The sequence below is a fragment of the Cyprinodon tularosa genome, unplaced genomic scaffold (assembly GCF_016077235.1).
Source record: "Cyprinodon tularosa strain WSP-4 unplaced genomic scaffold, ASM1607723v1 ctg642, whole genome shotgun sequence".
NCBI lineage: Eukaryota > Metazoa > Chordata > Actinopteri > Cyprinodontiformes > Cyprinodontidae > Cyprinodon > Cyprinodon tularosa.
Genome location: NW_024039388.1, coordinates 765,038 through 902,500, shown reverse-complemented (window position 1 = coordinate 902,500; position 137,463 = coordinate 765,038). Strand labels below are relative to the sequence as shown.

General features: G+C 37.9%; 8 protein-coding genes across 15 annotated transcripts in view; 6 read left to right on the top strand and 2 right to left on the bottom strand.

The window, feature by feature from the left end:
* LOC119798952 (DNA-binding protein RFX7-like) overlaps positions 1-14,071 on the top strand; it is a 22,237-nt gene extending 8,166 nt beyond the window's left edge. Inside the window, 7 exon segments of the mRNA XM_038308626.1 lie at positions 1,311-1,396; positions 1,577-1,699; positions 4,622-4,738; positions 7,685-7,769; positions 7,871-8,087; positions 8,423-8,703; positions 10,405-14,071. Coding sequence (XP_038164554.1) covers positions 1,311-1,396; positions 1,577-1,699; positions 4,622-4,738; positions 7,685-7,769; positions 7,871-8,087; positions 8,423-8,703; positions 10,405-13,452 — 3,957 coding nt within the window. The 3' untranslated portion in view covers positions 13,453-14,071.
* The window catches only part of tex9 (testis expressed 9), a 33,646-nt gene extending 14,949 nt beyond the window's left edge, over positions 1-18,697 (bottom strand). Inside the window, exon 1 of the mRNA XM_038308627.1 lies at positions 18,497-18,697. Coding sequence (XP_038164555.1) covers positions 18,497-18,558 — 62 coding nt within the window. The 5' untranslated portion in view covers positions 18,559-18,697. The remainder of the gene's footprint in view (positions 1-18,496) is intronic.
* A 5,191-nt stretch (positions 18,698-23,888) lies between these two features.
* On the top strand, positions 23,889-61,471 carry nedd4a (NEDD4 E3 ubiquitin protein ligase a). 4 transcript variants are annotated; one of them, XM_038308623.1, is made up of 30 exons: positions 23,889-24,129; positions 29,390-29,463; positions 30,048-30,074; positions 33,176-33,254; positions 33,357-33,395; positions 33,580-33,633; positions 45,943-45,993; positions 48,074-48,135; positions 48,238-48,340; positions 49,242-49,402; positions 49,501-49,621; positions 51,464-51,622; positions 51,740-51,817; positions 52,005-52,124; positions 54,415-54,639; positions 54,935-55,012; positions 55,140-55,194; positions 55,293-55,351; positions 55,452-55,517; positions 55,609-55,838; positions 56,827-56,948; positions 57,038-57,108; positions 57,203-57,298; positions 57,394-57,467; positions 57,553-57,613; positions 57,687-57,746; positions 57,836-57,943; positions 58,072-58,168; positions 58,362-58,434; positions 60,668-61,471. In XM_038308623.1, the coding sequence occupies exons 1-30, from the start codon at positions 24,079-24,081 to the stop codon at positions 60,768-60,770; spliced, it is 2,757 nt and encodes a 918-aa protein (XP_038164551.1). In that variant the 5' UTR covers positions 23,889-24,078; the 3' UTR covers positions 60,771-61,471. The 4 variants fall into 4 exon arrangements, with proteins under 4 accessions (XP_038164551.1, XP_038164552.1, XP_038164549.1 ...); XM_038308624.1 differs by lacking the exon at positions 30,048-30,074; XM_038308621.1 differs by lacking the exons at positions 23,889-24,129; positions 29,390-29,463; positions 30,048-30,074; ... (1 more) ...; positions 33,357-33,395; positions 33,580-33,633 and adding an exon at positions 37,299-38,948 and having other exon boundaries at positions 51,740-51,805.
* Positions 61,472-67,396: 5,925 nt separating this feature from the next.
* prtga (protogenin homolog a (Gallus gallus)) lies at positions 67,397-98,315 on the top strand. 2 transcript variants are annotated; one of them, XM_038308630.1, is made up of 19 exons: positions 67,397-67,553; positions 69,999-70,301; positions 79,865-80,009; positions 80,269-80,402; positions 80,551-80,847; positions 80,938-81,097; positions 81,425-81,672; positions 82,724-82,888; positions 84,367-84,672; positions 85,123-85,311; positions 90,435-90,530; positions 90,631-90,817; positions 91,190-91,317; positions 91,425-91,595; positions 93,169-93,348; positions 93,434-93,557; positions 93,657-93,798; positions 93,933-94,046; positions 94,719-98,315. In XM_038308630.1, exons 1-19 carry the CDS (start codon positions 67,487-67,489, stop codon positions 95,085-95,087), a joined length of 3,525 nt encoding a protein of 1,174 aa, XP_038164558.1. In that variant the 5' UTR covers positions 67,397-67,486; the 3' UTR covers positions 95,088-98,315. The 2 variants fall into 2 exon arrangements, with proteins under 2 accessions (XP_038164558.1, XP_038164559.1); XM_038308631.1 differs by lacking the exon at positions 93,933-94,046.
* A 3,409-nt stretch (positions 98,316-101,724) lies between these two features.
* Positions 101,725-111,827, top strand: ccpg1 (cell cycle progression 1). Of its 2 annotated transcripts, XM_038308614.1 has the most exons (10): positions 101,725-101,875; positions 102,324-102,406; positions 103,298-103,415; positions 104,273-104,349; positions 104,442-104,619; positions 104,699-104,773; positions 106,519-106,848; positions 106,934-107,037; positions 109,277-110,568; positions 111,030-111,827. In XM_038308614.1, exons 2-10 carry the CDS (start codon positions 102,347-102,349, stop codon positions 111,220-111,222), a joined length of 2,427 nt encoding a protein of 808 aa, XP_038164542.1. In that variant the 5' UTR covers positions 101,725-101,875; positions 102,324-102,346; the 3' UTR covers positions 111,223-111,827. The 2 variants fall into 2 exon arrangements, with proteins under 2 accessions (XP_038164542.1, XP_038164543.1); XM_038308615.1 differs by lacking the exon at positions 104,699-104,773.
* On the bottom strand, positions 111,693-121,351 carry pigb (phosphatidylinositol glycan anchor biosynthesis, class B). Of its 3 annotated transcripts, none has more exons than XM_038308618.1 (13): positions 121,159-121,351; positions 119,533-119,669; positions 119,332-119,455; positions 116,973-117,090; positions 116,787-116,891; positions 115,806-115,936; positions 115,588-115,728; positions 114,194-114,245; positions 113,910-114,121; positions 113,769-113,833; positions 113,464-113,683; positions 111,968-112,145; positions 111,693-111,891 (listed from the first exon to the last, which is right to left on the bottom strand). In XM_038308618.1, exons 2-13 carry the CDS (start codon positions 119,648-119,650, stop codon positions 111,778-111,780), a joined length of 1,578 nt encoding a protein of 525 aa, XP_038164546.1. In that variant the 5' UTR covers positions 119,651-119,669; positions 121,159-121,351; the 3' UTR covers positions 111,693-111,777. The 3 variants fall into 3 exon arrangements, with proteins under 3 accessions (XP_038164546.1, XP_038164544.1, XP_038164545.1); XM_038308616.1 differs by lacking the exon at positions 121,159-121,351 and adding an exon at positions 119,818-119,924; XM_038308617.1 differs by lacking the exon at positions 121,159-121,351 and adding an exon at positions 119,818-119,905 and having other exon boundaries at positions 119,533-119,717.
* LOC119798949 (protein PIGBOS1) lies at positions 121,085-122,171 on the top strand. The gene is made up of 2 exons (XM_038308619.1): positions 121,085-121,241; positions 121,962-122,171. Exon 2 carries the CDS (start codon positions 122,008-122,010, stop codon positions 122,164-122,166), a length of 159 nt encoding a protein of 52 aa, XP_038164547.1. The 5' UTR covers positions 121,085-121,241; positions 121,962-122,007; the 3' UTR covers positions 122,167-122,171.
* Positions 122,172-123,767: 1,596 nt separating this feature from the next.
* Positions 123,768-137,110, top strand: rab27a (RAB27A, member RAS oncogene family). Its single transcript, XM_038308650.1, has 6 exons — positions 123,768-123,982; positions 133,797-133,965; positions 135,066-135,151; positions 135,247-135,350; positions 135,563-135,686; positions 136,261-137,110. Exons 2-6 carry the CDS (start codon positions 133,813-133,815, stop codon positions 136,454-136,456), a joined length of 663 nt encoding a protein of 220 aa, XP_038164578.1. The 5' UTR covers positions 123,768-123,982; positions 133,797-133,812; the 3' UTR covers positions 136,457-137,110.
* Positions 137,111-137,463: the final 353 nt, after the last annotated feature.

Genomic DNA, 137,463 nt, shown 5'->3' with positions numbered 1-137,463 from the left:
GGAATAGCCTTCATTTCTAAGAATAAGAATAGACTGTCGAGTCTCAGATGAAAGTTATTTTTTCTGGTCATTTTGAGCGTTTATTTGACCCCACAAATGTGATGCTCCAGAAACTCAATCTGCTCAAAGGAAGGTCAGTTTTGTAGCTTCTGTAACAAGCTAAACTGTTTTCAGATGTGTGAACATGATTGCACAAGGGTTTTCTAATCATCAATCAGCCTTCTGAGCCAATGAGCAAACACATTTTACCATTAGAACACTGGAGTGATAGTTGCTGGAAATGGGCCTCTATACACCTATGTAGATATTACACCAAAAACCAGACATTTGCAGCTAGAATAGTCATTTACCACATTAGTAATGTATAGAGTGTATTTCTTTAAAGTTAAGACTAGTTTAAATTTATCTTCATTGAAAAGTACAGTGCTTTTCCTTCAAAAATAAGCAATGTGACGCCAAACTTTTGAACGGTAGTGTATATCTATATTTCTTTAAAATAGTCAGTTAAACAGGAGGTAAACAATCTGAGTGCTGAGCTATGGATTCCGCCATACTGGTTTAACTGGGACAGCAGACCAGAACAATTGACAACAGGACATCTGTCATCAGTAGATAAAGCATTTTTGTATTCTGTGCTATGTCGCACTATGTCATCTGAATTAAATCACAAATAACTTGGCGCCTTTTTTGAAGATTTGCTCTGCACGTACAAACATACTTGCACCTGTTATTAGATACGGAAACCCCCTGAAGGTCAGTCCCCAAGTGTGACTAAACACTAATATTCCACCGAGCACATCTTTCACCATGATGACAAAGAATGGAGGTAGCATCATGCTGGGGGAAGTTTTTTTTCATTGAGGAGGGTAAAGTCTGTTCTAATGATCGTGGTGGAGATTCCCTTTAGGACTAGGACTAGTATCTACTAGGGAATTGTTTAGGTCAAAACATATGCATGTGTTAGAATAGCCTAGTCAAAGTATGGACTTATAAAACAAGTTCAACTTTTTAATTTTCATTTCTAAAAATATTGAAAACCAGCTTTACCATTATAATCTACTTTGTATTGGTCTAGCGCATAGAATCCCCCAAAAGACTTACACTGGTTTTTAGTTATAACATCACAAAATATGAAACATTTCAGGGACTTTGAATGCCACTATATGGCTTTTTCAGTTCAGGTAAAATGATAAATAACTTATTCTTCTTGGGTTAAAGCAGCACATTATAGACTTTTTAATTCTCTTTCTCAAAGAAGGCGAAATATTTATTTTATAACCTTTTACCCTCTTTGTTTTTTATTTCTGCAGCAAGATGTGGAGAAATTCTCAGACATTGAAAAACTCTACCTCTACCTCAAGTTGCCTACTGGTCCCAGCATCAGTCCAGAGAAAATGTGAGACCTCACCTATATGAAAGTGAAAAATAAAATAACCATCTGAGCAATAAAGATTCAGATAATACCACATTGTCTGATTGCAGTAGATCATCCAAAGCAATTTAGATGGCTTTAATGAGGTTCAAAGGTTAGTGCAGCTTTGACATTTCTGAATTGGTGACCCGTATCTTTTCTCAGTGACCAGAGCGCCCTGTCATCCAGCCGCACTCAGCAGATGCACGCCTTCAGCTGGATCCGCGATCATCTAGAGGAATACCCGGAGACCTCTCTTCCCAAGCAGGAGGTCTATGATGAATACAAGTAGGTTCAGATCGAGAAAGAGAAAACTTTTGCTATAAAAATCTCTTATTTTATTTCCAAGTTCAAATTTTAGATTTTTTTAATACCTGTGAAATTCAAAGCACATAGAAAGCAACTAAATCAGAAATTTTTCGAGGATCATCATTGAGGCATTTTTCAGTTTTTCCCTCTTTTTGCGCAAACCCCTGCCAGTGTTTGCGTTGCCTCCTGCCCTACATTACTGCAGGCTAAAGTGTCAGTATAAATAGATGCAGCAGGCATGAGAATCACAGAGCAGCATGTGTTGGTAATATTAGAATGGAAAATCTGAGACAGCCATTGAAAAGCTCTGACAGTCTTACATAACTTTTTTTTTTTTTTTTATCTGTTTAACTCCAGCAGAACAAAAATACTGCAGCCTCCAGGAACGTTGGCGCCTTCGGGTCGGGCTGCTAAAAAAAGACTAAAAACATGTAACATGCTTAGTTTTGGTTTGATGCCTGCAAGTTTGGTCCAAATGAAAGGGAATAACATCTGCTTATGGATCACTGATCGATCCAACATCCCCAGGGAACCTTAAATCAAACCTGTGGAGTCTTTGTGTATGTTTTTGAACCTGAATCATCCAGCAGGTTATCACATTGATTTATGCATCTTCATGCTGATAGATGTGTAGTAATACTGACCAGTGGCGATTTCTTATTGAATACTGGGGAGGCTAAACCTCCTCTCTAAATTTTATTGATAAAAAACGTAATAGGTAAAATATGCTTTCTCAAAAATGTAGTCAATAAGCTGCATTAAATATGCACTGATTTCTTTAGTATGTTGCTCATTAATCAGCCATTTATACCGCTCTCGGACATGATCTCCCCTCCGCTCTGTGGAGCAGCGGGACGTTGCCTGGCAGGTTCTATAATCAATCCATGTTGAGGTTTGAGTCTGCATCTATTGAGGTAAGCATCGAGAAAGTAGGGCCCTGATTGGATAAGAAGCTAAAACACATCACTTCCAGTGAGGCTCAGTCTCTTAGGGGGTCTATGGAGGAGGGGCTGCTTGATGCTGATTGCCAAACATACTTAAGGATTATTAAATGACAGTGGTCAGACAGCAAGGAGGTTTTCCTCATGAGTTGAGAGGGAAAAGAAATCATTCAGCCAGGACAGTCATGTTGTGCTGAACTCTTCCTGTGGTTTCTGGAGTATATTATCTCAGAGTGCTTCACAGCAGTTCTTTTCACCCGTTGTAGTGATGTATTTTATGTTTCAACATTTTTTAATGCAGTACGTGAGGTTTGGATTTAATTAACATCAGTAAGCCTCATCTGTTTCAGAGAGCATCAACTGCCCCTGAGTATAAATCTGAAAGTTAATTTCAGCATTTTCAAGATCTGGGTCAGGACAGAAAACACAATATAAGTTTGCAGCAATTTTTACACTTGAATACTTCTTCCATGTCCTGTTTGTTCTTTCTTCCATGTCACCCTTCCACCCTCAAGTCTCTCCTCCCTGCCTTATCACCTTAGCTGTCAATCTAACCTCGTTTCTACTAAAAAATATCAGGTTAAAGTGCATTTTCAAACATGGATCAATTGCTAAGAATCGGTATTTGGCATTTTTGGTGCAGCAGTTCTTTTGGAGAGTGTGGTAACACCATCAAGCTGGGTTAGCGTAGATTATGTCACCAGTGCAACAGAAATCAGGCAAGTAAACAATGGTGAGCAACATGTAAGGAATCCAGGGCATAGTAAGTCTGCTTTATTGTTTTGCTCTTTTATCTTTGTTTCGGCTTGTAAGATCAGAAGCGACTGGCGCGGTGTTTCGACATCCTTAGGTTGCGTTAAATGGTGTCACATAATTTAGCGGATGAACTCGGCTCTGGTGTTCCCAAAGCATGCCGATCAGAGCCGAGGCGTTATATGCTATGTTATATTTATGCAGCCTTTCTTTCCTACAACAAACTCTCCTGATATATATATATATATATATATATATATATATATATATATATATATATATATATATATATATATATATCATTTATTTGATTCGTATGATATGTATAAAAGTGTGCTATAAAAAGCAGCTTTACAAAAAGTGAATTTAAGGGTTGATTTGGGATTTTATGTGACATATAAGGCAAATTGATACATATTGTAAAGTGATATAAAAATGATGAACAGCTTTTATTTTTTTTTAAGTAAAACTATGAAAATTATGACATAAATCTGCCCTCGTCAATGTTCTGTTGAACCACCTTTCTCTTTAACTACAGCTACCAATTTTAATGGGTTATCTCTGGACAGCTTTGCATTTCTAGAAACAGAATTTTCTGGACCATTTTTTTGTAAAATAACTCAGGCTCAGTCAAGTTGGGGGCTGCGTGGATGTCTGAAGACTCATATTTTTATTTTCAGCTACCACATTTTACATGTCAGATAAAATAATACTACATATACTTCAGCGATAGTATCAAGGTGCTACTGTATTGTATTTATTATACTATATCCGTTGGTTGTGCTGTTCTTTTTACATCTGTTTCCAGATGATGAAGCAGACTGAAGATGTTTTATCAATTTCTCCCTTTAATCTCCTGTTTCTTTCATCTTTTCTCCTTTTTCTTGTTTTTTCTTTCCTGTTCCACTTTCTCACTGCATTGTCCATATAATCTGCAATACTCCTTGCATGAATTATAATAAAGCTATTTACATGCATAAATCAAGCGGAACACTATGGCGATAGCCGTACTGCTCCACTTGTGAAAGTAAAATCTTTTGGGCTCTTTTTGGCATCAAGACAAATATTCTTATTGCCACATTGCCAGATAGGACACTGAGAACAACAAAAAAAATGTAATACAAACAGGGTAGCTGAAATACATTGAGGTTGCGATTAAAAACAAAAAAAAAATTATATTTCAATTGTTTTTTTTTCTGTGTTTCAGGAGCTTCTGTGACAATCTCAACTACCACCCACTGAGTGCTGCAGACTTCGGGAAAATGATGAAAAATGTCTTCCCCAACATGAAGGCGCGACGCCTTGGCATGAGAGGGAAATCTAAATATCCTTTACTGGAATGGACTGTACTCTACCAGTCAGGCCCATGACTGTATATGTGTGTGTGTGTCTGGACCATCTGCTGCAGCAGTTCATAAGCTCTCTAAATATAGACTTGAAATGAAATGAAGCCCCCCACCCCCCGCCTCAAAGGCACAAGCAGAATACAGAGACCCCCGGGGGGGTGGGGGGGTTTCTCTGTGATCTTGACCTTCATGCGTACTCATGCCTGCTAAGCTTGTGACGTCAAGCTGCTGTTTGGTTTGTGTTCATGACCTTCATTGAGGTTGATATCATTATCTCTGAGGATGGTGGGGTCATATATCTTAAATGTTCGTCAAGTGTTTAAAAGAAAGATGTTGGGGAAGCAGAGGGGGGTCTGCCTGTTAGCTAAAACCTTCTGAAATGGGTTGTATAAACACTGAGCCCTTATTGAAAACCAACGATTTTAGTGTTGGCAATCAAAGGTGCTTCATTAAAATTAACAGGTTATTTTTATATGAGGAAAATATATCAAATTAATAAATCAAGTTTAATTTGAAAAGTATTCTGATTCACCAAAAAAATATTTTTGTAAAATCATTTTTGTATTTGTAATGACTTAGGGGTCATATTTACTAGACTTGCTCCCCTATTTTTTTTTTTTTTTTTTTTGTGTGTTGCTGAAATGAAAAAGTGACTACAAATTACGTTTTTTTATTATTATTATTGTGCTGCAGTGGGTAGCACTGCTGTCTTGCAGCAAGAAGGTTCTGGGTTCGATTTCTGGCCCGGGGTCTTTCTGCATGGAGTTTGCATGTTCTCCCTCAGCATGCGGAGGTTCTCTCTGGGTTACTCCGGCTTCATCCCAGTCTAAAAACATGACTGTTAGGTGAATTTGCTTCTCTAAATTCTCCTTAGGTGTGAGTGTATGCATGAATGGTTGTTTGTCCTGTATGTCTAAATGTTGCCCAGCGATGGACTGGTGACCCGTCCAGGGTGTTCCCCGCCTCTCGCCCATAGACAGCTGGAGAAAGGCACCCAGCACCCCTTGCAACCCCACTTGGGATAAATGTGATGGATGGATGGATGGATGGATGGATGGATGGATGGATGGATGGATGGATGGATGGATGGATGGATGGATGGATGGATGGATTATTATATGCCTAAAATTTATAATGCAAGAAAGACATTAAGTCCTTATTTTTGCAGTTCACAGAAAACCTTTAAATTTGCCCAAATTTGAGGCACATGATTAGTATTACAGCTCCTGTGTCCAACCTTTCAATGCTTGTTCTGGTAAACAGCTCAGAGGGCAGCATTGTTTGCACAGGACTGACATATTTGTAGGATTGTACCTGAATAGAATCTTAATGGAGGTTAATGCAATGCAAATCCTGGCCTTTTCCTCAAGATGTGATTAAATCTGCATCTTTGTGTTGCTTTTTCTGTCATACTTTAAAACATTCAAACTACTTGCATGGTTCTTTCATTTAATGTCCTGCAGGTATCAAGTGAGGGTGGTTTGTTTTTTTCTATAAAGCATATGCTCCATGCGGAATGTCTTTCTAGTTCCTGTGGGCTGATTTAACCAAAGAAGTGTTATTTTCAAGAGTTGCAAAACCAGTATACTAAAGAATTTACTGAAATGATGAGTTCCTATCATGATTTTAAACTAAAATCATTTTATTATGCCGCCCAAAACATAACACCTACTGGAGGGATGAATAAATCAAATTGCAAGCCTGTTAATAAGTCTGTAAAAGGTTGGAGCATAAAAAAAACAATCTCCTTGCAATGTTGCAACATTTCAACAATCAAAAATGACAAACGCTACATTTAAACTCCATACTACTAAAGATTTGTGTTCATAAAAACTGCTAAAAATCAGGTGCACGCACAGGTTTTAAATTGAGCAGAACAGCGGGCGCAAAACTTTAGTCCTGTTTACTAATAGGCAGAGCATTTGCTGATTAGCAGAAAATTCAAACTACTGGGATCAACATAAGCAAATGTCTTTTATCTGGGATTTGTCAAACCATAAAGAGAATACAATTGTAGCTTCTGCATCTATATTAGACATGCTTGAAAGGTGCAAACCTGCACCCAATAACATCTGAGGTTATTTTGGCTATAAGGGGAATAGAATGTGGCTTTTGCCTGTCAATATCATGTGGATTGGCAGAATTCTGTTGTGGTGTCAGATTTATTGTGGAGGTAACGGGCAGTGGGGGTTTTGCGTTGCATTGCATGGTGTACTTTTAATTTGTTTTTTTTCTACGGGTTATCTTATGAAATAAAAAAGCCTCTGTAATGCCTGCTCTTCCCATAGCTGTGGTGCTGAAACCAATAATCTGCAGCAGCCTGCATACCTTTCTTGTTATTTAGGTAATACGTTAGGAATGATGATCATTGGTAAGAGATAACAGAATGAAAGTTTGATCTTTTGATTTGTTGTAAACCTGTTCTGAATCTTGCTCTGTGAGCTTCTGCTTTCAAATCAACCTTTTTTTTTTACTTTCAAAACTAAAAACTTTTAACAGTCAAACTAAAAATCCTACATGCCAGTCTGTCGCAGTCCTGTCGGGAATAACAGCTGCCGAATTGACTGCACTCTGATCTCAGAAAGCCTCATTTATACAGGGCTGTTTGCTTCACTTCCAAATCTCTTATCAATTGCTCACATCATTTTAGCAGACCCTCATGCCCACTCATTACACCTGCAATGTTTGTCTGCTAAAGCAATTTACTGTTCCTTGATTTGCATCTTTATATATCAGGCCTGCAGTGTCAAATGCAAATCATCCTAAACAACACAATCCTTGAGGTAAAGCATGGTGATAGCTGTGACATGCGGATGTTATGACGCTCAAAAGATATGTCTTTAGGTACTCCTTTAAATAAAGTAGCAGAAAGTTTATGTATGATATCTCTTTTAACTGTTATATTGACCTTAACACTGGCTTACATACTGCTACAGTGGACTGAGAAAGAGGCCGTTTGTCCACATGCCATCTTTGCCCACCATGGACGTCCATAAATCAGCAGATGGAGTGAGAAAAACTGACTTTTTTTTTCTCTATTTTTAGCACTCAATAATTCTCTATTTAATTTGTGATTGCTGTATATCTCTCACTGATTTGTGATGCTACAGTGTGACACCCTGGATTCCCCGTGCCATGTTAGCGGCATCAAGGAGGAGGTGCGATTTGCAGCCTGTGATCTCGTATGTGAATGGGCTCAGAAAGTGCTGAAGCGCCAGTTCGATACGGTGGAAGACTTGGCTCGCTTTCTAATCGACAGCCATTACATCAGCAACAAGTCTCTGGCAGCTCTCACTTTAATGACAGGAGCAGCAGCTGATAAGCAAGGTAAAGTTACTTAAGCGTCAGTGGTGACATCTTGTGGCAAAGGCCCGTTACTGCATCTATTGCTTTTCTGCATTAGTTTTAATTAGGCAATTAAGATGTGAACTATTTGCACAAAAAATACATTAAAATATCTTTATTCTGCACACATTTTTCATTTTATAACAACTGTGATGAAAAAATGTGCTCAAAAGATCAAAACGAAAGATAATGTCCTGGGGTTACCCTAAAAAGAATGTTTTTAATTTGAACTACACCTGGTAAAGGGTCTAGTAAGTAAAAAAGATTGTCTTTTGTTTTACATGAAATGTATCTTTAATTCCCTTGTTTTTGTCCAGAGGTCAACCCACAGCAGACCGTCTCAGGCTTTGCGCCCACAGCCGAGGCTCAGGCATTTCAGCCTCAGGGGAAAATGTTTTCACCAACATCCTCTGATGCAAAGCAGCAGCTGCAGAGGAAGATCCAGAGGAAGCAGCAGGAGCAAAAACTGCATTCCCCTTTACTTGGAGAAGAAACGGCAAAGAGGACACTTGACGCTGTGGCTTGTGCTAGCCCCAACCCTGCATCGCCACAGCAGACCATAGGCATTGTGGTCGCGACTGTCCCTAGTCCCATCACGGTAATAAAGTACATGTGTCTCTATGTTTTGTAAACTTAACTGTGGTGAAAACAATATAGTTTGAAGTTGAAAAGATCTTTTGCACATTAATTAGACGTTTTGCAATACATGCATAAAGAACTATTTATATTTGCAGAGGTTGAAAATAGAAATTAAAGACGCTTTTATGTTATTTTACATAATTGAATTATTGTTTATCATTGAGCTATATTTACATGTTAACTTCAACCATAGTGTTGTCTATAGTTCTTTCCCCTATTGTTCTATTTTTGTGTCAGATATTCTTATGGGTGGGTAATTATGCTCAGAATAATGAGTATATAAATTCCTGGATTCACAAGAAACGAACGTTGTTTAACTAAAACAGGCATTAATATACTCTCAACCACGAAAGTGTACTATTGCATCACTAAATCTTCAATATGAAATATTTGGCAGTATTTTACTTTATATGCACAACTTGATTATGAATTTAAAGATGGCTTTCATTATCCAAATGTACACTTGTTTTCTAAAACATGCATGAGTAAAACAGTCAATAACCACAAATAAAACTAAAGAAAACTATTTATAAATGGTTTTCAAAGTATCTGTACCCCCATTTTTTTTTTTATTATTCAGTTTTCTTTACATTATTTAATTTAACTACACTTTTACTTCACATATAATTGGATGCATGTTGTTAATTGCTAATCGCTCAAGCTCAGACTGGATGGAGAGATTCTAGCCTCATATCCAGCAGGATGTTTAGATTCATCCTCCTGCTGGAAGGAGAGCCCCAAGTCTCCATTGCCAGTATCACTGCTGCCACCCTCTGTTTTAGAGGGGAACTGCTTGTGAATTATGCCTACATGGGATCACTTAGTAGGAATGGCCACAGGGGTGGACAATAATTGGCCGGCACCCCTATCTAGCTCCACCCCTCAATAACCGTTATCTTAAAGGTAGTTTAAAAAAATGGTTAAAAAAAAGTCATCATTAAATAAATTAATTGAATCCAGTCATTAATTTATTCTGTAAATAAAATAGCTCATATCTGCGATACGTGTGTACACCTTTGGCAGAAGTAATTCTGTCTTTATATTCAAGTAAGATTTCCTCCAAGATTGCCTGTTTTTTTTTTTTGTTTTTTTTTACCGCTCCTCATCTTCCTATTTTATCTGAACACCTTTTTTTTTACTGAAAAAAAGCTTTGACACAGCATGATGCTTGTGGTGCATGATGGTGTGTTTAGTATATGTGTGCTAGTCTTTATCTGCACAGCATTTTGCATGAAGGTAAATTTCTTAGTTATTAAATGTATTTAATTTAGGAGTTCATAGTGACTTGAGCAGCCCCTTTGGGTCATAGACGTGTACTAAAACTTCTCTTGGGTTTCTCACTTGTTGATGCATGACAAACAGTTTCTATGACCTGAGCAGAGGATCTCTGCAGCTCCTCCAGTCATCTTCATGACTGATTCTGAAATTTATAGTATCCTTTAATTTAATAATTTGTTATGCTGGATTTTATTTGGCGGTATCAGAGTAAAACATGAAATTAATAAGATGCACTTTCCAGCTTATGAAAAAAAGTATTACCGGTATTCAATATTGTTTGGTATTAAGTTTAGTATTAAGGACGCTTTTAATTTCACTTGATGGTTATGGACTTACCAAAAAAAGTATGTTATTGTGATTTTTGTGTGTGTGTGTGTTTTAGATGCAGAAGAGTGGGCAGTTGATGTCACCGGGTTCTGTGGGAACAGCAGAGAGCAAAGTTGTACCCATTAACTTTCAGATGATGTCCCAGCCAGTTCAGGTAGTGAACCAAAGCCACAAACCCTCCCGGAGTAATCATACCAGCCCGGCCGGGGAGCGGCCAGTTCGACAGCGCTATGCTCAAATCCTGCCAAAGCCCTCTGCCACCACCGACATCACCATGCGCTCGCCCTCCACTATGATCATTGCCAACAGCCCCATTAAGACGATGATGACAACCTGTCAGCTCAGCCCTGTTAGCTTGGTCAAGATGACAGCCATATCCCTGGCACCTAACAGCGGCGAGACTACGTCCCTCACAAACACCATGCTGCGACCAGCGTCTGCAGGTGTCTCTTCTGCAGCCGCGGCAGACTTCAGCTCCAACCAGAACACACGGAGTGCTTCTGCTGTGCCCATTTTGGCTCCGGTAACCGGGCTGGAGCAAAGTGTTGACATGCAAAGTGTGGATGTGGAAATGGAAGTTGAAGCAATACATATGAACAGCCAAATGCAGAATCCCAGCAGTCACATTTCAACCCAAGAGGGAGTGACAATCAGAGCCGGAGGGTCTGTGCAGAGAGCGGCTAGCGTGCCCATACCACAGACCAAAGGCTTCCTATGCGGCGAAGAAACGCTGGGTACCAGATACAAAGGAAGCTCCTCATCTGGTGCCAGTGCTGCAGTCAAAACTAGCAGTAATAGCCCTAATAAGGCAAGCACTTTGCACTTAACCTCTTCTGATTTAAACACCAGCACTCTGTCTACAGTAAACAATAGCAGATTATCATCCTGTGGAGAAGGCTCCCAGGCAGGGGAAGCATTCTTGTCAACAAAGAGCTTCAGAAAACGCTCAGGCCTCAGTCCAGACCTCTCGCCAGTAAAAAGGGCTTTCATGTCCCAGCAGCCTGCAGAGGGCACTGCTTATGCTCCAAGCCAGGGAACCTCAGATAGATCAGAAAGCGCACCAGCCTCAAGAGAGCTAGAGATGAAAACAACCTCTGTCTTCCCCACTCAGGTCCATCAATGTTCTCCTTCTCTCTTCGACCGTGTTGCCAAAACACATAGCTCAATGCAAAGGAAAAACACTCCTACTGTTATGGAAACCGGCATTGCAGTCAGTGACACATCCATGCAGGGGCAAACAGTCGGTAACGTGCACAATATGTCCGGTACACCTGGGTATCAGAATCCTGCAGGAGTCTTTGAGGGATCTCATCAGTCCAGTCCGACTGCAAACTGCCTGCATTTCATTAATCAAGCAGCCTCTAATCCGCTCCAGATGCAGGAACATATGGATTACTTTTCCTTTGATGATGATGTGACCCAGGACAGCATTGTGGAGGAACTGGTTCAGATGGAGGAGCAGATGAAACTTAAACGGCTGCAAGAGCTCGGAACCGGCTGCTCGCTGCAGGGCCAACCCATCATGACGCCAAGAAACGTTACTTCCACCAACCAGACCATGAGTGGTTTTTATCGAGCCCCAAACAACAGCGGAAACCTCATCCACACACCCACACCCACTTCAGAGCTGATTGGTGGAGCTCAGAGCCTGACAGGAGACAGCCCCTGCTCCCGGATGGCCTCCACCACCCCAGTGGACAGCGCTCTGGGCAGCAGCCGCCACACTCCCATCGGCACTCCACACTCCAACTGCAGCAGCACCGTCCCTCCCAGTCCAGTGGAGTGCAGGAACCCGTTCGCATTCACACCTATCAACTCCAGCATGACGTCGTTCCAAGACAGCAGCCCTGTCTCCATTAGTCCTGTGAAACCAATGCAGAGGCCAACAGCCACCCACCCTGACAAGGCCAGGCTGGAATGGATGAACAGCAGCTACAGCAGCAACAGCGGCGGAGGCTCAAGCAAATCCAGTGGTGGGATGGGAATCCTCAGCAGCTACAGAGGCCTGACAGATGAGCCTTTCCAGAAGCCCCATGCCTTTGCCGTTCCTCACGCACGCCACCACGACAGCCACTGTGGCCGCTTGACTCCCATTTCCCCTGTGCAGCAACAAGTCACCAATATGAGCAGGCAGGAGGGTTTCGCCGTGCCAGCCCCTTTGGATAACAAAAGCGGCAACACATCGGCTGCAACGTATCGATGCCGCAGCGTTAGCCCAGCCGTGCATCAGAGGAATCTCAGTTTGAACGTAGGAGGTAATGCCCCCATTAACGTCCCCCGCTCTGTGGTATCTCCCTTTAGTTCTCCAGTAACCCCCGAGGTATTAAACATCTTCACCAACAGCAAAGGAAACCTGGGGGTCAGCAGCATGGCGCAGAGGAGCCGCTCTGTGCCACTCAACATCATGATGCAAACCGAAGTGCAGCAATGCACCAACATTGGCAGCATCCTTTTGAGCAAGATGGAAGGGGACCAAGATGAGGCTCTGCGAGGTTTGGGTATCCATAACCTACCCTCCACCTACACTGCACGGATGAATCTGACCCAGATGCTGGAGTCTAAGTTCAGCCAACCAGGCAGTGAGAACCACCTTAGCCTGATGCCTTCTGACTCCGCCAGCTTACAGCGGTCAGGGTACCTCATAGAAAACACTGTTAATGAACAAATGAGTCTCTCAGCAGGCAACAACCAAACTCAACCAGCCTCTGCAGAGCACCACCACCAGCAGGCTCAGTCTGTAATGTTAGCTTTGAGCTCACGGCAGCAGGAAGAGCTGCAACAACAGCAGCATTTAGACTTTAGGAGCACGCAACAGCACCTCCTGACAGGTCCCATCATGGAGGAGTCAGAGCTCGCCGCGGGTGGGGCTGATTTCCCTTGCGAAATCAGAATGACATCAGAGCTTTCTGGGAGCATGAATGACCTGAACGCGCTGGACACAAACCTGCTGTTTGACCCCAGCCAGCAGCAGAGCAGGTTCCCCAGCTCTGCAGCAGAGGAGATGAACGAGCAGCTGTTCCAGCAAATCAGCGAGGCGCCTCATTCAGGTGGGCTGGACTGGTTGGAAAGCAAAGATCACCCAGCTGTTGGGCTGATGGGCTGAATACTGAGAATTTTTTTCAATTTTAACTGTTGTAGCAGAGTGTTTTTCATGTATTTATGAGGTATTTACAGCCTAACTCTAATATACTTATGTAACTGAGGACATACTGGAAGTTTGTCAAGTTAAAGTGCCAGGCTAAGCTGACAATGCTGCAACACTATGTAAAAATGAGTAAAATGCTGGTCATTGCCCTTTAAACACATAATAAATAGTCACCTCCTGTTTAACCTTAATCGTTTCTAACAAGCAGACAAAGCAAAAAAAACAAAACCTCAGTCGCTATTCTATATTTCTCTCCATAAAAGTTACATCATGGTATTAATCATTTAAAACTTCGACTAGATATAAAAATCATTATATAAATAAAACTATAACCAGTTATTTAATACTAATATATATAATAACAGATCTGTGTTTCATAGACTTTTAGGAAGGGATAAATCTCAACTGTTTACTTAGATATTAACCAAACTAACCTCAAGTTGTGTAAAGGATTACACTTATGTTTGGCCATGAGGGCCAAAGTTGTCAAGTCAGTTCCCATGTGGGTTTAAAAAAATGCCAAAATAATTCAGTTTTTACATTTTTTTTATCTGCTCAATAACAAACTAACAATTCCATATTTGAACTAATAAAAGAGTAAAATGCTTATTGTGGAAAAGAGAAGGGAATCATTGTAGATCCAAAATATGAAAAGCATCATAACCAACATATATGCCATTTCATTATCTTTTTAAAAGGCAAAACTTCACTACAGAGTTAAGGTTTTTGGATTTTTATTTTCCACAAAATTAGCATAAATTAAAAACTATGTTTTTTTGTTTAAGGTTGCTTTTGTCTGTCCCAGTAAAGCCTGTACACTGTGCACACATGATGATTGATATATTTATCCAAATTCATCCATTAACTGTAAATCTATCCATCCATCCCTTTTCCGTCACACTTATCCCAAGCGAGGTGGCGAGGGGTGCTGGGGCCCACTCCAGCTGTCAATGGGCGAGAGGCGGGGTACACCCTGGACAGGTCACCAGTCCATCGCAGGGCAACACAGAGACAAACAACCATTCACACACACACACACTCACAGCTAAGGAGAATTTAGAGAAGCCAATTAATCTAACAGTCATGTTTTTGGACTGTGGGAGGAAGCTGGAGTACCCAGAGAGAACCCATACATGCACAGGGAGAACATGCAAACTCCATGCAGAAAGACCCCGGGTCAGGAATCGAACCCGGAACCTTCTTGCTTCAAGGCAGCAGTGCTACCCACTGCTGTAAATCTAATCAATATATATTCATGGGACTGATATTTGTCTTCATGTTAATTTGATCGTATACAGAAATATCTCTTGACCACAGTTATTGGCCCTCCTAGTAAAAGTCTTGAAATACATTTTAAGGGAAATCATATTAAAAAATTATTCAGTATGGGAAAAAATTTTCAAAAAAATTGGTGATTTTAAAAAAAACGACCACCGTGAAAATCTTCGAAATAAATGTAACTGAAGCATTTTTGATGTTATTGATATTTACTATTGATAACCTTATTTATTTATTTTATTCATAATTTCTGTTAATGTCTCTTTCCTTTAGCCACTGCCCAATTGGCTAGAATATGATGGATTTTTATTTAATATTTCACTTTCTCACCAGCAACATAAAGGGGAATTGTTTCTCTAGTTTCTCTTTCAAAATAACCTGCATCTAAGCTGGGCTATGTTGCAACATAAACTTTTAAATACTGGGACATGAATAAGTGGTAAAGATATGTCGTCTCTGCTTGCGTCAATATAAGGGATATATTGTAGAAGACGAAGTGATTTACTTGTGGAGTAAGGAGATTCAGACAGTAAGGGATACCAACTACTGTGCCACTATTTGTTAAATATCATTTCTTAACATTGATTTAAATAATTTTTCTTAGAGATTTACTTTAACTTTTTATCTCATTTTTACAAGGAGGCCATTAAATTTGATCAGCACTTTGTAGAAGCCATTTTAACAGAACAACAGTTCAAGCTTTAAAAGCCGATTCAGTGTTATTTTTCATTACCTCAAGGATCTTGGCAGATTTAGTGCTTTATCTCTTCATATTCAGAGGTCACCCAAACAAGTTGTTACAACTTACTCTCAGATTTGTTACATTTCTTAACACCAGATACCCTTCCTGGTACAACCAGGATTTGAACTTGTGTCCTTTACATTACAGACAAAGATTTAAAACCCTTTATTTCTTACAGCAATTAATTAGTAAAAAAAAAAAAAAACTTCATGTAATCTCGGTCAAGAATACAGATGGAAGAAGGGAGGACCTTCGTAAAATGAATACAGTCATTGTTTGGCTGTATCATACACCTGCAGGGTCCGCTTTAAACCACAAGGGTTCTTCCACTAAACCTGCACTCAAAATTAAAAAAAAATGTTTTGCAATAAAGCCGCTTTACTTAAGCCCATTGAATGGGTTGTTTTTGCACTGTGCTAAAAATGATCATGAAGCGTGATTCTGATTTCTTTTGTTTATTTTTTTGCAGATTTCTCACTTTCAAGTAGCTTTATTTTACTTTGATTATACTTATATACTTATTATTTATTTTATACCACTGCATGCCCAAGACATATTATATAGATTTATAATCATAAAACAAGCTACCTGCAGTAAAATCCCGGTTTTTTTTTAAATGTTTTTTTAGGTGGAAGAAATTGTTTAATCCCAATTCGGCTACAATGACTTCTGATTGCTACAAACATGTAAGATTAGGATTAAATGGAGTGTTAAGAATAAAAGAGTGGTTTAAGGAATCCATACCTTTGTAGCACTGAAAGCTTTAGGATGTATTGAAAAAAAAGTCTTCACCTTTACATCATTAATATGAGCTGTTAGAGGAGGGGGAAGAAACCTAAAGCAGCTTTGAATGGATTTTAGTTTCTATAGGCTGGAGTGTGTAATAAACCTGTGGATACAGCGCTGACAATCTGTTCTGCTTTACATTAAAAAGAACAAATCACTGTGTTTGGACAGGAAGGTAAAACGTTACTCCCTGTCCAAAGGAGTCACCTAAATGTGAAAGCTAAAGAAGTTCTGACTCTAAAGATTCGCCCGAGGGTATCTTAGCCTTATGTCCATACCAAAGATGTCTGCTTTAGCAACATGCACTGTGACCACGGGTGTTACGTTATTTATTCGCTGTGTGATAACAGCTAAAAGGCATGTATCTGCACTTTGAAGATACGATGAAAAGTGAAAATCTTGTGACGTTTACAGCACTGGAAAGACCGTTTGTCTCTAAAATTGAGGGTTTTTTTTTTTTTGGAAAAATATCTTTGTTTACTACCTTTGATGCTTTTGTTTAAACAGCGGGTACATGTTTTATATAGAAGGAAATATCCCAAAGGCATCTTATTGATCAACTGTTTATTTGTATTGGTAATTTTCTGATCTGACACTTCTGCTGTGTTTTTGTGCAGACTGGAATGTTGGTCAGTTCTGGATATTTTATTGTTATTTCTGTAATGTGTGTTGTTTGAATAGAAGAACTAAACCATGCTGCATATTCATAATTATTTAAGTGGTGTTTTATATTACTAACCTAACACTGCCGCAGTACGCTCCGTCAGTACTTCTCCTGTTGAATTTCCTTGTAGATGGGTCCTTTCTCTTTAGATTTTGAGCTAAATGGAGCTTCAGAAAATATTTGCACTTGTGTAATAATTATCTGCTCAAAGAATAATGTCTGGATACATTAAAAGTGCAGTGATTTGAAACCTTGCTGATAATATTTAACTGCTGAAAAGCAGACTTTATATTTGTGGTGTGATTCCCTCCCAGTTTTACATTTTTTTTAACTGTGTGATCTTTGGCACTAATATTTAATGAAGATCTTACCCTTCCTCTTTTAAGTGGTGCTGAGCTAGTTTCCCTCCACTGTTATTTTGCTGTGAACTTTTTGCATTTTAGATATTGCTTTTACAAGAGGAAGTGCTTGTTGATGCATTTTTTAAACACTTTTTAAAAAGAATAAAAATTTTTAAGTACAAAACTGAAGACTGAAGGCTTTTTTTATTTTTGTGTGAAGGAAGAAAATGAAGGAGATTCTGAAATCTGAAATCCCCTCCAAAAAACTTGGCATGAGGAGAATTATTATTGCAAGACGTTTGTGTTTACAAAGCAGCACATCTAGGGCGCAAATTATTAATGTAATACCCTTTCATTGTTTTTCACACTTTCTAAATGTCACTTGAAATAAAGGAGGAAACTCCACACAAGGGTCATAATTTGGCGAAAAATATTTAGTAAAAGCCAGATATATGTATTTGGATGGCACATTTAAGCAACAGTACAATTAAAAGTGCTTGCCAAGATTAACATAAGAAAACACATACTATAGCAAAATTCATCATTTTCCTACACACAGGGTCGCCAGGGGTGCTGGTGCCTATCTCCAGCTGTGTACGGGTGAGAGGCGGGGTACATCCTGGGCAGGTCGCCAGTCCATCGCAGGGCACAATAGCAAAATGCATTGGCATAATATAGGAAATTAGAGAAAAGTTGCAATACATACCATACCAAATGTATTTATAAAGCACTTAAAGCGCCCAACAGGACCAAAATGTTACACACAATCATAAAAACAATAAAGTTATAGTGAAAAGCAATAATAAAAGAAACACAGTAAGACAAAGTCAACATCTCAGATTGTGTTAAAAGCCAAGGAAAAGAAATAGGTCTTAAGAAGACATTTAAAGTTAGAAAGTGAAGAGTCCTGCCTAGTGGGCAAGGGAAAGTCATTCCACAGCTTAGGGGCAGCAACAGAAAAGGCCAGAGTACAGAATAAAATACATGATGTTTAAATTAATATTTTAAATAGAACAGTCAAATTAACTCTCTGTTTTTAGTTCTGGTTTTAAAGATAAATGTAGACTTGATCCAGAAGACATATGAGAGCTGGGTGGTTGATAATCTCATATAAGTAATTTAAAGTCTGTGCACTGAGATATGGAGTGCCGGATTTAAGATTTCAGCGTTGGAATAATGTACTCCACATACTTAGTTTTGGTGAGAATGCAGACGGTATCATTCTGGATCAGCTGCAGCTGTCTAATCGACATTTAGGCAAACATGCGAAGACACAGTAATGATGGAGCAGTAAGACAAACACATTGGTTAGTTTTGAGATCCTGCAAAGACGTTAGTCCTTCCTTGAGATGTTCCTTAGACTCGAATTTCGAGTCTGATTGCTGGTTTCTAGTCATATTAACTGAAGCTGTGTGCTAACCTTTAAAAGCTCTTCCTTTTGTCCATAAATGATAACTTTATTTTTTGTTATTCAACTGTAAAGAAAAAATAGCACACCAATGCATTGATGTCTTCTAATCATTTACCCAACACTTGACTTTTCGTCAACTTTGACGTAAAGTTACATACTGACACAAAAACATTCCTGTGTAAGGTTCAAACCAGTCAATAAAGGCATAATAAAATGTGAGATGAGTAATGGAACAGATCAATGGTGAAATGGTTTGGATGGATGATTGGAAAAGTGAACAAGAGTTTACAAAAAAAAAAACAGGGATGTAACAAAAGTATTACTCATGTTGGGAAGCCGCCCACCAGAGAGGGAGAGTAAAACAGTATTGCAGGAACTGGCTTTATGAGCTACTGCCACTCCCACCTCTCAGGTAGATCTTTATTGATCTAATCCAAGGCTGTAGGAAGGGTAACTAAAGCAATGAAATTAGGCAATCACATCCTTCACTTATTTAGCATAGGTCCATTTAGTTGCAAAACATCTAGATAAGGCAATATTTTCCATATGTAGTCAATGTAAAACATTTTTTTCTTTAACCATTAAGTTAAATGAATGGAAAATAACCAAGATAATAAAGTTTAGCTAACATTAAATTGTACTTTAGCAACAAGAAGATGATCTCCAGTTGAAGTTGAGATCAAATCCTTTTATCTGTAAATACAGTGAAAGGTGACTCTGTATTTTTCTTCTTTTTAGGTTGTACATATAAAGGCCACTCCTTAGCCTAGGGTTTTTATTTTTGCAATTTTTAGTTTCAGTGATCAATTCTTAAAACAAAAGTGGTCTCAAAACATCAATTTGGGCCCGCCTTGGAAATCTCCAGCCGTTGACCCTTTGACCTGTCGCTGACTAGCTGTCGCTATCCTCTCTGCGTTAGTTTTTCTGCTGGTACCTAAACATCACCAGTGTTCATATATCATAAAGTTAAAAAGCCAGAGCTGCTCCAGACATTGTTAGAGTTCACCAGCAGCCCACAGTTGCTACTGTTGTTTAGAAAACAGACATTTTCCATAAAACGCAAATCACAAAAGGTACCTGAAGGCCAAATATTCTCCTGCAGCAACAGTGGTGTTTATCCAAAGTGGCATTAGATACAAATTGGTACTTTGTACATTTTTAAGTCACTGTGGCAGCCCTTTCTTTATTTTAAATGTTTTTTTCCTCAATAACAAGCACAGGCTTGCTAAATTTATGTTTATTGACAAAGACATAAATATCATTGATAATTTTAGATCTAATGAAAAATATATAGTTCTTTATATGCATGTACTGAGTCTTATGAAAAGCGTTATCGTTCTGCAGTGAAAGGGATACTACACATATCTTCTGTTATACAGCAGAGTTGGGGATGTTCATACCAAAATATGACTCCTTTAACTGCAGGTATTCTATTAAGTCATTTTATAACAATTCAACTGTCTGTGGAATTCTGTAAACTTGCTTACTCTGTGGGGAAATGAAACTTCCTTGACAAGCTGAAGCTGTCAAACGTCATGAAGGGTTCCCATTTATGAAGGAGGAGTAATGTGCAATTATTTAGAAAACACAGGCGTTAAGGACAATGACAACCTCCTCAGCAGCTGCCCTTATTTCGCATTTTCACCTCAAAAATAATACGTTGAGTCCATAACGGTATTGCTCAGCAGTGTTAAAGGAAAAAAAGATACATTTTCATTTGTTTGACAACAGCATACTGTATACTGATGCAATAGAGGAATCAGGTACTTACCTGTTACCCAAGTACTTTTCCATTCTGTAAACTGTCTGCTCTTATATGAACACTGTTGCCTCGCAATATGATGTTTCTCTGAATGCCTACTGCAGCCTTACTGCATAGAGTTGCATGTATTCCCTCTGCATGAGTTGTGTTTGTGTCTGTGGGTTGACCTCTAACATATGGGAACCTACTGGAGCAAATCTAAAACTAGGGATTGCTGTCAGACAAAATCTATTGATTTTCTTTAAAGTGTATCTTTAACTGTCTGACAGTGTTACCGCAATGTTCATACTGCCTCAGAAAGAGTGCGGCAACTATGAGTCAAAGAGATTTATGATGTGAAAAAGAAGAGCTTCTTGAAAAGATGCAGTTCAATCAACACGATTTAATTTTAATGTATATTATTCAGTATATGATTTTTTTTTCTAAATAAAATTTCACAAACTGTTAATTCTAGGGAAAAATATACATAAAATCCTCCAATAATGGTGGAAATGTAACAACAAAGAAAAAGACTATCTCTTCAAAGTGCCTTGGGATGACATGTGTTGTGAATATGATACACAAATGGATCTTAGTAAGCTCTTAGAGGATCAATCCAAAAGAGAATATCTGATTCCCTCCAGACAGGCAGAAACCATGTTGGTTAGATGCATATTGACAAGAAGTGGATTCTATCTCTAATCTCCTATTCTGCATTTATTGTTAGTTCAATCTATTACTTTGTGCTCTCTGCTTTTTCTCATAGTAGCTAACTGGATGTGCTTTCTTTCATCCTCTGACATGGGAGCTGGCTGGGAGCTTGTCTGCCTGGCTGTGCGTTTCCTGGACGAGGCCACCTGTGGAGCTGGTTGAAATTTGCCTTTTGTATCTCTGCTTCTGTCTCCTTGAACCCCAGTCACCTCAGCAGATGGCCGCTCACACTGAGCCTGGTTCTGCTGGAGGTTTGTTCCTGTTAAAAGGGAGTTTTTTCTCTCCACTGTCGCTACAAGCATGCTTAGTGTGAGGGATTGCTGAAGAGTCAGTGAGTTGGTGCGATCAGCTGGTTTTCCTCAGATAGAAAATTTAAAACAATCTGGCTGTATGATCCGGTTAAATTGTCTCTGTTAAGTGCCTTGACATGACGTGCTGCGAATTGGGGCTATATAAATAAACTGACTTGAATTAAACTGATTTCCAACCACTTAGAATAAGTTTTTTGGCAGTCATTTAAAAGAGTCAGCACAATTTATTTTCGAAATAATGAGGTGAAGAACTAAAAATACTTTTTTCCCCCAATATTTTATGAAATGTAAAAAGCAAAGATATTGTTGCAAAATCTTACCGAGAATTGCAATCATTGTCTAATGTCCCATTTCTTATTTGACGCCTATCGCATTGTGGGCAGTTGGGAAACATCTTGTTGATCAATAAAAAATGAGTATGGATGATGATGAATTCATTAAGATTATTACTGAGCAGGTTGTGATCCAACATTAACTTTGAGGCGCAAAGCCCAACTTAAGATTTAAAATTATAAGACCAGGCATTTTTCAACAGGAATTGAGACACTTGAAATCTAAATGTTATGATGTTGGATTGTTTGTAAAATGTATGGTCAAGGATGGCTTTAAAAATGAACTCTTGATTTCTATTTAAAAAAAGAAGGTAAATGTAATCAGTGTACTCTCTAGAGAGGCAAAAGAAGCCAACTGGTGGCTAATAGAAAACAAACCCTTATCATTAGACTTTTTCCATCCGACTGTAAACAGGGGTTCTGCAAACAAGGGTGAGAGTCACAGAACCAGTATAGCGTCAGAAATAATCATCAGATAATCAATACTGTTTGTAATAAAATTACGAGAATAAAGTCTTAACATTATGAGAATTAAGTCATAAAATTATGAGAATAAAGTCGTAAGGAGAATAGTCAAAAACTTAAAAGAATAAAGTCGTAATATTAAGAGAATAAAGTTTTAAAATTACCAGAATAAAGTTGTATTTTATGAGAATTTTTACAAGAAGCCTAGTCTTCCCAAAAATGAGGAATGTTGAGCATCATGTGAAGTTATACTTTCACAAATAAGGAAATCTGTTAGCATACCAGCATCAAATTGAGCAGTATGTCAAAGTGGATTAAAGTTGCTGTTTGGTGGTGCTGGTCTGCCATCATATGCTGGTCGGAGCTCGAAGGTTTCTTTTTGAAACGGGTTGAGGTATGATGACATCATTCTCGTAATATTGCAACTTTATTCTTGTAATATGATGACTTTATTCTCATAATATTACAGCTTTATTCTCATCATGGGTGGTTCTAGACAGGGGTCAACGGGTGCCAGTGCCCCTGAAGATCATGTCCTGGCCCATGTAATGGACCCTGTACTGAAGACAGACAGAAATTCTAATGATGATGTGCACTGGAACAGACATGGCTATTGACAGGTCCTTTGGATCTATTCATTTTTTTTCTTTAGAAATTCTGTTTTACTAATTATTTTAAATCAATAAGGGGATAGCTTCACTGTTATTGAGATAGGATCCCAGTATTCATCTGCTAGATATTTTTTTCAGAATAAATAAAAAAATATACTCCAATTTATTTTCACAGCTGAATTTATCAATTTTTCTTGAGTTCTAAGTCAGATTTTACAGAAAACAGTCATTTTAACTTAAACTAAGTCAAAAATATGTAAATTCCTAAATTCTGAATGTATAACCTAATAAGAGATAGAATTTTAAATCAACCTTATTGAATAGAAATTTCAGTTAATGCAGCTATCTTAATATATTTGAATACCTTGCTATATTTTTTTTTCATGCTTTACTGTGCCTCCCATGAAAACATGCTGGCCCCCTCCTGGCCCCCTGGTACACTTGGTCTAGAACCGCCACTGATTCTCGTAATGTTATGACTTTATTCTCAAAATTAAATAATTCTCTAGCCTGGCCCTAATACTCTGTCGTAGAGATGGAAATAAAAAAATAAGGGTCAAGAAAATAAAAGTAACAAAAGTAGTGTAATATGAGAAATAACTAAGTGAGGGTAATGGACTTTTACTAGATAAAGTGAAGCAGTTAAAATGCAAGTACATCACAGAAACGTAGAATATAAGCACTGAAAGGTATTGTAAATCAGATCAAAACTAAGGTTTAATTTCAAAATAATCCCATTAAAGAATATATTATACATACTTCTAAACAAAATAATTGGTGATCAAATATTGATTAAATATTCCTGTCTTCTAATTTTGATTCATTAATATTAATTTATTAATTAAATAAACTTCTGTTAACTTTAAGTGGAAAACCGTCATAATAAAAAAAGGACATTTTTGAAAAAACATAAATCTGTATGTTTTCACTGTTTGATAAAGTGCCATATCGGCCTGCCATACCAGCTGTGGAAGAGATTCTGAGAGAGAAAAAAAAGTAGGAGGAGGAAGAGGATGGTTATTAGGAATGACGACAATCCCTAAACTATTTACTCGATCTGGTTTACGGTCAGTACCTGTCAGGGAAGACAGTCGGAGCAACTAACAGAGGAGGAAAACCTGAGCGCCAAAGGAGCTACTCTCGGCCGCCCTCTTCTTCGTGTCGCCCTCTAGGAGGAAGAGGAAGGACCTCATGATGGCTGCTGTCCCTGCTTCTCAGATCAGAGGACTTCAGACGGACGAGGTAAACTAAATTAACGAGACTTGTTTATGTGACAAAACGGCTTGACATCTACTGCTGTTATCTGGCAAATAAAGTAGAACAATGAATAAAACAACTTAAAAGTCTCGTTAGCTAACTCGGACACATATTTATTTGCGATTTGGGCAGTATTTTAGCAACTATATATGATTTAAAATTTTAATAAATTAGAGGAAAAATCCGTGGGGAAGTAGAGTTGGGAAGGAAACCAACTGGGCTGTCAACGCCTCGCGCGGCTCTTCCTCCACACGCAAACAAACAATGCTTTGATAAAACAGTTTGATTTAGTTCTAAACATCAGATTCACGCCTCCCACCTCCGGGGAGTTATTGTGGGTAAACCAAGCGGGATCGATTGCGACATCTCATGACGATTCAGAAACTTTACTTGAACGCCAAGATTGATCTTATCGGGGAATGTAAAGTACCAACCGCTGTCAGGATATGACATCACCCGCAGCCTAAACACAGTTTGTAAAGGAAGTGAACACTGCCTGTGATAGGATCCTTTTAACCTACTTAACTTTGGATGCTTTTCTTGTATCTTTTCAAATGAACGTGGCTCATTTTAGTTCCTGATCTCTGCTGCACACCTGTAGGCCCAGCCCACCTGAACATGGTGCAGTGGCCCTTCAACAACAAATGGTCCCTGGGAGCAAAAACACTCACGCTGGGTCTCTTAGTGTAAAATTTATATTTGAATAAGTGCAAGCAGCTTATGAAGGACCAACTCTGCCATATTTAAAAATAAATACAGAAATAAATAAATGCTCAATAAATGTATAAGGATACAATTAATTGCCAACAAGAAAGTGAGACATAAATGTATATAACTCTTAATTAGCTTCTTTATTTATTTGCCTTTGTAATATTTACCTTATTTATTTTTCTGTCCTTTATAATCTTCAACTTTATTTTTTAATTACTTATATTTTTAAATATTTATGTGCATGTTATATTTTTGTCTGTTTTATTCTTCCTTTGTATTTTTTTACCTTAGTTATTTCTTCGCCGCTGTTTATTTCTCTCTGCCCTTTTTACATTTCTCTATGCATTTATGCCTCATTATGCAAATGAGGAGGGGGTGTGTCCTAGAGAGTCAACTACTGCTCATTGGTTGGCTTGGCGGTCCATCTTCTTAACTCACAGAGCTCAGAGTACTAAGTTAAATGTTCTCTTTTCTGTTGCTGTTGTTCAATTAAAGTATGTTTTAAGATCATTTGAGGCGAGAACCTTATACTTTTAAGCATCACCATATGGCCCATTCACAGATTTAAAGCGTAATTTCAAAGAAAATGTGACGAACTTGAGAGGACCGTGGCAACCAGCGGAGCTCCGAAGCTCCGAATGTTTACTTCTTCTCACATAGGGTATATTTTAATTAATCTCAGTTCAAACCTTTTTTAGACTTTTTTTTTAAGCACATGTAACTTTTTAAGACCATTGTGTTTTGTTACTTAAGGTTAGAGTTTCTACAGATTCCTGAAGAATCATCCATTCTTGTCATCCATGTCATCCATTTTTTCAAAGACGTCAAACCCCTATTAGGAAAAATGCCCCTCTCTTCATGCTTGCTTCTATGCTAAACTCGTCAAGTTAATGGATTGTTTTCCAGCCATCATTCTGGAAAACTGTGACCTTTACTTAGTATTGGAGTTGAACTAATTATGTTTATACTACACATTTTCCATGAGTGTGGAAAATTATTGGGGGAGTCAGATAAGCGAGTGAATCACAAACCATCTATTGTGACACATGCATGTGCGCACGCTCAGAATAGGTCATCACTTATTTAAAATGTGAATTTGTTTCCTTAAATGTAAATGTGTTTTTAAAAATTTACTTTTTTTTCCAAAAATAAATTGTTTCATAAAATATAATTTTGTTTCTTCAAATGTTATTTTGTTTTTTATTTGTTAATGTGTTTTTGAATTGCAAATGTGTTTTTAAAAATTTAAACTTTTTTTTTATCAAAAAAACATTTGTTTCATAAAATATAATTTTGTTTCTTCAAGTGTTATTTTGTTTATTTGTTAATGTAAATTTGTTTGCTAAAATGTAAATGTGTTTTTAAAAATTGTAACTTTTTTTTCAAAAATAAATTGTTTCATAAAATATAATTTTGTTTCTTCAAATGTTATTTTGTTTTTTATTTGTTAATGTGTTTTTGAATTGCAAATGTGTTTTTAAAAATTTAAACTTTTTTTTTTATCAAAAAAACATTTGTTTCATAAAATATAATTTTGTTTCTTCAAGTGTTATTTTGTTTATTTGTTAATGTAAATTTGTTTGCTAAAATGTAAATGTGTTTTTAAAAATTGTAACTTTTTTCAAAAATAAATTGTTTCATAAAATATAATTTTGTTTCTTCAAATGTTATTTTGTTTTTTATTTGTTAATGTGTTTTTGAATTGTAAATGTGTTTTGCACTTCTCAGCCACCGTAATAACCTCAGTTTGAGTGTTCATTAAGTATCCAGAGCTTCTGTGCTTCGGAGCTCCGCTGGTTGCCACGGTCCTCTCAAGTTCGTCACATTTTCTTTTAAATTATGCATTAAATCTGTGAATGGGTCATATGGTGATGCTTAAAAGTATAAGGTTCTCGCCTCAAATGATCTTAAAACATACTTTAATTGAACAACAGCAACAGAAAAGAGAACATTTAACTTAGTACTCTGAGCTCTGTGAGTTAAGAAGATGGACCGCCAAGCCAACCAATGAGCAGAAGTTTACTCTCTAGGACACACCCCCTCCTCATTTGCATAATGAGACAGAAATGCATAGAGAAATATAAAAATGGCAGAGAGAAATGTAAAAAGGGCAGAGAGAAATGTAAAAAGGGCAGAGAGAAATGTAAAAAGGGCAGAGAGAAATAAACAGCGGCGAAGAAATAACTAAGGTAAAAAAATACAAAGGAAGAATAAAACAGACAAAAATATTATAACATGCACATAAATAAATACTTAAAAATATAAGTAATTAAAAAATAAAGTTGAAGATTATAAAGGACAGAAAAATAAATAAGGTAAATATTACAAAGGCAAATAAATAAAGAAGCTAATTAAGAGTTATATACATTTATGTCTCACTTTTTTGTTGGCAATTAATTGTATGCTTATACATTTATTGAGCATTTATTTATTTCTGTATTTATTTTTAAATATGGCAGAGTTGGTCCTTCATAGCTTGTAAAGTTAAATATTTTGTTCATTAACAGTAAAATGTTTCTGTTTTTTTTTTTTTGATAGAATCACAATGAAGTTTAGGCTCCACTTATGTATGTGATGAAATCAACTAAAACCAAGATGAAATAACAAACTACTTAAACCAAGTTGACATCAGATGATGTTGGCTTTCCTCCTATAATGATCAGGATACCAAATAAACGCTTTCTATCAGAGATGGCTACAAAGTTAATGACTCCTGGCTACCAACCATCATCTGTCACCACATGGTGATGAGAAGGGATTGTTGAAAAGTCAGTGATGATGCAGTTTATGGGCCTTTTCCAATAATGGACTGAAATTGAACTAACTGCGTTGTATCGTTAGGGATTGGATAGATTTAATGACTTATATCCCTGTATAAATCTAAACTTTTTGTTTAGCTTTGCCAGCAGGAACTAAATCTAACAACATCTTGATATCCTTTGAATATGGACACTTCATTCTAAAGGTAATATAAATCCTGTGATGTGAATGAAGTTAATTTTTTTTACATGGTGGATCCTCTGATTATGAAGCACAATAGTTGCTTTAGGTGTACAATAGATTATTTTATTTGTTTGTACACAAAGGAGTATAATACTTTCAAAACACCATTTGGATTGTTTAGTGTGTACAACCGCATAGGGTCGAGATTATATTTTGAGTGGCTTGTAAATGTAATCTATTTAGTTTGATCCGCCTTTATTCTTCACATTTATATGATCTTGCCTCATTTGAGGTATGGGGGATTATTTACTGATTTTAAATCTAAATGAAGATCATTCAAGCAGCCAGCTGCTAACGATAATCCCTCATAGTAGCTCTGACATCTTTGTACATTTAGATCCCGTTGCTTCGTGGTATTGTGCGTTTAATCAACATGAATCATGGACTTTTCTGCCCTCATGCAGCATCATAAAGGTTAAAGCTTTACAACACCAACCATATAAAATTTTCTAAAAACATCCCTCTCATGCTGGTGTATATAACAGACTGTACATCCAGGCCACAAACACGAACACATGCTGTCTTTGCCAACACATACCTAACCTTAGCCTAAACTCAGTTCACCGCTTGATGGTAAACCTAACCTCAGACGCAAGAGGAGAACCTGTCCTTATTGGGGACAGGTTGACTGGTCCCCACAAGTACCTGTTATTTCCCTCAGGGTAGCATACTCTGGGGAAATTGGCCTTACACCGTCCCTATAAAAGTAACAAATACTTGGCCACATAGAGACCTAAACTATAAAATTTATAATAATTAATAAATACCAAGAAGATGCCTGGCTCAAACAAAGCAAATCGGGTTAAAGGCAGATTTTATTCTGTATGTGTTCATATTTTGGAGCTTATTTCATTGTCCTAAATTAAGTAGCAAACCCGCTTGCCAAAATCAATTACCGGTAGCATGTTTTCTAAACCAAAGCAAGGCTTGTTTTGGTCCACTCTATGGACTCTCAACCTCAACGCTTATTCTGACATTTTGAATTGAAAAAGCTTCCTGGATGGGAAGCGAAACATCTTCAAACTTGGAAACAAAATCCAGTGGATTTTGTTTTTTTTTTTTACTTTTTTGGAACCGTCTTTATCTATTAGTTTGTTGTTTATTTGATTTGAGTTTGTTTGTTTTGTTTTTTAAACACTTGGCTAATCTGACCTAAACTTCTTCACCATACTTTTTGTAATATAATCCCACCCAGATTAATCGTTTTCGCATAAGCTCCACCAGAAAGGTTGGAAATCCTCTTTTAGTTTGAATTTTTAAAAATTATCCCAATTTATTTTTTTCTCTTTTATTAGTCAAGCTTGCTGAAATTGCAGTTTGGCTTCATTGAAGATGAGCTCTCCTTTTGTATCAGTTAAAATGAAAGTGTTTCCTCATTGAATGCCTCTAGTTAAAAGTATCAATAATTGAATATAACTTTCAATATTTGAATATAATTTTATCTGCTGTTAATGCTATTGTTACATGTTCTAACTCTTGCATCTAAGTCACGATTTAATAATGTTTTTTTTTTTTTTTGTTATCTATGTAGGAGGAATCCCGAATTCTTAAAGTGAAAGTCATTTCTGGAATAGGACTTGCCAAGAAAGATATACTGGGAGCCAGGTAAGACTATTTACAACCTTATTGTTAGAATTAATCATTTAACATTTGTTTATTTCGGTAAACAGATGTTAAAATTTAATAAAATATGACAGGTTTTTATGGAGACGCATTTATAAATATAAGAGGCTTTCTTAATTAGTTGATTACAGGAACAATTTGGCCATTTCACAGTTTTCGGTATTTTATTTCAATTTCTAAAACAATTAGAACAAGTAGAAATCATTTTGAGTTTTTGTTTTGAATCTATCCTCCAATTTTTTCCCCCTCTCTTGCATAAACATTATTAAACCAATCAAAAGTCTGTCTCGACTTTTAAACTACAAAACCTTTGTCAAACTTTACCACTGTTTAGCATCTTTGAGTTGTGGTGGCTGGTCAGCTGCTTTGACAAAACCCTGCGGTGTAAATGGGTGTTGTTGTTAAGTAATTCAGTTGGAAATTCCATATTTTGGTGAAATTATCGATGTAAAGGTTTTTAATTTCAGTAACTATAGAAAGTGGAATCAAAACCGCCAACAATAAAAACAAAATCACAGCATTGTAGTGACTCACCTACGCCTTCACCTTCTTTTTCTATTGACAAGGAGTCAACAGACCAGTTCAGTAACTCAGTAAGTATTTTTTCCAATATATCACTGCAGACTTCTTTCACATTAACTTTTTTTGACCGCTGCTATGCCTTATATGTCACCTATTCACTTTTTTACCTGAAGTTTACTTTCATCCATCCATCATAAGGTCTTACCAAGTTAAAGTAGGCATTCCATCCTTTTGGCTGAAGCCTTATGTCTTCTCTGACAGCTTTAAAAGCCAACTTGAGTTGTTGAAAAGTGCAGGAACAAGCCACCTGCTTGATATCATTTTTTTTCCTTTTGTGCTTTTGTAGATGGATCTTATTTTCAAGTTGTAAATCGACTGTTTTTTTTTTTTATTTTTTTATATTGGAAATATATTGAAAATATTTTTTTTGTTGATAAGTTTAAGCATCATTCCCCACTAAATATATTGAAGGAGTCTGGCTGTAGTATTTTGGAAGATACTTCTGGTAAAACTTTGGTGGATTACTAACACATTTCAAACTCTCTTCAGACTACAATGGTGATTTTGTTTTTTGTTCTGGGACTTTCCTTCTTTGTCTTTGGTCTTTATTCTATGGTAACCTCAAGTTAACTTATCCACATTTTGGGAAATAGCCACCACAACCTTCAGTGAAATTGATATCGAAGACCTCATTTAATAATAGATTATATAGATAAAATTTAGCCAAAGTTTTTAGTGTGGATTTGTGTCATAGTCTGACATGCATTTGTATTCAGCCCTTTTTTTTTGTTAAAATTAAAATCTAGGGTAATCCAGTGAAATTGTGCATTCCACTACAGTTGTTGTTGCCTTTATTTCTCTATACATAGCACTGACTCCCAACAGAAGTTGCTTCAACAACTTACAAAATAAACAGATCTTATTTATGTCTAGAATTAAACAGTCAATTCAACAGACAGGCCATGTAGAAAGTCGTATATATAGTTAAACACATTAAAACATTTCTAGCACTGAAGCAGGGCATTCGAGTTGATTTGTTTTGAAAATTGGTAAGATCTTTTTCATGTTGGAAAGCCAAGCTGACTGCCTCAAGACAGCAATCCCTCCACTTCCTGAACAGTCATTAAAAGTTATTAAAGTACTAAAACCTTGCTCAATGCATTCTTATATGAAGTATTGCTTCAAAGTTACCAACTAGATATAGTCTCCTGTCCACTGTCGCCACATGCTTGTGAATGGGGAGTTCAGGTTAGATCAGACCAAAACTGAAGATACTAGTTTATTCCTGGCAGAAAAAGCAATATGGCACATCTCCTCAGAGACCTTATCTCCATGTTATAAACATGGTGGAGGCAGTGTTGTGTGTTAGGGTACCTTTTTCCAACCATGGCAGGGAACCTAGTCAGAGTTGATAGGAATATGGATGGTGTTAATGTTGGTAACTTCAAAGGACTTTACACAGAAGACATGTTGACCAACAGGACAATGACCCTAAACATACAGCCAGAGCCATCTTTATAGGAAGAAAGCAGCGCTGAAACATTTAATCCGATTAATCATAATTAATTGATTATTGTAATGATCATCAACTCTTTTAGTAATCGCTTAAACTGCAGTATAGAGACTTTAAAATATGCCTTTAGCTGACTGTGACCCACTTAGAGCATTAATTATATCGAAATTCTAAAAAATATATAAATATTTTGCATTTAAGATAAAAAAAAAAAAATTCTTCTGTCCATATGTTCTATGCAGAACTCCTCAAGTGGAAACGTTTTTTTTTTTTTTTTTACCTGGTTTAATTTTGTAAAAAGTCTTATTTAAGGAATTAAATCCAATTATTAATCGATTAATTGAAAAGATAATGGACAGATTAATTGATTTGCAAAATAATCTTTAGTTGCAGCCCTAGAAGAAAGCATATTTAAAGGCTGTGTTAAGACTTTAAATTGACCTTCAGAGATGTTCTTCATTCTCACTGCGCTTATGCGATTTTGCTCTTTGCAAATTTGGTTAATAATGGCTAAAATACACACAACTTTAAGTGAAAATTCTATAAAATATTTGTTAAAAAGGTAAATTCAAATTACCTGAGCTGTACTTTGTTGTCTGATTTTTAATTTGTGAAAATGATTTAATCATACAGTCAAAATTCTACAATCATATATGTTCTGGTACTTCAAATAAGAGAATGAAAGTGTTAGTATAAATGTATCACAGAATAATAATTGTGGCAGAAGGAAAAACACATTTCAAATTTTCACATTTCTGCTGAATTAAACCTTTCAAACTATATGTTATGAATACGTGTAAGAACAGCAAAGTACTTCTAATGACAAGATACACTATTTACTGTGCATTTACTTTACCTCCTAATAGCACAAAGGCTGAGCGGGTGCAAAACCTTATGAGAACAGAGATGTTTGAATGCAAACCAGAAGTGTTTTTTGGTTAATTGTGTTTTCTGGGTTTCCATAATTTATCCTTGAGTAGAAAAGAGCTACTTTATAAGAGTACTACTAAATTGGAAGAAATCGTGGTGCAGAAAAACAAACTACGTATAGAGGAACAGTTTCAAAAGTTTACACAACTAAATAACTCTGTTACTGCAGACCTCTGCTGCCAGAGACATACCCTTTAAAGCATGTGGCCAAAGGTGGATCTACAGTGTTTACTCAGAAGGACTGAATACATATGCACTTTTTTCCCAGATTTTTATTGCATAAATGGTGAAAAGCAGTCATAATTTTTTCTTGCAGTTGACATCCATTGACTTACTTGTATTACTCTAGCACATTAGATCCCTACATTGAAGATTGTGGTTGTAATAAAAAATGTGAAATTGTTCAAGAATTACTGTAGCAATACCAATTAGCCCTACTTGTACCGGAACACTTCTGCAGCTAGGCTTGGCTAATGAATAATATAATGGGAGAGATGGATGTGGTTTTAATGAGCAGTGCCTGAAATCATTACAGAAGTTACTGCAGTCATTAGGTAAGTAATAGGTCACCGGAGCTAATGTGCCAGTGCGTTCTTTCGTGTCTGAAGTCTAAGGGAAGGAGAACATGGTTGGCTGATTGTTTCAGAGATGCAGATAAATAATGTTCCATAATAACTAAATGCTTAATTCATTTTAAATCCCATGTATCCTTCTGCTTTTGTGCCGCAGTGATCCATACACCAGACTGTCCCTTTATGATACCATCAATGGAGAAATCACAAGTCTGCAGACTAAAACCATCAAAAAGGTGAGAGAACGCCAGCAGCTAAGGCTGCTTCACTTTATAGGGTCTGTTAATATTTCATGCTCTGTTTATTTATTTTCTTGTCTTATCTCACGATACCCGAAGACTCTGGACCCAAAGTGGAATGAAGAATTTTATTTCCGAGTAAGTGACACTTGAAAAACATTGGTAATGCCGTTCAAACATGGATGCACGTTTATTTTATTCTGACATGGCTAATGGAAGTTAAACTACATGATTTTGATCAGGAATTGTGTTTCTAAGCTCTTTTATATTTTATTTCCTAGAATGGGGAATTTCTTAACTGACTGTATTTTGTGTTTTATAGGTGTTTCCCAGAAAGCACCGGCTTCTGTTTGAGGTGTTTGACGAAAACAGACTGGTAAGCGGTTGAAATTTATAATGATTTGATGAAGCCATGTTGAGGTTTTTTATGTGTGTTCTGTTTTCCACTAAAGTAAAGTTAAAGATTGTGGTTTGACGCTGTGCACTCCTACACTTTCTAACTTAAAGATCTAAGTTAGAAAAACATCTCTGAACTGTTATTGGTTACAGAAAAGTATCTATTCTCTCTAGAGTAAGTTTGACTGATTTCCCTGAGCTAACTTAAAAAAAAATAAATAAAATAAGCTGACAATAATAGGAGCTGCTGGAGACAAGCTGTTAATGCAAAATATTTTCTTTAACATTTCCGTGCTCTTAGTCAATGTGAGGTCATGTTTAGGTCATTTTCTTGAATGAAAACCAAAATATTAACGTTAATAATCAACCATCTTGTTGATGTCGCACATGAAAGACTGTTGTTCAGGATTTATGGCAGTAATGAAGTTGATATTATGATCTGTGTTTGGACACCATAAATGGCAAACAGGAGATTGTGTCACATTTTTATAGATGCGGGTATCCTCCAGTCAGTGCAAGGGTGACTTTGCTTTGTCTCTCTGTCAAAGATGCAGGGGGCCCTTATTTGGCTGGATTACACTGGATGTTGTTGGAAACCTATCGTAGCTCGTTTCTCCAAGCTGTAAATAAGGGTAAATCTGGCTTCTGTTAGGGCATCCTAACGGCTGTCAGGGTGGGGATTAAGAGCTCTGGCTCACCTTAGGAGTTTAGCTTTGCTCTGGAGTTTTGATTTTGATTCTTTTTTTTTTTTTTTTTTAGGCATGAATACACTTGACAAATATTTTAATAATTTTGTTGTTGGTTTGTCTTAAAAAGGCAGCATCCTACAATCAGAGCCCAACAAACTGAAGCACTGTTAGAAAATGAAGTCAGTTGAGTGATATAGGGAAACCGTCCCGCTACGCATTAGCAATCCTTTTTATTTATTATTACTATAGCAATCAATCTAAGTAATTAAAGCTTGATTTTATTTTTATGTTGTTGTTTTAGGTCAAATAAAAACATCTAACCTTTAAAAAAACGATTTTCTTCAGTAGAAAATATTAAAAAAACATTTTAAGAAGCACATAGTTTGAAGTATAATGCTTGTTAAAACTAAATACAAATGCTTGAAAAAAAGAAATGGCCTTTAGATTAAATAATACTGCTGATCTTTGTCACTATTCCTTGCGCTTCTGGTAATGAACAGGTTTTAAAGAGCAGCTTGTAGCAGCAGACTATCAACCAGCACAGCTTTTGTTTTCTCTGGAGTTTACAGTTAGACCTCCCCAATGCCAACTCTCCATCTGTATCTAAAGCTTCCTCCTGTGAATAATGTAAACACTGTAGAACACTTACCGGTAGTCAAGATAAACATCTTTAAGGTCCTGAGTTTAAACCTATCAAATATCACTTTACCCTTTTTGCTGGCGAGTGTTTCCATTACTGTAACTAGACAGTGCCATTTTTTTTTTTTTTTTTCTGGACTGACTTTTTTTTTTTAATTCAAATTTCTTATTTTTAAAAACAGTAGGAGTCCATAACTTCTATATCAAGGCTTCCATGTAGGATCCTTGGTTTTGTTGTATAATCAGTGGTGGATGCAGGCCCTGTCAGAGCTACACTGTGTGTTGTTCTCATTAACTGGAATTACTAGTAGATTCTGCTCAGTAATTACTAAGAAGAAACACTTTGGGTTCCAAGAAGAACAAGTTAGGGCAGGGCCATCTGTGCCCTTTTTTCCCTTGAATATCTAGTTATATACAAAATATATGTAGAACTTTCTACATAGAGCACTAAAAGCTATATTCTGATAACAATTGTTAGCCTCACTTCTTACAATGGTCATAGTTCGCTTTGAAAAATTTGTATAGATGTTGTTTTTATTTATACGCGACACACATATACATTTCACCTTTTTAGATAGAATTGAGCTGTTTTTTAATAAAGGTACAGTATATAATCCTACTGTACAGTTTTCCTCTTTTATACGTTTCTTTAAAAAGATGGCTTTTTCTCTCTTTCTTGTCCTATTCTATTCTTATCAGCCATGATCTGACTGAAAAGTTGCAGTCAATCATTATATAACATTTATTACATAATTATAATGTATGTAATGTTTAGACATTTTCAGCTGTTATTGTTCTACATGTGGTCATTGTTTGTATATTGAGAGAAGGTTTCTGAAATGTGTCACCACATCACATGTTTACAGTCACGGGAGCATAAACTTAGGCGTGGCTCACTCAAATCTGTCTCATCATGCACCAGGTAGATTTCATAGTACTTTGAGGGGTGTGTCAGTGCTGTAAATGTGATTCACACTAAGTGCGCTTCACTGCTCCTCTGTACTAAGAACTGAAAGCACGATAATTCTGAAGTTTTATAAATGCAATTATTTCTGAATTACACCTGTGGTAACAGAGGCTCACTTTCTCCAAAGCCATTAAAAGATTGCATCCGTGTTTAATTTAAGAGTCTATAGGAACTCCATCTTGAATTTATATGCAGCACCTGCATAAACAGACTCAGTAAATGTGATGTGATTGCTGGAGAAGAGTAAATTAGGCAAACCAAATTCGCAGAAGTATTTACAAAATTTCAGCATTAGAGGAAATTCTGTTTCTGTAAATATCTGCTTCTGCTGATGCACCATACCGTTTCAGGAAGGTAAATGTAAAAAAGAAAAAGTCACCTTTTTTCCAAATAAACATGTTTGAATAATACTAAGAAATGGATCCATATTGGGTAAAAGACAGGACGCATCCTTCCTCTTACACTTGTTGATAGATTTAGGATTTATTTTTTTCCCTCTGAAGTCAAAGCACACCTTTCTGGATCAGCTTCGATGTCTACATCACAAACTAATTCTCTGAAAGCCTTATCGGATAAAACTTCCTCTGTGTTTATTTGGTTGTTGTTCGTGTGCAATTCTTAAAGATATGACATTAAGCTTCATTGCATTGTGAACACATATCATAGTGCGAGGTCATATAGGGGGGCTAGCTTATCATACAGTTGCGTCGTTACAATCGCTATGAATTACTATTACAGCCTGGATAATGGTTGGTAAAAAAAGAAAACAAAAAAGCATTTTGGTCAGTCTGCTCCTAATTTATGAAACTGGTTACGAGTCCCACTGCAGCGGCTTCCTCTAATGAGTCATGCCCTTATCCTGGCTGTGGCTCCTACTATTAAACATTAACCTCTTGCTGATTTGGAAGCAGTGTAATGACCTAAAATAAATAGTCCACTGCCTACAATAGGCTGCCATTAATAATAGTGGACTGTCAACATCCTTTAAAAAGAAATAAGACCAGCATAGACTGTTACATGAGGTGTCGTATAACCTGTGTCCGACCATTTTAATGTCACTGTGATCACTTTTATTTCTTCCTTCTGTCATATGTTTATTTCTTCCTTCTGTCGTATGTTTTTTTCCAAACAGTCTTACCTCATTCTTGCAGAAGGCTAACTTTGTGTGCATGTGCTGTGTATTTTTGCAACCTAGATAGACCTTGGTTTAATGCAGACTTACACTGGCATTCATTCTCTTTGATTTCCTGTAATCCAATAGCAGTGGGTAAAACTATTTGCGGGGGGACAGAGCAGTTGAAACATAAGTGGGATAGCAGCCGCAGGACTCCCAAGTTAGTGGCCCAACACAGATGTCGCACTTTGCCAGAGCTTCAGTTAAGGATTCAGAACGGAGGACTGCCGTGTTTTTATCTGGCTGAATTTTACTTTTATTTTAGTATAGCTTCATTTTCTGTGTCTGGTTTAAACTCCATAAAGAGGCATACTTAGAGGATCGCTTCGGTTTCAAAGGTCACATGTTTGGGTCATCTCTCCAGACCGAACCAATGGCCTGCTCGGCCTAAAAGCTGAGATCAGCCTGCAGAGGAATGTAGCTTGTCACTGGAGCTGGGCAATGCACTGCTGCTAATGATTGTGTTCACAGAGCAGAGTGTGGAACAGTTGGCTTTTTTTTCCTTTTATTAATTAATTTTTCCCTACCAGCAAGTTGGATCATGCACATCTCACAGGTGCTCCAGGGATTAGAGAGTTGAACAAATGGCACGTCAGCTCCGCTTGCATTTCGCATCAAGAAGAAGCAACACGGACCCCCTGTCTGAAAGCGTATGCTGCCATGGTGAAGAGAGCGGAGTCGGTGTGTCAGCGGACGGCCCCGCAGAGAATCTGGCGCACAGCTCTGTCCACTTGAAGGTGACTCCTCAGTCACCAGAGTTGGCCTGCAGTCAGAGCTCTTCACTGTTCATATCTAGGGTTAACCCTGGAGGCTGTAACCAAAAGAGTGTGTTGCAGATTTCGCTGCAGCCATGTGGAAAACCAAGCGGAGATTTTGAAGCAAGCATAGACAATGCAGGTGACTGTGGAGCAGGTGCCTGCTCTGACGGAGGCTCGTGCAACAGCAGCATGGCCAGCGACGCCGGGTACTGCAGCAGCAGCAGCATCTTTGAGCCAGAGTTCCCAGAAAAGCACAGGAGCAACCATGAGAGGACCCAAGCCTCCCGCAGGTCCAAGGTCCCTCTGCGGCGGTGCTCTTCCTTGGTTATTATTCCAAAGAGTCCTTGCAGCACTCCGCCTGCTTCTCCTTTAGGACCTTCGGCTCAGTTCACTCTGCCCCCATTAAGGGGATCTCATCAGCCCGTTCTCCGGGGATCTGCCAGTGAATTCTTCCAAGCAGATGATGCAGTTATAAGTAAAGAGCCGTGTGTCGCTGCTTTAAGTGGCCACAATCAGAGTAAGGGAAGCTATTCTTCTGAGTTAAGGGACTCAAAACATACAGTGCACTTTAACATCCCTTTAAAAGATGAACCAACTTGCAAATTTGATGAAAGGACCACAGGCATGGAGCTGTCATCTAATCTCCACTCTAGCAGTGTGATGTTGCGTTTTGCCAACCAGAAACCAATACTATCGGCAAACAGAGCTGCAGCCAATGCACAACACCCTGATGCATATCACCAAGGTGAACTCTCCGAAAGACGAGACGAAACTCACAAAAAACTGTATCGGAGTACCTCTGCTTGTTTATGTTCCTCAAATAAACAACCGGAGAAAAACAGAAAGGTGTGTTCATCAGGGAAGGGTCAAGGCAAACACTCCCATCAAGCCATACAGAGGAGCTTTTCGCTTGAGGTGCCTTATGCTAACACAGGGATTTCATGTCACGTTTCCAACCCAAAGCTGAGCAGCCCTAGTTCTCCCCATGTACACATTCATTTGTCTCCTTGCTTCCCTGCAAAAGTGCCAGCTACTCCTCATGACTTTAAAACAAGTCAAAAAGGAGAGGTGAGTGATAAGATTTACTGACTTTTCCATGCTGCTTACAAAAAAATTAATGTTTTGCAGAGGAGTCACATAATGGCCCATTGAAAGAGACGACAATGTTGCTGAACTAGTCTAAGCAGATTCCACACAGCTTTGGTCTGACTCTTCACAACGCCTTCTTAACTGCTGTCAGATCTAGGACAAAAAACAACAGACTTTTTATAAATAGAACAAAAAACAAATTCTGTTATTTATTTATTTTTTTACATGCCAAATAATGCCTATTAAAAGGTGCAGCCACTGAAATTAGAATTTTAAACTCTGTTTTTCTTTAGAGTGCTTATAAGAGAGCAGCTTGGGTAACTGAGAGCGTCTCTAACTCTTAAGTCGTGTATTTAACAAGCTGAGTTTGGACAAACATTCACAGGTGTTCAGTTACGTTACAGTAAATCCATCTGGACATTAGCTTCCTAGAACCGTGGAGGGACCAGTTCTTTATCCTGTGGGTCTCATCAATCACGTGTGCAAACGCAGCTTAAGAATAATGGTTTTATTTTATGTCATTTATCTGATAACCCTTTAGGGATCAGCTTGTGTATTTAGTGTGGTTATTTTAAGTGTTGGGAAATGCGGTGACCCCTTTGCTGATATAAATAAGCCGGCTCTGAAATATTCCCCCTGACTCCAGATCGTCTGGTGGTCTGAAGCACAGCCTGCTTCTGTGGATTCAAATTTAACAGCATGATACTAGAGCAGCCATGCTAGCCATCTGTGGCCACGTGTGTACGAGGTGCAGGGTTAGCTTTCCTGTCACCCCCCCATCCACCCACACACACAGCACCAAGTAGTGTTTGTGAAATATCAGGTGTCCCTCTCCCCTTACATTTAGCAAGCTGTCAAGAGATCTACCACAGTAATTTGTCTCTTTTTCTCAAATTGTTTTTTGAACGGAATTGCTTAGTAATGTCTCATAATTACTTCTGAATATTAAAAGTAAGTCTTCACACTTCAGCATCGTAGTTCGGTGACAAATTAATTTCCTTGTTAAAGAGCATTGGCGGTAAACATCTTTTAAAAAGTTTTTCTACAGCTATAACTCCTCTAAACCATTTATTTAAGTTCCCATTTCTAGTTTTGCTACTTTGACAGTTACTTTACATTTCTATAAACATTTTTTTCTTTTTTCTATTACTTAGAACAAATAAAAATTCTTTTGAAAATGTTTAGCCATAAGATTTGTAATATCACCTGCATGCCTGCCTGATACTTGATTACTCTTTAACCAACTTAAATCAAGTATAAATTAGTTGTTTTTTGTTTTTAGTCAAAGTATCACAATCATAATAATCATTAGCAATAACATCACAACTGTAGTAATCAGGATTATTTTTATTAAGGCAGCATTAAGTTAGATTGTAATTGTCTTTTTTTTTCTTAAAACAGAAGAAAGCCATTATATAATCTTATAGATACTAATTTTTAATGTTTGTTTGAAGTTCATTAATTCACAGTATGTTCTCACTTCATAATCATGCATTAGACATTTACAGCTGTGCTTTAATAGGGACAGCTTGCAAATATATACAATAATTGAAATAAATAAGAGGGAAAAGAGGGAAAAAACACATTCCCAGTCTCATTTATGTACGACACGTTTAAATGAGCTTTCAATTGAAAAATACATCTATTGTTTTACTTTTAAGGTAATACAGATTTATAGTAGAATTGAATTGTTCACTCAAATCACTTTTTCTTTCATATTTTCCTTTTTTTTTTTAAACAACAATTGAAGTACATCTAGAATTTTTGTTATATTGATGCGGTTTACTGTGAGATTTGAATAAACCTTCAGCCTTGCTCTCCTATCTTTTCACCCTCATGACCACATGTGCTTCCTCAGAAAAGTTAATGAGCAACCAGATGTGGTTGTGTTACACAACTGAGTGAGAAAAGCATGACTGGGATCAAATTTTCACATTCTTTTGGACAATTGTGGTTATAGTTTGTAAAAACTCATCTTCACACAATCATGGATTTATTTACTCAGTCTAGTTTGCTGTGATGCAATCATGAGAATACATAAAGTTAGGGTATATTTTAATTAATCTCAGTTCAAACCTTTTTAGACTTTTTTTAAAGCACATGTAACTTTTTAAGAGCATGTGGTTTTGTTACATAAGGTTAGAGTTTCTACAGATTCCTGAAGAATCATCCATTCTTGTCATCCATGTCATCCATTTTTTCAAAGACGTCAAACCCCTATTAGGAAAAATGCCCCTCTCTTCATGCTTGCTTCTATGCTAAACTCATCAAGTTAATGGATTGTTTTCCAGCCATCATTCTGGAAAACTGTGACCTTTACTTAGTATTGGAGTTGAACTAATTATGTTTATACTACACATTTTCCATGAGTGTGGAAAATTATTGGGGGAGTCAGATAAGCGAGTGAATCACAAACCATCTATTGTGACATATGCATGTGCGCACGCTCAGAATAGGTCATCACCACACAGATAGCTTGCCCATTCTAACTACAGCTCGTTTTCCCACTTGTCAAAAGCAGTAAGTTGTTGCACATGTGAGAAATATTTAAGAACATGCTCCACCGATGCAGGTCATCTCCAGCTTATACAGTTTCGGACCTAACCTTAATGTCCCACTGTGCTCTGAGCAGCATTTAGTGTCACCTGAGTCTTCAGGGAGGCCCTGAATGGAGATTTGTCTGTAATCATAACCTCAGTTTGAGTGTTCGTTAAGTATCCAGAGCTTCTGTGTTCTTGTTTTTAAACCTGTCCCACTAGGGAAGCTTCCAAGAAAGAGGATATGAGGAACTACTTGATGGGAAGCAGAGGTTGAATGCCATAATTACTGATATTAAATGCAATTAGCAAGCAGGCAATGTATGCACTATACATTTGAAAGGTAATAGCAGTTTTTAGCCCTAGCATGTGTGGCAGGAAATGTGATCGCACTGACATAAATTTATCATAACAAAGGAAAGTGTTGTATAGACTAAGCGAGGTAGTGATGGCAATTTTGAAGCCCCGTGAACCATTTGACACAATTTGCCAAAACTCAACACTATGTTTGATACATTTAAAAACAGTTTAGAATGACTGCATCTGCTAGATAGTCTTCAGAACTACAGTTGAGCATGTGTCCTAATGTCTGCATTATTTCATGCTTGAACTGGTTTGTTCCATAATAGTAGTTTGGATTATTATTATATAAATAAAAAAATACAATGTCTGACCTGTGAAATTGCAATATGGGCTTAACACGCACACCCTGCAGCTGAAAGACTCTTGGCTCGACTCCTAAATGGTTCCTTTATTGAGTATCTGTAATTTTTGGGGAATAATTTGTATTAAAGGTATAGTGGAGAATGTTATTTTTCCAGGTGGATCATCAAAATAAGTTGGCCTCCTAATTTTCAGTTGCTCTGGTGATATGTTTACGTAAGGCCGTCCTATGTGCTCGTCCCCATTTTCACTCACCTGTGGTGAGTTTGACATTGTCGAAAAATTGCAAATCTTCTTTTGGAAAGTAAGCATGTATGAGCGATGCAAACAGCAACTTTTAAACAGAGTGTGCATGAGGAGAAATGGGCTTGTGCATGCTGTCACATGGGTTTAATAGGCTTTCCTCTCAAGAGAGGGTACAGGGTTTGTGCTTTTGTTCATTTCTTTTTAGGTGGAGAGGGCAGTTCTATTACAAAAAATAGTGAAAATCCTCCACTACCCTTAATTAAGACACTTCTGAGGCCTATTACTTGAGTGGGCTGCACATACAACTGTATAACATTAATGAATAATCTTTAAATAGTTCTGATAGTTAAATGATTAGAACCAACTCTGCTGCTCAGTAGTTCCCACAGGTTCTCCATGTTCCTGCTGTGGTTCTGACAGATGAAGATAATCATATTTAAGAAGCATCAATAACTGTTTAGATGTGCCGTGTGAATAAATATCTGTGATAAAGTAATAAACAGGTTACTGTGGTGGGTATAGATATGTGTCTGTACTATTTGTGTGTCTATTTTAGATCTATGTGCATGTAGTGAACCATTCTGAATCAATTCTAAACTCGACCCAAATTTAATCTTTCTTTCATTGTCTTTGAATAAAACTGTAAATGGGAAAAATACCCGGTTTTAGCCAGGAATGTGATGCATTTCAATACATAAGTAATATTAAAACGCCCAAATGATTCGGATTTACTGTGTGAAGCTCAACACAAAGTGTGACATAACGAAGCCTCGCTCAAACGGTCACGCGGCTGGGGTGAGCTCGAAACACTTCTCAGCGACACTTCTGCTACGGTCAAAGCTGTGTCGAGCAGAATGACTCGAGGCTAAAATCACTAAAGTGAGGAGAGAAAAATTATCAGACTTAAAATAAAATGGTAAAAAACAAAAACCAAAAAAATCTTAAATTTAAAGAAAAGTCTTGGTGTGTGCATCTATTTTATTAGAAATTATCTATGTCAACCTATAAAAGCTTAAACTTTAGCTAATAATCCCTCCACCCAGTGGTATAATTGGATACAATATAGATATAAATTAAATAAAATTTAAAGATCTATAAAAGAGAAAAAGTATAGAAAGTTCTTTTAAAATATGGAAATCTAAGGGGGGGAAAAAAAGAGTAAATCTTAGATCATGGTTCCTTATTTAGCTAAAAGTTAGTTTTATAGGAAAGAAGTTTGAAGAAATAAAGGCTGAATGTGTTCTTAAATAGTTTATGAGTGGCTTCAGTGCACTTTGATATTTGCAGCTCTGTGGAACTTTACTGGAAGGACCTAACATCGCTTCCTCAAAAGCAACTGCTTTATTGCGCTGAGCCAAGGTTCACTATGGATTATCAGACCTCTGAAAAAGTTTTTGTAATTTTACTATTTATTTATTTATTTATTTATTCATGCTTATCCAGGTTTATACTATATATAAATATAATTACAATATTTTTTCAGTTTAGAAGTGGAAACTTAAATGGTTAAAAATGCGATCTTCATTATTTTAGGTGACATTCTGTGAAATTAGTTTTTTATCTATTTAAACAATGTTGTCACTTCTCTTGCATTCAGATAATGACCCAATCAGGACCTCATTAGGATGTATGTTTTCCCCAAACTGTATGAATAAACAGGCAGGGTATCATTGGTTTCAATAGCCGTCATGTTAGCATTCCCTATACGCATAGATATGCTCCTATTAAGTACCAGGCTGTTCATATTTAATTACTTTCTCTTTTTTTAGAGACTGTTCTGGTAATTGATTTAAAGAAAACTAATATTTAACGTTGAGATTGGGATAACCAGCCTGTTGACTAGAGATTAAACCAGAATAATAATAATAATAATAATAATAATAATAATAATAATAAGAAACATATTATAGTAGATAAATCGTTTTGACTGGAGTCACATAACCATATTTTCCATTGGTAGTTGGCTATATTATAAAAAATCTATTTAAATCAGATGTTGTCCGTCGAACATCCCTGAGGGGGGAATTAATAAATTCTATGGTCAATATCTCCTTTTAACTGGTGCAAAACAACTGAAATAGAAAAAGTTAGTATTAGGTGAAGTGGTGAAATAACTTTCACTCTATTGTTAGGTTGGAAGATTGCCCACAAACCCAAGAGATCACAGCCATCCAGAACTGAGACCTTTGTTGTTTCCTATTATATTTCAGGAACTTTTTGCTTTCTTGCAATAGCTTTAAACATAAACATGACATTCTATACGCTGCTAAAATCATTGTAAACACTGTAAACAACACAATCTAGTGAATCCGAGGGTGTGTCCTTATGTTGGAGCACTGGAAGAGTTAACCGGGTGGTAGGTTGACTGTTAATAAATTAACTGGGTCATCATAATGTGAACACTAGTGCTTAAATATTCATCTTGGGACATTTCCAACTCTGTGTCAATATGCTCCACCTTCTGATTAGATTTTTATTGTTTTTTCTTTTTGTTTTTTGTTTTTTTAAAGTTTGTTGATGGTAAAAGAAATCCAATAATAAATTACACATTCCTGGTGCAATAAAAAGTTTTGTTTAATTGTCATGTCTTGTGAAAGATGAGTTAGTGCAGCGATAACTAATCTGAAATGAGCAGACAAAAAAAAAAAAAAACAATACTCATTTTGTTGGATGTCTTTATTAGTCACCACAGGAACCTGTTATCTCTCTGTTCAGCTGTTTCTCTTGATGACTCCGTCAGTAATCCTAGGTCAGGTTCTTCCTGCCCTATGTGAGAAGAAGTAAACATTTGAAAGTTTGACCTGTTAAGTGTTTTCATTTGGACATGAGGTGGACTCCCATTATGCATTGTGCTCACCTATGACGCTGCAGAACCGCCCTGTACAAAAAACAAGTCCTGTGTTTAAGGCTGGGTCAGGGTGTCTGGCTTAGGCTGCAGTATTTTGATCTCGGTCTCTTGAAATAACACAGAGCGGCTAGTTAATAGGAGCCGATAAACACATTCCTGCCATATGAAGTAGAAATATATACAGTAATGCATTATGTCAAAGGATAGTGGTCGTTTGGAGGTGAATGGTATTACTGTCAGCCTTTTCTTCTGTTCATTGCTATATGAGATTATATGAGACAGGCTGTTTGGGCAGGAAAACTACAGAAAAGTCACAACAGTTTCCACATGCTTTTTTGTGTGACAAAAGATGAAGTTAGACAGATTACAAACTGAACTTTATCACGTTTTGGTTTGATATACTTCCTTTTTTCTTAAAGAACATAAGTGCTTAAAAAAATGGAGGACATGGGCGTGCAGGTGGTGCAGTGGTTGGTGCGCACAACCCATGTATGGAGGCCTTAGTCCTGGATGCGGTTCGAATCCTGTGGTCCTTTGCCACATCTCTCCCTCTCTCTCATACCCCCTTTCCTGTCAGCCTTCTGTCAGAAAAATGAGCCACTAGTGCCATAAAAATTAACAAAGAAAATGAAGGACAGTCTTAATGATTCTCATGCATGTCCTTGTTTCTCCTTTTCAGACACGCGATGACTTTCTCGGACAGGTGGATGTGCCCCTAAATCAGATACCGGTGAGTTCTTGTTTTTAATAATGTGAAATGACCTTTATAGCTGGTCCAATTTCACTTTCACCACTGAACAGTAAATCTTAAGACTGTGAAAACAAAAATATTTCTCACATCTGGATAAAAAAAAAAAATGGGAGCAGATGATAAATCTCATATTTAGGAAATTATTGAAGACAATATTTGAACTTAATGGGGTTATCACAAAAAAAAACAACAACAACCAAAGTGGTTCCAAAACAAAATTATTTAACAAGTAAACCTGCAACTCTTGGTTATACCTTAGGTATCTAATATTAGTTTAGACATGACTGATGTCAGTCTTTCCAGCACACTGTTGTGAATGTTTTTCTCCATGTGGTGAAGGTGTCTTCATTCAGGACATCCAGAGTCTGGAGCTGACATCTTTGTGAAACTACCCTACCACCCCTTCCTAAATGCTTGCAAATAATAAGTCTTTTACCAGTCAGGTTTTATTGACTTCAGTTTTTTCCTGAACTGACAGGCGGTATGGCCGCTTTAACAAAGGAGATGAGGAATAACTCTTTAAAACAAGTTTCAGCTCCATTGTTTTAAATATAAATAAGTTACCAGATATTCATAGATTCACGTTGTGTTCCACTAGATTCTACAAAACCTGGTAATGATCCAGTTGCATTGAGATTTGTGCTGTTCAGATTCAGCTTCATACATCATGTTTCTTTTTTTTTTCTTGTTGAACCTTAAATTTAATCAGGTAATCTGGTCCCCTGCTTGTTTAAATTCAGACAGTCATACGCCGTGTCTGTAAAGGAAACAGTTTAAATCCCCTTCCAATAAAGAAAATTATAGATTTACTCTAGTAATTCAGTAGCCTGACGTAGTCCGACTCAATTCTAGTCAGAATATGAGTCTGATACTGCTCCATAGAGCTGTGATTATGGGGCGTGTTTTGAACGAACCAGGAAAAAAATGCCTCTGCACTCAATTGGATAGACCTACAACCAATAAGAGCAACGGAGTGCGTGACGTATCTTAAGCGAGGCATAGTTGTTGTCCACAAAAATCAAAGCGTGCAGTTTCACGCCTAGAATAAGAAGATGAGACTTGATCGCGTTTCTCTATTCCTCTTTTAAAATTAATTTGCTGTCGATATCTTCTAGAACAGAACTAATAGCAGAATGTACTCACCCAAACTCTCCAGCGGCAGCCATTATTGTTGTCACCCAAGCGCGCTTTGGTCACGTGGTTGATAACGTTACTCTTGATCATCTGTCCATCATCGTATAAAGCCCGCCCTGACAATTTGATTGTTCGGACTAAGTTCGGACTGGCACCCAGGCTAGTAATTCAGAACACAACACTGAAAAATGTAATCATAAACAAACATTTACTAAATGATGATTTTAGTAAAATGCAATATTGATTTAGATTTTTTATATAAAACAATAATTCTAAAAAATAAACTGTCCTGGACAAATCAAAGTGCCTTGCTCATGAAAATTTAACCAACATACCTATCAACAGGGTGAGAAATTCTGACTGAGCATTTCCTGACAATGATTGCATCAAATTACTGGCAGAGGAATCTTATCAGTCTTAAATGGAAGGGTTTGTAAACTTTGAAGCACAACTGTATATAGTAAAAAATAATGTACAGAAAAATCAAAGTAACTAAAAATGAAGGTAGAAAAAAACGTCAGAATAAGCCATTCAAACGCCGCTTTTTTTGCTCTTGAATCTGTATCTTGTCTTTTTTTTTGGGGGGGGGGGTGTTTTCCAAAGGCAAAACAAATCTGCATGTGTTATGTTTTTACTGTACGATCACTCATCCTCAAGCTCACCTACTTCTCTATATAAACATAAACATGCGCAAACTTATTCTGGTGTCTGTTCCACATCATTTTCTGTAGTTTTGAAAACAAAGTTGGCATGTTTACGCCACGTTTCTGCTCATGTTTAATTGTAAATACAAATTAGCTTCCAGCATGCAGTGCCAGCATCATTCCAGAATGCCATGTCGGGAAAAATAATGGTGTTATAATGCCATGTTGAGCTTTTTTTTTTTTTTTTTTTAATCTATTTTGGTTTATTTTGTTTCGTTCAGACAGAAAATCCTAACTCACAAAGGCCATACACATTCAAGGATTTTCTGCTCCACCCACGAAGGTTTGCTTTTTATTATACTTTTGTGTTGCTTTTTAAACATTCATTTAATTATTTTTTTTTTTTTGGGCTCTATCTAAACATTTTTTTTTTCTTTCGGCTTAGTCATAAGTCCAGAGTCAAAGGTCATCTGCGCCTTAAAATGACCTACTTGCCAAAGAACTCCGGCTCAGAAGAGGAATCAGCAGATCCGACAGAGGAGACAGAAGTAAGCCTTTGTGTATCGTATTTTTAGATTTGTCTCTGCAGGCATTCTTCACCTGAGGGGGGGAAATAGATTACAAGACAGTATCTGATCTCATTAGTATCTCTTTGAACTTTGAGATCAACATTTAGAATATAAATATATATATATATATATATATATATATATATATATATATATATATATATATATATATATATATATATATATTCCTCTTTCAATACAATTAGTTTCCCCTGATAATAAATCGGTGATTTCATAAATTTTGAGTCTGTGTTTAATAAAGTACTTTGAACAAGTATTAAAAATATTTAACATTTATTTTGTCTAATTTCCTCCCAATATTTGCTCTATTTTATTTGGATTTTATGCAAAATCGAGAGGGAATTGCACAAGTTGGAAAAATGGTTGAATAGTAATGTTTGTGCATTTGTTATCAGTTTCCTTTCATCTGATATGCAGCAACACAAATTCGTTTCAGAGAAAGTATCTGTAGGCCATTGAAAACATGGAAAAATGGTGTCTTGTTTGTTTAAACCTAAATGTAATGAAAAATACCATCCGGAGCTTGTTTTTGCTATATTGCTATTTTTATTTTATTGCTATTTTTATTCTTCTGCAAGGATGGTAAAGCTGATCACAGTTGATGGAAGATGGGTGGCGTTAAACGCAATATAATGGTTTAGAACAACCTATCTATCTATAATAAAGGTTGAACCTTTTAAACCTATGGACCTAAATTAAGTGTTGGAGAACTAGAAAGACATTTATATTGTAGTCTGATGGTGTAACATAATTAGATGTAAAAATGTACATGATAACGTTTAGGAGGTTTTAGCTAGTCGTAGTTTTCATTGTTCTCTTCCTCTATTTAACCCTTCTGTTTTTCTGAGTTGCTGTTTAGCATGGCTGGGAGTTTCTGGGTCAGGACACTTCAGGTCCCAGACAGAGCCAGCTGCTTCCTCCTCTGCCTCCTGGCTGGGAGGAACGGCAGGACAATCTCGGAAGAATCTTCTACGTCAACCATGTGACCAGAACTATGCAGTGCCACAGACCCACAATACAGTAGGATATCCTCCAAGTCTTAATGAGTAACATCATTTCCTCAAAGTCATTCTTAATGGAAGAGATCTAACATGTGTGTTTCTATGTGTTGTACAAAGGGAAAGCAATGGTGAAAGTCACAGACCACAGAACTATAATGTTGATGCGGAGCATGCCTTGAATACACGCAGACAGATCTCCGACCATGATGAGACCACCATCCCACACGAGCCTCCAGAGGTAACCCAGTTCTGTTTTCTGTTCTACTCTCTAGTAGAAGATGATTGTTTTTTTTTTTTTTTTTTTTTTTTATGGTTCGACAGACCTCAAAACTTTGCTCATGATAACTAGATCTTTAATGACTGTTGAGAGGTTAGGCTACACTTTGAATAAGGTTATAGATATATTAACGATACCGACCACCCTAAAGCTTTATTCATACAAATATCACCAGAGGACAAGGCAGAATATCCCTCGGATATCAAGTTACATGACGTGGGTTTTGGAATTTGATTCAATTTATGTTCAAATGTCCCACAATTAAAAAATAAATTGTTAAACCTTACATCTACAGCAGCTTCAAAGGCATATTTTTACCCTTCATATGTATGTAGGGAAAAATCCCTATAGCTAGTTCTCACTAACAGAGTATAGGTTGTAATCCTCTCACTTTGACATTTGATCTATAAAAACTGTTTTCCATTACCTGCTTGATAACAAACAGATAATAGTGACAACCTGGTCTAACGTGGTTAAAACTATGCACATCAGATATTTGCCTTGAGACTTTAAAAACAGAACAAACAAGGAAAAGAAGAGACATAATGTTCTGGTTGATCAGATCTGAGACATTCCTTCTAGAATTTGCCTGAGTTAACTGTGTAAGTAGCAGGTACTAAGTTTTATTGTTTAACTTGGGAAAGAAATCAAATAATTTTAGCCTTTTCCCTTTCAGGTTAGGCAAGAAATCTATATAAATGACCAAACAGTTAAAATCTGAGTTTAGCTGCCTTAAAATCTTTCATGCAAGTATAATAAAATGTTTTCACATTGCTGTACCTTTAAGAAATTTTAGTAAACTATTCCTCACTCAGCTCCATTTCCCACAGCTCCTTGAAAAAATCTGCACTGATTGAACCTCATTCAGAGAAGCCTTGTATGGATTCTTTTATGATAGGTTAGACAGGTATAGTTTGCACTATTGACTGCATTGGGTCTGTTTCTAAAGATTGTAAATGATATGTGAATGATCCAACCATCATCGATTAATCGATCGTGTCTTGTCTGGCAATGTGGCAATAAGAATTTTTGCTTTAATGCCAGAAAGAGCCCAACAGATTTTACTCACACAAGTGGAACATTATCGCTTTCGCCCTAGTGCTCGGCTTGATCTATATATTTAATTAGTTTTATTATGGTTTATGTAGGGAAAAATTCATGTTATGTGGGCATTACAAAAAAAGGAGAGAACGTGAAAGAAAGAAGACAAAAGAGAGATAATAACAAAACATTGGTCTGCTTCATCACCTGCAAAGAGAGATGCAAAAAGGAAAGCACAACCAACTGATATAGAAGTACAGATACAATACGGCAACATACAGTGTTAATCAATAAAGAATGCATAAAGTTAGCTGAAGATAAGAATCAGCGACTATGTAACAGGATCAAAGCATCTTTAGGTGTTTGTGAGAGTGCGGTTGTGTGTGTGTAAGGTTTATCCATGGGGAAAAGACTCAATTGAGGTGAATCAAATAGAGGTCACACTCCGTAGCTCTACAGGCAGGTCCTTGAAAGTCTGAAGCATACAGAAATTGTCAGTACCTTTAAATTGGGTAAATAATGTTAGTTTATTGCAGCTTTCTGCTTCATTTCAAAGATCCATTTCTCATTCAGAATTCATAACTTATTAGTTAGTTATGGAATAAATAATCCTGATGCTTGATATATACGTTACTCTTTAGCGTTTTTCTTGTTTTTAAAGTAATGATTTACACTTCTACTCCGTTATTTTCCTGTAAACCACCTTGAATTACACTTCACTTGCCTCTTAACCTTAGAGCCTTTGTGTCTCTTATGTTTCAGAGCTGGGAGATCATTGCAGTGGATGAATCCACATTGTATCCCAGAAACAATCATGTCCCTCCATCCCATGAGCCTCCAGCGTTCTCGTCTCTCAGTAACGAGAGCAGCAACCATCGCGCCTCACGATCCTCAGCTAGAGAGCTCCGCAGTGCCCAGAATGTGAGTATTTGTTTTAGAAGGGTGAGATTGCAAACCACCTTCTTTCACTGAGTGAGGGAGGGAGGTTATAAACGGATGCAACTGAACCAATAAAGCATTTTATATCTTCTGCTACAGAATCACACTAGTAATTCAAACCATTCCAGCCTCAGAGAAAGTGCTTCAGTAAGAGAGGAGCTTCCTGTAAGTCCCGTGGTGAGTATTTCCCACTTAATAATATTTACTCACTTAGTTTAACTATGTCACACACTAAACCTCTAGTTCTAACGATATGCCTTCCTTTTCAAAGTTGCTGTTCCATATTTCCCTGCTGGGTTCTGTATAAGTGAACTCAGGAGGAACGCACCTCTGATCAGTTTTACATGTTTGTTCTGTTGAACAGTCGCCTCCAACATCAGCTCAGTTGCCTCCAGGCTGGGAGGAGAAGCGTGACAAAAAAGGAAGACGGTACTATGTCAACCACAACACCCGAAGCACCACATGGGTGCGACCTGTTTTTCAGGTACACGGCTTCCTTATGTACTCCTCTGTTCTGACGCTACATTTTGTGCATGGTAAATGTACTGTGAAATAGCACTCTAAAATTCACATATTTTTGCTGTGTGGATGTATAGTTTAGTCCATTATAGAGCAGAAGAGTCACTGAGATTTACTCAAGTAAAGAAAACCTCATAAACAACAGTAGACATTTGTCATTCATTTAACAAAATGCCAATACTTACAATCTTAACCGTTACCTCTGTGTAAAGGATTTAAGGGGACATGTAGCAGCTAGGCAGTGTTGATTAAAGGAATAGTACACCCAAAACATGATTAGCCTTCATTTTCTACTCACCCCCATGCTGAACAACACTCTGGAGTACTTTTTTGATATCTCAAATGCATCTGGAGATCTGGGAGGCTTCTTGCTGTCTGCTGACATTCAAATAATGGAGGTCTATGGTGACCGAGACAGAAAGGTCCATAAAAGTCCACAAAAAACGTGTCAATATTCCTCCATACTGCTCTTCCAATGTATTCCAAGTGTCCTGAGTGGGTAGCATCCAGAATTTACTCGAAACAAAGTCATTTAGAATGTTTTTAGAGCATAAACAGTAGTGTATAGGATTTCCTGAAAGCGCGCACATGCGCGCTCCCGACGCTACGGAAGCCGGCAGACCAAACCAGCGCATTCAGCTCGGCAAAGAACTCATGCTCTTCCTCAACACTGAAGTCCTCAGACATTTTTCTTTCGTTGTTTCTTTCTTTGCACAGGTAAACAGCACATTTCTTCTTCTACGCTTGCATTATTGGCAGAGCAGACGCTGAATGCGCACTTTCATCTGGCTTGGTCTGCCGGCTTCCGTAGCGTCATGAACGCGCATGTGCGCGCTTTCAGGAAATCCTATACACTACTGTTTATGCTCTAAAAACATTCTAAATGACTTCGTTTCGAGTAAATTCTGGATGCTACCCACTCAGGACACTTGGAATACATTGGACGAGCAGTATGGAGGAATATTGACACGTTTTTTGTGGACTTTTATGGACCTTTCTGTCTCGGTCACCATAGACCTCCATTATTTGAATGTCAGCAGACAGCAAGAAGCCTCCCAGATCTCCAGATGCATTTGAGATATCAAAAAAGTACTCCAGGGTGTTGTTCAGCATGGGGGTGAGTAGAAAATGAAGGCTAATCATGTTTTGGGTGTACTATTCCTTTAAATGCACTTAATAGATCAAAGAGAAGAGTGGCTTCCTCTGTAAAAGCAGGGTTTTTGCTCAAATTGAAAATTTGTTTACTTTGTTCTGGCAATGATGGCTAAAGCCCTCTCCTAACTGGGTTCTGCAACAAGATGGTAATTGCAAATACGGCTGCAAATAATGGCTGAACAAAGACAGATTGAAGGTGTAGGAAGTGCATGGAGAGTCCAGGGCTACAGATGGTGAATATTTCACACGCCTTCATTTCTTAAAAAAAAAACAAGCTATCCATTTATAGATACCTACTTACTCCTCAGGTGTGGTTTTTTTGGGGTTTTTTATGGGCATTGGGGATCACTAAATTAAGGCAAGGTAGATTTATTTATATAGTACATTTTAGTAGTCAGATGATTCACAGCGTTGTACTTGATAGGAAAACTCACTGGAAAATTACAAGATAGTTTAAAAAAAGATAATAAAATGAAAGTTTTAACATAACTTCAACTAATAATGTTTAGACAGCACAGTCCATGGCCACTCTATTCAAATACCTTTTGCAACTTAGGTTTTCAATACTTTTTTAGTTTACTTCTTTAGTTTTCTAGATTATTGCACATAAGAGCTAAAAGCTGCTGCTTCATGTTTGTTTTTGGGTATACAGTGTAGATTTGATCCAAAAGACATGAGAGGCCTGGGTGCCGGATAAACTAACTGCAAGTTAGTAAAGCATTATAGTGATAAGCCATTGATCTATTTCTAAACTAATAGAAGTATTTTGAAGTCTGCTCTCAGAGATATGGGGAACCAGAGTAACGACTTTAGAACTGGAGTGATGTGTTCCACTTTTTTTTTAGTTTCAGTTAGGATGTTTTAGAGACTAGTGACTTATTGATGCATTTACAGCAAAAGGTTATACACTTTTGCTTAATAAATATGAAACAGAGTTATTGCCTTGGCTTCATACTCTGGAAAAATACAGTAAAATATAGTTCATGTCTTTTATCATGCAAAAAAAACAAAAAACAAACGCTGTTTATTATTTCCTGGTTGAGTGAACACTTCCAGAACCTAAACATTTGTTGTTGGGTTGTTGCTACTTTGTTGGACAGATTTCTCCAGAGGAAACAGCCGCAGCACCCACTGGATCAGCTCAGCCTCAGAACCTCGGCTCACTCTCCCAGCCACATCTCAGACCTGGAGAGTCGTCTCAGTCCAGGCCGACTGTGGAGGCCACCACACCGGAGACTGGATCCTTACCCCCGGGTTGGGAGGTGCGCAGTGCCCCTAATGGAAGACCGTTTTTTATCGATCATAACACAAAGACGACCACCTGGGTAAGTATTTAGCAGACCAGATCTGTAACAGTTTATTTATAGATGAAAACTCGCCTCTTGTTTTTTTTTTTTTTTTTCTTATAAACAAAGATTCCTGCAGATTTTGTGGGAAATTTTATGAGATTTAAATATGAAATTTAAAGAAAAGTAAAACATGAAGGCTGTAAAATAAGCAAACAAAATATAATTTGTTGAAAAGTAGCTTTACCTTTTAATCTGCATCAATGACAATACTGAGTTTAGACAGCATGTATATTTGAAGGTTTCCTCTACGTGTTTGTGATCGTCTGAACAGGTAGATCCAAGGCTTAAGGTTCCTGTGCAGATGAGAAGGACCGGCTCCCTTGACCCCAATGATCTGGGCCCTCTACCAGTAAGCTCTTCTTTTACAGACATTCAAAAACAACATGGCTGCTTACTTCTGTATATGTTTTTATTTCATGGGATAGTTTATAGATATGAGGTCCTGTAACATGTTTTTGGATGTTTTTTGTTTCCAGCCTGGTTGGGAGGAAAGAGTTCATAGTGATGGGAGGATATTCTACATAGATCACAGTTCGTATGATTTTTTAAGTTACAAACTGGAATCGTTGGGTATTTAATATTTTATTACTGTCAGGAGATGACATTTAAAAATATGTTTTATTTAATAGACACTAAGACCACACAGTGGGACGATCCCCGATTACAGAACTCTGCTATAACTGGTCCAGTGAGTATAAAAAATAAAATAAAATACATACTTGTAAAACTTTTAAACAAATCTGTAGAGATTTTTGTCTTAATGCTGATGGGTTTTTTTCTTTTTACAGGCTGTGCCTTACTCTAGAGACTACAAACAGAAGTATGACTATTTCAAAAAGAAGCTGATCAAACCGGTGAGTCTCATCAGACGGTAATAACAACTGGGACTGAAGTGTAAATCTGATACTGCGTATTACAGCTGAACACTGTTCGTTTCCCTCACAGTCCGACATCCCAAACCGCTTCGAGCTGAAGCTGAAACGTAGCTCTGTGCTTGAGGACTCCTACAGACGCATCCTTGGAGTGAAGAGGCCAGAACTGCTGAAAGCTCGACTCTGGGTGGAGTTTGAGGGAGAAAAAGGTCTGGACTATGGAGGTGTGGCCAGAGAGTGGTTCTTCCTCATGTCCAAAGAGATGTTCAACCCGTACTATGGACTGTTTGAGTATTCTGCCACGTAAGTTTAAAAACTGGTACTCTACAAACTCTGTCTTTATCTTCAATATTAACAAAAATTTCAAACCACACATTAACTTTATGATTCATTTTTTCTTTTATTTAATCAGGGAGATCTCATTGAGAATTTTTTTTTTTTTCTCTCCCAAATTTTCTGGTAGCAGACTAAAAATATATGGAAAATTAGCATATTTTATAGAAATGTAACATTACAGAAATATAACTTTTTGAAGTAAAAATCTAATTATAGACGTTATTATGCCTTAAAAATAGAGGAAAACTAAACCAACTTGATTATCTGAACTATTTCAAATGTTTATGAACTTAAAGATATAGACGAGGATCTTTTATTTACTTGTTGATCATCTAAATAAGTGGTCCTCCTATTTGTCAATCATTCTGGTGATATGTTTACATAAGGCCGTCTTACATGCTCGTCCCATTGGCTAATTTTTTTCTGCACATGCGCACTTTCAGTCATGTATATCTGTGGTGAGCTACGGTTAAATACAGACATTGAAGCTCACCTGTCTTCCCGTGGTTCTTAAAAATGGCCGTAGGTCGAAAGAGAAAAATTGAGAAGAAAAGAAAGGCCTCAGAAGAGACAGATATATTCTGGAATATATGCACTGCTGTGCATTTGTTGCACAGTAGTGTAAAAATGAAAAAGATGTTTGTTCTCTTGATTTAGAAGATGTCATACCCTTTTTCCATCCACAGCAGAGCAGGCCTGTTCCTGTTTAATATTGATGAGCTTGATTCAAGATGGCTTTTAATCAGTTAATCTAACACAGCATTTTCACAGAAGGCCCTCTGTAAAACACCTGGTGCCTCATAATACTTCAGATGAGCATCAGAGTGAAGACTTACCATGATATCCAACACTGCTGCACAATGAAACATGTATAAATGCTAAAAACACTTTAGCAATGTTTCATTTTAACGACAAAGCTGAGTTTTTTTTTTTTTTTTTACCTGAAATCTTTCAGAGACAACTACACACTGCAGATTAACCCCAACTCCGGTTTGTGTAATGAAGACCACCTGTCTTACTTCAAGTTTATTGGTCGGGTGGCTGGCATGGCGGTGTTTCACGGCAAACTACTTGATGGTAGGTATTTAAAACTGAAACTTGGTTAAATAAAAATAAACTTCTGCAGCTTTAATAACAACGGGAGATTTTTGTTTATCTTTCTTAAGCATTCTTCATTCGGCCTTTCTACAAAATGATGCTGCAGAAGCACATCACACTGCAGGACATGGAGTCTGTTGTGAGTGTCAACACATTTATTGAGGATTTAGGAATTGAGAATCATCTGGAACATTTTAGGCACTTAAAACTGCACTTTTTTTTTTCTTATTTAGGACAGTGAGTACTTTAACTCCCTAAAGTGGATTTTGGAGAACGACCCAGAAGACCTGGACTTGAGGTTCACCATTGATGAGGAGCTGTTTGGAGAGGTGTGCCTGACATCTTAAACGTCTTTCTCCACACATTTAATATGAGATGTGGCTCATGATGAATGATAAACATCACCCTGCTGCCTTCTTTACAGACTCACCAGCATGACCTAAAACCAGATGGCTCAGAGATTGTTGTCACCAATGAAAACAAGGACGAATATATCGAGTAAGGAGCAACATCACTCAACTAGATTATCTTTCAAGAGCTTAGCGGGGACTCTTAAATAATGTCCTGTTTTTTTGTTTGCCAGCCTGGTGATGCAGTGGAGATTTGTGAACAGAATCCGGAAACAGATGACAGCTTTCAAAGATGTAAATTTGTTTGATTCTAAAGTGATAAAGTCATTGAAAATGAACAGAGAATAAGACTGCTAATTTGTTTCAGGGATTCTTTGAGCTCATACCAAAGGATCTGATCAAGATCTTCGATGAGAATGAGCTTGAGGTGAGTGTTCTCTTTGAGATGTTAAAAGATTAAAGTAATTTCTCTGTAAACATGAATTTTAATCTGCATGCCTTTATTTATTCCCACAGCTGCTCATGTGTGGCCTTGGAGATGTGGATGTGAAGGATTGGAGGCAGAACACCAAGTACAAAGGTGGTTACTGTGGTGACCACGTAGTTATCCAGTGGTTTTGGAAAGTAAGACAGTTTTTCTTACCTTCAGCTGAGATGTATACAGTTCCACAGGTTCCCCTCAGTTTGACTGTAAGGGAAAACACTTTCAAATTAATTTTGTTACCCTAAAATCATTGTTTTGTGCTGTATAGACTGTATTACTGATGGATGCAGAAAAGAGAATCCGGCTCCTACAGTTTGTGACGGGAACATCCAGAGTCCCAATGAATGGCTTTGCTGAGCTCTATGGTGAGTTAAAAAAATTGATTTCCCCCATTTCACTTAGGAAGGAACATCTTATACAAATAAAGGTTTTACCTTATTTAAACTTTAAAATCCTTTACATATTTTTCTTCTGCTGAAGGTTTGTTGTTGTTTTTTATTTCTGAGTTGATTTCAGTAAATACATGTTTTTTTTGTTTTTTCTGGCTTTATTTTTCAGGGTCTAATGGACCACAGCTGTTTACCATTGAGCAATGGGGCACGAGTGATAAACTTCCCAGAGCCCACACGTGGTAAGCACTTTGCTTCTCTAAAATAAAACACATTGTTTACATTAAAAGTCTGCCCCTCTTTTAAAAACCACTTGTAGATCTAAATATGTTCTTGTTAATTAGCAATGGAGGCAACTTTACTGAAATCAGCTGAAAATTTGAAGTCTTTTGCAGGACTTTTTTATTCAGATGTAAAGGCTCAGCTTGTCGTGCTAATAAAAGCAAAGGAACCTGCCATTACATGTCTTACTGCAAGTCTGTAGCTGAAGAGGATTTTACCCCAATACACTTTCTCCAGATCCTTTTAATGTTTTTTTTTTTTGTTTGTTTGTTTCTTAAGATGATTGAACTATTTTTGCGTTGAGGTTCCTCTAATGGTGCGTTCACACCGGAGGCGGTGACAACGGGCAAGTTTGTGGATTCCCATTGTAGTCCTATTCAAACTGTGCGGTGAGAGCATTCCCTGCTCCGCCCTCACCTTGTGCTACTAGATAGTGGTGTTTTCAAACAGCAGCACCCCATGGAGAGAGGGACTTGTCGTAGGCGAATCATTTTTTACTCCAAATGGAATACAGTGATAAATATTAACAAAGGTAGAAATAAGGAATGAGGTCTTTAGGTGGCTTTATAAAAAGCTTTTTTACTTTACTCCTGCACTGGAGATGATGAGCAGTGCACTCCTGCACTGCTCATCCTCACTCATCTCCAGCACTGAGGCCGGTCTATCATTGCCCAGTATCACTGCTTTCTGCAGGAGTAGATTTACAAGGAAGTCCCGCCGAATCCGGCCAAATCAGAGCTGCATCTGTATGAAGCAAAATTAACACTTTTGAGGCTTTTCCAAAATATGATGGTCTCCTAAGGAGATTCAAATGTTGTTCATAAGGAGCAATTTAGCAGTAGGCCGTGATGTTAAGTCTCACCTGTGCTTTTATTGTTAAATACCAACAGCAAGACCTTGACAGGAAATGACATGGGGTTGCCAGGGGTAACGGTTAGTCCAAAGCATTTAGCAAATGACCATTTTAAATGCACAAACCTGCTCTAATGAAGCAATAACTATTTAGTCTACTTGATACGTTTTTTTCACGTTAGTGGAGTGTCAGCTTAGCACAGCTGAAGCTCCTCGTATTTGATGATGCAGTCCAGGGTGTTAACACAGTGCATCTGAAATGCCGAGCGGTGAACTACCTGCGGGGCTCACGGAAATCACCGCCTTTACCGCCTACTGTGTGAACGCTTCATTAGGCTTTTCTGCTTCCGCTGTCCATTACTCCTTTTGTGATGAGATATCCTGGTCTTGTCATGGCGACAATGTCAACAATTGAATGTAGCTTTCCCCGAACAGCCCACGCTGTTTATTTGTCCAGTCCTAATGTTTGAACTCTCTCTCTGATTAATTTGCTTTATTTGTAGCTTGCCAGTGCCCTAGTTCTCATAAACACAAATTATTTTATAGTTGGATAGTAATCAACGCCTCTCATAGATGGAGGAATTAACTGATCACCATGTTTAAAATTGCACAAGTAGTTTGCCTGATTTAAGAACTTAAAGAAAAGGTGCCAAGTATTGAGTTTCAAATTTAATAAAAGGTCCGGAAAGGTTTAATAAAGGTATCAGTTTTCATTGACGCTAAGATAAATACACCTAACTCTTGAAAAGTAATCCTGCACAAAGGTATATAAGGGATACAGCAGATAAGGGGATCAAACATTTATTTGTTATAATGATATCATTTTGGGACTTTGAGCTGGTTCTTGGCTTGTGGAAAACTAAACTGTTATTTTTGTACTACTGGCTAAGAATTGCCTCAAAACCGACACCGGTTAAGGTCTAGAACTGTGTTGGTGGATCTAGCTATGCTGAATTCTGCTAGCTGCATACAGACTTAGAATAGAATACAATGAAAATGGTTTATTGATTCAGGGGAATATTTATTGTACTGATTGTAAGTCATTTATCGCCATGACCCAGTCAAAGGTCCTATACTGCTTTGCAGAACAATGCACTGCAGTAATAACTCATGGCTTCTTAGCTTCAGAGGTTGTGAGTTTGGTTTGGTTTTAAATGCATTTCAAGTACGCTTTTTCCCTTGCTCAAATTTTTCCATATATTTTTCTCAATACTCACTGAGTAACTGACCTTCAGTGGCTTATCCACCTTATGAAGAATAAGTTAAATAGTTTTCTAGACAACTGCAGATACAACCTCACATTTAAAAAAACCCTGATTATTTTCCTTCCATCTCCTAAAGCTTCAACCGCCTGGATCTTCCACCTTACGAGTCCTTCGAGGAGTTAAGGGAGAAGCTCAACATCGCTATTGAGAACGCGCAAGGCTTCGATGGGGTAGATTGAAGAGCGTGTCTGGACAAGGGGAGCTGACATTGCTGCAGTCAGAATGGATCCGATGAGGATCTGAGCCTGCCAGCTGTGTGAGAGATGAGGAGAAAACCACATGGCCATCCCTTGGTCCACTGCTGGAGCACACAGGAAGAAAAAAAGTGACGGATATTTCTATATCCACATCCTTTAAAGTTTACAAATCATATCTTTTTTTATATGGAGTCGCTCAGAAGTGTATTTATTTACTTGTATTTGTTCTGTTTTAATGCTCCGTTGTGTTAGAGGTTGATTATTGTTAGCTTATATGCATAAATACTGTGAATGTGATCTTGGAGACGAGCTATAAATTCATGCCTTGCTCAATGAAGATATCTCAGGCTTTGGTTTGGAATATTACATCAGCATCCTGCTTTAGGAAAGGGATCTGACTATAAAATACATAAAAAATCACATAAAGTTATCAAACATTCTCCTACCAGAGGGAAATATGTACCTGGAGAAATTTTCTCATTCTTCTGCTTAACTCTATCCAAAGATACGTGGGAGTCTTTCTGCTTTAGGACAACGAATGAGTAAAAAGCTGTTTGTTTTTAGATGTTTTCCACAGCATGTTAATCGGTCACTGCCAGCTGTAAGGATAAACTCCTCAATAGACAAAATCAAATTCAGCATTTTTTTTTTACTTTTAATGCTCTGCTTTCTAGATAAAAAAATAAAACAATGTAAAACATAGTAGAAAAAATTCATCATAAATTATTCCTAATTCTTAAAATATATCTACAGCCGTTTTGCTTCTTTTTTTTTTTTAGAAATGCTTTATTTAAAAAAAAAAAAAAAATCTTGACTTGCTTCTTTTCTTGACTACATGACATCCTGGTCTTTTCATAGAGAAAGGGAAAGTTATATAAGGATACTTTCTTTTCTGTATACATTTTTCATTCCAATATTTCAGATGGGTGGATGCATGGAACTTAATGCCATCTATAGCTGACATGGTTACATACACATTTGAGCGATATCATTTAATCTTAATGTGTAAAATACAATATTAAGGTAGCAATGTACTGATACCTGGACCAGTAGAAAGCTTCAGTAGCTGATCTGTATCTATGTATTGTCTGTGTAGTCCACAACAGACAAGAAGTGACTACATACAGTATTGGATTGTGCTCAAATACTATGCGCTATTGTATATATCGATGTAAGCCAAGCATCTCTTAATTTCTGAGTCGCTCACATGTTGCATAAATGTAATGTACATGCAGATATACCTGTGCCTTCTATATGTGGTTTTAGAATCCTGTAAACTTGGTCGTTTAAACTCTGATCGCATAAAAAGAATCTATGTAAATTAATTTTCGATCTCTGGGTGGTGGCTTGTCATTAAGCTTTTGCAAGCTGGCCTTAAAATGTTTGATCGTTTTTACTGGATTTCTATATTGAGATATCATTGTTTAATCTGAAACTCCTTAGGGTTTCTGATTGCAGCTCTGTGCTCTGTTTTTTAGAGTGCATCTTCAACATTTTTTTTGTACATATTGTTTATTGTGATAGCGAGAACTAATTTGTAATACCTTTGTGTGAGCCGCCTGTGCCTGAGCAGTAGTTTTAACATTTTCTGACTGGTGAACTGTGTTTACACTAACTTCCATGTTTACAGACCAGTTAGGTGGAAGATGATGTGGCCTTCGACATTTTCTTGCTCCTGCTTTTTTAAAAGTTAAGCACTTTGTTGATATTCAAGAGTCTTACTTCTAAACAGAATCTTTGCCAAACTATTGCTTGCAGACTGTTTATATAACCCACAATCCTTTGCTTCATGTGCACATGTTTGAATGTTTACATGTGAACCTTGCTTAAAATAAGCACTTTCTCTTCTTTCACATTCATTTTTAAGAGAAACACCAAGGCCTTCATTTTCTTCATATCGATTCTAAATTTGGTATCTTATCTAAAAGGAGTTTGTGTGTATGTATCATCATCATCTACTAGCAAGAACAACCCTTTCTGTTATCAGGTTTTAGTATTTTACCGAGGTGCATTACAGCAATACTGTATGCAGTTTAAAAGTGCCGAATTGTCATTAATTTTAACTGCCTATGCCACATCTATAGACTGAATAAGATTGCATAATAAACTCATAAAAACCTGGAATATTGGTCTAGCAGTTTTCTGCTTATTTCTACACTACTTGTTTTTACACTGATCATCAGGTATCAATATTCTATAAGGTTGACATGATTTCCCCCATTAGTATAAACTCATATTTTAATATCTGTTGGGGGTTTTTCTGTGATTTACCTACAAGTAATTTCAGGAAGTACCAATGGGGGCTAAAGATGCATGCTCAAAATTAAAACATACCAGCTTAAATATTTATATATCGATTGCTTCTGGTTTGCTTTTATTTTTCTTCAACGTTTTATCTCGCTCAAAGTGGTAAGTCTGTGAAAAGAATTACAAAACAATTTGCAGGCTTTGGGTCTCCAGTGAATCATAAAAATGTTATTCACAGAAAACACAGATCGATAGAGGCTATATAAGAATTTATGTAAGAATATTCTCTGAAACATATTTTTTTACCTATTTTTTTCTTTTTAATATAACTTTAAAAAGTTGCAGCAATTTTCTCTTATCCTCCTTCTTGTTAAATAAAATAAGCAATTTCATACAGGTGCTGGTCATAAAATTAGAATATCATGAAAAAGATTGATTTCAGTAATTCCATTTAAAAAGTGAAACTTGTATATTATATTCATACATTACATACAAACTCATATATTTCAGATGTTTATTTTGTTTAATTTTGATGATTACAAATGACAACAAATGAAAATCTCAAATTCATCATATCAGAAAATTAGAATATTACTGAAGACCAATAAAAACAAAGGATTTATAGAAATGTTGGCCAACTGAAAAGTATGAACATGAAAAGTATGAGCATGTACAGCACTCAGTATTTAGTTGGGCCTCCTTTGGCCTGTATTACTGCAGCAATGCGGCGTGGCATGGAGTCGATCAGTCTGTGGCACTGCTCAGGTGTTATGATAGCCCAGGTTGCTCTAATAGTGGCTTTTAGCTCTTCTGAATTGTTGGGTCTGGTGTATTGCATCTTCTTCTTCACAATACCCCATAGATTTTCTATGGGGTTAAGGTCAGGAGAGTTTGCTGGCCAATTAAGAACAGGGATACCATGGTCCTTCAACCAGGTACTGGTAGCTTTGGCACTGTGTGCAGGTGCCAAGTCCTGTTGGAAAATGAAATCTGCATCTCCAAAAAGTTGGTCAGCTGCAGGAAGCATGAAGTGCTCTAAAACTTCCTGGTATGTGGCTGCGTTGACCCTGGACCTCAGAAAACACAATGGACCAACACCAGCAGATGACATGGCACCCCAAACCATCACTGACTGTGGAAACTTTACACTGGACTTCAAGCAACGTGGATGAAGTGCCTCTCTTCTTTTCCTCCAGACTCTGGGACCTTGATTTCCAAAGGAAATGCAAAATTTACTTTCATCAGAGAACATGACTTTGGACCACTCACCAGCAGTCCAGTCCTGTTTTTCTTTAGCCCAGGCAAGACGCTTCTGACGCTGTCTGTGGTTCAAGAGTGGCTTGACACAAGGAATGCGACAGCAGAAACCCATGTCTTTCATACGTCTGTGTGTGGTGGTTCTTGAAGCACTCACTCCAGCTGCAGTCCACTCTTTGTGAATCTCCCCCACATTTTTGAATGGGTTTTGTTTCACAATCCTCTCCAGGGTGCGGTTATCTCTCTTGCTTGTACACTTTTTTCGACCACATCTTTTCCTTCCCTTCGCCTCTCTATTAATGTGCTTGGACACTGAGCTCTGTGAACAGCCAGCCTCTTTAGCGATGACCTTTTGTGTCTTGCCCTCCTTGTGCAAGGTGTCGATGGTCGTCTTTTGGACAACTGTCAAGTCAGCAGTCTTCCCCATGATTGTGTAGCCTATATAACTAGACTGAAAGACCATTTAAAGGCTTTTGCAGGTGGTTTGAGTTAATTAGCTGATTAGAGTGTGGCACCAGGGGCCATCAATTTTGAACCTTTTCACAATATTCTAATTTTCTGATATGATGAATTTGAGATTTTCATTTGTTGTCATTTGTAATCATCAAAATTAAACAAAATAAACATCTGAAATATATGAGTTTGTATGTAATGTATGAATATAATATACAAGTTTCACTTTTTAAATGGAATTACTGAAATCAATCTACTTTTTAATGATATTCTAATTTTATGACCAGCACCTGTATGTATTGATCAGCAGAGGGAGTGCAAACTCATTTTCTTGAGGGTCTCAGAACCTCCAGCCACTCACTTAATGGTGGTAGGGTCATGGGGAGACTGGCTCCATTGGTTAGTAGTTTGTAGGTCCATTGATTGCACTGCAGATATATTCACTCATATTTTTAGAGATTTATATTTTTTGGTTTCAACTGACCACCTTTGAACAAATGTTACCCAATATTAAATTATACTGCTCAATAAAAACAAGATTTTTTTTTTCTGTCTAACATTACTGCTGTAAATGGCTGCAGACCTTTGTGACTCTGAACAGCTTTAGGTTGCTCTAAAAATGTATGTGCTTTTTCTCTAGAAACACTTTAAAGAGAAGCCACACCAACATTTCCGTCACTGAAAACTTTGGCAAGTTTCATCTATAGAGCCACTTTCTTATTGTTTCCTACAACCTTGTTTCCTTATCATTGCACTAAAGTCCCTTCCCCTTCTTGGGGGTCAGTGAAAAGGTCACACACACAATTCAGGCTAGCCTTTCGGACACTTCTGGGGGTCAGTGGGGATGGGTGTGTGTTTTGTGGCACTAGGACACAGTTCTCACCCAGTGGCAGATGGTCCTGGGAAAACCTGGTTTCTTTTAACCCACATCCTCACAGAAAATGCAAAACCTTATCATGACTGATACGACATTGATCTGGCTGCAGCAGAGCCTGACCTGAGCTTACAGGCTCCCTCAGCCTCCCTCCACCCACTGAATGTGTCGTATTGGCAGGTCCCCATACTGAAGTCTTGATTAATTGATCACTCGGGGGAGATCCCGAGCTCATACTTTTTAACGTTATGTAAGAGATGGGATGAGGGGTGTTTGCACACACTATGTTTGGTCTTTAGCTGGTATAAGCTTGTATATGAGGCATTTCAATAAATAAGACATCCCATTAAACATGTTATTGTTTGGTTAAACTTATTAAGATGTTATGCCAGATAGATAGATAGATAGATAGATAGATAGATAGATAGATAGATAGATAGATAGATAGATAGATAGATAGATAGATAGATAGATAGATAGATAGATAGATAGATAGATAGATAGATAGATAGATAGATAGATAGATAGATAGATAGATAGATAGATAGATAGATAGATAGATAGATAGATAGATAGATAGATAGATAGATAGATAGATAGATAGATAGATAGATAGATAGATAGATAGATAGATAGATAGATAGATAGATAGATAGATAGATAGATAGATAGATGCTGGGCTTCAAAAATATTCTGAGGGACCTCTTAGTCATCCCAGCTGGATGATGGTGCTGAATAAAGCTGAACACATGGAGGGGGGGTGAACCATCAGGGGCGCTTGTGGGGGTTTAAATTCAGTTCTCAATAAATGACAAGCAGTGGATCAATACTGCTACTGACACAGCAGCTGTCATGCTCTCATCAATGCTTTCTAGTAATTGCAGGTCACACTTTCAGGGGAAAAACTTATTTTCATTTACATTTTTTTCTCACGGTCTGCAAAGACCATTTGGTGTGCAGTTTGACTCTGATTCCTGATAGATCCGCTCTAATCAATACGACTCGGCTGTGTTGATGAGGGAAAGTGGAGGGTTCCTGATGGGTTAAAAGAGGGAAAAAGAGAAGGCATAGTTGTGTGGGTGCAATTGGGAACCTTTTTTTATTATCCAATCAGTCAGGTAGATCTTATGTATAAATAAGGCCCATTTTATTTGAGATAGGATCTGAACTTGGTAGCTCATTATAATTTGCCTTCCAGTTATGACAACGCAAGTACTTTACGTTTTTTTGTCTCCCTGCAATAATAAAAAAGATACACATCTGTCAAAAGAATACAGCTTTTACACTTAAATATTGATATTGTAATAATAATTGTATTGTAAATAAATAAATAATACATATTGATTAATATTTTGCATTTAAGATAAGAAAAAAACCCACATCCAAATCCCCTCAAACAGAACAGTTTTAGTTTCACATGGTTTAAATTCAGTAACTTCTTTAGGTAAGCTTTTATATTCTAATTATTAATCATTTGTTGAAAAAAAATGCACAATACATTTTTTACACTGAAATATTAATATTGTAATAATAACGAAATGGATGGTTATAATGAGAATCATTGGCTTAGTAAAACACACTGAGACTATCTTATTTTAATGAATGATTTTACTGTGAAATTGGGCTGTGTGGGTCTGATTGGTGCTGCAGTGCAGGTGTCCTGCCATCGGGTGGCGCTGAAGCACAGGCTGCTCGATGACCCTGAGGGAGGGGGGAGGGAGGGGGACTGCTGCCTCCGTCCAGCCCAGAGGAGGGAAACTGACCCTCTGCATCTCTGTCCACTAGTCCAGCTCCTCAGTAGAAGTGCGGCTCATGTAGAGGAATCAATCATGAGAGAGTAGCTAGCATGTCTTGGAAACTATTGTAAATGGCTCCTCTAAAAAGGAAATTATTCCAGCGTTTGCTGCTCTTTGCTATTTTTCTTCCAATCTCAGGTAAGAAAAATCATTTATGTGTAATGTGGTTGTTAAAGCAGGTAAAGCAGAGCAGGAGTTCATCTGTTCGGCTTTAGCTGACAGTGGAGAGCTGTAACCGTTAAACTTTAAAGCTAATGGTTGGCTATAACTTAATGAGGTGCAAAAAATTAGACACCATAACTTTAACTTGGTTTTAAAAACTGGTGGCGGTTTTTTTCCTAATGAAAAATCATTAATTTCAGAAATGACACTGATATCTTAAAGAACTCAAAAATATTTCTTATTATCAGTGAATAAGTAATGATAATTATTCTGATTTATCAAATTGTAAACTCTTGTTTTAGGATTTTTTTTCATGATTTCTTAAAAGTGAGTTGCTAGGAAGCCTAGTTTTATAAGTGAGTTGAACTCAAGCTGTTTTTATTATTTGTACTTAGCCACTTTCTTTTCTCACTTCTTTTTTAAAAGCCCTTCTAAAGGGAAAATGGATGACAAGAGGCAGGAAATAAACACATTATTTCCACAGCTTATTGAAATGATAGACATTTACATAGAATATGCATTTCCAGAGTTTTTTTTCTTTAAGTAAACTTATTTTAACAACAGCTTTGGTCTATAGGTAGTGATATGGTGGATATTGACAAGCTGATATGCATCTGATGTGGGAAATAAACTGGTTTAAAGTCTATCCACTGCTTCAAATACATTGCTGATGCAGAGCATTAAGGAAATATCAGATACTGCACCCAAGCATTGCAATACTGTACAAACTGATATTGTTAACATTTGCAATCCAATATGTTCTGCAGCTCACGCTTTTAGAGCAGTGTTCACTTTGTTTGTGGTATGGCTAAAACATTTAATCGGATTAATCCTGAATAATTGGTTATCGAAATAATCATCAACTAGTTTAGTAATTGATTAATCGTTAACAGAAGTATAGAGACTCTAAAACATGCTTTTAGCTGACAGAGAAACCCAGTAAGAGCACTAAATATACCAATATTGTAAATAAATAAATAATACATATCGATTAATATTTTGCATTTAAGATAAAAATAAAAATACATCCAAATCCCCTCAAGCAGAACAAATTTACTTTCATCTGGTTTAATTCAGTAAAAAAAAATTTCTTTAAGTAACATTTTAATATCTGATTATTAATCATTCATTGAAAAAATAATCAGCAGATTAATCAATTAGCAAAATGATTGTTAGATACAGCTCCAGTTTCCAGTAAGTAATTCATCTACATATAGAAAGCCAAATCATTTTTGCATATATATTTTTCCTCATCATTGATATAACCATAAAATCTATTGCTAAAATTTAAAGTGGGACAACTGTATTCATTTGGCACCTTTCACTGATAAAACACAGAGATCAATAAATACTGAATAGAAATATGAGAACAGCCTAGACTGATAACATCACAAACTATGTGTTACCCCCACCCCTATACCAGTGTCTTTATAGTTAGTTAGTAAATATGCCTCTTAAGAGAGGGGACACTCCTTATAGAAGCTAATGCATCATCATCTCCCACTGATTTCTGTTTCATCTATCACCTGATATGTGTAAGTTGACTGATTTATTTTGGGGGATCTGCAATTTGCTGATATTGAAGCAGGTCTTATCCTCTTGCAAAATGTTTCCAAAACCAGCCACTGTATTGCTCTCAATGTTTTATTTTATTTGAGAACACTACCTCATATGCACTTAAACCCAGTTTGTATTATTTCATGGGTGTTGTTTTATCCCTTTTAATAAAATGAGACTGGAATATTAAAGGTACACTGTTACCTTATGACTTCGACGGTGTCATTTCTTAAAAAATAATCAGTTTTGGTCAAAATTGGAAGGTTCGAATTTTTGGAGGATCAGTGATCAGCCAGAAAACTAGAATCAGTGCACCCCTAATGGTCAGCTCTAAATGTTAGTAGGAAGGGTGAAAAACATAAATCATTAAGCTGGGTTTTTTTGGGGGGGGAAATATTTAAATAATTTTAAACACAGAAAGGCCATGCTTAATGGATCTTTGTTTTTCATGTTGAAACATGGATATTTAACAGTGATACCCAGCTCAACCTATTGCAGCAACATTAACTAGATATTGTAATAGGCAACATCTAGTTTGTGCCATTAATTGTTTCTAAAAATTCCCTTACTCCGAAAACACATTCAGGACATCATACCCTTTAGAAGCACAGGGTCATGCACAAACCTAAAACACATTTACATAATATTTATGCACAGTGAAATACTGTAGTGTCAAATGTAACATGGTCTGTTTCTTATTGGCCTTGCAAAGTTAATGTCACATGACAAAACAAAGTCTAAAGTCTTTTTTCGTTATGCTTAATCAATGTTTGCATGTGAACTAAATGGGCCAGCAGGATCATTTGTTTAACATCCAGATCATTTCTGATGATCTAAACCTTTGCCTTTTCTTCTTTTTCACAGGTGTTTTAAGCTTTAGTGAGTTATTTTTCGTCAAGGAGCCCCATGATGTCACTATCATGCGGAAAGAAGCGGTTATTTTGGACTGCCAGGCACGTGGAGAGGCACCAATTGACGTTAGATGGCTCAGGAATGGAGCCAGAATAGTGGAAAACGAAAGGGTGTACCTGCTCTCCAATGGCTCCCTTTTTATTTCTGAGGTGGAAAGCAGAAGAGGAGATAAATCAGATGAAGGGTGCTATCAGTGCCTTGCTCAGAACAAGTATGGAACAATCCTGAGCCAGAAAGCCCATCTTACAATCGCAAGTGAGTATGAGAAATGCGTGGAAAAACTTTGTTTTAAACCCATTTAAAGTAGAAATATCAGGGTTACTCCACAGTCTTAGAAGGACTATTTCTTAGAAGAAATAGAAATTCATTTTCAGCCTTTAAAGTCTGGATTTATTTACCAGCGTTTATTCCTTATGCATTCAATTTTTTGTTTTCCAGAAACGCACTGACACCATATATTTTTTTTATTCTGGTAAATTATATCTGGGAATTATTGGTGTTATTATACCAAGTCCATATTTATAACTGGGATGAAGCTTACTGTTTACTTTACGGATATTATTAGGCATATTAATGCTCTAGAGTCACATGTCAACTTTAGGGAAGTTATTTGTAACTTGCTAATATTGATGAGCAATCTTAGATTTACCTTACAGGAAGTTGCAGAAACTCTGCACTGAATTAAGTGTGTTCTCAGTCATTTATCTGTTTGTGAATTTGCTACTCATAGCAGCGTTGAGGAAGAGCAAAGTGTTCAAAGTGCAACAACTGTTGGATGGATTGGGGGGGCGCACATTGGTGTGTTAATGAAGGGGAGGGAGATTTGAAAGGTTAGGAGCTGTCCAGGAAACTGGCCCTGCTACCCTAAAGAGCCGATGACCCTATTCACTGGCCTGGGCTTTCATGTTATTGCACCCTGCTCGCTAGAGGAATTGTTTCGCTTGGAATGCCTCCCCCACCAGCACTAAGAGAGTTACCGTCGTATTTTAAGGGGGTGGGGGGCAAACTTTTTACTAAGATAGTCCTCAGAGACCCTATGTCATTCCTACCTACAGCTTTGACCAATGCCTTCCCATCAGCTACTTTTTGACACTGGAATGCTTGTTTTAATATTGTTTGAATGGATGCAAATGGTTCAAATTAATTGTCTCATTAAATCATTTGTCTGCAAATGAGTTTCTTACAACTATCATGGTATAAAGAGAAAGATCACACAGGCTATTCTGAAACATTACTTTACAAAATACGGTCCTTGCTGCTGAAGAGTTTACACATTTTTATGAATTGATACTGTACTGGCCCTATATCCTGAAATAAAGTGGTAATAAAATGTTCTCCAGCCTTTTCCAGTTTGTTTTTGAGTCAACACTTAGACCTGCTAGAAGGTCTATCTGGAAGCTCATAAAATTTTCACATACCTGAGAAATGCTTAGTTGAAGGACGCAGCAACGGTGGGGGTTGAAAACACACACACACACACAATGGTGAATTGTTGTTTCCCGGCATACTGGGGGCTTTGCCCTGAGTGTCTAAATGACCAAACTTTATTGCAGGCCTTCCCAGGTCAGGAGGAATTGGAGGCTTTTGCACACAATTGTTTGCTGCTTCACCACTCCTCTGAAAGACTGAAAGGCTTTTCACTCTGGTTGTTTTTGTCCTCTCTGCCTCACATATTAACAAAAGAAAGGGGATTCTCTAGGGGCAATTGTTTGTCCTTAAATAGGTGGAAAGATAAGTTGCAGTGGGACATGTGCAAATTTTTTTTTTTTGTTAAAACAGGCAAAACATTTTGTGTTTCTACTGTTTGTACACAGGACATTAATGTGCATTTTCTCTGATAACAGCCTTATTCGTGGAAAGATTCAAAAACATCCCGCTATAATTTGTTGTGTATACGATGGTACCTGCATGCTACTCTGCTAGCAGATGCTACACTACACTGCCCTTTATATGCTGATGAAGGTTCTCAGTCATCCAGGTCATAGTCATTCCGTAAAAATTCAAAAAATATCCACTGGACTTGGTTTTCAAGATTTGAAGACGTTTCGCCACCTCTCCAGGAAGCTTTCTCAATTCAAATGTCTGGATCCGCAGTGAGTTTGAGTCTTATATAGACAACGCCTTGTATCGCTTGGAAACATGCAATAGAAACAATCCCCCCTTTAACGACCGACCCCTAGAATCATAGACAGTTTCAGATATTACAGGCTAACGATGGAACTAACGACCCATTCATCGGTTTCTATTGCATGTTTCCAAGCGATACAAGGCGTTGTCTATATAAGACTCAAACTCACTGCGGATCCAGACATTTGAATTGAGAAAGCTTCCTGGAGAGGTGGCGAAACGTCTTCAAATCTTGAAAACCAAGTCCAGTGGATATTTTTGAATTTTTACGGAAAAACTGCCCTTTATACAGTCTAAATAAGATGTTCAAAATTCTGGTCTTATACAGTAGTAGCCATTCTAAATTTCCCAACTTTCCCTGATAGGCTCTTGGTTTCTCCTTGGCTAGTCCCCTACAATTCCTTTTTAAAAGTCTAAAATATTCTTTCTTTCATGATTTTAGGACATTAAGATCTAAAGAGAAGCATTATCACCTAGTCAGACTCTGTAATTCAGTGAAAGGGTGGTGTCAGAGTAAAAAAATATGCATACCTTGGAGAAGGCCAGTGGCTGGAAGTTGGAGGGATTTTGCTGCCATTCGGCCGCTTTTTGACTAGGAAGGGCCATTTTGAATGGCTGCTACTGTCATTTATATGTCTTTATAATTATATGTCCCAATACAACTTTTTCCTTTCTGATGCGATGCTGATATTATAGCTTAGAGAACTGACCAATAGTGAGAATTGACCAATATGATATCAGTGCAAATTTAAGCTTTTATTACTTTAATGACTTGTTTTGTACTGTAGAATGTTAGAAAAGGCTAGATCAAGTCAAGTCAAGTCAATATTAAGACAGATAAAAACAGTGGACAACAATACCTATGAAAACAACTGACCCATGTCATATTAAAGGTACACTATGCAACCGGTGTTGATTTTCCAGTGAGGCTCCCTCCAGAGGGCGAAAGTAAAAGTGCACTGTCGTAAATATGCACAGCTGTTCTCCTGGTTTCTCCGTCAAGCCAGGCGCGGTTGTTTTGAGCTTAGCAGCGAATGACGCTGCGTTCACACTGGACGTAGCTGGCGCGACAGAAGCAGCGAGTTTACATGCAAAGTCAATGGTTGACGCGCGTCAAGGCGCAGTAAAAGGTCCCGCGGCGCGTTTTGAGCACCAGGCGCAGCACGTCTGAGCAGCTGAAGCAGCGCGTCGGGTGCGTTTAACGCAGGGAGAGAGACACAGCGCTGATGATCACTCCTCTTAAACAGTTTATTGACGCCTAAATTAACTTAAAATGCAGAAATCTGCCGGCAGAATATGCAGTTTGGATTATTTAGATGAAAAACACCTACCAGCTGCCGCGGTGAACCGCTGCTGATGAAGGGATCCATACTGTTGGCGCCCCGCTGGTATGTGGGGGTCTGAGCGGCTCCGACAGAAAAAATATTAAAGGCAGGATAATAATCTGAATGAACTGACTGCACTGATTACGTTTTCAGGTGTATTTTCTCACTTAAACACATATTAAAACTACTTTATTCCCACTGATCACAGCAAATATAGCTGCAAGGCAGAGAAAGGATAGTGAAGCTCCGCCCAACGCGCCTCAGACACAGCCAGAGCAGCAAAGCTGCTTCAGCCACGCGTCAGAACTAACTGGTACAAGCAGCAAAAAGGAAGCAGCAGACGCGATTTTGCTGCTTTTGCTGCGTGAACGTAGCATAACTGCACAAAGATTGCCACTGTGCTAGCAACGAGAATGCTTTTAACTGGGGGGTGTAGCAGTTCTCGCCGTAAAGCAAGACTGACTCTCACCAGACTTCTGAGCCTGTGGGTGCGGGTCGGTGCTCCTGCAGTTGCAAGTGCAGTATTTCCCCCACAGACCACCAGGGCGGCCGAGAATACCTTTGTTCAACCTGAAATGACTCATTTAGTCATCCAAAACGTTATGGAACACATTAATTAACTGAAAAATGTTGCATAGTGTCCCTTTAAACAATGAGTTAAAGAAACTTTAAACAGAAGCATAGTGTTTCTATCTGCAGGCCAATATCACAGATTTTAGATGCTGGCTGGCATAATCCGATAGTAGTTTTTTGGCTATATTTGCTATATTTTTAAATTTTGTAGTTTATGCAACCCTTTGGTCAACAATAATTCTCAGCAATTCTATAGCATTTCACTGTCAAAGATAAGTAGGAAAAGTGTGTATGGTTTGTGCTGAAATTCTATTGGATCAATATTGGTATCAGCCAGTACTTTAAAATGTGATATCGGTAACGTATCAGAAATGAAAATGTTTGTGACACCCTTGGCATATCACGCATGGAGATAGCATTTTTTTTTTGTTTTTTTGTTTAATAGGTTGTTTTTAGCCTGAAAGGTCTAATAACATGTTTAGAAGTTGATTAGCAGTAAATGACCACTAGTTATTTAGAACAAATGAGAAGATTGTTATCCACATGCTTTAGTGCCCAGAGGCTCTGCTTATAAACGGATGTGAGGACATGTGTGCAGCTCAGCGGTGACTTTCCTGACATGGTTTATTGGGCTGTGGGAGCTTTTTAACCCTTTACACATAATTCGAAGCCGCTGGCTGTCATTTGAGGAAGACAGTGTTGATAGAGGGTAACCTTAAACATTGGGTCATAGAGCTCAAAGGTGGGCTGGGATTTGGCCTTGATGTGACACCTGAGCTTCGCTATGTGACGTTTGTCAACAGGCTTCAGATTGATGAGGATCTTCAATGAGAGAATGCCCACTTAAGTTGGCTTCCCATTTTATTTGGTCACTTGCAACATGTGACCAAAACCACACAAAGCGAGGAAAAAAAGGACGTCAGATTTCTTTTAGCAATAACTTTCTAACTATTACAAATATTAGCACCATATATGTCATCAACATGAACTGCATCAAGGTGTTGAACGATCCAGCTGGGGGTGCACTAAATTAATAGTAATTCACCATCCTATTTTTACCAATTTCTTTTTTTTCACTCTGAGGACTTTAACTAATAAAAGGCAAAGCAGGTATTTTGACAGAGGTTGCCGTTTTGAGTTTAACTGAATGTGAAAAAAAATTAGAATAACCTTATTTATATTTCAAAATGAGTATGCTCTACCGTTGGCTGATATTGGTAAACAAACGTGCCTTTGGTAGCTGTGTTTATGGATTAAAATTGATGTCTTCACTTTGTTTTGATGCATTTTATTGACTCAATAGCCAATAGGGGAGAAACTGGCTAATCAGTTGGTGCATCTCTAATCATAACTCCTCAGTTGAAGTGTTTTTTAAAGTCAACATGTTGGGGAGGTAAGTATATCTGGGCAGAAGTGCTAACTCATATGGATATAATATGTTTTGTCAAGTGTACATCTGTGTGACCTGGAAGGTCAGATAAATAAGTGCTGCTATAGTAGAAACAGAATTGTATTTATGAGTGAAGTTACTGATTTCAGAGGTACACAGTGCTTAAAATGTAGGACATCATCTTTTCATCCTTTTTTGCTGGTTCTGCTTAATCCACTAACTGGTTTTACTTTTCTGTGAAAGGTTTGTGATTTCCTGTAGTTAAGATGTTTTATGCTTATTTTAGAGCAGGCTTTAAAAGAGTTACAGGCCACAGAGGAGCTGCTGCAGTTTATTTTTATCTCCCCAGTGTCTCCTATAGGATGTGATCTCAGGAACATTGCATTGGGCTGCTAAGGCATACATCTGAGATGGGACATTTAGAAGCCCCTGATAAGTCAGAAGCAAACCCTGCACAGTTTGAACCTCGAGGTGAACGACGAAATGCCCCAAAGGGAGACAATTCAAAGGGAGGGATCTTGTTTTTCTCCTCCGCTGGAGACGAAAGGTTACCATGGTTCCCCTGAACGGCAGGCCCTGAGGTCAAAGGTTCCTTAAAGCTGGTAAATAGATGGAAGAAGGTCGGACTGAAATGGATATAATCCTAAATTCAATAGTGTTAGATTAGTATCCAACAGTATTCGCTGATGCTTGCACTGGTTCTGCTTTTATTCGTATATTTCTCTCTTGCAGCACAAGTTTAAATATAGCTACAATTTGATGTGTTTTCCGTAACATCGCAGCGGATGATAGTGTTTTGAAGCAGAGACAGATGTACAGGTCGACTTTAAAGTCTGATCTGATATAGAGATTAAAAACAATGAAGCCTCTGTTGTCAGAGGAGGGTTACTCCTGTTGACTGATTGGAAAACTTTGTGAGAAAGATAAGGAGCTGGGGGGGGGGGGGGTGAATGGTCTTTCCAGCAGTGCTCCCCCACTCCAGCTTTTAGAGGTCACGCTGCTCATGGGAATAGGTCTTTGTTTAGCCAGGCCAGTGGTCACCGGACTGTCCTGCACGCTCTGTAGGCAGAAGCACATCTGCCAACAAGCCAGCCATAGATTTGTGGCCATTTTTAAAGTTTTGCATGCTGGTCCCAGCTTATCAGCCCAGATTTTTCATATTCTTATTAAAGTTCACAAAGGCCAGCAGGAGAAAACTATCGCTTTATTGATTAGCAGTGTTCTTCTTTGTTTGTTTGTTTTTTAGGGGAACTGACAAGCTAGGCAAAACACGTGGGGTAAACAACTGCACTGGAGAGCTTTTAGCACTATAGAAGCAAATGGGAAAGTTTTGGAGTTGATTCAGTGAACCAATGGCCATCAGCTCAGTCCATCAGGTTTTAAAAAAGTTGGTCAGTTTTATTGTCTGCCAGAAAACTATAGACTGATGGGGTTTAGCTGAATAAGAGACATTTCTGTAGATGTTTAAGAGATTATTATAAAAGAGTAAACACACCAGGTTTCAAGTATCATCTATCTATTCAAAAGAATACTGGAGCAAAAAAAAAGAAATAATGGCTCACAAGTTGTGCTGCTTGAGCTGACCATGGAAACTAAGGAAGAGAGGGCTGAACTAATTCCTGCCATTTGCACGGGAATCTTTGTTTGGGCTGACCCATCCACTGACCTTTAGAGTGTTGAGTGGCCAGCATCAGAAGTCCCATCTGCTGCTTGGAGAGTCATGGTAGATATGGCTTTAATTTGGTGATTTCAGATTACTGCGAGGTGTGATCATGTTGCAAAATAAGCTAAAAAGGCTTATGAACAGATTTTGTTTTCCTTTGCTGGGGCTTTCAAACTAACTGCACTTTAATCTGATGCATATTTTGTGTCTAATACAAATAATATAAGTTCTGAACAAATCTAAATTTGACGTGACAATGTTTAAAAGTGTTTTTCTTGTCTTCTTTTTTTTTTAAATCACATTTTGAGTTCTCTCAACTCAAGTAATGGTTTAAGTGAAGCCGATTGCGTGGCAGCTCTGAGCACCAGGATTGGTTTTGGGGTGGTCAAACTTCAAGCTACCAGAGCTGAGTGTGATTTGTGGAGGTCAGAGGTGAGAGGGGAGGATTCAGAGAGGGGCAGATGGTCAGAAGTGTTTCTTCAAGCTTTTGAGGAATTGGCAGAGGTATTTATTTTCTGTTTGGCTAAGGATGCAGTCAAAATGTTTCACCAAAAGTTTCATCCATGTGTTTTGTTTTACTAATGTTAAGGAACTGTTAAAGACAAAGAAAGTAGAAAAGAAACACGTTTTTTTTTTTATGTTGAAATAAAAGAAAGAGAATTTTACATGGTTTTACTCAGAACCAAAGAGTATTGAAAAAAAAATTCCCAGCATACCCTAATAGTTTCTAAATCATCAGCTACTGTTCCTGTGTTTTTCAGTTCAGAGTCACTTGCCTAAATAGTGAAGTAAAACGGTGGCTAGAAGGGCTCATCTCCTATGCCTGTAGGCATATCACTTCAACACATGGTGGGTGGGTGTAGGAAAGAGGGTCTAAAGGCCTCTTCTCACCTCTGTAGTTGCATCAGACAACCCCAGTGGAGCTGAAGCTGAAGGGGTAACAGCTCTGAACTAATGTGATTAAACTGGACCAGAATCTGATCCAAGCCACAGTTTTCCTCATGTCCAACACATATGAAACATTTATTTTTCAAACTGCTGTTTTTCTCCAACCTCGATGGATGTCTGCATGATTTATAGGGAAGTTGCTGTCAGTCTTGTAAATGTCATAATTGAGTGTTTTCTCTCCTTTGGAAGTCAGAGATCCCCTGCTGTTTAACACCATAACACCTGGTAACACTGCTTAAACACAGACATTCGTCATTGGCCCCATACTCACTTCAGTGTTTTTAGCGCAGTTTAGGAATTTTCTGCAGACCTTTTGCAGAGGCAACATGCAGCTCTCTGTTGAAGATAACACAATTTATAAAGATTTTATGTATGTCAATTAATAAAATGCTCTCCGTTTTTAACGTTGACCTTCCCTGGGGTTCTAAAAGGTTACTTTTTGTGTGGTTTTATGTTTTTGTGGCACATAGGACATTCAATTTATACACATAAAGAGCACATTATGTTTGACAAAGGACATTTTAGAAATGTCTAGAGATTGACATATCGTACTGATCACAATAAACTTATCACAAACCACTTTAAACATCATTGTAGTGAAATTAATGTAGAATTATAGATCATTTTTAAAGAAACAACAACTTTCAGAGTTGTTTTTTTCTGATAAAACAGATAAAGTAGCTTAAATTCTTACAACCATTCTACAGTCTTCTCCTTTTTTGTCCCTTTTTTTTATTTCTTCGTCCCTTTTTCCCTGTGGTTGTATAAAAAGGCTTTTCTGGTAGCTCCTGGTGGGTCTCATTTACTTGTGGGTCAGTTGGTTGCTGACCCAGGCTCAGTTTCAGAGAAACCTTATCCATGCAGGATGTAGCTGTTCTCCTGCAGTCAACACCTTCCTGCACAACCCGGCATGTTCCTATGCACGACATCCCCTGACTGGCATCGTTGGATGTGATAAAATAATCATTCAAAACTCTTTATTCAGTTTAGCCATATTAAAATGAATTAACCTTAATTCAGTATTTTCTACTTCTGTTTTATTTATCTTGTTTTAACTTGTATTTATACACTAATAAAGGTTTAGTGTATTAGATAGTTTACAATGTCACAGGTTTATCCTCTGTCATTCTGATGTATAAAGTGAAGCTAAATCTGGTAGATTTAAGTTTAAAACAAGGACTACTAGCATCAGTCTTCACATGTAGAAAAACAAAACAGCTATGGCTGAAAAACAGTTTGAATGTTTAGTTTAACTCCAGTCATAATGCTCCCACCTGTAAAACAGCATTTACATTTATTCCTAAAAAGGTTGGCTGCCACCTCATACACAACACTGGTGAAATTGACCCTGTTTGAACGCAGGACTAGGCTCTTAAATTAAAATTAGATTGAAACAGTAGAATTGATTTTCCTGCTATGCATGTTTTCGATCATTATTACAATGTGGCTTCAGTTGAAAAGTCCGCTTTATAAAATAGCCAATGTTTCTGTAAAATATATTATACAATGTGGTAGGTAAGAAAACAGCAATAACTGATAATAACCTAAGTAGTGATTTTAATCCAGAATCATAAATTCTATCAAACTTTACCTCGCTAGACCTGTTAAAATGACATGTCCAAGTAGGAAGATAGTTTTGCTTGAAAAGATTTCTTGATCTAGAATTGAAGTGTGAAGTTGGACAGCTAAAAAAAAAAAAATAACACAAGATATATTTTCTAACACTTTTTGTTTATCTAACCAAATAATTAGCAAAGCTGACTGTAAATTTTTCTATTTTTCATTTGTGCAGGTATGTCCTCTTTTGCACTCCAGCCGATGTCCGTGGTGGTGTCCGAAGGCTCGGTTGCCAGGTTTTCCTGTAAAATCACAGCACACCCTCCTCCCATCATCACTTGGGAGTTCAACCGGGTCACATTACCCCTCTCCACTGACAGGTTTGCAACATCATCTACAGTTTAAAATCATGGATGATGGTTTTTACCAACTAAGAAAACTGCATTCCATGTCTTGTTATTGGTTGTTTACAGGCTAAACAGGTGGAGATGTTGTTGATTAATCTAATGACAAGGGGGAAAACAGTCTGTTCCAGTCAAAGCCTAACGGGGGGGAACTAGTCTCTTTTCTAGTGGATTATTTTTTTCCATATCTACTGGTTAGAAACATCTGACATGTGGTTCCTTCCCTGCTATCCAGAATTACAGTCCTTCCCAGCGGTGTTCTTCAGATACAAGGTGTGCAGCGGGCAGATGCTGGGCACTACCGCTGCATAGCCACCAACATCGCTAGCCGGCGGCGAAGCATCGAAGCCACTCTTACTGTTACCCCAGGTGTGTCAATCAGCAAAGGGAATTAGTGAGATAAGAGGGTTTAACAGTATCAGATTATATCATGTCAGGTGATCCAGTTGCATAAACTCCTGTATTGTACGGAAGCATCTGGTAAACTCACTGAATGTCACTGCTTGTCTCTGCATAGCTCCCGGTCCTATTCTTCCTCAGAGGCCTCGTTTCATTGCTGGGCCACAGAACATCTCTGTATCGCTGCACCAGAGTGCCATCCTCGAGTGCCTAGCCACAGGAAATCCCCAACCCCTCATCTCCTGGAGCAGAGCAGACAGCAAGTCTATCGATGTTTACAACACCAAAGTGCTGGGCAATGGTAACCTCATTATCACCGACATCAAGCCCCGACATGGCGGAGTCTACATGTGTAGAGCCACTACTCCAGGCACACGTAATTACACAGTTGCTTCGGCCAACGTCACCGTTCTTGGTAAAGACAGCATTTAATTTTGGCTGTGATCAAAGTACATTTAGTTCATTTAAAGGATTTATAACTATATATCTTGGCTCTTTGATGAAGCACCTCCATCCTTTGTGGAGTGGCCAGAGAGCTTGACACGGCCACGGGCTGGCACGGCTCGTTTCGTGTGCCAAGCTGAGGGGGTTCCAGCTCCAAGGATAACGTGGTTCAAGAACGGAAACAAAGTTCACTCCAATGGTCGCATCAAAATGTACCACAGGTATTTTTCTACCAGAGATTTATGTATAAGTTCTAGGATTTAAAAGCAACTTCCCAGAGACGTCCAATTAGTTTGTTTCAAATGCGAAGGTGATTATTTACCAGTTGCTGTAAATCGGTTCAAAGCTGCTTAAATAAATAATTTTCTGTTCTCCCTCCTATAAAAGGAAAGGGAATAATTAACAACAGTGTAGATTGGATTTTAGTTGGTTTCCCAATAATATGTACCTGCTCTTATTTACTGCTTGTTAAAGCAATTACAGACTGACAACTCCCTAGAAAAAGAAAAATAGAAGCAGGTTTTATTCCCTGTATCTGTGTCTTCTAGCAAACTAGTCATCAACCAGATTATCCTGGAAGATGATGCCATTTATCAGTGCCAGGCAGAGAATGAGCTGGGATCAGTCCTGTCCACGGCGAGGCTCATCGTGGTGATGTCAGAGGACCGACCGAGCGCACCCAGAAATATCCGAGCTGACACTGTCTCGAGCTCCGCCATCCTACTGGCCTGGGAGAGACCTCAGTATAACTCGGATAAAGTTATTGCATATTCAGTGCACTACATGAAAGCTGAAGGTAAGTCATTTCTAGATACTTTTTTCTTTATTTGATTGTTGCATTTAAACCATATGGAAACATTCAAACAAGGATTTCTACCCACTCTTTTGGGTGGGAGTTAAACAACTTTTGAACAAATTAAGCTTTCAGTTTATTAACTTGTAGAATTTCAAGATTCATGGTATTTTTCTTTGGCTGAAGAAAATGCAGAAGAAAGGCTGAAAAGCTAAAGAGCTGGATTTTTAAGGATTTTAGATTTCCTGGCAACTCTTTCCATTGTTAACAAGACTCACAATGTTTCAGAGAAATATAATAGACTGTGCACTGCTTAACGACAAAGCCACTGACTTTCCTTTGAGAGGGAAATTTTCCGACTTAAACTTGAAGAAAGGACCACCTGCAGGACGTTGGATAAAGAGGTCAAAACAAATTCTTTCTGGTTTATTTCTGAAAACCTGACATCTGTCAGGGAATTTTATCTCTCCATAATGATTTTTTCGACACATTCACATTGCTCTCTCCCTGAAAGAAAAGCTGTCCGTTGACATTGACAGAGTATCTGACAGTACACTCTGCACCTGAGGTTGTTGACAGAGAGGCTCTGCAGAAAGGAGGAACTAATTAGCCTCTGTGTATTCTGTGAGGCAACAAAACGGTTTGGATCTGACAGAAAGGAAAGCATTGTGCCTTTTCTCTTATGCTCACTGAGGCATTCACTCTGTTTAAAAAATCTTTTCATTTAGTCTGAAGTATCTTGTTTACCAGGTCAGGAATCAGGACTGTTAAAAAAAATCACAGATGAGAATTTGCTCATTTGTGATTAGAAGGTAATTTAGTTATTGAGGCTTTAAGGAGATTCTAACAATTCAACCTATCAAGACAATAGAAGTATTTGTTATGGAATGCATTACCTACAAACATATGTTTGTTTTATAAGCAGGTATTAGATGAAAATATTTGAGTTAATGATAGGTTTTTCTTATCTACATGACCCTTTTTTATCCAAGATTTTTGGGACCGATCATAGATTTAGTTAATTTCTCTTTATCTAATCTAATCGTGCATCTAGGACTAAACAACGAGGAATATCAAGTTGTCATCGGAAACGATACCACGCGCTACATTATTGATGATCTGGAGCCAGCTCGCAACTACACCTTCTATGTGGTGGCATACATGCCCATGGGAGCCAGTCGCATGTCGGACCACGTGTTCCAGCACACGCTTGAGGATGGTGAGGCTTGCATGCTGGACCATTTTCAAACAACTTTCAAAGTGTTTGCACCAAAAAAACTGCTAACTAACTTATATTGTTTGTACATTAGTGTGGTTCCTTCTAATTCATGGAAATGTTCTACAAGGCACAAAAAACCACATCCCAGATGGGAAAATCAAAAAAGAATTGTTGCAGATTTACTCCTGGAGTTATACTATATTATATTGGCTATGGGAACCTTCTCTCAGATCTCAGAAGGAGCAATTCTTGTTCAAATAAAGACCATTAAGGATAGCCATCAGTGTTCTCTTCATTAGACTGCCATCCATCAACAGCATATCTTCAGTCAGAGGCGTCTTCAGTTCTAATGTAAGACAGACCACTATAGGAGATCCTTGTTACAGCTATCAACATCTACAATAACCCGCTGGAAAAAAAAAAAAAAACTCTATATACTCAATATAAAACTCTATATGACAGTTAATGTTTGAAATTTATCTTTTTGATAAATTAAAAGTTTTTAATTTCATTAAAAAAAAACATGTTGTCTAGAGTATGATGCAAACAAGCATTTCACATACGCCTGTTCAGACACCTGTAGAATAAAACCTTCTATCTCAGTCTTCTGCAACTGCAAAGTATTTTATTTTTTCTTTAAGAAAACTCTACTACCAATTTGGAAGTTTAGAAAACCCTGTTATTTTAAGAAATTGACTAAAATATATTTATTTTTGCTGAATCATAACATCTAGCTGGTTAAGAGATGAAAAAAGGGCTTTAGTATTTCAAAGGTTAAAGAGAAATTTTGTGAGTTTTTAGTGAAAAACATCTTTAAAGTATCCTTTTTAATTGACCATTTATTACTAAAATATAATTTGATGAGCAGACTGACACTGACAACAGTAGTTCAGCGTCTATAAACCTGTAGCCTATTTTTCCTGCCCTCAAGTTAAATGGGTTTTGACCAACCAAAGCATTATATTCAAGAGGGATTTTGCGGATACTCAGAAGCGACTAGCATCCAGCTAAACTCAGACGCCAAAGGCAACTCCACATAAGGTGAATAAAGTTTAAAAAAAAAAACTTGTCAATTATGAGCGTGCACTACGATAACGGAAGAGTGCTGCAGTTTTGTGTTGTGGCCACAGGTGGCAGTACCATTAGAAAACTGTCATTCAAAATCCAAAGATGGATCACACTAACCCCATAGAAGAAAAATATCAAAGTTAATGTTGTTTTCCTTCATTTATTGACCTATAAAGCATGTAAAATTCATATCACTCAACTTCCTTTAGCAGTATTTATTTGACCTTTCAAGGAAAACTCAAGCATTTCATCAATTTTACTTGATTACTAGTGAAGTGAAACATTACTAGTGAAACAAAACAAATAGTGTAATCAAACATTTGCTTTGTCATCAACACTGACTGATGAGTGCACATTATCAAGGAAAACTCTTTAACTCCAGCGTCTTTTTCTGTGTTAACTTTTCATAGTTCCTCTGCGGGCGCCAGAGATCAGCCTCACCAGCCGTAGCCCCACTGACATCCATGTGTCATGGCAGCCTCTTCCAATGAAGCTGAGCCGTGGGAGGGTTTCAAGCTACCGCCTGTCCTATCGAACCAGTTCAGAGAGCACAGTATCACAAGTAGATCTGCCTGGAGAGAAGACTCAGCATCTCCTGGAAAACTTGCAGGCCGACACCATCTACCTTCTGCGACTCGTTGCTGCTACCAGTGTAGGATGGGGGGAGCAGTCTTCCTGGACGTCTCACCGCACTCCAAAGGCATCTGGTGCCAAAGGTTCAGCATTTTAATTTTTCACGAGACTCAATCAGTTCCTAAAAAACTACTAAAGTTTAGTGGAAAATGTTTGATGGCTACTTGTGATGTTAAGACCCCACATACAGGATTGTGCAGCATGCATGTTTCAGCCTCCACAGTCCAGTGTACGATCATGACAAATGTCTTAATTTCCCACACTGCCATGGCATTGCCATCACCCTGCCCCCATATATAGACAAATTGATCTCTTTATATGGGGGGTTCTGAAACAGGCTTTCATATCCAATTACCTGCATCCTTTAGTTATATACAAACCTATGGCAGAAGTCTGTTAACAAATGAATGTACTGTAGTAAGATAAATATGATGAACATATCTTAATCACAGTTTGTTCTGATTAACACAGAGCCCTTTTAAATCCCACTAACCCCACAATTACTGGATGTTTTGAACTCTGTCTCTGTACAGTTCCACTTGCCCCTGAGCTTTATCTGGAGCCTCTGAACTGCACCACCATTTCAGCTCGCTGGCATCTTATGCCCAAAAACTCCGCCAGTGTGCGCGGCTACAAGCTCTTCTACCATGAGGAGAGTCAGCCAGAGAGTTCCCCTCTTCAGCTGCAGGCCTCTGCTTATAAACACACCATCGGCGGCCTCGGTGAGTTTTGCTTCAGATGATCAACATACGGTTTAGTTTACAGAGTCTTTCCGTAAGCGCTAATGCACAAGTGGTTTTTATTCATGCCTCATACTTGGCTTTGGTTTTGCTTTAATAAAATATGGTTACCTGATATCCTTCTTTTTCTTTGTTTTTTTTACTTAGATTATTTTTTGTTTTATATCAACCAAAGACTTGCTGACTGGTTTTAATCAGTTCAGCATTACTTTCTGTGATGAGGCTTCTTCAAAGTTTCTGTTGCTACTAAGCTCTCGCATTTAACATTAAATGTACTTCTTAAGAAAAAAAAACGTTTGTATTTATAGTTAAGCTCAGGGTTACCTATTCTACTGGAGGAGTTAGATTGAAACAATTTCCCTTCAAGAAAGAAGTTTGTTTGTAAGAAAAACAAAACAGGCACCTGTCAAACTTATGTAAATCCGTGCAAAAGGAATATGTGTGTAAAAAAAAAGAAAAGAAAAACGGTTTATTTACATTTCATTGAAGATTACATTTCAAGAATTACGTATGTCCTTCATAATTATCAGTGGAAAAGTCTTCAAAGAAATTGCATCAATCATACCTTTCCTACCACTGCTAACTGGATTTTTTTTGCATGTTTCCATGTTTATTTTAAATCAAATCATCTTAAATGATGAGCTCAATGTAGTCATGTTGGGCAATTTAAATTTCTTTAAACTTCAGTCTACCAGGGGTATAATTATAATAATATAAAATTTTATAATACTAAAATACCAAAATGACCAAAAAAAATAATTTAGAGACACAGTTAGGGGTGTCCAGCTCTGATATTAAGAATGTCTATATTTCTGAAATTAGTCATGACAAAAAATTATAAATGCTTGGAAAATATCTATTTATTTAAAATCCCTGATATGATCAACCTGATAAAAAACTCCAGTTCTGGTTCATCTGGTTCTGTTTAAAGTTTATGTAACCCATATGTTAATAGTACATGGTTGCTTCTACCTATATTTACTGTTGTGGTTTTTATTAATACCTATTGATCAAACTTTTTCAATATTCCACACTGCAAAATAAGTAACTTAAGTATGTATGATTGGTGCTGATATCATATCAATATCGCTATCTGTGAGTACTTAAGGCTGCAATATTGGCATCATATCGAAAATGAGAAGATTGTATTTTTTCTCAAAACAGTTCAGATTTAGGTCTCTGTGATCTGATCTGTTTGCCACCAAACATGTGAGTGATTAATTGGCTTAAGTCTTGTCATGTGTTGAGCAGAGATTCTCTGGGTGGAGAGAGAGAGCAGCACCACTTCCATGACCTCTCACCTCTTAGCAGTATTTTTGTGTGGAGTTTTTCTTTGGCTGTTGAATAGAACTTGGGGCACATCAGAGCTTTTGTGGCCCTTTAGGTCAGATTCATTTTAGCTGTTTTGTTTGAAAGAGGAGCAGGGGGCTCAGGCCAGTGTGCTGGACATCTGACCATCTGTGGCCAAGGGGGTCAGCCAGGTGGTCAGCAGCTAACTTGTAAATCAGGAAGTTCTGTGATTGTAGGACATCAGAAAGACAGTAAATTACTGCTGGTGTTTAATACAGCTACAGCAGTAGTTAGTGAACATAATTACAAAGATTTAGAATATTAATTATGTACTTTTGTAGCTATACAAAGTACATAGATAATAATATCTTAATGTATTACTTTTCCTGGATGATTTTTGTTAATATGAAATGTATTTTAATGCAAACGTTAAACGTGGTAAATGTTAATCAGAGTCAGCAAGTTGCAAAACACGCTCAGTTAATAATAGAAAAATAGTTGAAAAGATTGTTTTGTTCCTCTGTGAAAAAGGGCTCTAGCGAGGCTGTGTGTTAAAAAGTGGAAAGCTGCTCCATGGAGGCTGATTTATCACGTGTTTTATGACTGCTTTGAGCAGTGTTGCTTAAAGAAGCAAGAAGATCAAAGAGTCTCATTGTGTTTGGCTTTCAGAGCCACAAAGAGGGTTTATTAGCTTGGACCTAAAGGAAATGCTTCCCTTCGCCAACTGAGTTGTTGCTCAAACAATGGGCAGGTCTGAGATCTCTCTCCTGCTTCTTCCAGCTGTAACACTTCTTTAGTTTGTGCTAATGATCTGTGAGGCCTCAAAAGTGATCATGCAATACTTAATGAGGTAAGCTTTGTTACAAGGTAAAGGTGTGATCTAATCTACAAACTTTTTCTTAAATAAGGACAAAATCAGAGCAGTAATATAAGTCAGGTGGTTTACTCATACAAAATACATAAGCATAATCCTTCCCACACAGTGTCTCAATAAATTATTATAAAATATATTTTTTGATCTGTTAACAAAGCCTTTGACACTCTAAAGCATTTGGTTCTAAAGGTTTCTATTTATGTTTTAACTTTACACAAACCTGAGACATTCAATGATGTATCTGCAATACCAGCTATGTTTTTATAATCTAATGCATATTTTATAAACATTTGAATTATGCTGAATTTTCTCTGATAACTCACTAGCTCTGTTAGCACAAACATAAAGGACAGAGGTTAATTTTTGCAATAATACAGAAACAGTTTGATATTGTTAATGGCTTGCAAAATAACATCATAAAATAACATAGAGGTCTAAACCTGACATTTAAGGCTATTCCTCAACCTAAACTAACTAGAAGACCTTAGTCCCTGTTTTTTTTATAAGTCTATTCATACTTTCTTGGTTTTTTTTTTTAATTGTACTTTAAATAAAAAAGCCTTTTAACTTCCTGTGGCTTTGCATCTGTGTTGCCTGCTGTAAGTATCCGTGAGGCTCATCCTTTCCAGCAGGTGATCACTTCAAATTAAATCTGCCTGCTCTGTTAATTATATTTCCTATAATCCACTTCATATAAAACAGTCTTTTTTTTCTACCAACACCACTTATCTCTGAACTTTTAGCTGGAATCTGCTGAGTCAGTAGAGACATGTATTCAAGCGTCCGTTAGGGGCTGCTGCCATGTACAGTTTCAGCTTTTTACAATGATTAAAATCCCATCCATGAGAGGCAGGGACATGTTGGAGTGGCTCCAGCTGGCATAAATGGGGCAGTGATCTGACCCTTCCTCACATGGGAATGCTGCTTGGCTCATGAGATAAACCTGCGTTTATTGCCAAGGCTTAAATACCTGTTGGTACCAGAGAGTGCTGTGTGTACAATGTAGCTTTATATGTCACACCATAGCACAACTGATGTCACTCTAATTAAAGATGCACAGAAATAAGTTGGAATAAAAGAAACACATCAAAAGGCCTACTTTTAAAAGGCTATTTCATGCTGAAGTTGTGGGTTTGTCGGCGTCCGTCTTTGAGTTGATTTGTGCGAGTTAGTTGAATAGAGAGGAGGAGGTGGGGACGATGATAGATGTTGTGGTGTTGGGGGAGCTCATGCGGGATTTTGACATTTATGGCCCCTGTTCAGGCCTGGCTTGCTGCAGCCCAGGGGGCTTTTGGCAACAGAACAAAACTTCAGGGGCCAGCAAGAATTGAGTTTCAGCTGTAAAAAGAGAAAAAAGAGCGAAGTGCGTATGGCACAAATGTGTTCTTCAACACTAACAAACCATCTACTTTCTTATGATTTTGTCAAATTTCACATATGGCCAATTTGATAAATTATTTATGAGGGATTTTATGGCTGGTGACATTAACATCCTCATTGTTTTTCTATCTAAGGATCTAGCTGAGTCACTTTGTCATGCTTTTGTTTTACTCCAGGAGGCTGAAACAGAAACCTGTTGACTGAGTTGTCTCTTATCAGGATGCTGCTACATCCTTTTTAAGCAGCAGTTTAATTCTTACTCTCTGTGAGATTCTCTGTTTTTCCACTCACTTCCTCTGCCCCCCACCCCCTCTGTCAGAGTGAGATGTGTATCCCCTCCTTTTGCAGGATTTAGCTTGCCCAGATTCCATGTCAAAGGTCATGGCCCAGATGTCAAAGCTTCCCCCCCTTCTCAGAACTCCTCCAGCGCATAATTACGACAGGCCCATTGTATTTGTAGGGCGGAAAGAGGTGCGCTCTAAAAGCCTGCTCCTGTTTAGAGTCCGATGCTGGGGTCTAAACCTCTGAAAAGGTGACTCTGCAGGTTAAAAACTGACAGAATGAGACTTTGGTTTTACATGATGCGCTTTGACGTCACCTTTTTCTTCAACTCTGACAGTTTCAGCATTTTACATATTCAAAATCACCAGCCAGATCATTCAGAAGTTATAGATTAATCCTTTGGCTGTTATTGTCTTTGCTGCTAACTGCTGCAAAGTAGGTTTCCTGAACAAAGGGTCTCATCTCATATATCAGTCCCACCTCCCTTGGATTCTTGGGTTTTATCTCAGCCTGACCTCCTGGCCCTGCCGTGGCTCCATTTAAACTTCTTGGGGGTGCTAGCAGCTTAGCTCCACCCTTAGTTTAAACTTTGCAGCCTCCATAGAAACACGCTCGTCCTCCTGCAGTGTCTCTCTTTTCCTCTACCGGAACAGATATGTGTGTTTCCCATCTACTAGATGTAAAATGCTTCATTTATTTAGTATTTTTTCTTGTTTTAAAATATTAAATGATATGCAGCATTAACGGGAAGCGTGGCAAGCCTTTGAGGTATAAAAGGTCAATTTGGTCAGATGGCTATTGTTGAGGAGTGGGTCTTCATGGTCACTAAGGTCACAACTGCTGCTGACCGTCTGCAGTGTCCCTCCCTGGGGATTTTTCTTCTCTCTTTGACCCCTCCCCGATTCAGGACCAGAGACAAAGTGACCACTGACCGCCCGGCCTGACAGGGGCCAAAGAAAGGCCTTTGTCATTTGCTATCAAAAAACCCTGGCTGACAGGGTGATGGATAGTGGAGTTGCTCTGTTCTGCTGCCCTTAGTGGGGTTAAAACTGACCAAAGGAGTCCCATCACAGCCCCCATGTGTCGACTATTTCCCACCACACCAGGAAACCCCATTTGCCCCACACCCACACAATCCAGCTCTCTTAGAACAGCCTTGCTGTTCATTATGGGCTGGAGAAAATCTTGCACAGCACTGTGGCTACTTCTGAGTAAATAGCAGTGGTGGCAGGGTTATATTGAGCAAAAGCAAAACTAAATGTACTGTTTCTAAATTCAGACCCAAGAAAGAAGTATCATGTCAAGCTGCTGGCTTACAGCGCGGTTGGAGATGGGTACCAAGCAGATCAGACCATCAGCACCCCTGGATGTGTCTGTAAGTTTTACCATGCTCCAGAAATGTTATGATTTGCTTGCTTTTCTTTTAAGCTTAAGTAGAAGAGTTTAAATAATTCTCAATGTGATTTCTCTGTTAGCGGTGCGAGATCGCCTCGTGCCACCGCCACCGCCTCCTAACAACGTGCAGGCCAGGTCCAACAGCTCCTCGGCTGTGTTACTGTACTGGGGCCGTCCAGCCTTCACCTCCACCCATGCAGTCAACTACACTGTCCGCTGCAACCCTGTAGGACTGCAGAACGCCTCACTCGTCCTCTATCTGCAGACGTAAGCATCAGTCATACTGTTTAAAAAACTTCTGATTTATTTTTAGTCTTACATTTTCAAAAAGTATTTTCTATTTAGCATACTTTTGGATATTTACTACCTGTATGAGGGTGTTTTTCGCTGGTGATTTTAGCTTTTTATGAACTTTTTTAGTCTGAATTTGGAAGAACTGTTGCATTTTTACTCCATAAATCCTCCCCGCAGAGTATCTATTTGTAGTTTGTGTTCCCTCAAACTGCTCCACATCGCCATCTGCTGGACATTTGTCTAACTCAGCTTTTATAGCTGAAGGATATCAGTCAACAATTGAACAAAGCAAAGATTTAGATGGTGGATGGAGGTTTACTGAACTGTCATGTCTTCTCTCTGTAGAGGTGAACAGAGGCTTCTTGTGCGTGATCTGGAGCCAAACACTAAGTATGAATTTGCTGTACGCCTTCATATTGACCAGCTTTCCAGCCCCTGGAGCCCTGTGGTTTATCAGAGCACTTTCCCTGAAGGTACATTTGAAATGTAACTGTTACTTAAAGCTAAAATGACTCACATTAGGTTTTCAGCTAATGGTATAACTACACATCCTGAGTTTGTTCTCTGCATTACCTGTCAGCTCCTACTTTACCTCCTTCCAACATCAAAGTGACTTTGATTGACGAGGACACAGCGCTCGTTTCATGGAAACTACCTGATGAACCAAACGTAGCTGTATCCCACTACACCATACTGTATGCCTCACGAAACGCCTGGATTGCTGGTAAATGGCAGGTGCTGCAAAGAGAAGGTAGGTAGAACAGTGAATGAAGATAAACGTACACGTGTGTAAGGCTTCATGCTAAAGCTACAAGCCTTTTTTTGTACATGTACATAGCAGCTGGTGGTGAGGCTGAAGAACATGAATGAATTGTTTTTCAGCATCTTCTTCACTGTAGAACCACCTTTTGCTGCAGATGCATCAGGACACACATCTAAAGGATGAAACATGATTATGTTTTTAATGCTGTTTTGCTGCAAGATCCATCCCAGACGTGTCCTTTTGCAGTCTGATTTCCTTCCAGGATTTTCCTTCACTTTACTTCCATCCATTTTCCACCACAGCACAATGCTGCCCTCACCATGTTTCACACCTACCGGTAGTTTGTTAATAGAAACATTGCAAATTACTCTTCTGCCACTCCTATTTATAAATTTGGGTAGCAAAGGTAACCCCTTTTTCAAAACTTTGCTGTTTCCCCTAAAGCTTTCTAAAAGGGGCTTCTTGTGACTTTCTTTCAATGTTGGCTTTCTTGAACTCCTTCTTAAAAATCAGATTTGTAGGGTGCAAAGCTTAAAACTGCCTTGTCGAGAGATATTCCCACCTGGGCTGTAGATTTCCACGGCCTCTCCAGAGTTTCCTGTAACCTCTTGGCTTCCTCTCTGAATAAAGCTTCCAATATTCCAGCATGACAGTTTAATTACATATACAGATAAAAAAATATCTAACCATTTATTTACCCTTCCTTCAACTTCACTGTTATTCCCTGTTTTAAGGTTTGGGTTTGCATTGTTTACTCCTTTTAATCTTCACTGATTCTTGATATTCTGACAATAACTCAGAAGATGTTAAACATAAAGTCATTCTTGCTGCATGTGAGGAGAGATTAATTAGGGAAGTATCAGAGTTTGGTTATAGAAATCTGCTGTCTGGTGTGTGATGCAGCAGAGGTGTTTTTAAGGGGAGATGGCCCCAGGAAACCCACAGGCAACCCCCCTCTGCCACTGGTAAGAGGTCAAAAGTAAGATTTTCACAAAGACCCCTTCAGCCCTGCCCCCATCTCACCCCAGACTGAGTTTCCACCTCCCTACAGTCCCTGCATGGCCTCTGGTGGAGAGCAAGCAGGGTGGTAGCAGTTAGGGAATGTGGACAGCTCTGACCCCCCTGACCTCCAGCTTTTATTTTACCTTCTTTCTGTGAGGATGGCCATACTCTACATTGTAGTACATTTATTTCTGATTGCTTTTTGTCGTTGCTGTTGAGAATTGTATATTATCTTATTATTCTAATAATCTTAGTTTGTTATCTTAAAAAAAAAACATGTTTGATTATTTAAACCAAGTCTGTTTACTTTAGTGAAACTTAAGACCAGCTGTGGAAACTTAATATCAAAATATTAAATGTATACTTTGAACATTTAACCCCTGAAAGCTCTTTGATAGATTATTAAACTACATTTTTTTAAGAATCTCTCTCTGTTTTCTTGTGTTTCACTTGTCGAAAGCCTGAAGTAAGCAAGTTGGAGCTGTAAAAAAAAAAAAAAAAAAAAAAGAAGCTTATCATTTTCAACGGTTTATTCATAGAGAGCATCTTCTACCCACAGGGAGCATCACCATGGCGCTGCTGGAGAACCTGAGTCCAGGACAGGTTTACCTGGTCAAAGTCTCTGCATCCAATGACATGGGAGATGGACCATTTTCTAACGTCGTTGAGCTGACAGTGAAAGCAGATACCTCTAATGGTCACCATGTTGGACTCTCCAGTGGCTCCACTCACTCCACAGGTCAGTGAACCCCACAGAGCAGACTCTCTCTAATGTTAGGAGGAATTACGTGGCATTGCTTCATGTTGTAATCAATCCCTTTCAGGTTTTTCTGATGGCTTCTATCACCTGGACCAAAGGTCAATGACAGGTATCAGTGTGGGAGTTTGCATCGCTCTGACCTGCATCATTATCTGTGCGTTCATCATTGTGTGCAGAGGCAAAAACAGGTACTTAGTGGCTCCCAAAGCTGTGACTTACACCCGTCCGTCCCCCCCTTATTTTTCAAGCTTCCTGAAGCTTCATGCTATGTTTTTATTTCCCTGCAGGAAACTATCAGCTGTGAAATCCTACAGAGAAGGATTACGCACATCTGGTGCAGCTGCAATACATGTAGGAGCTGAGGGCGAAGTGCAGAACGATGAAGTGAGCATTCCTATGATGAGTCAAGGTCATTTCATTGATGCAAAGGTAAGAGCAGTCTGCTGAGAGATTCCTGATGCGTTTCCACAGTAGTTGTTAAGCAACTTCTTAAATTCCTCTTTATTATCAAGGATAATGTAGTCTTCATTTGAGATATAGTAAAAAAATGTTTTTTATTGTAGGGTGGAACCAATCTTATCATAAATTCTAACGGGCCTGTTCAGTCCTGCAATGACAAGAAGAAGAAATGGTCTTTCTTTAGAGGTGAAGGGAAACAGGACAGCATAAATTTGCAGGTAGGTTTAAGAAATAGACTTTTGGAAACTACAGTTAAACTCTAAATACAAACTTCAAATCTTCCAAACCCCTGAACATTAATCTTTCTCCACTTCTGTCATTAAAATACTTCCAGTTCTCTGTGCGACTTTGGTCTCCTGGGAACGGTTGTATCAGTGAAGAATTTTGTGACAGACAGAGCCTTATGTAAAGAGTGAACTCTTAACATCTTGAATTTACCCGCAAATTGAAACGGCTCATTGTGATATTCACATATCATAGACTAAAATTTGGTTTTGATATATTTGTAGTAAATTGCTCTCTCCTTAACTATTGTTTTTTTTCATTGCTGCTGAACTGTGTTAGTGTTATGGCGATAGGTTTGATGACAGGACCGATGACAGTGTTACTTGATGTTTCTCCACCCAACAGTTAATAACTGGAATTTTAAAGGTTCTGCAAAGGTGTGAGGGGTTGGGATTAGCTTAATTTCATCATTTTACAAAAGAAATGTTTGTATGCAGAGGTCCTACTGTATTTCTATTTTGTGAAGTAGAGCTTGAAGGTAACCAAGCAACCATACAGTTGGGATAAGGTGAAAATTCATAACAATATGGTTTTCAAATCTCCAAGTTAGTATTTTTTTGTCTCTTTCATCACACTTAAAAATGTTATTTTTTTCTGTGCTGCAGAACAAGAGGAATGGTACACTTTCCTACCTACCAGGAGCCACGGTGTTGACCTACAAAGAAGAGCTTTCTTCAAACCACTCCACTACCATGCAGGAGCTGCTTGGCCATCCTGGCGATGCAGAAGGATCTTCCAACAGCGAGGGCAGCCACGAAACAGGAGATTCAGGACGCTTCTCTCATGACGAGACGGAGCTGACCAACTCAGGTCCCAACAGCCGCCCGCCGTCTTTGACGGAGGAGGACGGCGGAGACTTGGACTGCGGCTGTCCTTCTACAGAGCCAAGCGAGTCTTTGCCGAGGAGTCCGGCTGAGCTGAAATTAAAGGGGTCTGTTGATGGCGTCTACGGCCCAGAGATATTCTCAGAGTGAAATCAGTGTGTAGCCAAGTCTGTGAGGCTGAATGTAGGTGTGAGTGTATTTGAGGTAGTGAGGGAGTGTATGTTGTGCAGGTGAAAAGTAGATTTACACATTCTTTGCCTCATCTGGATCATTTGGTGATTATGAGCTACCAAACTGTGAATACTTTACTTAGACAATGGTAACAAAATCCAGCCAGAATCCCACTGGAGGCTCCACTGATGACGCAGCAATAATATGAGTTTATCTGGGAAGAACATCAACATGATACCTGAGATTATGTTACCCTTGCGCTTTGCTAGGTTTAGATGATCAGAAACTGACCAGAAACGCCTGCTAAAATGATCACAATGACTGAGAGTATGTGTGAATGAGTTGTGTGAGCTTGCATTTATTTCTGTTTTGTTGCTTCTTTAAATTATCTACAGGAAGCCAACTAAAACAAAAATGATTTTTTTTTTCTTTACTGTCTGTTTTTTTTTTTTTAGGTTTTTTTTTTGTGTTGAGTATGTTTTGGAACAAAAATCTCACCCACCATGAATGTTAAAAAGGTCGTCTTGAATGTCAAAAAAATTAGGCATTTGGGAGATTATTTATGAGAGTTTATCACTGGAGCAGAAGGGAAGTGTGAATCCTTTTTTGCTGATTTATCTACCTCGGTTTGTCTAAGGGCAAACCTTCAATATTTAATAACTCCTTTTTTTTTCTTCTTTTGTTTTTTGTGATGTGCTGCTTCAGCGTCACCGCTTGTACTTCCTGATGACTCTTTTGTCTGTTAGTAATCCCCTTTATGTTGTCAGTTTGTGTTGGATTCGGCGAATGATAAGGGCACTGCAGCTACCTCCTCTCGCTCCACCCGGTGTGTGGAAATGAAGTTTTTTTTAAACTACACACCCTTTTTTTCTAGTTTCACCCCCTCAGATGTTGCTGAGGTACTGAGCCAGTATTAATAATATATGTGTTCATTTTTGTCCCCGTTACTGATGATGGGTGTGAGAGAAATGATGAATGTCAGCGTGTGTTCTGCATGTCGGTATGCAGTCTGCCCCTTTTTTTGTTTGTGTTTTATACTACCTCGTTTAAGAGTTGCTTTTATTGTCCTCTTCTTTTCTCAAACTCAGGGAACAAGGTTTAGTAAGTTTAAAAAAATCATGTAGTATTACATGGTGAACTGACAGGGTATCATAGTACTGAACTGTTTTATTGTTATGTTGCTTTTATAGAAAATGTATTGAATGTACCTCTTAACGTTGTGATCCTGCAGCTCAGACGTTAGATAGAGCCCCCCCCCCCCCTGCAGTGTGTGTTTTTACAAGCTCCTGTGTTCATTTGATTTGTGTAAACATTCACACCAGAAGTGCTTGCAACAGCATATCCGAATAGAAAAGCTTTAATAATTGGCCTTAATGTAGGAGGGAGGAGCCCCATGTGAGGATGCGACACATGAAGAATGATTGTAGTGGAAAGTGTTTAATCAGAGACTGAATTGAAGAATGAACACTGAAATGTTTTACCTCTAAAAAAAAGTCTATTTTTCTTAGAAGATGCTATACTTTAGAGGAGTACACTGCGTAGTAACTTTATAGTTTGTTTTCTCTGCTAGCCTAGGTGATGATAAGCACTTGTCCGCCACGTAGTTTATGCTGAGGGCAAATATGCAGCGGTGACTGTGAAGCTAATACCCAAAGAGTTGTTTGCTGATTTTTTTGTTCTATTTGAGGCATCTCAGCTGATCTTTGGAGAATGGAGAAGTAATCAAAACAGACCAAAGAGGAATGGTTGCTTCAGAGATCAGCTGAGGTGCTTCTCCTCAAACAAAGCCTTGCACATTAGTGGCCTTGGCCTGCGACCAATAAGTCCTGAGGGTCGTGGGCTGAAACTCTGAGGAAGTGTCCAGCTTCAATGGAGGGATTTTTAATAATCAAAATTATGCACACTGATTACATTTTCCTTCTGCTGAGTTCCTCATAAGCAGTTGCAAACAGATGTAGGTGATTTTAAAAGATTTTATTGATTAGTGTCTGTGTTGCAGCTGCGCAGTTGCATGGAAATGTGCCCCCTATAATTGTCCCTCACAGTAATTTAAAGAGAATACTTAATTCAATAGAATAAATGTTTAAATATGTGATTTTATTCCGATTTATTGTCTATATTTTGATAATGTATCTTTTTAAAGAGGTCACAAAAAATAAACGGAGTGTTTCTTGTGGCTGGTGATAATGTAGACAGTGTGGGTGCACATGCTTTGTCGTGCTTCTGTGTTTTTAATCAGAGGACTCTGCAGAGGATTCAATCATATGAGAAGAGAAGAGACACAATCAGTTTTAATTTCTTTTCAAAGGCAAACAATATGAACCAAAGATTTTATTTCCTAATCCTCACCGCTGCATATTGGCCCAAAGTTCAGATAATATCCCATCCTCGTGTCAAACGTTATTATCAGTGTTTTAATGTTGTTTTTGTCTTTATAATGCGTTTTTTTTCTGTGAAAGAGCATTCTGTAAACAGTCTTTATTTCTGATTTGATTTTTTTGCGCTTTTTAAATCAGTTGAAAATGTTGTTTCACATAAAAAAAACAGTTTGTTTTAATTCCAATTTCTTTGTATTTCATGTATTTATGAGGCTTAAAGGACCCAACTTTGGATCTGACAACCTTTGACTTTTTTCTAATTCCACAGCTCTATAAAGCAAGTTATGCAGTCACAGAGATAACCTCCTTGTTTCAAACAAATATATAACTGTTATGTATCCACAGAGGTCATAGTTGGGTCCTTTAAAGCATATGTAGGTGAACAAGTGCTACCTCAGATGTTTGATCTGTCCTATTTTAGTTTTCAGTGCTGAACGTTTGCTGCTCTTCATCCCATTAAAGGTGTTATGTTGGAATGATGTTCCTGTCCGAGGATGTGAATTTAAATGGAAAAAACTCAGAGTGACCCGCTCTCTTTTCCCTTTTTTCCGATCGTAGGAGCACTGTGGGTCATTTACAGTTTCACTCAGGGGGACCCACAGTCACTCCTCAATCAAAAAAAAAAATGGTCTCAAGCTTTGAAATTGAATGTATTGTTTTCTAATTAATATGCTATGTGATATTTACAGTTGTTTTGTTATGTTTGTCATTAAAACTACTTGCAAGTTGTTTCTTTTTGGGAAATTATTTAGAAAGAAGAGTTTAGACAATTGCCTTACTATCAAAAATTCTGATTCTCAGTTTAAATAAAAGTATGAAAATCCCTAAAGAGAGTTGTTTTTATTTACTTTTTTTGGCATTTGATTAGTTATTTATTCATCAGTGATCAGTGAGGATAAGAAGTATTTCCCCCTTATGTGGTCAGATGAGACCAAAATAGAACTTTTTGGTTTTAATTCCACTAACCCTGTTTGGAGGAAGAATAATGATGAGTACCATCCCAAGAACACCATCCCTACTGTAAAGCATGGTGGAGGTAGCATCATGCTTTGGGTTGGGGGTGGGGGGTTCTGCACATGGGACAGGGCGACTGCACTGTATTAAGGGGAGGATGACCGGGGCCATGTATTGCGAGAATTTCGGGAACAACCTCCCTCCCTGTTTGAGCATTGAGGATGGGTCGAGGCTGGGTCTTCCAACGTCGCAATGACCCGACGCACACAGCCAGGATAACCAAGGAGTGGCTCTGGAAGAAGCATATCAAGGTTCTGGTGTGGCCTAGCCAGTCTCCAGACCTAAACCCAATAAAGAATATTTGGAGGGAGGGAGGGAAACGCCATGTTTCTTAGTGACAGCCCAAAAACCTGACTGATCTAAAGAAGACCCGTGTGGAGGAGTGGGCCAAAATCCCTCATGCAATGTGTGCAAACCTGGTGAAAAACTACAAGACCTCACACAACATTTAAATGCACACAAAGGCTACTGTACCAAATATTCACATCGATTTTCTCAGGTGTTCAAATACATATTTGCAGTTATATGATAAAAATAAATAGTTAAAAAAACATACATTGTGATTCCTGGGTTGTTGTTTATTTCTAACAGTGGACATGCACCTACAATGTGAATTTCAGATCCCTCCATGATTTCTAAGTGGGAGAACTTGCAAAATAGCAGGGTGTTCAAATACAAAATTTTTTCACTGTAACTTTTATTTGTTTATACTATTTTAGTCAAAATTATGAATTGTCTTTAGCTGCTGAGTTTCTTTTTAGAAAGATCTGTTCATTGATTCAGAAAAAAAAGTGTACACAATACAAAAAGCTTAAACACATTTAACAGAGGTTGTTTCTGTTAAATTATATTTAGGGAAGGTCAGAGTACACAGACCCTGAAACAAACAGCAGAAACATTTCATAGGACCACATTGACGGTATGACACTTTAATCCAATGCAAAGTAGTCAGTTTAGAGCTGGCAGAACTAAATTTGCTTTTCCTTCTGAATACCTCAAACACACAGACATGGCTAACTTGCTGAAAACTGAATAAAAATGTCCAGATTGTACTCGATTAGCTATTTCCCACCCCTGGTGTAATGTGACGTTAGAGTTAGAATGTGTTAGGTGTGACTGCTGAGCAGATGTTTTCCATCTGGGCTTAGTGCTCTAGTAGCAATAGGCAGATCAACATGGCACCTTATAGGGAAATACCTCTCATGATGCTACTATTTATAATGCATATGTCATTTTTTTAAATAAATGAATAATAATGAAAAGATTAAAACCAATCTCTATTTCCTAACTCAATCCTGTTGGATCATTTATGCATAAGGACTTGACAATTGTTGCTCTACATAAAGAGGGCCTAGGCTATAGAAAGAGCCCCAACACCATGAAAACAAGTTGGGACACGATGACCATATAACAACACAGGGTCCACTCACAGCAGGCTTCGCCTTAGATATTCAATCCAATTAGATTTATAGTGGTAACAGCCAGATTGGTACAGGGTTTTTTTTATCTAAGGGAAACCAGCTGATTGAATTGACTCTTCAGCAATCCCCCACACTAAGCTTGCTTGTAGCAGCAGTGGAGAGAAAAACTCCCTTTTAACAGGAAGAAACCTCCAGCAGAACCAGGCACAGTGTGAGTGGCCATCTGCAGAGGTGGAATGGGGTTCACGGAGACGCCGAATAAACAGATATTGACATAAATGAAATAGTATCTTTGGTATTCCGGTCTATTTAGAACACTTTGATGCTGAGAATCGACATTCGCTTGGAGTAACCTAGGAAAAGAATTAGAGTAGTATTCCCCTGTGGCCCGGACACTGGTGGAGAAATAAGCCAGAGGGTGAGTGGGACTGAGAACAGTCTGAGATTTTAAAAAGGAGGTGGGGTTGAGGTGGGTGAAAGAAGGGAGAATGTAGGGGATTATGAAAGATGATTGGCTTCGGAGGAAGTGTGATCCAGACGTTTATTGGCTGAAGCTGAACATCACAGGTGGTTCAGGTGACCTCATGTAGAGACATAACTAGTTCTTCCATCAAGAATAAGGGGCTTTTTGATGACTGTATGTTACATTGTTTTTATCCAATGAATAAAAACAGTGTCATTGGATTATCTGTTTGGCATAGCTGATGCTTTGTGCATGCTCTCCTCTCTTAATCAGGACTGAGCAAGATGGAACAGGAACGTTTTGCTGCGCTTCTATTTTAATTTTGTCGTTGTGTCATACTTTTCCTCTCAGTTATCATTCCATTGATCTGATTTACAGTTCATTTCAAATTGACTCTTAGTTTTTTGTACTGTTTTTACTTTACTTATTGTTTTAAAAATATGATTGAAAAACCTAGCCCACGAGCACCCTCATTTACATTTTCCCCTTAAAGTTATGATATATGTTTACATGATTTATTGGCTGAATCTAAAAACATCAAAGATATTTTCAATTTAAACATAGATATTAAATAATACAATACAACCTACAATAACTTAAATCTGAATGTACTAGGTAATCAAATCATTTCAGTTTAGTCTGTCAAATAAGCTGCCTGTAGTGTTTTTAAATGTCCAGCAGGTGTCAGTATTCTGCGAGACAGTATCAACGCAGTATCAATACAGTTTGGAAATGTGTGGAAACGCTTCAAGATTCCTCATTAACCCATCACTACTCCTCAGTTACTGATCCTGCAAGAACACGTTCTAGATTTTCTGGACCCGGTGCAAGAGAACTGAACATTTTCTGATACCTATTGGAACTGTAATAAAATGCAAAGAAAACATTTTTTTTAACATAGATTGCAGAGAAATAAGCTGTATTTCAGCACAGATTTTGAATCCAAAAGTTGACCTGAGTATAAAGATCTTGAGTTGAGGTTGGTTGTTTTAAACAAAACTGCTTTTTACCCAACCTAAACTCTTTGGGATTTGTGAAACACAATCATAGATCATACCTAATCATGATGTTTTTAAATCGAGGTGTTACCAAGAATCAGTTTATTTGCTTTTTGCCGTTAAAAAAAATCTTATGTAATTAACCATCCTTATTTTCACTGTAATAATAAATAAAATCATAAACTTCTTCTATCGTAAATACACTATAATTAGATTCAGGCCGTTTCAGTCAGGCTTCCTTGTTTTTTTTTTTTGGCAAGATTTGCTTGCTTTTGCGCCATATGGTTGAGCCTGTTTGACCACCGCGCTGCCTCGCGGAAAATGTAGTTGTTTTATGTTTAAAGAACCTCGTTCACCATGACAGTTATACGACTCAAAAACTACACTTCCCTTCCGGATTTCTGCTGCGAATGTTGTTAACGGATAACTTGTGGTTTTTGGCGATCTTGCAACTGTGGAGGAGCTTGCAAACAACACTGTGCGCAAAACACCGGTAAATAGAGCAGATTTTCTTTGTTTCACTGCCTCCGTTGAAGCTAAAATCACCTTTAAAATGTAACGGGCGTTGTCTTCATTGCTATAATTGCATGTTGTGCTCATGTTTTGGGAAGTGACGTTAATAATAAACATGTCTAGCGAGTTAATAAGGAGAAAACGATACGCTGGATGTCGTTATTCAATGTTTAGAACCGCAATGAACGGTTCCCGTAGCCTTTAGCTCCAGAAGCCGCTGATGTCGGATTTTTCTGGCTGTTTTTGTTTGTCAGGCCGTGCTGCTCGGTTCTATCTGGTTGTTGTAATATCGCTTCGTCGCCACTTGTGGTCGCTGTTTCACTCTCCTGCTTGTATTTTATTTAAAAGTTAAACTAAAACTGTACGTTTACATTCTATACCTATAGTAGTATGCATTTCAGAAACTTTAACCTTTCTTTGTTCTTTAGAGCCTTGATTGTTGCTGATAGACATGTCAGACACATCGAGTGATGCAGAGTCCTCCTGTGGCTGGACCATCATCAGTAATGAGGTAAGATCTTGTAGTTTTTGGCAGAAAAACTTGGTTGTAATTTCCTGCATATTACATCTTATATCCAAAGCAAAATTATGTTGTAATTAAATGGTAAATGTTTACAGCTTATATCTGATTGGATATTCACCAATCAGAGCCTTGTGCGAGATATTCCAATTTTGATTGCATTTTAAGAATGTGTCAAGCTATGAGAACTAAATTTAAAAAATATTTTCTTAGCCTGCCTATCAGAATTCATTATTAGCTTACATACAAGGCAGAGGTCATGTTATACCTGTGTGTTTGAGGACATTTTCTATAAAACTAAATTATGTTTCCTTTAGGAAGGCAACATAATAATAGGGAGTGTATTTTAAACCAGATCTATTTAAAATGGGCACAGCGTTACACAGCTAAATTTACAGAAGGAGAAGTCTCTTTGTGTATTACTTAGACAATGTAGATTCTTATTTAAAATTTCCAAAGTTATCCTGTTCCAAGATTGAATGGAGCAAGAGGGGTAACTTTGCTGTACTCTGTTCGACCTTCCTGTTTACTGCTGAAGGTCTTGCTCTCTCTTAACAATCTCACAGCTCAAATGATATTCTAATAGTTTAGCAAAGGCTGATGTTAGTACCACAGGGTAGTGCTTTAAGATAAAACCAAACACATTGAGTCTTTTAGTTTCTGATTAACTGGTCAGGGATGATTACACTGAATTTCATTAGATTCTGGTCAACACTGGATTTTGTTTAATTGTTTGTTTTTGTTTGTTCTCTTACTAACACGGTGATACTTATACAGGCCCTTTTTTTTGCAGCTGAATTTCTGCTCAGAGATGGATAATGCAATGTTATAATCATACATATGAAGTAGTCCTTTAACCTAATCTCTGATCTGCTGCTGTAGGGTTCAGATATAGAGACACTGGGATCAGAGGCAGCAGCTGAATATGCCACTGAGCTGTCAGAGCAACCCAGTTTGGAAGAACCACAGCTGCTTGAATCACAAGCCTCATCACCGGCTGGTAAAAAGCTTGATAACTGTTCTTGTTTAAATAATTACGCAATGCTGGTTTCAATGCTAGTAAGTGAAACAATGTTCAGCCCTTCAATTGAAATATATTTTACAGTTTAAGCGACAGAGTGGTAGTGCAGAAACCAGAAGGCAATATCATCATGATTCTCTTTTTTTTTTTTTTTCTTTGATCATTTTCCTCTTTAATATGTATTTTGTTAATTACCAGTTTATATGGAACCTTAGCGTTGGCCAAATTAATGTTCTTTTGAATGTTTGTTTTTTTTCTAAGCATTTTATTATAAACATGTCAACGTCGTTATGAAAATATGTAAAAATGTAAATCCCTTTACTGACAATGGGCAAATTCATTCTCTGCATTTAACCCATCCCCTTGGGGAGCAGTGGGCTGCAACTGTGTGGCGCCCAGGGAGCAGTGTGGGGTTAAGGGTCTTGCTCAGGAACCCAGAGTGAAGGCTGTGGGGATCAAACCGGGAACTTGCAACCTTCTTAGAGCACGAGCACAATACTCTAACCAATAGGCCAACACTCCCCTAAAATAAGCACATTTCTGATAATTTTTATCCCTGTCATTTCAGTTTTTAATAATTTCAATCTTTACGGTATTTTTGTTATTTGTAGTTCAATTACATTTAATTAATTCTATTTGAAGTTTTAATTTTTACAGTGTTGATCTAAATGAGTCACATTTATTTGATATTTAACTTTAGTTAAATGTTGAACTTTTATACTCTATATTAATTAGCCTAAATGGCTATGTTTGTGGACATAAGTCAGGTTTATTGTGGCTGTGCATAAATATATTTTTTTTAGTTTATGTATTTATTTATTTTTTTACTCTTCCAGCTCTGGGTGTTGAAGAAATCTCTCTTGATGACACACTGGGAGAGCAGACTGTTGATGAGACCATGTGTGGTCTTGAGGTGAGAGGAGATAAATGTATATAAAGCAAATGTTAAAGTAAAACAGAACTGGTTATTAAATGGTTATTACCTTCTGAAAATGTGTCCTGCAGGCTGGAAATGATGCCACAGTCAAAGAGCATGTTTTTTCCTCGAGTGATCACTCTGACATTGTGACCTTGAGAGACCTGAGTGAGGGCCAGCATGGGGAGGAGGAGGCAGCCAGCTCTGAGGAGCTGTACCTCGGCACCTCCAGTAGCAGTCATTATACCTTCACTGCCACAGAGACAGGTACCGCTCCTTTTAAATACCTTCTAAATAGTCAACAGCAATACATCCGATACAAAAACTTTCTCCTGTGTCTGAGCAGGTTTGTTGTTGAGTTACTGGAAACTTCACCAAACTCTGGTGAACTTGAGCCGCCGCCTGAGATGCCAGCTCCCTGGTAGCTGCTTGTTTCCTAATTTAAATTGAATTTATTCTAGCATGACCCTAACCTTGTTTAGCAGCTAACTAAACTAAATCTGATGGCTGCTTTTCAAGCCTGAGAGATGTTGTGATGTAAGTTTGATGTGTGCACGAACAAAAGTCAAGCCTGAATGGAAACTGTGGAACACTACAGACTTACAAAAAAAATAAAAATCCTCAAAAATTATTATACCTGGGGTTTGCTTTGGTGGCATCGTCGTGTGGTTAATGCACACGACCCATGTATGGAGGCCTTAGTCATTGACACGGGCGACCCGGGTTCGAATCCGGCCTGTGGTCCTTTTCCGCATATCTCTCCTCCTCTCAAACCCCCTTGTTGTTACTGTGGGGATGCTGTTTTCAGGGTGATGTAAAAGTTGAGTTTTCTTCCACAGTTATTTACACTTCATGATGTTCAGTTTTGCTCTCTGTCCCCATTTTTGATGTGTCCCCTTCCTATAAAGGAACCATGGTCTGGTTTATGTTAGATTGAAATCTGGCATCCAGGAGGTCTGAAACCAACAGAGCTGCAAACTGCAGATTCTGGGTGCAGAAGGACGATCTGTGATGATCTCTGATTTTCTGTGGTGTTCCTTAACTTTAAAGATATATTCTTTGCAGCTTGTCAGTCATGCCATCTATGGATGCATTTAAAGATTTGCTTTTTATAAAACGTAAGTCAAATTTATAACGTAAGGTGTTTGAAGGATGGTTAGTAATGTGCAGAGTGCTTTTTGCCATTTTGGTTCTAGAATGAATAGCCAAAATGTTAATGCAGATTAAAATAATTTTTGTTAGTTATTTGCAAAGTAAATCAGTATAAATGACACTTTTTCTATAGCTTATATTTTTATTGATATTTGATGAGAGATTTTCAAACATTTCTAAATTTTGGGGTTTGCATGTTAAGTAAACAGTTCACTTCACATGGTTGCATAATGTCCACCTCACTAGCATGTGGTGGAAAGGAAAACAAGATGGAAAAACAACCATGTGCCATTCAGTAGCTTCAAGAAGGTGCTGATTTATAATTTTTACCTGAGTATTGAGCTGGGATAATAAGTATGAACCGTTTAATCAATATTAGAGAAATCATACTTGGCAAATCTTTGCAGCTTGATGGAAGATGGCTCAGAAACTACTTTAAATGCATGAAGGGATGAGCATTTTGGGAGCTCTTGCAAATTACCACATGAATTTCCTCAAGGTGTGTAAGACTATTTGCTTTGGGCTTTAAACTGCAAAAGTGTTACACCATCTAACTGCAGACAGCACACTGCACAGCATTAAACTATAGGTACAGTAAACACCCTCACCTACATCCTCTTATGCTGCTGATAAAATCAGGAAGGTCTCTTTTCAGATCTGCTCCTCCACAGTAAGGCTAAACCTGATGGTAGAGGTGTGGAAATCTCTGAGACATTTTTCAGATTTTGAAGAAAAATGTAAATGCAGATGTGATGGCTATGGTTCAGCATAAGGGTCCATTATATTCAAAATAATATCCTATTGGGACATTTGATAAGTACCAAGTTCTTGCATGATTTGACAGATAATTGCAAAGCTACCTCTCTGAAACTTTACACATGGACATTAGACAACTGGGGAATGAATCCCAGAAACACCCAGACAGTTTTGAACAAAGCTTGAGGTCATAATGGGTTGGTTTACTTTCCTCCTTTTGGTGTCAACATCCTCATCTGTTTTTTATGTGGAATGTAGCCTTTCCAGCACAGCAGCCAGCGCTGACAAACTCCAGCAGCAGTGAAGACGAAGATGCACGAAGCTCCAGCCCCATTTTACGAAAGCGAAGGGTTAGGAAGAACACCACGAGCATTGTGACCGATCCAGAGGAGGAGGAGGTGTTGCAAGACTCACTGTTTAGTGAGCCAGAGAAGAAGGAAGAGCTGCAGCAGCAGGCTGACTGGGTGGAGGTGAGACCTAATGCTGCTCATGACGACCGAGAGCAAGGCTTGGATGGGAACATCCTTAACAAATGCATCCTGCTCGCCCTCATTATCGCTGTCAGCATGGGCTTCGGCCACTTCTATGGTAACTCCACACTTCCACTCTAACATGCATAGACGTGCACGTACAGATAAGTGGAAATAATCAGTTTGACCAATTTCTCCTGTAGGAACGGTCCAGATTCAGGAAAGACAGAAAACCAGTGGAATTGAGCACATGGATGTGAGGGATCTACTTAAGCAGCATGATGGAGATTGGCATTTAACACAGCAGGTTGGTTATTAAACATAATGTTTGATAAACGTCCATCAGTAATTACAATCACTGAAGGTCAACTTAGAAGGCTAAGTAAATACATTTGGTGCTTCTTCTTTTTATGAGAACTAACTGAGTGAAAAAAAGAATATATATATGTATATATTCTACTTTCTCTGTAAAATGATTATGAATAAACTGAATTCAGTATTAATAGAGATATTAGCATTTACAGATTTTTACAAAAACCAGGATATGTGTCCCATTTCACTTTAAGCCCTCACACCTCGCCTCATTGTCCGAGGCTTCATATCTCTCATTACATGTGATGGAGCAGGAGAGTTCACAAAACTTCTGTGGTAGTTCACAGGTCTGTACAGATTAGTCATTAAAGGATTTAAAGGCGTGTGGTTAGACTGGTTGTCTTGCAATGCTGTAAACCTATCACACCCTGGTCAGGCTCCAGTTAGGGTAATATTACAGGCTTGGTGGTGCAGCTGCTGCTGTGCACACAGAGTCCCATTGCTAGTCTGGTTGTAACTAAAAAGATCTCACCAGTTTCCACAATTATAAATACAACACAGTAAAAAGGCCACCTTAATGAATGTCTCAAAGAGTCGACTAAATGCACTCAAATACTGTCGCTGCAAGCTCATCCAGGGGAAGCATGTCTTGCAAGTCAATGACTGGATGCAGTGGTTTTCCTTGACATAAACTTTTACCAATCTGACCGTATTATCTCTGTAAAATAGCCTGAGATGACATGAGTTGTGAATTGGCACTATATAAATAAATACAGCTGAATTGAGTTAATAGGCTGGGATGCTCTTGATTCCTTGCTGCATAAAAAAATGTGCACACCACCAAATTGCACAAACTTTGGTGTATTATTTAAGTTGGGTTTGTCAAATGACAAAAGTACTAGTCAGGCTGGGAAAAAGGAAAAAAAAGATCATGATGAGGTGGATAACCTGAGCAGGTGTGTTTATGAAATGATAGTAAACCAGAATAGTTCATCCGAACACCCCAAACAAAGCAAGCCCTCAGCACTGAGGCATGTTAAATGGGATCTCTTTCACACTCCAGATGAATTTAGATGCCATTTTCTGCTTAACATAAGGGGTAGGAGTGATGATAGTGGTGCAGAAACCTTCAATTATTAAGGGAAAGAAGACTTTTTGAATTTTCTTTTTGAACAGTTTCCGGAGGTATACTTTATAAGTAATTGGAGATTAAGTGTTGAAGAAGGGAGAATAAATTCATAATTTAGACCTAAATAATTCAAGTATATTGTCTTGATGATTTGACTAATTAAACTTTTTTCTTTTTATCCTTAACTCATGAATTATCTCACTCAGTTTGGCCAAGATCATCCCGAAACGTAGCAGATTATAAATTTGCTCTCAGAAGTGATTAAGAAGATAAAGGAAGAAAACAAGGAGTCTGAAACAAAACCTTTTCAAATTTAGATAAATTCCCATAATCTGAGTTATTTAACACTAGAACTCACAAGGCCACATTTTGACGCCACTAAGCTTTTAAAGGGAAAGAACTTTATTTGGATTATTCATATGTTGCTCATGTTAACTTGACTTTTCCTGTTTCTATATTTCCTTAATTTTCACATAGTTTTTTTTTATAAAATAAAAACCTAAAAATGAAAATGGTTCATTCTACCGCAATCTCCCACAGCCATTATTTTGACGGCTCTATTAGTTGCATTGTAAATTCTCACCAATTGACGTTCTAGCTAGAACTCTTTGGCTTATACCGACAAATGGCTTTTAGAAGAAAATCTTACAACGAAACAGGCTTTAGAAATGCTTCAAAATATTGGTTATAGCATTTCGGGTGGAAAGGGAGAGACTGATGATGAGGACTGGGTAGGAAGCGGCTCAGATTCTGACCCATACATGGGAAAACGCAGACAAATTAGGGACCAATCAGACAATAGTGAAACTTTTGCTCAAGGTTTGGACAGCACTGCCCGCCTCTCAGCCTTTAAAAATGTATATATTAGACCTTATATAATGTCTACATATCCACAATGATTTTATATCGCACACTAAAACCATTTCATATGATGACATCATCACTACTCATGCATTCCATTGGGAAAAATGTCACCCGTCAAATTGAAGGCCAGTGGGAGTTCTAGTAGGATCAGAATCCTGGGAGTCTTAGTGTTAAACAGAAATGATTGGTTACTTAACCTTTAAATGGATAAGCAGAAACTTATTTTTCTGTTCTTGTCAAGGTCCAGAGAGATTCCCTGGAAAAGGTTCTGAAACAGACCATGGAGGAGAGGACGGACGTCGTGTCTCAGCAGCAGCGTCTAACAGTTGAAAACCTCCAGCTGAGAAGCTCTCTGGAGCGTGAGGAAAAATCTCTGTCCGTTTTACAGGAGGAGTTGAAAAACTTGCACTCAAAGATTCAAGATCTGGAGGCTAAGGGAGTGGATTCACTGCTGTCAGAAAACCAGAGGCTGAAAGAGCAGCTGGAGGAGGGGCAGTGGATGATCAGAGACTTTCAGGTTCAGAGGAAAGACATGATGGCAGAAGCTCATATGCTCAGGATGAAGCTGGACAGAGAGAGGAAGGTCACGGAGGAGCTGAGGAACGAGCTGAGTGCTCTGAGGAGTCATGTTTCTACATCTAACAAGGAGAGCGGGTCAGAAGCAGAAGATTGGGAGAAACGTCTGCTGGAGCTGCAGAAGAAGCTGAGTTTCGAGCAGCAGCGCTCCGACCTGTGGGAGAGGCTGTACGTGGAAACCAAAGAGGAGAAGGCCAAAGGAGACAGAGAATCCAAAGTAAAAAGAACCAGACAGGGAATGGCCGGGAAAATGAAGGAGACGGTTGATGCTGTGAAAAACTCCACCAAAGACTTCGTCCACCACCATAAGGAGCAGATTAAGAAAGCCAAAGAGGCTGTGAAAGAAAACCTGCGGAAGTTTTCTGATTCGGTCAAATCAACATTCAAACACTTTAAGGATTCAGCCTCAACCTTCATCAACAAAGCACAGAGATTTTATAACAAGAAGCATGACAAAGCAAACACTGAAGAGTCATGGCAGCATCCAGCCCAGAAACCCCACCACCGACACAAAACATCCTCCTCCCACAACGACAACAACACACGGAAATCAGCCGGGAAAGTTCTCCAGGACCAAGAGAGCAACCAGAGGAGAAGCATGAAAGGATGCAGCGGGGTCTTTGACTGCGCCTACCAGGAGTCCACCAGCCTCTTCAACAAAGCCACGGAGCCGATCAGAGCCGACGAGTTCAACCTGCTGCTACAGAGCTACCTGCAGCAGGAAGTGGACCACTTCTACCACTGGAACGAGCTGGGAGCCTTCATCAACGGCTTCTTTCATAACGGACTCTTCATCCACGACCGCATGCTCTTCACAGACTTCGTAAGCAAGGTTGAAAGCTACCTGGCTGACATCCAGGACTATCATGGCTTAGATGACGACATGTTCAGGGACTTGGACGACTACATCTACAGGCACTTCTTTGGAGAAGGATACACCAAGAGTTCTGGCCCGCGGTAAGTCTCCTCTGGAATCACATCTCAAAAACAGAAACTCGATGACCTTTATGCAACATCTGAGGAATTTCCTGCTAGAAGAAACCTAAGCCTAAAAACACAAGGAATAAACAGGCTGACTCAGTGAACTCATCACTAAACAACTGGTTTAGTACCGAGACTAAATTACTCTCAAGAAGGTGACCTCTGAAGGTGATTGATTGCATTACTTTATTTACTGTCAGAGGGGGATGAATACTCAAATCATTTTGAATTTTATTTATCAAAAATGTAAACACAAAAAAATATTTCCCTTTCACCTCGCACTTATCCATTACTTTTTATGGCTCTATCCAGTAAAATTCCAGTAAAACAAATCAAGTTCTGCTGTTTCGATCTAACTAAAATGTAAAAAGACTTATTTGATACAAGTTTTATGTCTTTAACTGTGTCTTTCTATGATTTTTTTTCTCTGATCTTAGAGGGCCGTTTCCAAGGCCCGACACAGACTCAAAGGAAGACTGGAGAGCAAGGCATCAGCAGAGGAAACAGCCGAGGGGCAGATCTCGTCCTCACTGTTCTCGCAAGATGAGCCGATCAGGAAGAAACGCAGACAGACTCATGGCTGATGTGAAAATTGAACTGGGCCCGATGCCCTTTGACCCCAAATACTAAAAGAAAATCATCATGAAAGCTTTTTTTTTTTTTTTTGGCAATTTTGCACAATTCTTTTTTTCTTTTCAAGCTACTGAGCGTCCCAGCCCTGTTGTATGTTTTAACAATTTAAAGGTTTTAATGGACGATGCGGGACTTTCCTGCTTTAAGTTAACTCTTGGATTGTTTCCATGCCTATTGAAAAAATATAAAATAAATGTAATTTAAATCAATACTTGAGCTAATCATCCACCTGTTGCCATGCTAAACTCAATCCAAGAGGTTTAGCTTGTAGGTGTATGAAGGTTTTCTTTGACCAGTTTGTGACGTGAGTGACTTTAGAGTTCAGCTGTTTTCTAACATTCCACCTCGTGTCTCGTTTCAACTGGAGCCTTTGTTTTATTTCAGCTTAAACATCTCTTTAAAAAAAGACTGGAATATAACTTCTTAGTTAAACTGTAGATGGAAATAAAATGTTAAAAAAGTAAATATTAAATTTAAAATATTTATTATAGGAGCAAACCGTTACATTGTCACAGAATATTTTCATCATTGGTGTTTGTTTCTGCTGCTTTGTCAGTGCCTTTCATAAATAAATATGTTTCCTCCAAGTCTTCCCTCTGGAACATGAGTGTGAAATATCTCTGCTGTCCTCGTGAAGTTATTCCCCTGCAAAAATGTGTAGATTTCCTACAGGAGAAAACAGAAATGTTTGAACATTGCACTTTTAGACAAATGCAAACAGATGGTGTAGCCTTTCCCCTACCTTTTCTAAGACGTCAAATAAAACCAGATGTGTTGGCAGGGAGGATTTGTATGGAAAAGAAGTCCTGAGCCAGAGGAGAGGATTGTTGTAGAACTGTGCAGCTTCTTCAAAGTAGCCATCCTCTCCAAGGTCTGGGGGACATTCCAGAAACCTCATCTTCAGAGGACAGTGGACGTGGCTAGGAGGAGACAGACGTGTGTAAATAACGAACTGTTTCTGTAGGTTTAATCCAAACACTATGTTTTGCTTAAAAGCAGCAAGACTTTGTTTTTCAGGACTTCTGAAGCGCAGATGTTTATAATTTTTCAAGTTAATAAGAGATCTAATGCATTGTTATTTAAATATCGCCAATAAAAAAAAAAGTCCTTTTAAGGCCTTTTACAGAGATAATTCAATTAGATCAAACAGATTGTTAAAGTTTTTTTTTAATCTAAGTAAAGCCGCTGATTGCATCGAATCATTGGACTTACAGGTCACACTCCTGGATGAGCTTGTGGCAACTAGAAATTCACTTGCATTTTGTCATCTACTACAGCAATCACTCACAATGAGCATGCATGCAGCGACAGTGGGGAGGAAACGCTGCCTTTTAACAAGAAGAAACCAGATGAGCAAGGTTCTGTGCAAGCGGTCTTTTCCTGAGGTCAACAAGTTCAAAGAGACCACAGTCCGTGTAAAGCCTGAGATTTCATTAAAACATTGACATCATTTTCTGCTAAGTTGTCAGTTCAGCACAGTCAAAAATCCTTGATTATCCCTTTAGGATCCTTTTAAATGTCTGAAGTAATAAGATAAGAAAATTTATCAGAAAAAAAAACAAGCAGCAAAAATTTTTTTGCAGTAGTGTGCATATACATCTTATATAAAAGATATGGGAAAAATGATTTGCACCTTTAAAGAAATACAAGCTAGTTATAAATGGCAAAAAAGTTAGACACTATAATGTTGGAACTTGCACCTTATTTTTACAATTAAAACCTTTTTTTTTAGCAACAGATACAAGATTATAACCCGATTGCATCTGAAAACATCCCACAATGCTGAATTAGAACAATTCAACAGCTTCATTTAGTTTATTTTTTTTACTTACATTTTAAACCGGTTTTAGCTACTTAAATCGATGCAAATATTTAACTCAAATCTAACTGTCCCTTGGAAGTGCTTTTGTTACATTGAAACCAATTAACCTAAACGTATTTTAGGGGATTTAATGTGATAAACTGACACAAAGTTTTATAACTAAGAAGCTTAAAACCAGTAAATAGGTGTTTGATAGATGCCAAGAGGCCCATAATAATGGAGGAGTTGCATATGATGAAAGCCATTGCTGAGAAAAGCCTGAATTGTTTACAGAGATGTCCATAAGTCGCATAGAGGACATGGTACCGATGCTTTCAGCTCCATGAGACCAAAACTGAATTTGTTTGGACTTCAAAGAAACAGCAGATCCCCCTGAACAAAGCAACTCCACAGTGAACCATGGGTTTTGGTTGTACCTGTAGAATGGCGTTGAGTGACAGGGCATGAGGAAGAGGACGTCCGACTGCGAGCTGACAGCGTCCCCATTGACCTCACAAAGCGTCTGAAGGTGGCTCATGACATCTAGAGTACCTCTCTGGTGGATCAGACCGGTGTACAGAGCCAGAGCCAGGTTGGACACCAAAAGGAGAGCTGCAGCTGCACGTCTCCACGCTTTGAGGCGAGTCAAAGATATCCCTGCAATTACACACCTCTGATATGAACACATTTCACCAGGAATAGAACGCATACTGGGATTAAAGAGTTGAAACAGGGAACTGACCACAGAAGATCATACAGAATGGCAGCACAGGGTAGATGAACCTGAACTCCTTGTGAGGAAGCAAACTGAGCAGAGAAAATTATTTACTTCAACCATTTTTCATAAGTAGTTTTTCCCAACTCTGCCTTCTAATCAAATTACCTGTACACAGCAACAGTCCACAGAACCGTGACCAGCAGGATTCTGTATTTCCTGAAGGCCAGGCTGCATCCATGTAGAAAGAAGGGAAGATGAGGACCGATGATGACGGGGAAGCCCTGGGTGAAGTACCAGTGCCAGGGGTGGGAGCCGTAGAAACCGGCCACGCCGTGGAGAATGTTGAACTTGATGAAGTTGAACTGCACCAGCGTCCACTGGAATAGAGGCCAGCTGTTGCCATCTTAATGTAAACATAAAAGCTACTCGGTTGGTAGGCTGTGTTTTACCTTTTCATAGAAGAGACAGTCGATCAGTGCTGAAATTAGAACCGCCAACATCCTGGATATTTAACAACATGAAGCAGTGAGGACAGGAGCAAAACAATGGTGAGAGCAGTGGTTCTCAAACTTTTTCTGTCATTCCCCACTTTGGACAAGGGGGAATTTTCAAGCCCCGCCTGTCCCCATCGCCCCAACACAATGCTAATGAAATATGCAACAATCTTAAAATGTTCCAATTTTATTGAAGTAACAAGTAGTATCTAAATACAAACTATCTACATCAAATAACAGCAAGCTAAAAAAAAATAAAATAAAAATGCAGCTGTGTCAAAATTTGTATCAAGCTCAAAGATAGAAAAAATTAAAGTGCCACTCTGCAATCTGTTAATCAAAGAAAAGAAGTTAAATCCATCTGGCAAGACAGGTCTATTTATCCCTGCATTAGGGGCTGCAATGAGCCTGTTTTGCATTGCACAGTTTCTCAAAACGGGGTTGCAGGCTTGATACTGCCACTCTCAAGTCATGCTCAATGTTCAGCTGAGATCTGTATTTTGTTTTCAGTGAAGGATGTGAGATATGACACTATGGCGGAGTTACAATTTTTTAAAAACTTTTTAAAATGTTTTCTTTTTTCCCTTTTGGTCCACCAAGGAGCCTACAAATCACGGTAAAACATGAACATGTGGCTGTGTGAATCAAACGCTGTTATTTATTTAAGATAAAATATTTCAAATTCAGTTATTTATGATCAACCTGCGCCGTCAATCCCGGCGCATATGCGCTTTATTTGCAGTCTGGACGCTGAGGGTAAACATGCTGTGTCTCTGACTGCAGCGCTGAGAGGGACTCCTGCGATAGCGGGGGAGAATGGGGTTGGGACGGAGGAGGCGCCCCACGGCAGCACCTGCCGCTGGAGGACAAGAAAAGGAACGATACGTGCTTTCACGTAAGAGTCTCCAAAAGTCGCTAATTTGTCGCTAGTCGCTTTTTTGAAAAAGAGTCGCTGGAGGGGTCTGAAATATAGCGACAAAGTCGCTGAGTTGGCAACACTGGGGCGCGAAAGTTTATTCCGTTACAAATAATATGCCGACGTCACGTCAATCATTATTTTGGCACTTCAGTTCCAGGTGAAATTTTTCTCATATCTAATGTTCTTTTAATTAGACTGCATGTAGGCTAGTAATGATTACTTTGTGGGTTTGATTGGTCTAAAAAGCGGCAACATACAGCTATAAGGACAGTTTGCTCTCACATGTTCTACATTTATAGTCACACACACACACACACACACCGGAACTTGGCGCGCCCCACCTGTCACGTCTCAATTCCCCACCAGTGGGTCGCGCCACACCCTTTGAGAACCGCGGGGTTAGAGCATCCATGAGGCTGAGAGCACTTACCCTATAGGAACGTAGCTATGAGTGATGAGTCTCAGTTTGTCCGCTTCATGCCAGAAATGGTACATTAGCAGAGGGAACCAGACAATCAGGGCTGTCGGCCGTACGACCACTGCCAAAGCCACCAGGGACAGGTACATTTTACTGGGGAAATCAAGGAAAACCAGTGAGAAATAAGACACTTGAAGATTAGTAGAATAAAAACGGTAACAAGCTTTTACCTGCTGGATAATTTAGACCCTGGCAGAGGAAAGTAAAAGAGAGCCAAACAGGTGAGGGTGGTCTCTGTTGTGTTGGTCAGAGTCCTGGTGCAGCAGAACCAGGTGAACCAGGAACACAGGTGGCAGAAGAGCTGGAGAGCAGAGAAATCAGCAGACAGTAAACAACCCTGACATGTGAATTAAAGCTATCAGGGTTTATTTGTTGCAGGTTATACAAATCTGACATTTAGCTTTGGCTTTTCAGACAGTGTAGATTTCATATATTTTATAAGATTCAGTTTGAATTAGATCAGCTCTGTTTATGACCAAAAAGCCAACTTTAATCTAAGTTTAACATTTGAAGAGAAGCTTTTTGATGGTTGAATGAATGTGAATTAAGCCCATCAGTGACATACCATTGTGATTTGGGAAACTGAAGCTTAATATTATTAATATAAATCAGCTGAACAGAATAGAAATGAAAGATGGGAAAAGTCTGGGAAATATGTTATTTTTTAAAAGGAGGAACAAATACTTTTAAAAATCTTAGGTAATGCAGAGACTATTTCAAGACATGGGCGAATGTTGGTCTAGTGGTTTGGGCAGTGCGCTTGTACTCTGAGAAGGTTGCAAACAACCCATTTGATCCCCACTGCTTGCACTCTGGGTTCCTGAGCAAAACCCTTAACACCACACTGCTCCCTAGGCGCTGCACAGTGGCAGCCCACTGCTCCCTAAGAGGATGAGTTATATGCAGAGTTAATTTCTAGTCTGAGATCTATGAAGTTCAATTTCTATTTCTAGACTGAATGAATTAAAGGTAGAACAGCTTGATGCATGTAGATGTTCTGCATAGACTAATCTACAGGGTCCATTCAGTGAGTTCCTGATTGCTCTGCAAGGATTCTATTGTCAAGTCCAAGTTTGGGAGGTGAAAACAAAACCCAGTCACAGAACAGTTTCTCAGTGAGATGTAGGATTATGACAATAGGCTCTTTCTACCATCCATCTCGTAACATCCTCGGTTTCTAGCGATCGGATGAGTAAGAAGAATTTAACATCAGCGAATGCAGCCAGGAGAGCTTGAACTATTCGAGGAAGCCAAATCTGCAACAAGAAAAACAACAACACATGAACTCCATGATCACAAAGTCAAATCAAATCTTTCCAAGAAATAAAGCAACTCACAAGGAGGTAGACTGTGTCGTAGTTTAGCAGGTGTAATATCTTGTATAGAACTGCAAAAAACAAAGGATAAGCAAATCCTCTGATTCCTGCTTTCCACTCCCAGGTCAGGTAGCCATAGGTTTTACTGTTAAGGTTCCCGCCTCAACAAATAGATCAACCCAGAATCAAACCAGGAAAAAAAATTTTTTTTGTTGATAAATATATGTGAACCACAAAATTAATACCACAACAGCTGCCATTTTATGTGAATAATGAAAGAACCTTCAGATAATCAAACAAGCATCAGTGGCAGGAATTAGTTCCCCTCCTTAATCCAAATCCGGTTTTCCATATCCAAACTGGCCGTTTTTATGCACTTTCTTATCGTTAAAGCCTTCAAATATCAGGCTTTCACAGATTAACCAAAGCTTTCTTATAGTTACTGAGAACTTGGACCTTAAAAGTTTCATCCAATCAGCTGTGAGAAGAGACTCAAGTGTCTAAGGAAGTCTAAATGAGCCATTTTAATAGGTAAAACGTAGATTTTTATCTTATTACAAATTGAAACTGTAGCCATGTAGAGTTTTGTTTATTTTACCACTGTTTAGGAGATTGAAAGAAGTTGGGGATATAAAGGGGAATATATATAAATAATTAAATATTAGTGTTGCGCCGATGCCATTTTTTGGCCCCGATACCAATACCTGGCTGTGCAGCATCAGCCGATAACGATACCATCTGTTTGAAATTGAAGTGTGTGTTTATATATGAAGAACTGCACACTACTTGGATGTATAATAATTGCCATCATGGCTTTGTCAAGCTGCTGCCTACCTTTGTGAAACAGGAAAATACTAATACAAAGTGAATCCAGTAGAATTTTTTATTGCCAACCTGGAATCGGTGACAATAGTTGAATAACCTTTTGGCTCTCAAAATGCTATCGGTGCCTATTTGTCAGTACTTGCCGATACCGATACCACCATTTTAGTGCTGGATCGGGGCCCCAACTCAATACTGGTATTGGAATCGGTGCAACACTAATAAATATATCAACATAAGTAAAAACCTCTTGTTTTTACCGGTCAGTCTACGTCCCTACTCTCACATAAGGTTATAACATTTAAATTATGTCCAAAAGAAATAGATCCTGGATGCAAGTGGCTGAAATGACCGTTCTCCATAGGTTGGCTGGACACTAGAGATAATAGTCCAGAACTCGGTCATTTGGAAGAGGCTCGGAATAGAGCTGCTTCTCCTGCACATCACAAGGAGTCGTCTGAAGGGAATCGGACATCTGTACTGGATGAAAACTGGATGCCTTCCTCAGGATTGTTCCAGGCAAGTCCCGGGACATTGCAAAGGACACAGTGGACAGACTGTCTATTGGCTGGCCCTGCAGCACCTGGGAATCTCTTCTGAGACTGCTGCCCCCCTGACCCAGTCAATTTCAACTGAAATTCAATTAAAAGATACTTGATAATTCCAAAGGGAATGAAATATTGCAGTAACTCCTAGGGTTTTTTGCTTTTGTTTTTTTTCCCTCCGAGTTGTTGTAGCTGTGGATAGCTGTAAGAGGAAGGATCTTCTCTAGTAGTCTGTCTTGCACCAAATCTACCCTCTGACTGAAGATACTTTTCTGTTCAAAAATCTTCTGAAGTGGATGCTTACTGTTTTCCATAATGTTCTACACTTAATGGAGAATTATCCTTTGTGAAATCATCCCCAGAGGTTCAAGAGGAGTTCCTTGAACAGAACTGACCTTCTTAATTAGCTTGTTGGTCTTTTTTAAGTCATTTGCCCTGATGTCGTTACCCCAGCAGATGATCCTGTTACCCCAGCAGATGATGAAAGAAGAGATCACACTCTCCACAACAGATAGAAGATATGTAACATCTTGTTGCAAAGGCAGAGGGACCTAAGCTTCTTTATGAAGGCAACAATGATGTGAGATGGAAGAAGAACAGTGACAATGGATACTAGTCACTTTATATGTGCTAATTTTTTTTACAATGGTTGTGGTTGTTTGGGTTATAGCTAATAATCTTGTAATAATAATAATAATAATGAGTTTTATTTGTAATTCACTTTACATTTGAATTCAAATCTCAAAGTGCTACAGTTAAAAAAAGGGAAGATTAAAACAAAGGTTAAAAGACCATAACATTAAAACAGAGTAAAAGACAATCATTAAAATCAATACATTTGAAGGCATGCGTAGCCTATCTTAGAAATATATTAAAAAGTAAAAAATTATAAATATATTAAAATAAATAAATCTTAAAATATTTAAAATCTGTAATTGTACTGCTTTTTCTGAAATAAAGTTATTCATTCGGTCACTCATTCACACAGACTGAAAAAGGAAATCAAAGGATATTTAAAGACCATCCGGTGTGACACCTCCAAGGACTGCCAGTACTCATCAGGGACAAAGCTGGTCTGAACCAGGACACAGTTGATCAGTCTGAAGAACACAATGAAGACAGCCACCCTCAGTAGGCCTGTGGAGATAAGTTGCTTAGTGATTTCCTGAAAAGGAAGTGTTTAATGGAACATGGAGCTGATTGAGCTGCAGCACCGTGGTTTAAAAGCTTCCCCTCCTCCTTGGAGTAAAGCAGGGACCTCCGTTTCCTCAACTTCACGTCCTCTGCTTTGCTCCCGAACTTCAGCCGAGGGCGTAGAGTCTCCATCCTCATAGGATAAGGTGGGAATCACCTGTCAGAGCAGGACTAGGCTCATATCAAATTCATCGAGGGGCTGAAACTAAAAAAAAATCAGGGGAATTGCCTTATCTCATGTCTTAAATAAGCTAATTTAAACAGAGGTTGTAGTTGCTTTGGTTTAACCAACTTCAATTCCTTACATTTTAATCTCTCTCAACTTCCGAGTTAGGATACTGTGACCAAACAAACGTCTTTAACATTACTTCCGCCCACACTCAATCTTATTTCCGGTCTTCCACACTTCAATATAAAAGCTCTCCTTCTTTGTGGCGTCTATTCAGGTTTGGTAATAAACTAAATGGCTCATTACTGCCACCAACTGATGAGGAGAGAGACTGTCGCTATGTAGATTTAACTTTCTGTAAATGTAAATTAGTTCTAGCTTGATTTTCACTAATTTAAGGTATCTTATCCCGTAAAACAAGCATACTTGTCATTATTTCTGTTCCACTTACTCTAAAATTAGCATTTACTTTTTCTGCGCTCATCATATTTATTTAAAATGTGTATTTTTATATAGAGTCCGGCTGCAAAACTGACCAAAGAGGAAAAAGTAGTTGATCTTCCAATCTACGTTTTTATTTAAGGTTGATTAGGCAACACCGAATACGTTGTTTTTTCGCCATTTACTGGCAAATTGATGTATGTTTGAATTATTTTTTTGTTTTTCCGGCAAGGAATATAAAATAAATTATGCATATACAAAATAAATGTCTTTAAAAATTTAGATATATAGTGACCCAAAAAGTGTTCAGTAAACTGTATAACACCCGAACAATACTTCTATTCTATTCTATTCTATTCTAATGTGTTCTGTTCGACATTTCTTGATGTATTATGAGTGTCAGGATAAGTTATCTTGAAAACATAATTCAGACTAATATCAAAGTTTTTAAACAAGCATTCCGTATATTTAATGAATTTTGTCAGTTTTTTTTTTTTTTTTTAAGTAGTTTTTGTACTTGTGTGTGATTGAGAGGATACAGCTTTATAGGATAGAATAGAATAGATGTTTTTTTTAAAAAAATGTGATATACAGCTCTGATTGAGCTGTCCCCTCTAACGGTTGAAGAATAGATTGCAAGCTTATTTTCCTTATTTTGTACCGATTGTCTGCTACATAAACAAATATAATTATATTCCGTATCTATTTAGATTCCAGTTAAAGCAGATATGTTATATTGACAGGCCCACAAAAGATCACCAATGAAATTAATCCAAATGAAAAAAAAAAAATAAAACCAAAATATTATTCAAAATTTAAACATTACGATCTAGTTTTTGGGAAGAAAAGAATATGAATTTACCACGCTACTCTTATTTTAATTTAATTTTCCCGCTTCAACGTAGCTTTATTGACAGGCCATACTGTCTTGACCCATCGTTTTTCTCTTACGCTAGGTGGCACTGTTCATCTTTCTTCGCACAGTAGTTCTCAGAAGAAGAAAGCTCTCTCTATACGTAAGTATCCTCCTGTTTACCTTTTCTTGGGCATTTTTATCCTTTTATCTGACTTCCCCTCTGTCCGGGGTAACTACAGACTCCTCCTATAAAGTGCTATCTGGTGAGTGAAATATGTTGTAGATAATTATATCCGTAATAGTCATGTTTGACCGATGTTCAATAAAAAAAAAGGTTAACGAACTGAAAATTAGAACAAGATTCGGTCGAACATTGTCAATATCCGGTCGGGACTTTTCAAAATAAGACATTATATTTGGATATGCTTTTGGTAAATATTTATATGGAATATCGCGCTACCTGTTGATGATGTACTACAAATCGGTTTTACACCCACCTGAGTTCTACATTTAGTGTATTTAAAGTCAATATTTGACAGAATAAGACATCTAATATATTTGTATATGTGCATATGTATATGAGGTGTCCTGTGCACATATTTTAAAATGACAAAATTCACTGTCAAGGTAGAAGAAAATAACTGAATCTCCACTCAAGGGCTTTAGGTCTCACTGCATCAGGTTCTAAATTTACTTTAATCTTTTTTTTTAGGATAAAAAGCTTAATGTGTTCACTAGGGCCAAAGTCCTGAATCGGTTTGATTTTGATTCATACAGTTCTAAATCGATTAATTTCGATTCGATCTTATATTATATAAAATACTTAACACTGCATCCTGAAGTTAATTTGGATGCACTTGTTTTGTTTTTTTTATATTTAATAGGGGGACTTTTTTTATGCAAACTATTTCTAGCAACACATGCTTGTTTTCTTGATACCCATGTATTTGAAATGATCTGCCATGTGTTTGTCTTTCTTTCAGGATTGGTAGGGATCTGTAGATCTTGATACCTTGTAAAGCAGGAGCAATGTTTCGACAAAGGCTGCCTTTCTCACAATTGTTCTTAGCCGCAGCGCTTGGGGTCGCTGGGGGCATTTACATCTACAGACCATACTATGAGTCACGACTGAAGGCCTTTGAACAGCAAAACAAGGATGTGCCGAAGAAAGGGAATGAAATGGACTGAAGCACTCCCAGGAAGCACTTAACAGACTGAACAATCAGAACCGCTGATGCCAGACTGGAGGCCAAACAAAACACAAAGCCTGTGCAGTTACATTTCTGCTACTGTGGGGTATGGCATTTTTTTTAAATGCCTTGACATATTTTAACACTCACCTGCCTTATTTTTAGCAGATGTATTTGTAAATGCATTAAACTGTGTAACCGAAAGATATTGTGAACCAAGAAATAAAGTAATGTCTTTTTGTGGTGAGAAAAACACAAGTGTTGGTACATTTTTAATTATTCAATGATTTCATCTATCCACAACCTGAACTTACTCTGGTTATCTTTTATGTGAAAAAACTGTTCAATCTAAAACTTTTTATGACAAACAGAAAAAAATTCTGTATGATAAATGGACTGGATGATAAATTCAGATTTTTCTTTTCAATTGTGACCCGATTAATCTCTTAGTTTTATCTTCAGTTATACAGAAGCTACATGCATTTATTAAACACATTTTTGACAGGATTAGTATTTCATTAATTTTTGATAAGATTTACAAAAAAAAAAAGAAGTTAATTAGAGTCCGTTCAAGATCAGGAAGCTCAGAGGTTTTGGAGTAAGTTTATTTCAACATGATGGTGAGGCATTTCAATACGACACCAACTGTGTCACCAACTTAATAACTGTGTATAGTTCATTAGACGGTTGGTAAAAAAAAATACACTACAATATGTTTCAAACAGCAATTAAGATCTTAAAACAACAATGTATTTGAGTATTTTATTTTTTACACTACAACTTGGAATTGGGGTAATCCAGAGCGTCCAATAAAACCATAACTGTTGCGTACAATGTGTTAAAGATGATGGATACCAAAAAGAAGTACTTAAGCGGATTCAAGAAAAGAAAAAGCAAAGAAGAGCTGCTGGAAGAATGGAAAAAACTTCCCAAAAATAAACACGTTCTTTCAAAGAAACGAAGAGGGAGAGGTGGACGTTGCTGCTACAGTGAGTGTTGTACTTCATATGGGGCCTACCCAGATAATGTTGTGTCATTACATCATTGGGTCCAAACATAGCATAAGAACACTGTAATATTTTGATATGGCTGGAGCCGGTCAAGTTTCCTCATGTACAAACATGATGCAATAATGTGAGATTTGATGATGTAGTAGTCTGTGTTTATAAAATGCTTTTTTAAAAACTGGTAATATTTTAGTGCCTCGTGGTATGCTTACAAGATTACAATTTCTTGTCATGTCTCATATTCATTCAATACTTATACATATATATATTATTTAAAGTGTATTTTCCTAATGACCTCTTCTCAGGAAATAATCAGTAAAGCTTAACTATATAAACAGACATAACTTCGGGGCTATGGCCCCTGATGGCCTCTGTCTAGAACCGCCCATGGGGCCCCGGACAAGTTTGAGGCCGCTTCTGGGAAATGCTTTAATAAAAATGGACCGATGGAGGATTAAAATAGGAACCACATAGTCACCCGTTCAATTTCTTGGCTCGGTGTTTTAAAGCAGACCACCTGCAGGTCGTCGTCGCTGATCGGACGCTCGCCTCGCCTGTTGATGCAGCGAGCACCGCTGGGAGGCGCTGTTTCTCACCGGAGGGGCTGAGAGCACACAGCCCCGGAAAGTTAAGGTGGTGCTTAGAGCGGGCCAGGCTGTCCTCATGTCCACTGACGGGCTAGAAGCGACGGGAAAAAGTCAAGCTCCACTTAGATCATTTCATTTCAAGTTTTCTCCGGTTGTTTGAGGGTTTTTATTTTATTTTTTTTACAGAGTAGGAGGCAGCAGCAGCTACGCCCTGGGGCTGGTGAGTAACTCTGCTTTCAGGAAATGTCTGCCGTGGGAACCAGGCTGGTAGCATCTGTCAGGAGTTAGCAACTTATACCTTCACCCTGGCTGCTGTTTGCTTCACAGAAACATTTAAACATGTCATCCACTCTTCAGTTAAACTTCAGGCCTCCTGGGTTTTTTTTATTCCACCTGCTTTTTCCTCATCTGTTGCGTTCACTGACCGACACAACACGACGAGCCAGAGATCATCACTACTACTGACTAGACTTTTTATTAACTTCTGCATTTTACGTTTTCATGATCCTATATGATGGGAGGCTGACCTTCAGTTGGGGATGTCAGGATGGGTTTAATGTTTGTCTGAAGGGGGGGGGGGGGGGTTATTTTCCATCTGATTGGTCAGGTGACCCCCCCCCCCCTCCACATGAGGACCAGCTGAGCATCATTAGACCCCCTGTTTCTTTAAGTTAACTGATTTATGATTGTGATGCTGCTGTGGAAATCGGTTTGAAGTGCCTTTTTAGAACCTGTCGCTGATTTTCCTCACATGGTGCTGCATTTTTAAAGATGCACATTGCTGATGTGAAACTGAAGTAATAATCTTTGGACCAATAGAGGAGAGATCTAAAGTTAGCACACAGCTTCAGTTGCTTCAGCTAGTAACCACTGATCAGGCCTGAAATCTAGGTGTAGTGCTGGATACAGGCTTGAACCTCCAAAAGCATTTAAAGACTATTACAAGGTCAGCTTTCTGTCGCCTGAAGAACATTTCCAGGATTAAAGGACTAATATCTTAGCATGATCTGGAAAAACTAATCCGTTTATTTTTAGTCAAATCGATTACTGCAACGGTGTTTTCACAGGTCTGCCTAAAAAGTGGATCAGACAGCTGCAGCTGATCCAGAACGCTGCTGCCCGTGTCCTCACTAAGACTAAGAAAGTAGAGCACATCACCCCAGTTCTAAAGTCCTTACACTTAATCATGGGAAGCACTTTGCATTGTCTTTGTACTGAATTGTGCTATACAAATACATTTGCCTTGCCTTGCCTTGCTCATGGGCCCCTCATGGTATCCTCAGCGGTCACAAGTTTTTCACATTTTGAATATATGTATATGTTTTGTTTCTTCTATTGTTTTTGTTCTTTTTCCCCAGAGTTAGTTCCACTTTAACCTTGAGCTGCTGGCATAAGGATCAGTCTCTTTGCAAGAGACTGTTTTATTTTAAACTGATTTGTGACAAATAAAGAAGTCTAAGTCTTGTGTCAGTTTAGTTGCTCAAGATAAGACGAATGAATTGAATCTAAAGAAGGCAGCAGAGTTTACTCTGTGTTGCTCTGTAAATGACCACACTGTGGCCTTTTACCAGGGAAAGTCTGCTTCTATGAGAGGCTTCAGTCTTGTTGAACAGGGATTCGCTTGTTGTCGGTTTTAAAAGGTTTTGCGAAACATGAGACTGTCTTAATGTAATTTCTTTCTGCTTCCAAGTTAGATTAACTCCCACACTTTCTGAGCAATAAAGACCTGTTTACTAGAGTTAACATATTAGACCCCTACTAAGGCTGCAGCAGACAGCAATGATATGATTTTGTATTCAGCATTGGATGGATCGATGGATCTGTCCAATTTTTATTTGAACCATTTGTGAAGGAACCAGTTTGATGTTACTTATTTGGAGAACTTGCTGTCTTGTGGATGTGGGAAAGCTTCTGAATGACAACAGAAACTTTAGTTATCTAGAATAATTGAAAGGGCTGTTTGCTTGCCTAACTCACCCGAAGATGATGATCTGGCTTCCTTTTTCACCACTATGGTAGAACCTGGGAGGAACAAGGTGAATTACACATGTTTCTGCAATTCAAAGAGTCGGCGTGTTAGAAAGGCCACATTAAACTCTGGTCTCTATTTCCCTGTTGGTCTCATTAGTTTGAGCTTGAAAAAGACTTGTTAGAACGGAGTTTGGTGCTCTGCAAGGGAACGTCTGATTAGCCAGATATAATCTGCAGAAACATGCTGACGCAATCTGTACTTCCAGCTCTGTGGTTTTGCAATTCTGTGACCTGCTTTTACTTTTGCTTATATTTTATACTAACTGGTGTTCATTAAGTAGGTTTTTGATGCGGACAAAACCGGTGACTGACATGTGTTTGGTTGTATGTCATGTGTCACTTTTTTGGATTATGGTTTGTAATCCGTAGGGGACTGCACTGCAACAACAGTGTTCTTACTTAATCTTTTAATATTCCTGTAAGGACATACGGATTAATTGTAAACACTTTTTTTCCCCAGGTGTTTACACACATCTTTTATGATGCAACACATTAATTTTCTTTGAGTTTATTCTGTTTTAGATTATTTAGGATTACCAATATAATTTTCTGCTAAATTACATCTTTAAGATAACCTTTTCCCTTCTTTATAAGTTTAGTTTGAGTCACCAATAGGCCCACCTTAGGATGGACACGCTGCTTATTTTTCTGATTTAATGAAAAGAAAAAAAAAATCCGATAAGAGAATTGGGAAGATAGTTTTGGATGGTCACGAGTTCCAAACATGTTCAAACAATTTTATAGAAGTGTAGAAAGCAAAGGAATGTGCAGGAATAATACTCCTAAAAAAGGGGTCCGATAGCTAAACTTTTTCTGGTGGGGAAATTTGCATTTAAACCGAATGGAATAAAAAAAAAAAAAACACTTTGTGAAGATTCAAACTGATATGGGTAAGACTGGGTTATTATCAAATGAAATCAGTCCTGAACCAAGTGGGTTGCAGGGCCAATCAGGAAGGGAGAATCCGATTCTTCCCTTAAAAGTTAACTATATAAAATGCTGTGTGGAAATTTCAGAACAAAGTTTAAAATGATAAACTCTAAAATTCAAACATTTAGCATCAAATAGGATATTCCTGGCTGTACTTGTTTTTAATCAAGTGTCTATAAGAATATGCTTTCAGCTCTAATTTATCGACGCGTTGTTCTCACAGTACTATTCATCCGATTAGTTCCAATCACAACACCATCTGTTGTTTAACAGGCTCAGGATGGGCAATAAACAATTATAAAATGTATTGCCATAGACTGCTTATAAAAAGCCTCCAATAGATTTTTTTAGAATATAATTGCACTGAAATCTGATCAAGAACTCCTAGGCATTCTGGGGGATGTAGGCAGAGAAGGAATTTAGGCTCTCATCTTAAAACCTTAGCCTCTTACAGCCAAGCCGATCCTTATTTCAAATTGAAGAACTAATATTTACTAATAAGCTATTCATGATACGTTTTCCAGCCATATTGCACAACCCTATAACTGCCACAGATATTATTAAAAACATTATACACTGGGTCTTATTAAAGAAATTATAATGATCACATTTTATGGAAACTAACTCAGCCTCTACAAATGCAACATCTGGGTCTGTGTGGAACACATCTGTAAAGAGACTGTTAAACTCTTGGGCTAAATAAAGAAATTGTAACCCAAGTCTTTCTGGACATTCTGTTTGTGGGTCGTTGAAAGAATTATCTGTAATTTAATCTAGATTTAATCTAGCTAGACCCAAAAAAGTGGACCTGGAGCTGCATTCATTCTCTCTAAAGAAAATATGTAATCCTAAAAGAGTATGTGGAGTTTTTATCCTGAGCTAAAACTCTTACAATGACTGAATGCTTGGCTTTATGAGCATAACTTTAACTAGTTTTAGATGTAAATGATGGGCTTTGAGTTTGTCAGTGTAACATGGGTCAGTTGATCTTTTTTTTTCTTCACACCCATAACTAAGTTAAAGGTCCCAAATGCCGAAGCTGTTGTCTGTTTTGTTCATTAAATAATTTTTTAGATCCACATTGGACAATCAAAACTAATTTACAGGCAATGGTTTTTGACTTAGTGTGTTTTAGGTTTGACTTTTAAACTTTGTTGAGGAAAGGTAAAAATCCTGTCTTAAGAATAAAAATAAAGATGTTTTGAAGCTTTGGTTAGGTAATTAAAGAGTTAAACAAAGTGGTGTTTGACATCTTATTTTCATAGTTTTTCTTCACTGTATCTGCATAAAAAACTGGAGATGCATAAAAAAATAAGATAACACAAATCTTACAATAAGAATTGTGTTTTTTGACAGATTTGAGTTGGGTGAATCAATTCTTTTGCGTGTGTAATTGTAGTAATTTCTTTTAATAATACAGTTTTGTACAAGCTGATGTCAACTTCAGTAAAATACTCATATTTCTAAATGCTGAAATAAATGAAAAATGGGTTACATAAAAGGTATATTTGTACAGCAGTTTTTTTATATATATATAATATTGCACTCAACAAAAATACAAAAGTAACACTTTTGGTTTTGCTCCCACTTTTTATAGCCTAAGGCACACCTGTGCACTAATCATGGTGTCCAATCAGCACCTTGATATGGCACATATCAAGAAGCAAATAAGAAGTGCTGTTACAGATTTAGACTGGTTTGTGAACAATATTTGAGGGAAATTGTGATATTGTGTTTGTGGAAAAAGTTTTAGATCTTTGAGTTCATCCCATTAAAAATGGGAGCAAAACCAAAAGTGCTGCATTTATATTTTTGTTAAGTGTAAGTCAGTGTGAGGAAAAATATAAAAACGTTTAATATGTTTTTATAATGCAGTAGATCCCCAGGTGGAGGGTGATCAGTGTAATTACAAGGCAAGGTAAATTTATTTGTATAGCACAATTCAGTACAAAGACAATGCAAAGTGCTTTACGTGATTAAAATACAGGAAGATAAAACAGAATCAAATCAAGTAGGAAAAAATAAATAAATAAAATAAAAAATGCAGAAACAAAAAAGAATATTAGAAACAGTTGGACTAAAGAAAATATGTTTTAGTTTAACTGTTTAACTAGAACAGTCGAAGGCAATCCTAAACAAATGTGTTTTTAGTCTTGATTTAAAGGAAGTCAGGCTTTCCGCACTTTTACAGTTTTCTGGAAGTTTGTTCCAGATAAGTGGAGCAAAGGAACTAAATTCTACTTCTCCATGTTTAGTTCTGGTTCTAGGTATGCAGAGCAGGCTGGAGCCAGAAGACCTGAGTGGTCTGGATGGTTGATACACTGATAGCAAGTCTGTGATGTATTTAGGTGCTAAGCCATTCAGAGATTTATAGACTAACAGAAGTATTTTAAAGTCTATTCTCTGAGATACAGGGAGCCAGTGTAATTACAGGAGGGGAATGGTAGAAATGAACTGGATAAATGACCAGTTTTAAGAGGAAATTAAAAAAAGTATATGTGGCACTACTGAATTTTGTTGCGCAGTAAAAGAAGCAGTTAAACCTAAAATAATTGCACATTAATAGTGGTAGGTTTGTGATTTAAATGAGATTGTAGGGCAGCTTTCTTTTTTTTGCTTGCAAATATTTTTCAGATGAAGGCGCAATCTCTGTTTTAAATCAAGAGGGGTCACAAAGAAAAGTTTGAGAGCCACTGTTATAAGAAGTGTGTTTTCTTCCAATGATTTTAACACAGAAAGTGAAGTTTAGATGGACTCTAAGCTCACCTCTTATGGTCAAATCTGTGTTTCTTTCCTCCCTTTACAGCCCAGCACATTTAACACAACCCTAGATTTTGCACGGGACCCTAATCTGCTTATGGGTTCAGAGGAAAGGCTCAACGATGCATGCAGGGAAAGAATGTAAGGCTTGTCTGAAATGTCAACTAAGTGATCATATGACACATTTCTGCCTTCTTCAAGCCTTTTTTTACCCTGCAATTAGTAAAGTGTTGCTAATGGGAGTCTCGCATCTCATAGATGAAACAGTACGGGTCTATTTACTGGCCAGTTTGTGGCCAAAATTGTGACATTTTGCAATTTGCTGGTGATTTGAATTTTGACCTACATTTGGTGTAGAGGGATGCATATATTCTTAAGTAATACACATTTATTCAAGAATGGAAATATAAATATGCCTTTATTTTCTTACAAAGGGGATGTTAAATTGTGTCAGCAGCAAATAAGGAAAGACTTTAGAAAATAAAAAAACATACTGTACATTTATTTAAATCGATACACTCGGTTTTAGTTGAGTAGGGTAGTTTAGAAAGCATACAATGTTCAAATTTGTGCGTATACAAATAAAATCAACACAAAATGCATAAATAGCAGTAGGATTTTTATAGAGCGCATTGAAAGCAGTGATGGTTATGGAGGCTAGAAGAAAGGATATGCGTTTGCCCTACTTTGTGCACCGAGGGTGCAGTACTCTTTCATGTAGACATTAACCCATTCCGTTTAGTACTGGGTTTAACCAGTGTTTTGGATATGACAGAGAAGTAGACTTTAAGAGTTTTTTTTTTTTTTTTTTGTAATCAATCCAAATTATTAGGATTTGTTGCAAAGAATAAACATTTTAAAACAAGATTTTCTAGACTAGAGTAAGCCTACTAAATTCCAGAGTTGGGGTTATTTATCAATTAGTTTTTGGGTCTGGAGATCATATAGAAAAAAATAAGCTGAGCAGTAAAATGATGATGATGATGATGAAGCATATGTATATTGTTTAGTGCTAAAATGCATCACTTGGAAATTAGCAAAAACATATAAACAATAAATCCCCGAGGTTTATTGTTTTGTAGGGATTTTGTATAGTCAACCAATATTAAAGTGATGTACAATGATGAAAAAACACTGTAAATACAGATTTGATTTGATAATTTTCTATTGATTCATGATAATGTTGCTGCTAATAGCCTTTAAAAACAAAGTGCAATCAAAGCACAATAAGTGGACCCTAAAACTCTTTGCTTCGTTTTACCCACAGCTGTATGCTTTCAGGTGTGGTTTCGAATGGTTTTACATGGAGCAGGTTGTTCTGCCCTGCAGCGAATGGCTAACTGTTACATGAGGTGCCTCTGAATGCAGATTAAAATCTTTAAGCAAATGTTCCAGAGAGCACTGAGGAAATGTTGCATTAATCCCTGCATATTGTTGCAGCAATGATTAACTGTGTTGCTAGATTCTGCTGTGTTTTCATCATGCAGTATAGCCAAGTACTAAAGGGATTTTCACTGAATCCTGTTGTAACGCTGGTTGGAATTTCACAATGTAGGTGATGCGAGGAGGGTTCAATTGCAGGAAATGTGACACAATTTTCAGTTTTTGACACTAGTTTGTGCTTTATTTCTACTGGTCAGAACCGAACATTACTCTGGTAGACAGGAAAACATAACAGGCTTCGTGCTGTTTCATTTCTAAAGCTTAAAAAAAAAAATAAAAAATAAGTGCTTCATTAATAAACTTGGTTTATGATTAAACCTTTCTACATTTATAGTTGGTTTCATATTTTGCTAGATTCCACTGCCCAAACTGAAACAGTGTACTTGGGTAATAGTTGAGTGCTTTTAAAGAAAATGTTAGCATATGTTTCAAAAGATGTGTTCCAATGAAGCTGTTTGATTTACCTGAAAATGAGGTGGGCTGTTTTAAAAACAGTCTAATAAATGGCCTTAAACATTTTCATTTGTACAAGAATCCTCCTGATTTCCAAAATAATCCTACCCTGAATGAGTTTGAGCTAAACACTACAGATCTTTCCTTTTCCATGTCATCAAGGATTAAAGTAGCTGAAATACTGTAATGCTAAGAAATTCCTGCAGGTATAAACAAGGAAGTTATGTTGTTTATTATTAAAATTCCCAGCAAAGGGATTATTTTTTTCTCTTAAAAAACTCTGCTACTCCTTTTACATTGCATTGTTTGCAAGATATTTAATTATTTTCTGTCAGGGGAAAAAAGGCTGCTCAATCAAATTAAAATGGAAATAGAAAACTAAACCTTTTCGAGTAATGAATAAATTTGGGATTCCCTCTAGTAGTCTGTAGATTTCCTGTTGGATGTAAAGGAAGTGAGCTTTAGTCTTCAATGATGAACCCAACATTAGAAAAGGTATTTGAAGGATTTTTTCATGCAAATATAAAAAATGTGTGCATTCAGTTAAAGCTTGATCGTTTCAGGTTTGTGTATTTTGAAAAAACAGCTTTATCTTCTGACAAACAATCACCTGCTATTACTACTATTGGCCATAAGGGATGCTTGTCATTTTACCTTTCATTTTTAGAAAAAAACTTGTTTAATTTGATGCTGTGACCAATATGAATAAAGACTTTCAAATGCCATTGGTCAGAAAAGGTCAACTTTGAGCCATTTATTTAAATAAACTAGACAGAAGGGCATTTGTTCTTGTGGTAACTGTGTGCATGTGCTCTATTTGTATAAAAGTTGGATGCAATCTAGTGCAGCATTGAAGGCTACTTTTTTTTTTTTAAACACTACTAGTTCTTACACAAGTTGTTTTTTTTTTTTGCTACCATTTGTTATTGCATTTCGGGAAAGATGAGTAACTTGAAAGTGATGTCGGTCTAAGCATAATGCATACAAGCATGCAGGGTTTTTTTTCTTCAAAAAACTCTCAACTCAGTCAGTGTGTTACTATAAGATGGCAACTGTGTAATGATTTCTCAGGTACCAAGTATTTCAGAGTGAAGTGTGGCATTATAAGAAAGTGAAAGTAATTCCTGAAGGATGGCAAATCAGCCATGATGAGGTAAAACACACATGATCACAGAGCTTTATGCAGACCTAATGGCCACAGACCTTAAAACTTCATCTGGCCTTCAGCTTTAATCAAGAATGATCTGTAAAAAGCTCCACGCCATGTTTTTGTTTTATATACATTTGTTTATTGAGGAAAAAGATTAGTCATATACATCAAAAAAATGGAAAATGTCCCTCATTATATTTTCTTGTTTTTGTGTTTGCAGGGGGAGAGGGTGGGGGTATTGTTCAGAAGGCAAAGTTTGAAGTGATTTTCAATATTCCATAAAGTAACCCCATTTATTTGGGAATCCTTTCAGTGCAAAATGTATTTTCTCCATTTTAAGTAATGATAGAGCACTGTGAAACCACTGAGATATTAAAGGTGCCTTAGGAGATTTCTGAAAAAGCAAAATTTTTCATCTACCAAGTGATGTAAAAGTCAATAATTTGGGATGAAAGGGGTCCTTTAATACAGACTTTACTGGGATACCAACACACCATGGTTTTTAACAGGGTTGCATTTCCATCCCCTGTTGTCATCACCGCGTACATGCAAAGCAACAGACACGCCCTACTGTCTGAGTTTAGGGCAGTAAAAACATATTCACTGGAAATTGAAATCATTCCTCCATCCCATAGAAAGGTCTGGGTTTGGTGGTTACCTGACTGCGTTGCATCAGATGTAAGATCTGGTGATGGGAGGATTATGCTGCGGGCCTGTTCTTTTGGAGCTTTGCTCATTGTCTTGGTTACATTGAGAAATGACTGTTGCACACCAAAATATTTTGTATAATTCCATGCTACTACTTGTGGGAACAGTTTAACGATGGTCCTTTCCTTTCCCAACATGACTTTGCAGCAGTCCTCATACATCCATGTATGACATCTATGGAATGCCTAAATATTTTTATAAACACATTGCTTGGAAAAGCCTCCCTAGAAGAGATGAAGCTGGTATTGCTGATAATGATCAGTTCATATTAAACCCTATGGAGTAAGGATTGAATGAGTGAATGCTTCCGGCCATATAGTCATGAACCCTCAGCACACTGACTTATTAATAGCAGCTTCATTAGCTGTTATTAAACCTTATTACTGTTGGGGCGGCTGTGGATCACTGGGGAAGAGTCTCATCTGGTCATGCAGAGGCTGATATCATCAACCTTATCCTTTTATCTTAGAAATTAACACAAATAACGTTTTTCTTTTTCTTTGAGTTTTAAGGATTGTTTTCTTGTCATTTTTTGATTCAGCCTCCTTTTGTGTTTCAGAAATTACGGACTCACTATGTCTGATGGGGAGTATGATTACCTTATCAAGTTCCTAGCGCTGGGGGACTCCGGAGTGGGAAAGACCAGCTTTCTCTACCAATACACGGATGGCCATTTCAACAACAAGTTCATCACTACAGTTGGAATAGACTTCAGAGAAAGAAGAGTGGTAACTAATCCTTTTTTTAATTTCTTCATTGCTGCCTGATTAGGGGTTTAAATGCATTCCCTTTATGTCAGGCAATACTTGTTGGACAATAGACTACTGAAGGATGCTCTGCGATAGGAGGTATGACTAATGTAGGGTAAATAGCAGGCAACACCCTCCTCAGATTAAACACTTCAAACCATTGGCAAACAGCTAAGTCTTATCCATGTTTACAGTAGCTATCCCTTAGTGCTGCTAACCTAAAGCTCCTGAAGTAGATCCTGTTTTTCTTTCATTTATTTAGCGGAAAAATCACTCTTTGATCTGTCAAAGTTGATTTTAAATATTTATTAATACAGCATCTAATCGAAAACATAAGTTATGATGAAGTAAATAAGCTACTAATAATTGCAATGTGAACACAGAAGTGTATTTTGTTTCAAGATTTAGCAGTTACTTCTGTTTTTTTTTTTTTTTAAGAAAAGAATAAAACCGCAGGAAAATATAATTACACAGTAGCATTGATGGCTTATTTGAGGGTAATTTCTTTACATTTTTTTATTAGGCACTGCTAATTTTAACTGAGAATTTGACATCCTAATGTTGAGTGGCAGAATAAAAATTAAGAGGTAAAAGATGGGAGGTAAAACTGACTTTGAGTTGTACCGTTAGGATAAACTTTTTATTGGGGATCCTCTCAAATACAACCAGTAAAATGATTTTTCATGGTTAGAGCCTCGCTAAGGTGTTTTTACAATGCAAAAAGGGGCATAATTGACATTATGTATAGGTATAGGTGGAGGTTGCGTCATGCTGTGGGAGTGCTTTTTTCCGGATGAAGCTGCTAAGAGTTGATGGAAAGATGGATGAAGCAAAATGTAGGGCAGCACTAAAATAAAAACAATGTTCTAGCTTAGGTAACGCTATGCAGCGAAGTTGGTTGGATCTGAACCTAAAATTAAGAAACAATATTGGAGCACAACCAAATCTTAGAAACAAGCTGTTTTTGCAGCCATCGGCAAATTTTGGCAGGTTATTTTTATTTTTTTTCAGGATACACTTCATTCAGATTTACAATGGTTTTAAATATCTATTTGAACTGTTGTCTCTGTTTCCATCAGATCTACAATTCAACCGGTCCAGATGGAACTACAGGCAGGGGACAGAAAATCCACCTGCAGCTTTGGGACACTGCAGGACAAGAGAGGTTAGTTATCCATATTCTAGGATTGGATTTAATCCCTACTGACATTATTCACTTTCCTAGATAAATATCTGTTTCACCGTTCTGACCACCTGCAGGTTCCGAAGTTTGACCACAGCTTTTTTCCGAGATGCCATGGGTTTCCTCCTCCTGTTTGATCTCACCAATGAGCAAAGTTTCCTCAACGTCAGAAACTGGATGAGTGAGTCCTGAAGGGTCCAGCTGAGACAGAATCGGAACACATTTACTTACATTTGATTTATTATATCTGATTAATATGAGCTGAAACAAGAATGATGTCAGACCCCTAAATAATGTGATCATCTTCACTGATGAACATCTTGTTTAGAATTAGTGTTATGAGCTTCATGTGTATGAGTCATGGTTGTTATTAAAGCTGGCTGTTTCCCTCAGGTCAGTTACAGATTCACGCATATTGTGAAAATCCTGATGTGGTTTTGTGTGGAAACAAATGTGACCTGAGTGACCAGAGAGCCGTGAGCCAGGAGGAGGCTCGAGAACTGGCGGAGAAATACGGGTGCGTATGCCTGGTTTCTGATCCGTCTGCGCAAAAACCTCTCCCTCAAAAGTTTGCTAAGAAGGCAGTGGCTGCAGTGTTTGCTTAACGCTGCTGTCCAGGCTGAAGGACCCAGCTGGTCCTCCTCGAAAAGCAAATATTTGCCTACATGTGAAAGATATCCTGGTCTCACAAAATTAGGCACACCTTTACTGAAGGTAAACTAGACAGTAGTTCATAAAATCTGTACTTCGTAGCTTCCTTGCCCTGGCATGATACTGCCACCACCATGTTTAACAGCAGGGATATTAGATTTCTAACAAATGTGTAATATTATAAAGATCCGTTTAGCTCCCATCTGGACAGAGCCATACCTCTCACGTGTTTTTGTCCATAAAGCATGTTTTTTTTTTTTTTTTGCAAAACGCAGGCAGGAAAGTTTTATGGCTTTGATTTAGTCCTGTCCTCACCCTGTTTGCTGTCCCTCATAAGGGGGCTTTTAAGGTGGCTATCTAATTTGAAAAGGAGAAAATTTGCACTTCACTCGTACGTAAGATTTGAATCCGTTTTAAAGCTGCTGTGCCTCCTTATACAGAATCACATACTTTGAGACCAGCGCTGCAAGCGGCCAGAATGTCAGCGAGGCTGTGGACGTCCTGCTGGATCTGATTATGAAGAGGATGGAGAGGTGTGTCGATAAGTCCTGGATCCCAGATGGGACCGTCCGTGCTAACGGACCTTCCAACCTGGACCTCTCTGAGGGCTCTGATAGAGGCAAATGTGCTTGTTAGAAAGAATATTTTGTTGCACACATTTTCATTTCTATAACAGGTGGGGGGAGAAAAGGAAGATGCCCAAGCAAAACACAGTGGGAGTTTTATTACATTTTGTATTGAGTAAAACTTTATCATCTTCTTCAACAATATATATATATATGCCACTTTACCCCACAATTCAGAGTATTACTTGTTTACTGTCACTGACTTGCTGAGCAGTTTACCAGCTAAGTTGGTGCTCTTTGTTCTGAATACATTCATATTATTGTGATTTTTGGGGTATTTATTTTCCTTATGGTTCCTAATGAACAGCTCCAGTTTCCACATTGAGTTAAAGATATTGATCCTCGATTCAAATAATAAAAGAACACTGAGTCTGTTTGTTACATGTGCTATTATGTTATCAGGAATGCTCAACTGCTGTGTAAACATTTTAATGAATGTACTTTAGGTCACCAATGTTGTGTTACTGATACTTTAAGTGCCTCAATGAATACTGCAATCTTACAGGATCCTGCCAGAGAAAATGTAGCTCTTCTTGGTGGACAGTAAACATGTTAATGTTTCTTTAGTCTGTACTCTGATTTGAGTGCAGTTTTTGCCAACAGCATAAAGAAAAATTATGTAAACATTTTAGATGAGATGTGGGGTATCTAAGGAAAAACAGAGTTCAAGGACTACTTTTTGCCATCATTAATTCTTATATAGACACTAGATTATAGGCCTTTTTTTATCTTGGCCACAAAAAAACACACAATTTGACAAATTACATCTAGAACTAAAATAAAATTTCTGATAAAATGTGCAAAATAAATGAATAAACAAACCGAAAAAAGACCTTTTTCAATTTGATCCGTTCTCTTATCTAGAAGATACAGGTTTAATAACCCCTCTACAAAAACAATGTAAACACTTGGATTTAAAAAGTAAATGTAGGCCAAACTTTAAAATGCATATGATATATTATTAAAACCAAGTGACTGGGTGGCACTATTTGTCTTTAGCTGTTTAGATGTGAAACT

What these genes read in the sequence shown, in the direction of transcription:
- nedd4a (XM_038308620.1), top strand. Translation starts at nt 37,707, where the DNA reads ATGGCACGTCAGCTCCGCTTGCATTTCGCATCAAGAAGAAGCAACACG. An exon ending in AGCTCCGCAGTGCCCAGAAT is followed by an intron (nt 51,623 to 51,739) that starts GTGAGTATTTGT and finishes CTTCTGCTACAG; the next exon opens with AATCACACTAGTAATTCAAA. An exon ending in ATGATCTGGGCCCTCTACCA is followed by an intron (nt 55,013 to 55,139) that starts GTAAGCTCTTCT and finishes TTTTGTTTCCAG; the next exon opens with CCTGGTTGGGAGGAAAGAGT.
- prtga (XM_038308630.1), top strand. Translation starts at nt 67,487, where the DNA reads ATGGCTCCTCTAAAAAGGAAATTATTCCAGCGTTTGCTGCTCTTTGCT. An exon ending in TTACCCCTCTCCACTGACAG is followed by an intron (nt 80,010 to 80,268) that starts GTTTGCAACATC and finishes CCTGCTATCCAG; the next exon opens with AATTACAGTCCTTCCCAGCG. An exon ending in TGGCTCCACTCACTCCACAG is followed by an intron (nt 93,349 to 93,433) that starts GTCAGTGAACCC and finishes AATCCCTTTCAG; the next exon opens with GTTTTTCTGATGGCTTCTAT.
- ccpg1 (XM_038308614.1), top strand. Translation starts at nt 102,347, where the DNA reads ATGTCAGACACATCGAGTGATGCAGAGTCCTCCTGTGGCTGGACCATC. An exon ending in ATTGGCATTTAACACAGCAG is followed by an intron (nt 107,038 to 109,276) that starts GTTGGTTATTAA and finishes GTTCTTGTCAAG; the next exon opens with GTCCAGAGAGATTCCCTGGA. An exon ending in ACCAAGAGTTCTGGCCCGCG is followed by an intron (nt 110,569 to 111,029) that starts GTAAGTCTCCTC and finishes CTCTGATCTTAG; the next exon opens with AGGGCCGTTTCCAAGGCCCG.
- pigb (XM_038308618.1), bottom strand. Translation starts at nt 119,650, where the DNA reads ATGAGGATGGAGACTCTACGCCCTCGGCTGAAGTTCGGGAGCAAAGCA. An exon ending in ACGACACAGTCTACCTCCTT is followed by an intron (nt 116,892 to 116,972) that starts GTGAGTTGCTTT and finishes TTCTTGTTGCAG; the next exon opens with ATTTGGCTTCCTCGAATAGT. An exon ending in GGGTCTAAATTATCCAGCAG is followed by an intron (nt 115,729 to 115,805) that starts GTAAAAGCTTGT and finishes TGATTTCCCCAG; the next exon opens with TAAAATGTACCTGTCCCTGG.
- LOC119798949 (XM_038308619.1), top strand. Translation starts at nt 122,008, where the DNA reads ATGTTTCGACAAAGGCTGCCTTTCTCACAATTGTTCTTAGCCGCAGCG.
- rab27a (XM_038308650.1), top strand. Translation starts at nt 133,813, where the DNA reads ATGTCTGATGGGGAGTATGATTACCTTATCAAGTTCCTAGCGCTGGGG. An exon ending in GACACTGCAGGACAAGAGAG is followed by an intron (nt 135,152 to 135,246) that starts GTTAGTTATCCA and finishes GACCACCTGCAG; the next exon opens with GTTCCGAAGTTTGACCACAG. An exon ending in CAACGTCAGAAACTGGATGA is followed by an intron (nt 135,351 to 135,562) that starts GTGAGTCCTGAA and finishes TGTTTCCCTCAG; the next exon opens with GTCAGTTACAGATTCACGCA.